Here is a 123,355-nt window from a genome sequence, read left to right on the forward strand (position 1 = left end):
AGTTCAGTGTTGTATTTTATTTGTGAATAGACAATTCAACTAAACGTGACGTCTCAAGTCCTCTTCTCTCTCTTTCTATAAGTTCTGCTGATTCACCGCTGAACACCAATATATATATACATATTTTTTATTTTATTTATTTAAATACAGTTCATTACACATTATTTGAGACATAAGTCCCAACTCCATGGGACTTAAAGTCCTATGTTGAGTTGGGACGAGCAATTAGTTGACACATGTATCCTCTAGAATAAAGTGCTAATTATTTTTTCCCATAAAAGTCAACTTGCTGCGCAATAAATATAATCTATATTTTTCATATTTGGTAGAGGTATCGTATTTAAAATTTCGCCATAAACGCGTTGTGCTGTTTCAGCAGCTACAGCCCTTTTCTGTTTATTTAAGCCATTTTGAAACAGATTTGGAAATTAAAACATCTGCGAAAAAACAAACCGATGATTACTGTAATTTGCTTACGTTTAATAAACCCCGAATCATTATAATATGCATAATCTAGAATATTCCGTAAAAACTGCGCACGTAGCTTGTGCGTAGTCATTTAGAACAAACGTAGCATTTAAATTACTCGAAAACCTGCCAATTTCGGCAAGACTGCTTATTGATTGATAAATTTGGTATCAGCTAAAAGCTAACTCCTGAGACTTTGAGTTTCAGCTGTTCTTTCCTCTTCTTGGTGGTCTTTGGCCGAGATTTTGTGAGCAATGGTATAGGGGATTTTGGAGCTGTCCATTAATGGAATTATTGACGTAATCTCTCCATAATCTATTAACTATGCACTGGGTATCGCAAATCCGTCTAACTTCTTGACTCTAGATTCTGCCTCTTTTGGGTTTCCCTGCGATTGCCTCTAGTACTTTCATCTCTGACGTTCTGAGCAGTTATTTAGTTTTTCTATTTGGTTTTTTGTATTTTTTTTTTTCTCTCTATCAATCCTCGCCTCTGTTGTATACACTATGATTTGGCCTGATACACGTTTTGTATATCCAAATTATGTTTCCAATAATCATGTGTTCATTGTACTTTACGACATTTCTTAGGCATCCAGATGTTTACTAACTGATCCATCTGGATATGTTTTCGTCATCACTATGGCAGCATCATCTGCATGGCATGTGATGTTAATGACCTTATCTCCCTTAGTAGATTCACTACTTTTTTTTTATTCTTAAAAGCGTTTTTTTTATAAATTTATCCTGCTTGTGTAAGATTTAGGCGTATATATTGTTGTGCTGTATTTAGTTATAAAGATGCTAAACTTGCTTTGTTTCTTTGTTGTTCTCAATATGTGTTTTTTTCTAAATATTAATATCATTTATGTCCCGAATTGAGTTGTTGTAACTCCTGGGAATGAAATTTAACGTATTATACTTGTAAAACAGTTTGTGTTATATGATTAATAAATAAATATAATAAGGATATCTACCGACAAACAAAAGTACTTCCTTTCAAGGTAATGCCACTGCATGACATAACCAATACTATTTTAAATATCATCAACTTTTCGGATCACTTAATTTTAAAATACGCATTTGGTCATAATATTCATAATTACAATACGCGTTATTCAGGGAATCTTCATGTGTCTAAGTTTCGCTCAACAAAGTTTGGCAGTAGGTCCTTGGAAAATATTGGCCATTCCGAATATAATAAACTGCCTGATGAGCTCCAGAAAATCCAGAAGTGTCGCAATTAAAAAATATTTCTTAAATCTTTTTGATAGTGATAATTATTAATGTAGTTTATATAAAAAGGTGTTTCATGTTTCTTATACAATAATGTTTTTTTTTATTTCGGATGTATTAATTTGAATGATATTATGTATTGTTAAAAAAATGTTTTTTCTTATGTACGGTCCCAAATGAGCTTCTAATAACTCCTGGGAGTATATATCAAAAAATTAGTTAGTGTATTGCCATTATCTAGCATAAAAACCATACCGAATTTGTGTTTTGGGGATTTTTATAGTTGGGAGTTCTAAGATCTTTCATATGCATATTTTTGTAGTTCTTTTATAGTTATATTAATAAATTAAAGTTCCTATTGCGTGGATTGAAAAACTGTTCCATTAAGTTATTTGTATAACAAAATAACGACTAATTAAGTTTATGCTTTTGATGGCATTTTGAGCGATTATAACTCTTGCGTGGCCGTGATGTGACACGACACAAGACTGATATATCTATCTTATTTATTTAAATTATGTATTTTTCGTAATCTTCAAATGGATATTTTCACACCGCGTTTGAAAAGTAAAATTTGTATAACTATGCAAGATTTTACTACAAAAAATATATTTATTCCTGCCACGGGAAAAATGAGTGTGACACTATCAAGCGATAAATATGTACGAGAGAGAGCACGAAGATAGACCTCATAACAAGGAAGACAGAGATGCTGTTCTGTGGCCGGTGTTTGAGTGAAACAGAATCAGTCGGTTATTAAAAGTGATGAGGGAAGCACCCATATAAAATGACCGGCGTTAATTTATATTGCTATACCACGGCTAAATTATATGTTTGATTTTACAAATTATGGAAAAGAAGTTATTAAAAAATGTGGCTCCGTGTTTTTTTTTCAAATGTCTGAACTTTAGAACATTCCTGCTCTATTCTTGCGCCTCTTACTTTAATGTGTCATTAATTTTGAAGACGTTTTTTAAATTGACTTAAATTTATTGTCTTATATTTCACTTGAAGATTTTTCTCATCGTTTCTTTGAATGCCTTAAAATATGTTTGTGTATATTTATGTTTTACCTTTTTTAAAAATGTTATTACTATTTTATTTAATTTTTACATCTGATTATGTTTTTCATTCTTTATTTTAATTCTTAACTTTTAATTACTTTTACAAATTTTCTTCATTTTTGATATTATTTCCACAAACCTACAAACTTCAAAATAACTTGTTAAATTTTCAAAAAACTTCCATTTTTGTTTTTTTTTCCTTCTCTTTTTTGTAATTTCATTAATAACCTTACATATAATTAATTTATAATATGGAACCTTCGCAGGTCCATTAGAGTTAAGTCTAACTGTGTAAAATATAAAACTATGTAACTGTACTGTACGTTTCCTAAATAAAATAAAAAAAAACCGTCTTTTGCTAGTGGTAACACGATGTTATATCACCGTGCGCAAAGAGATTATTGACCACAGTCTTTTTAGAGTTAACCTACTAATATATATTTTTATGTCTTGTAAATAATTCGTTTACCTTATTAATGGAATTACAATTAAAAAACACCGAACATGAACAAACGCTTTCAATGAATATATGAAACCTAACACTTACCACTAACCCAAATCCCAGTCTTGATTTTTTAACATGCAAAACAACCAAAGAAAATGTAGATTGTATTGTTTGTATAGGGTTGGTGAGAAAGTAATTTCGGTTCCCACTTATACATGGCGATGTAATTTTACTAAATTACTTCTTGTCAGAGTTATGATTTTTTCCTATTGACATTTGATATCAGTCACATTTAGGTTACTTTAAATGTAAGCTGTGTGTGAATTTGTACTGCATTCAATTTCCTTGCTTCTGCTTACTTTTAGCAACGGTTGTGTGAAGAACTTCTGATTTATTTATTTTTAGTTCACAAACAGTAAAAGATATCACAATATAAATACAATTTATAAAATAAAAAATAATAACACTGAACATCTTACACCAATTATATGTGAACACCAATAGTGACATAAGATTAATTTTAATAAAATTTAATTTAAGATAGATGCAATTCATACAATCGAATATAATTTTACTAGATTATTAATATAGTCTCGTAGTTGTAATAAGTTTTTTTTAATGTATTAAATAATTATAGTAATAATAGTCACAATAAAATAAGATAAATAACAAACAAGGCGTACTCTTATCGACTGCGTACTCTTATGCGTACCTTCCCTGATATATTTTTGCTGGGACCCAAGTCCACGATTTTATCAGTCAATGATTCTATAAGTTTATTTTGCGTCTGACGTGAGTCTTCATCGAGTAATGATTCAAATTTTCGGTCTTCGAACTTTCCCGGTGCTCCATAGCGATCTTTATTTTCAATAAAAAAAGCATTATTTTTGAAGCGTCAAAACCAATCTCTGCATGTCGTTTCCAACAGAGCATGGTCACCGTAAGTCTCCATAAGAATTACATTTGTTTCTATTTTTTATTTTTTTTGAAAAAGTAATACAGTAAATGCCCCATGTTTAACGCTATAAAACATAAAATGTTGTTTACACTTCGGTAGAATAACATATACTGGCATTTCAAGCCGAATGGTGGAGCTTCACAATGAAGTTGGCTGTAGTATTGTTCGATGTAAAAAGGGTAAGATAACAACATATGTCGAAAAACAGCAAGGGCTTATTCAAACCCCTATTATATATTTTTTTACAATTACATTCATGCATTTCATAAATGCTGATAAATAACAAAAAATATTCAAAAAAAATATTTTTTTTTCTAAAAATATATTTTCGCCTCATTTGCATATTTCCTTCTTTATTTTAATAAACTTAGTTATTCCAAATTATTTATATATTTATGAAGCTATTATATATATAGAATAATTATTTCTCAAGAATATATTTTTTGAATTAATTGAAGCATTGAAATAATTCAAAATGATTTAAATTTGTTGCAACAGAGAGGGAAAACATTTTTAAGAAGGGATTATGGTAGTCTAGGGCTTATGACCTGTCATTGGTTGGTTAGAGTGGCCACTTTACACACTGTGCAACATTCACCATTCTGCCTATGTTTGAACATCCATATTTCTTCAACTCTTCCATCTGTTGACTTTTGTGAAGTAAAGGAGCTGAAACCTTTATCATGCGGGTGAGATTCATCCAGCTGAACCAATTCACCCACTAGGCAACGCCTCACTCAAAAATTCATGAATTATAATTCAAGAATGTTACTCAGTGTGTATAGTGGCCACTGAAACCAGCTAATGACAGGTCACAAGCCCTGTAAATGCCTTTTCTTCTTCTTCTTATCAGCCCTTTTCTCTCTACTGCTGGATATAGGCCTCTTCCAAATTTTTCAATGTTCTTCTGTCCTGGCCACTCTGTCTCCATCCATTGCCCACGAGTTCGACGACGTCGTCAGTCCATCTCTTCTGCAGTCTCCCTACTTCCTTATGGTCTCCAGTTAAGTATTCTGGGGGTCCACCTATCGACTTCTTGTCTCGCCACATGACCCGCCCCCTGCCATTTTTGTCTTCCCACTCTTTCTGCGATATCGGTCACCTTTGTTTATTTATTTATTTATTTATTATTATTATATTACATACACAAAATTATAATTTATGTAAATTTGCTTTGACTGTCTAACTAGGGTTATTTACCCCGTTCTAAAACAGTAAAAAAATATAAATAGTAATCAATTTATAGAAACAGTTATAAAGATACAGGACAAAGTGAAAAACAAAGTAAAAAATGGAGTAAAAACATGGTAAAAATGTAGTAAAAACATAGTAAAATTGTAGTAAAAACACAGTAAAATTGTAGTAAAAACATAGTAAAAATGTAGTAAAAACATAGTAAAAAATGTAGTAAAAAAAACGTAGCAAAAAAAATAAATTATAAAAACAAAGTAATAAATGCAGTGAAAACATAGTAAAAAAAAAACATGAAAATATATAAATATGTCTATAAAAATATTTTGAAACTCAGTAAAATGCGAAATAAAAACAGAATACATACTACTACTACTACTACTACCATCACGCCATTTCCCCGTAGGGGTAGGCAGAGAGAATGGACCGCCACACACGTCTATCCTGGCATACACTCCTAGCCTCTTCCACATTCATACATCTTGTCATACATGCCCTTCGGTTCTGTCTGCTTTTGACATGACCAGACTTAAGATTTTGGTTTATCTGATCATGCCACGTCTTCCTTGGTCGTCCTCGTCTAACGTTGCCGTTCATTTTTGCCATATATACTTGTTTTACCATTCTCTCATCGTCCATTCGTTCTACGTGACCAAACCATCTCAGAGACCCTTTTTTAATCTTATCAATTATACTTGTCTCAGATTTGTTTCTTTTAAAGTCATAATAAAAAAATGAATGTATGTTGTATAGAAAAAAGCATACTTAAAGAAAGAAAAAAAAAAAAAAAACAGCATATTAAAAAATAGATGAAGTAAAAGATGTAATAAAAATTTTAAAAAATAAATACATAGTTAAAACAAGTTAAAAAGTCATGAGGATCTTACACTATTAAAAAATAAATACATAGTTAAAACAAGTTAAAAAGTCATGAGAGTCACCTGTGTACGGCGTCTTATCTCCTCATTCCTTATTTGGTCTCTTAAGGCCTCATCAACAACCAATTTAAATATAAACAACTCCCTAGGAAAAAAATCCAGCCAGTCTGCAAGCATTTGGAACTACTCAAAACATTGTTTAATATGTACGTAGTGTCCTAGAGTTTGGTTCGCCGATTTGGAATCCTCAATATAATACTTACAAAAATCGTATTGAACACATTCAAAACTATTTTCCTAAGAAAATTAGATTTTTTAAATAATGTTTCATTTTCAAGTAGGACTGAGTCCGCTTATTTTCACAAAGTTCAAAATCTCGCAACTCGGCGTACCATGTTGGATATGAGCTTTCTCTACAAAATTGTTAATAAAGTAATTGATAGCCCAGAAATTGTTAGAGGCATTTCATTTTTTTTTTCATATCGAGTCCCGGTTCGTAGAACTCGTCAATCTGTACTCTTCGACATTCCTAACTCAATGACTAATTATTTAAAAAATAGCACTCTACGAAAAATACAAATAACCTATAATGACAGTTTTAGTGACATCGACATATTACATTGTAAATACCATATTTTCATCAGATCTGTTAAAGACATTTTAAATTTATCTCCGGCTTGGCTTTTAACTTTTAATTTGATTTTAAATTTTATCTTTCAATTTTAACTTTTTAATTTTAATTCTTAATTTTAACTTTTTATTTTATCTTTTAATTTTAACTTAATTTTAATTTAAACTTTTTATTTTAATTGTAAGTTTTACTTTTGATTTTAATTTCAACTTTTGATTTAAACTTTTAATTTATACTTATTCATATAAACATCTACTACCTGCATCTAATAAATTATTGTTGGTTGTGAATTTTTACAAAGAAATTTAAATGTTAATGGAAGCAGAGAGAGAGAGAGGAAAGTAGAGTTGGAGCTATAAATGTCTTCTCCCTTTTATGTACATTTTATTTAATATTTATATTTTTTCTTTTCTAGAATTAAATAATTTTTCCCTCTGCATTCCTGCATTCATAATAAATTAGAGTGAAATCTGTAATTGGTCTTACTTTTTTTAATTTTTCTTTTGTACCTTGTTTTATACAAAGACTGTATGATTTCCTTAATAAATAAATAAATAAATAATTCAAATTAATTTGAAATATTTATTGTTCAGAGATATATTTTGAGCTGGACGTACGTCAGTTCGAATTGATTTTTTTAAAAAGTTGGCGGGACGTGATGATAAAAACTTCGTCGTTAGTCGGTTGGTTTGTTTCTTGGGCCTTAAATCTTGTGTGGCTGTGATGTCACACTAGTCTTCACAGGATACAAGACTTGATATATCTCTCTTATTATTTTAAATGATGAAGTTGTATTTTTTGTAATTTTTAAATGGGCATTTTCACACCGGATTCAAAAAGTTAAATTTGTATCACTATGAAGGATTTTAAAATTAAAAACATTTATCCTTGTGACACCTATCCTGCAAAAAATCTGTGAAATAGAGAGGACGAAGATAGAACTCATAACACGGAAGACAGAGACGCTGTTCTGTAGCCGGTGTATGTGTGAAACAGATTCAGTCGGTTGTTGGCAGTGATCGAGGACGCACACATGTAAGATGATCGGTGCATTTATGATTTTTAATTAATTTTGCTATAACAGGGATAAGTTTTTTTTTTTTTTTTATAATTTACGGAAAAGAATTATTAAACAGTATTTCTCAATGATTTTTTTTCAAATGTCTGAACTTTAGAATATTCCGTCTTTTGCTTGTGGTAACACGATGTTGATCATCTAGAAGAATAAAGCTTTTTTACTAAGTTTTAAGGTCAATACAATGATTTTAAATTGCGTAAATTTTTCTTAAACCTAATTAAAATGAATTATTTATAATTTCAAAAATTATTAGTTTGGAATTTGTTGCAACAGAGAGGGAAAACATTTTTGAGAGGGGAATATGGAAGTCTAGGCATTTACAGGGCTTATGGCCGGTAAATGGGCTGGTTTCGAATCCACCCAGTCCGCAAACATTTGAACATACGCAAAACATTGTTAAATCATTAGTTTTATCAACTTAAAAATAAAAAAAACTATTTGCCACAGCCTTTTAAGGGCTAAGCAAAAGACGGGATATTTTGAAATACAGGTAGGTATTTAAAAACGAAAAAAAATATCACAGTTGTATCATCATTATCTTTCCGCATCTAATGGTGTATAGGGCATTGTATTAGTACACCAATCGCAGCAAGTATTTTTTTTGTTGTATAAAGATAAGATAATCAATCTTACGCTTTAGGACAGGGACTAAAATATATTCTACTGTAAAAATACCATTTTTACCCGCCCGTTCCTATGATGTGACCGTTGTAAATTGCACTTTATTAATTTATATCACAGCAATTATCTACAAACATAAATTACTACGAATGTTTTTTTTAATCTTCTAGTTACCCACCCATTAAATTATTTTTAAGTAAAAATTTACCCATCGAAATTTCCGAAAATGACAAAATATAGTAGAATACCCTTAGACGAATACATAAAACATTCATTTGAGAGAGAAAAAGTAATATGCAAAAAGTAATAGATGAAAAATGACAGTGATTATCAGTTGATCATTTCCTCAGAGTGTTTTTTCATACAGTACTTTAAAGGTTAAATGGATATTTCATGTCAACCATGTCAAGAATCAAATATGCATGTAATCTTTAAAAATCTGTTTTCCTTCAAATTTAGACCTGTTATAGCAAAATACGACTTCATTGTTTAAAAAAATACAAAAATAATTCTTGAATTGTGTGTAGACTTATGTCCCTCACATCCACACAAAAGTCAAAACAATTAATCGTTCTTTGTGCAATATTTACACAACTACGAATTACGTAACCTATGTACGATCGGACCTTCACTTGTTCAAATAATGCTGCATGTATGTGTACACCTACACATTTATAATTGTGTGAAGTATGAAGAGATTTCTGTTTGTTTTTCTTTTATCCAATTGGCAACACTTCCCTCCCTGCCCGCCTGGAGGAGCAGGGGTGTCAGAACCGCGGGGGGATGAGAAACAGAGAGAAGAGATGGGGAGCCAAAAACAACGGCATGGTACTGAAACATCCATGCACCAGAGACATCTACAAAATAATTTGAAATGACGTAGCGTTCGACAGAATAGACTATGCAAGTTTTTTTCCCAAAGCTCGTTTTATCAAACGTGACTTCATGCGCAGAGCTAGACGTGTTTCAGTTGAAAACTGACACAACTCTGTATCCTTCAACTTACCCCCTGAAAGAGCTCAGTGTGCGGCTGTTTCCTAGCCGGATAGGTCGCGCCGCTATCTGCTCCACCGACCGCTGAAAACGGTACAAAAAACAACCATATAAAATAATTGATTGAGACTCAGTTTGATTCACCATAACACGATTTTTCAACAATCCTAGCCCGGCCAAATGATGGCAGATTATCAGGCTCCGGCGGCCTTTCGTCCGAATCCTGTCCGCATTGTACATTGCGTTCTTTTCGCATCCGCCTATGCGGTGGTTTTTTAGTTAAATAATAAATTTGAACACAAAATCGGAGATCTTGGCCTATTGTACTGCGGAATTTCGTCTCGCGAGTGACGGATATGTTTGCGTTTTAAACATAATATATCCCCCCCAAATCGGCCGAACAAAAGCTTCGACGGAGGCTCGTTCAATCGAATGCAGATTTTTTACGTCAGATGATGCGCTAATATCCAAATGAAGCAGGTCAGTGATGCATTGCGATATTACTTTCAACCCATACAAACACAGATCAAACCAATATAAATTGTATCCTTAACAAAAAATATCAACTATCAAATAAACTGAAAATTTAAAAAGTTTGTTTACATGAATCGAATATTAATTATGACTTGAAATGTTCTTCTGGCATGTTTTTTCCTTTCACACTTTTCACAACCAAAGCATATTTTAAAAATCTTACAGAAAAAACTAAAACTATTCTTTATTTATTTGCATATTCGGGTGTTTTGATGGAGTTAATTTATTAAGTTTATTTTTATCTGCATTTTTGTATGGTTCATAAATAAGAACTTGTGTGCATTCGCAAAAAAATGTTTTTTTTTTCAAAAAACAAAATATAAGCGTTCTTATAATTTACACAAATATTTAAATTTGGTGGCCATTTTCAATGAGTTGTAAAAAAACTATTGGAAAATGGAAATCAAGTTTGGGTCTCGTGATGTTCGATTTAATATATTGATAGATCGCGCGACCTCGTCGCATTTTTGGAAGGTCATATTCTATAAAATATTACTATGGAAGTCTGGACTGCGAAAACCATTTTTTTAATTGTATAATTATTTTACAATTCTACGCCGTATACTTACTCCATCGCTTTTAAAGACATTTTTTATTGCTTTACAGCACCCACCAATGAAGATAATAAATGATAATAATATGCATGTATAAATTAAAACGTTTTATAGGTAATTTGAAAGTTGGTTTACAGGTGTACCTCATGGATCGCAAATAGAACCATATTAAAAATAATTTTAAAATAATATTTCAATTCGAACATTTGTTTAAAAATGTTATATGAAAGAAAAATAACTGTGCCATCATTATTTATTTTTTAAATCAAATAAATAAGATTAGTAGACTCAAATCAGTGTTTTATTTGAACATTAAGATACATTATATGGAGTTCTAAAAAATAAACGCCAAACCAAAAAAAAAAAGAAATAATTACATTATTTGCGTCTGTATTCAGGTGGATGAAAAATACAGCTTTAGTGTGAAAAACATCCAGAACCCTGAAGAAGTGTCTTCTAGTCGATAACTACTCTCAGGCGAAAAATCCTGACAAGGGTAATCGAGTGGAGATAATATTTGTAATTGAATCGGCATTCACTTCGTAACACTTCATTATAAATTATTATGAAAATAAAACTTTGTTATCAGTGTTACACAATTTTATTATTTTACAAGAACACAACTATAGTTTCGGGAGAGCACTCCTCCCATCGACGGGTGATATAAAACTAATATAATAAACACAGAATATTGTTCACAATGTCATCGAATCTAAACAAAAAATAAACAGATTAATTAGTGAAACTTAGAGCACACTGTAACAAAGTTTTATTTTCATAATAATTGAGTGGAGATAAGTTTGCTTTGTGGCGTAGTTATTGGCGCCTTCGCCAATCATTTTTGAACTCCTGGGTGCGATTCTTGGGAACGAAAAATATTGGTTGTTAAAACTGGAATATTTTATTTTTTAAGAAACTGGCACCTGAAACATGGGACGGATCACCTTACCTTCATCATTGAAATACGGTGCGTTCAGTTTACCGATGCAATGCTTTATGCACCTCTGAGTACAGAAGGAGAGTTTATAGTGAAGATGATGTAATTATTTATCTTTAAGATCTTTCGTGAGTTTATTAAACAAATTACGACCAACTCGTATTGTAAAGTAAGCATGTTTGAAAACCACTATTAAGGTTTCGGGTTTGATTTAACAAAATTAGAATAAAAAATAACTTTATTTCCATGGACGAGCAATTTAATTATAAAATAGATAGCCTGCTACGCGTCATCATAATGTTCTTATCCGCACCCTGTAGTGTACAGGGCACATTGGCACACCAAATGCAACGTATATTGATCATCTGTTACATCAGTCATACAATTCAGGCGCCAGTCCAGGAACATTTTTAAACAAACATTTATTTGAAGTCCACCATCCCAGGAATCGAACCCAGACCTCAAGTAAATACTTATCTCAACTCGATTTCCATTTTCAGAATTTTTACCTGAGAGTAGCCATCGAGTCAAAAACGCTCTTCCTGGGTTCTGGTGCTATTTCACCCACAGCCCTGTATTCGTCACCCACTGAACGCAGACAAAAACTGGTTTCCATTGCAGGTTACAGAAAAAAATATTTAAAGTTGAAAACGCACATTTTTAATATATGAATATATACTCATTTTCGTACAAAGCATTGATTATACTTTTTTATTAAATAGATGATAAATTTTCATCAACAATATTTTGAGTTTGTCCAAATTTTTGTAGACAAGGACTGGATTCAACGCCCTGGGGAGCTGTTTATATTAACATATTACAACAGAGATGGTCATAAGCCCTGTAGTTGCCTAGACTTCTATTTTACCTTCTCTTAAATGTTCTTCATCTCTGTTGTAATATGTTAATATAAACAGCTCCCCAGGGAGTTGAATCCAGTCCTTGTCTACAAAAATTTGGACAAACTCAAAATATTGTTGATAAATCCACCTAATCCATGAAGAAGTATGGAAATTTAAAAAATAAGATTTTCAGGCGTTGCCTAGTATGTAAGTAAAATAATTCAATTAGATGAATCTCACCCGCATAAATAATAAAGGTTTCAGCTCCTTAACTTCACAAACATCAACAGATGAAAGAAGTGAAGAAATTTTCATCTGTCTAAAAAGGATTCTAGTTCTATTTCACACACAGAACCGTATTAATCATTGAAAAAAAAGTGCGCATAATTACAAAGTGCAGAGTTTTTTTTTTATTATTTGTTAAAAAACAATTAAAAATATGCCAAAAAAATAAAAAAAAGTTTCTTTATGTATCTTTTTATTGTCGCTACAATTTTGAAATGTTACGCTATTTTTGAATTACTTTACCCGTGACGTCACGAGTTGTTGTCGGTGAGTTGTGCTAATATTTAAAAGTTGAAATCTGTAGCTATCAAAATACACCAAACGTTGAAATAAATGGATACCCGGAAACCAGAAATCTACCACAACAAATCTTGAAAGACGTTTCAAAGAATTTCATTTTTATTCAAACCGTTTTCATTTTTTTTTTCAGACTTTTTCATATTTTTTACGGAATGTAAGAGTAAAAACTATATTCAGTTTCCAGTAGTATTTTCATTGGTATACTGGAGCTACATCATTATTAGCAGTAAAGATTATTTTAAAAAAATAACAATGTTTAATATTGTAATAATTCAATTTAATAGGCTTAAGTTGTTTTTTTAAACATTTATTTAAGAATAAAAAACTGATAAGTGTTCCACTAACTAAAAATCAATATTAAACAATAAGGATGTTCAGCTCTATGGAAAATTGGATATTAAAAACGTTTTCTTTCACGCAATAAAAATTAAAGCATTTAATTGTATCGTAAAGTTTCTCAAAAATATATGAAAAAATTATGAAAAATGAACGGCTTTAAAACATCATAAGTAAAAAAGTCAACAGCTGTTTAGAATAGTCAATTAATCGAGGAGAGTCTGGAGTTAATGGTGGCTGTTAGGTGGCCAACACATTATTATTATTTTATTGATTTTTCACGCCCATAAGGCTTTTACATACATGGAAGTTATATAAAACATGAGTATATGAACAACATATAATTTAGAAAATACAATATAAAGCAATAAAAGATAGAACAGGGTTAAGAAGTAAATTTGGTATAATAAAAGAAGATGATTATATAAACAAGATGATTATATAAACGGAGGTTTTCGATCCAATTTTATAGATATTACATCGGGAGTTCCTCAAGGTTCACACTTAGGTCCTTTGCTCTATAATGCTTACCTTTATGATATATATGCAGTCATCCATAATTAAAATTTCTTGATGTATGCTGACGATAAAAAAATATATTTGAATATTAAAGATAATAGTGACTGCCATAATCTCCAAGACGATCTTCACCGATTAACAGATTACTATGAAAAAAATTTCATAAATGTAAATGTCTTAAAATGTTTACTCATTTCTTTTTCACGTAGCTCCAAACCTATTTCACATCAATATTTTTAAGTAATCAAGCTATACAACGAGTTGAAAGTGTTCGTGATCTTGGTGTGATTCTAGATAAAAAAAACTTACGTATGAAAACCACATCGAAAATATAGTGAACCGGGCACACAGAAACTTAGGTTTTGTTATCCGCACTTGCCAAGTTTTTAATGATATTGGTAGTATCAAATTAATTTATTTCGCTTACGTTCGCAGTCTCCTTGAATATGCCTCCTCTGTGTGGTCTCCCCAGTATTCCATACACAAGATAAGGCTTGAAAATATTCAGAAAACATTTTTGAGACATTTCAATTGGAGATCCAGATTTACGGACCTTAACTATAAAACTTCTTGTCATAAACATAATATACTTAGTCTTGAGGATCGTCGTTTGTTATTAGATATGGGTATTCAACGTGACATTCTTAATGGACGTCTTGATAGTCCTGTTCTGGTTTCTGAGTTGGCCCTTCACGTACCTGGCTACCGCACGCGTCACACGAATCTATCTCTTTTCCATGTACCCACAGTTCGCACCAACTATGCACAGAACTCTCCTCTGATTCGCTTGACTATAATTTATTTTTTATTTTGATTTATTTTTCAATAACATAGACATATTTAATTGCAGTAAACTCACTTTTAAAACCAAAATTAAAAAACTATTATTTGAAAAAAATTATGTTTCGTTATAAAAAAAAAATATACATATTTTTACATTATAATTTTAAATTGTTTCTATTCACTCATATCAAATACACACTTACCCTGTCCTTAAACCTACACTCACACCCATATACAATCACACACATATTCACATACCTACCAAAACCACACTCACTTTTTTACACACGCATCCTCACACAAAAAAAAAACTCGCACACATGCACTTCTATGAATTGTATTTAACTGAACTGGATTTTTATAATTGTATTTATGTGGAAAACTGATTTGGCTTTATTTTATGTTTTTTTTATAATGTTGTGGATATTTTTTTGTATTGCTGTTGTTTTTCTTAATAAACAAAATAAAAATAAATAAAAAATAAAAATAAATTAAAATGTTGGTATATATATAAAAAGATGAGAATAAACAACATAAATTTCAAAAAATACAATAAGAAGAAATAAAATATAGAACAGTGATTATAAGTATAGTTGGTTATTAAAACAAAAAAAATATAAATAGATAAACAAATAAAATACAAACATATTAAAGAAACGCAATTTAAAGCAGCTAGGTACATAATCAACAATATTTAGAGTTTGTCCAAATTTTTGTAGACAAGAACTGGATTCAACTCCCCGGGATGTTATATGTTAATACAAACAGCTCCCCAGGGAGTTGAATCCCAGTTCTTGTATACAAAAATTTGGATAAACTCAAAATATTGTTGATAAATCCACCTGGTCCATGAAGAAGTATAGAAATTGAAAAAATAACATTTTCAGGCGTTGCCTAGTATGTAAATGAAATAATGCAATTAGATGAATCTCATCTGCATAAATAAAGGTTTCAGCTCTTTTTGCATTCGTTTTATATAATATAGCGTAATATTTATCATATTTTTCACAAATGAAGAGAACCACAATGCACTTAAAGTTATAGTACTAATTGATCTTTGTTAGCAGTAAAATTGATACAATGCAAGTTATAATTGATGCAATGGAAACCGGGAATAACAATTTTAATAACAGAAATGAGGTCAACCAATTAAAACTTGTACCGGTAGCTTCGTGTTATTTTTAAAACAAATTGTAACGAATCATTAAAACAGTCATAATCAAAATCTGCTGTTTGTCAAATCTTCTAAGTGAGTGACATTTGTTTTAGGCCCCAACGTCCAGAATGAGTAGATTAATCAATTTGTCAGTCAACTTAAAATTTTTTGGGATAGATCTTCCAGCGTTTCGTAGATCTCTTCGCCATTAACACAGTGTGGAATGAAGATGGTTTGGCAGGGCTTAGCGCGAAGACACATACGTTGATCGTGTTCTTGAATACATTGTATATCATAATTTTGTTGTTCTTGTCTTTGCTACGTGGATTTATATACTGTTTCTTGTAATGAGCCATTTAAATGACTAGACTTTCATATCAATTTCTCTTAAATCAACTGTGTTTATGACAACGGCTTCACACCACTATTTGGAGCAAATTTGTGTTATTATTTTTAATGTGTTTTTAACTCTTGTTGGGCTGTGGTGAACCACGAGTCTACCAGTGGCGAGCTGTGCTTTATTTTATTAAATTTAAGCAATTGTAACAAAACTAACTGCGCCCTTACATGTTCAGTACTTGATATAACAGATAAAATTAAATATCTTGGTGTATACATAGATCAAAACTTAAAATAGAAAGACCATATCAGTGAACTAGTTAAACAAATTAGAAAATGTATATACATATTCATTAGATTAAATAATATTTTAAATATCAATCATTTAAAAATAGCTTATTACTCAATTGTACAATCTTTGTTACAATATGGTATTGTAGGAGGGGGTGATACATATGCCAATATATGAAACCCTCTTAAAATAGTAGAAAGATAAATTATTAAAGTAATTTTAAAGAAACCCTCAACATTCAATACGGAAAATATAGATAAAATATTTAAGGTAGGTACAGTAGACACTCTTTATAAAATAAATTCTATTATACAAATATATAAAAAAGAAAAAATAAAAGAATTTGAAATGAATAAGTCACTCAGATACCAACAACATATTAAAATTCCTAAATTCCATACAAGTCATGGTCAAAATAGCTTAGTCTTCAAAGGTGTAAAATATTATAATAGTCTTCCTAATGAACTAAAAACTATTAAAAATAATATATCAATAAATAAATTTAAAGTTAATCTGAAGAAATTATTCCTTTCTCAATTTTTTTCCCTCTGTGTTGAAATAAATTTAAATATGAACAACTCCCTAGGGAGGAAATCCAGCCAGTCTGCAAGCATTTGGACATAATCAAACATTGTTGAATTACTACCTGGTAAAAGAAGAAGTATAAAAATTGGAAAATTGTTTTCAGGCGTTCCCTAGTAGGTGATTTGGTTCAGCCGGATGAATCTCACCCACGTGATAAAGGTTTCAGCTCTTTTACTTTTCAAAAGTCAACAGATGGAACAGTTGAGAAAATGTGGATGGTCAAACATGGGCGGAATGGTGAATGTTACACAGTGTGTAAAGTGGCCACTAAAACCAGCCAATGACAGGTCATAAGCCCTGTAAATGCCTAAACTTCCATATTCCCTTCTCGTTTTTTTTCCCTATCTGTTGAAATAAATATAAATAATTTTGTTTATTTTTGCGTAAACATATTTACTGTAAAACATTATTATTGTAAGTCAAATATTATGGTTAGCTGTGCATAATCGCCCCTGGAGTCTACATAGGATACCAGACTTTATTTTTATCTCTTATTTATTTAAATGATTAAGTTGTTTTTTTTGTTATCTTCAAATAAACATTTTTACAACAACAACAACATTATGGTCGTAGGGAGTCAAAAAAGTTGATGCATGCCACGGATTGGAGATTCTTACTGGGTGTCGAAAATAAATTGTAAAAATAAGGAATAATTTAAAAAAATAGATTTATAGATGGCAATCATGAAGTTTCGCATAAATAAATTGTCTATGTTTTTATGAATGTATGTATGTGTATGCGCATGGGTGTAGGTATGTGTGTGTGTATATATGTGTATGTAAATGTATCAAAATGTGTATACGAATAAGTTAATATTTTATTTGTCTTTGCTCTCTATTATTCTGTTAACTATTATAATATATTAAAATGTAATTGCCTATCTTGGAACGGGGTATGTACCCTTGTTAGCTAGGCAAAGTGAACGTAAAATTGTAGTTTGATAAAGAGTGTAAATAAATAAATTAATAAAATTAAATTAAACGACTGCTTTAGTGATAAATGACATTCACATCTAAAATGAAAAGTAAAATTAGTATGAATATGCTGGATTTTAGTACAAAAAAGATTTATTCTTTGCTATGCGAGGATCCACCAATAACACGTGATGCTGGCATAGGACTGAACTCCCCCCAAAGTTGTGCGACTTGGAGTGTGCAGACGATGTGGTCCTTCTTGAAGAGTCTGTTGGTGATTTTCATGAAATTGCTGACAAACTGGAGGAAAACTCTACTCTCCCGGGTCTTTCTATCAAACTTATATTTTATTTTATTATATTTTATTTGGGAAATCAACAGTTCTACATACATATTTTTAGTAAACAAACAGATATAGTGTATAAACTCAGAACTAATAACAGATTTCCACATAGTATACAAAGTTAGTAAAGAAAATATATTTCATATCAAATAAATACATACAATTTATACATGTAAAAATGTTATTTTCATGTACTCAATAATCAAAGATTTTTAAATATTTATTTTAAGAACATTAAGTTACTGTAAATTGGGCGGGATAAGGACAAGAATGCTTGAAGAGAGGATAAGGAGGGGAGGGAAGATGTACATTATTATTATCATAATGTCTACTAAGTTACATAATACATTTTTAGTGTAAATTTTAAATCTGACAGTGATGTTTGTGTAATCTATATTTTTAAATTTTGTATTGTACATTGAAAAAGTCCTACGAAAAAAAGCATTTCTAACATACGATGTTTTACTTATTGGTACATTGGGCGCTAGAACAATATGTTATCGTGCGAATAACACCAAATTTATTGTCCTGCGATATTTAAGTACTCAGTTATTGATATTTTTGTACATGCACTAGCGTAATCGTAACCTTAAAAATAAAGGGTAGGTCATTGTAGGGGAGTGGATTTGTCGATAAAAATATCTGAAAAATACTCCCCCTAAATATCGGTATGTCATTCCCGTCCATATTGTATAAATCAAAAATATTTTTTAACATATAAAAACAATATACAAAATAATCAAAACAATGTACAAAATAATCGAAACAATATACAAAATAATAATAGAAAAATATAAATAAAAAAAAAATATAATAGAAAAACATAAATAATAAAAAATGATATATTATGTATTATTAGATTTACAGTGGATTTTTTTTATTGGCTCTAGTATTTTAATATATTTCTACTTATTTTTATGTAAAAGCAGTAAAAATCCCAAATAAAATAAAATAAATAAATATTAATACCAAAACGACTCAGATTATGTGCCATAAATCCTGTTCTGACCCTGATCAGCCTCTCCATAATAATGGACAGAGGATCAAACTGAGGATAAAGGAATGGGCAAAAAGCCCGCAAACCCGCCTAGGAATTGCTGGATCAACTTTTAACATGATGCGTGTTGTCTGGAACTCTAGTCTATACTCGGTCAAAACGAAATGCCATTATTTAAGTCTTATATAATGCCAGTACGCCTATATGGTTGCGAATCTTAGCACCTTACCAAAGCTCAGAACACGACATTTCTTAGTTTCCCTGTCCGTATCTAGTGATGCATAGGACACTAATTCGGGACATCACGAATGGAAGCCAAACTGTAGTGTATTGTCAAGGGGGAACATAATCTCATTACTTGAGTACTAGCTGAGTGCCCTTAGGCCCTTAATAAAGAAGGCGTGCTCAAGTGTCTACTTTATAAAGCCTTCGATAAGAAACGAAAAATCCTAAAAAAATGTAGAAAAAAAGAACGGTTCATTTATTTCTTTATATCGTAAATAACAAATAAATCAATCAGACATCTGGACAAACACATATATTACATACAAGAAATATCATAAAATTGCTAGTTTAGACACCTTTATTTTAGACACTATTATTATTATTATGATTTTTGACATTATTATTTATTTTTTATTTTCTTTTATTTAGGAAACATACAGTACAATTACATAGATTTATATTTTACACAGTTAGACTTAACTCTAATGGACCAGTGAAGTTTCCATATTGTATAATAATTATATGTAAGGTTATTAATTAAAGTACAAAAAAGAGAAGCAAAATAAACATAAAAAGAAGTTGATTAAAAATTAATGTAAAAAAATTAAGAAAATTTGTAAAAGTAATTAAAGGCTAAAAAATAAAAATAAAGAATGAAGAACATGCTGAGATGTAAAAATAAAAAAAAATAATAACATTTTTTTAAAAAGGAAAAACATAAATATACACATTTATATTTAAGGGATTGAAAGAAACGATGAGAAGAATCTTTAAAGAATCTTTGAACAAGAAAAAAAAAAAATGTCAATTTAAAAAACATCTTCAAAATTAATGACGCATAGTAAGAGCAGCAATATATTGATTTCATATACATATACAATATAAGTAATTAAAAGTAGTTTAAAAGTATAAAAACATGTCAATGCAGCAGAGAAAAAAGAAGGAATAACAGGTATAGCAAGTAATATTTAAAATTTGAAAAAGCAATATAATCAGAAGATTTTAAACCAAAAGTAGTTGATAAAATTTCAGTAAAGCGATTTTCACAGTAATACAAATTTCAGTAGAAAAATTTGATTAAAATTAACAATATTAATGTTTGTAATGTGAAGTGATGTAAGAGAAAAAGGAATCAACGGGAGTTTAATTCAAAAGCTTTCAATACACCATTTTGGAATAATTGTAATCCTGTATGATAGATATCTATAAGGTTAAAAAAGTAAATCTATATGGTTAATCTATGTAAAAACGAATTCTGACAATAGTTCGTATTGACGCTAGGTATTCGAAAGATTATTATGTTACCTATCGTAAAAACTTACAATTTTGAATGCCTTTACAACTATCACTTAGATAGAATTTGCTTATTCGATAAATTAGACATTGTGGACGATTATGTGTATTAAGGTATAACTATTGATTGCTTTTTAAGTGGAATATTCATGTTAGAAAAACATGCAAACGGTTAATATCCGTAGTTAGTCAAATTCACAAATTAAGGTTTTTAGTTCCTCTCTCCACACGAAGATTAGTATATTTGCCTCTGGGAGAATCCATAATAAGATACGGAATCACCGCCTAGGGACATTCTTGTGCAACAAACATGAAATATTTACAAAATGTTCAAAATGCACTTGTCAAATTGATTGCACCCAATTATGTATACAATCAGAGAAATAATACTCCATTCATGTATAATAAATTAAATGTTTTACCCGTTAAGGGTATTTTATGGAGCAAAATTATTATCCAACAGATGTTCAGCTCGATGTATAAAAATAAATTAAAACACAGCTATCTAACAATATTTACATCTGTTGATGGCCAAGCTGTACCAAAATTTAAAAATAAATACAGACAACGTACGTACGTTGGTTTATATTTTTCCAAATATATTTAATATGTTTCCACATGACTTGAAAAGACGTAATAGTAAAAATAAAATCATGTTTTATTACGAAAATGGTTAGTAGTCCGAACGTTAGATTTATTATTTTTGTAAAACAATCTTTAACTCAATATTTTTGTCTCTCATTGAATGCATTTTTGTTATTTTCTTAGGTTAACCTTTTCTTTTACTTCTTTCTTATTTTATTTACATTTTTTAAATCTTAATTTTAATACGGACTTTTAATTATTTTTTTTGTGGAGACAATTGAAATTTTCGATTTACTTTGTTTTATTTTTTATCTTGTTTTGATTACATTTATGAGCACACACTATCTATTTATGCAAATATATATATTACTTTCCTGTGTTAAAAAAATATTCAATTAAATAACAGTTTTTTAGTTTTAATTGATATATATTTATCTCTATTTTCCTACTTTAAAAAAAAAAAACATTTTATCTGGTTTTGTTGAGTTTTTTATTTTCTATCTTTCTTATATTTTTATCAGCATCAAAAACAAAATAACATGTGTTCATTATTTAATATGTATACAGTATTATGTATGTACTCTTTTATTTGATTCTTTATTAAAACTTATGTCTGAGCATCCGATGACAAACTATTATTTAATAGTTTATCGGGACAAAATATGTTTTAATACTTTGTTTTCTTTTAATAATGTATTAATATTGAAATAGTGTGAAAATCGTAATAAAAAATAAAAATTAACTTTTATTCACCGCATGGGCTCTTTACAAAGTGATTATATAAATCAAGTTAATTTTAATTGATTGAATTTGTAATTTATGTAAAGCAATTAACTTTAAAATCACATGCTAAGGATTTATTTATTTATTTGATTTTTTTCAAATTATAAACAATAATTAAGTATTACAACAGAGATGAAGAACATTTTAGAGAAAGTGATATGGAACCTAGGCATCTACAGGGCTTACGACCAGCCATTGGCTGGTCTACTTTACACACTGTGTAACATTCACCATTTTGCCCATATTTAAACATCTATATTTCTTCAATTCTTTCATCTGTTGATACTTGTGATGTTAAAAAGCTAAAATCTCTATTTATGCGGGTGAGATTCATCTTATTGAATTATTTCACCTACATTCTAGGCAACGCCTGATTTTTTTATTTTTAAATTTTTTTATACTTCTTTATGCACCAGGTGGATTTATCCAGTCTTTGTCTACAAAAAATTTGGCAAACTCAAAATATTGTTAATAATTAATAATAAAAATAATGTGGGTTGTAAGATTTTTCAATCTCACAGTTTCGTATTTCTACGGCGAGAGCATTCCAAGCCATAGGGCCTGCGACCGCAAATGCGCGCTCACTGAACTTAGTGCGCTGTTTATTTATAATAACATTTCCTCTCTACGTAGATGTAGCTGATCTTAGCGTAAGACGTCTGTGACGTCTGTCAGCTAGTTCATCTGGAATGCAAAGTTTCCCTAGATATTCTGGAGCAGAGTTGTGCAGTGACTTATACATAATCCAACAGAGTTTGTGTTCCTCCCTCTGTGTAAAACGTAGCCAGTGTAATTCTTGAAGTAGTGGAGTGATATGACTGAACTTAGAGATTAAAAAAAAAAGTCTTTATGCGGCATTTTATTCATTGGTTGACCTTCGTAGATACCATTACAATAATTAACTCTGGACACTAGAAACGCATTTATTAATTGACGCGCGGGTTCAGTCGGCAATTTCTTTTAAATGTGTCTCAGCTGGTACAAGCATGAACTTATTATTTTACTAATTTGACCGTCAAGAGAAAGGTCAGAACTAAGAAAGACTCCCAGTAGTATAACAGCGGTAAGTAAAGCGGTACTCCTTACATTAGATAGTGTCGTATCCTGAATCAAATTCTGTCATCTTGCTAAAGCCATCCATAGTTGTTCCGTTTTAGATGGATTTAATGTGAGTCTATTTTTAGCCATCCAGTTTCCTAATTTATCAATGCATCTATTAATTAAATTAACAAGCCCACTTCTCTCGTCTGGTTTACAATCTGTATATCATTTGCATAACAATGAGACCACAATTATGATCACAAAATTCTGGTTTACGGCAAGCCAATTTATCTATCAGCAGAACTCACCGAAGAGAACTTGTGACGTCTCAGGTGGAGTAATTTCAAAATCACAAAATTAAAAAAAATCATAATGCTGAGTATATGATTCACAAAAATATTTTTTTCAAATTGGCTTAATTTGATAAGTCTATTTACAAATAAAAAAAATTAAAAAACCCACAGAAACCTCATTCTATATGCCGGACAAATGGAATAGTTTTTATTCGATGGCCACTAATTTTCTCTCACTGGATCAGTAGCGGCTTGGCCGACAGAGGTCATGTTTGCATTATTGATAAGGTCGATGGGACCTTCACTTTATATAATATTCATTGGCCCCCCGCCACCCCACTGGCGTCTGGTATGGAGAGGGCAGTCGGCAGAGCGGACCCCGAAAGGGTCGTTTGTTCTTGGTTCTTGACATTTCGTTGTTTTTTCATATTCACACCTTCGAGTCTTCGGGGTAAATAGCAGTGGCGTGCTCCTTCACACACGATAGTGAATCTTAAAAGACTGTGTTACAAAATTCCTTTATCCGCGGTGATGTAACAACGTGTTTCAGACTTAAAAATATTAAAAAACATAGATATACGGTTCAATAATTATTTTCGAATAATTAAATTAAATATCTACGATGTTTTGAGTTTGTCCAAATTTTTGTAGACAAGGACTGGATCCAACCCCTTAAGAGCTGTTAATATGAACATAACACAACAGCGATCAAGAAAATTTAAGAGATGGGAATAAAAAAAATATTTTCAGGCGTTGCCTAGTATTTTTTTTTTTTTTTTTTTCATTTTCTTTTATTCGGGAAACATACAGTACAGACATAGTTTTATATTTTACACAGTTAGACTTAACTCTAATGGACCAGTGAATTTTCCATATTATGTTATAATTATATGTAAGGTTATCAATGAAAGTACAAAAAAGAGAAGGGAAAAAAAACATAAATGAAAGTTGTTTAAAAATTTAAATTAAAATAAAAAAAGTAATTTAAAAGTTTGTAGTTAGTATTAACAAATGGAAATAATATTAAAAATGAAGAATTAAAAAAAAAAAAATGTAATAAAAACATTTTTTAAGGGATTCAAAGAAACGATGAGAAAAATATTTAAATAAAATATAAGACAGTAAATTTAAGTCAATTTAAAAACAGCTTTATCTTGATTTCATATACATATACAATATAATTAATAAAAAGTAGTAAGGTGTAGTATGTAGGTGAAATAATTAAATCATAAGCATCTCACCCGCAGTAATAAAGGTTTCAGCTCTTAAACTTCACAAACGTCAGCAGATGGAAGAAATCGAAGGAATATAGATGTTCAAATATATGCAAATTGGTGAATGTTACACAGTGTGTAAAGTTGCCACTTAAACCACCCAATGACAGGTCATTAGCCCTAAAAATGCCTTGACTTTCATATATCCTTCTCTAAAATATTTTTTTGTCCCTGTTGTAATTTATGAAATTTACAAAGGTTTTTTTACTCCAATTCTTTCTAACTTAAATAATTTATTTTAAAAACATTGTTATTAACCACAAAAAAGGAGCATAACACGCCATTTTGAGTAATTAACACTCAAAGATTTTCGATCGAAAAACTTACAATTTAAATCTGTTGAAGAATGGTATGAGCTGCATTTGAAGTGAAAGAATATCTTAGAGAGTTGTTTAAAAGTATTTCCCGTGTAAAAAAAATCATTTAAATTTATTTCAACAGAGAGGGAAAAAGTTTTCGAGAAGGGAATATGGAAGTCTAGGCATTTACAGGGCTTATGACCTGTCATTGGCTGGTTTGAGTGGCCACTTTACCCACTGTGTAACATTCCCCATTCTGCCCATGTTTGAACATCCACATTTCCTCAACTCTTCCATCTGTTGAATTTTGTGAAGTAAAAGAGCTAAAACCGTTATCACGTGGGTGAGATTCATCCGGCTAGTAAATTTAAATACGAACAACTCCCTAGTGAGGAAATCCAGCCAGTCTGCATGCATTTGGACATAATCAAACATTGTTAAAATCATTTCACATCAATAATTAAAAAATGAAGTCTATATATGTGCACCTGGGGACATTAGAGGTTAATCTTCATCAGCAAAGAACCAGTGAAGTTTCTATTATATCTGATTTATTTACACTTTGTATTCCAGAACCGTGTAAACACGTGATTATACAACCATGCGTTGTGTCCCGGTCCCGTGTTTTCACGTGGTTTACCTGCTGTCTAAAGGAGTGCATTTTATTGACATCTAGTGACTTTAATTGGTACTTTTTCGCTGCTGGTAAACCACATGAAAACACAGGACCGGGACACAACGCATGGTTATTATAATCACGTGTTTACACAGCTCCGGGTTACAAAGCACAAAAAAGGAGTGAGACCCTGAAGATGTGCGAACATTGCAATGCGCAATGTGGCTCTCCATAAAGGCCAATGTTGGCAAAACTATCATAAAAAATGACTTATTTAATTATTTCAAATAAATATGAGCAGTTTCAATTGATTTGACTCAGTATTTTCATAATTATGACACTTTTAAGAAACCCTTCACAAAGCACGAAATTTTACCAAAATGGGCCGGGCACAGGGTAAATTCTATGTGTATTCGGCCGGTACTCAAAGTGTTAATACGTTTTTCTCTTTTTTTCAGATTTTTCGAGACACCCGCGACTCAAAAAAAAGTTTAAAACATCGATTATTAACCCCAAATATGTGCACTGCCTGAAAGACAATTAACATTGACTCTTTGTGTAATTCAACTTAGTTTAAAAATATTTTTAATTTATTCAGAAGAAGAAGACTTCACGCGTGGTAAGTCAAGAAACATATTGTTTTTTTAATAATTTTTATTATTTTACTGCCCTTAAGTTTTAATTATTATTAGGAGGTTATTAGGCCGTTTTTTGTGTTCAAATATGAAGAGATAAAAAAAAATGGAGGTCAATTTGTATGTGTTTTAAACAGTTTTAGCTGACCTACTGTTGTATTAAGGACAATGCAAAAACGGAATCATACATTTCCTGTGTGAATTCAGTTGATTACTAAAACACCTAAATTGCTGATGACAGATTTTTTCTGACATGCGCGGATATCAGCCATATCGACAAAATCACTGACAGATAAGGAAGTAGTTTACAAAATCAAATTCTCGCTAGGAACTAATTTATTTATTTATCTGACACTTTAATTTAATTTTGTTTATTCAGAAAAACTACAGCAATACAAAAAAATATACACAACGTTATAAAAAAAAAACATAAAATAAAGCCAAATTAGTTTTTCACATAAATACAATTATAAAAATATTAGTTCATAGAAGTGCATGTGTGCGAATTTTTTTTGTGTGAGGATGCGTGTGTAAAAAAGTGGAGTGTGGTTTTGGTAGGTATGTGAATATGTGTGTGATTGTATATGGGTGTGAGGGTAGGTTTATGGACAGGGTAAGTGTGTTTGATATAAGTGAAAAGAAACAACTTAAATTTATGATGTAAAAATATTTTTTTTATATGGAAACATAACTTTTTTCATAAAATTGTTTTTTAATTTTGGTTTTAAAAGTGAATTTACTGCAGTTTATATATACAATATATATACATATAAGGGCGGGCATATTGCTTTAGGGCAATTTCTTCCTACCTACGCAAACCGTTCAGATTGAGAAAATTATAAATACATGGACATATTGAATCTTACAATTTTATACAAAAATTAAAAACGAAGATTTACATAATAAAAAAAATATATTAAAAAAATTAACACTATACTATGAAGAGAGGAGAGGGGATGGGAAGTAAAGAAAAAGGATGTTATTCCACAATCGAGCGGCTACTACTGTGAAAGAGGAGGGAAGAAAATTAGAGCGATGACAGGGTATTAAAAGGGTTCTCTCGTTACTAGAACGAAGAGACAGTCCGTGATGTGAAAGAGGTTGGATGAGCTCTCTCAGATAAACAGGCGAAGCGGGATTATTTAAAATATTGTGAAGAAGTGATAGAATGTGAATGTTTCCTCTATGCCTGATACTGAACTAAAGTAAACACTAAAATACATAAGCAGCAAACCTTTAGTTACACAGTCAGATAACATAGTCAATCTGATACAATATATAGTTTTATGATGTTATTATTTGAATTGTTTAAGTATCATTTAAAAATAAAATTAAAAACCACCTGAAGAAAATAAGTTCCTTCCTTAACACAGGAATTTTCTAGCTAGTCGGGACCTGAAACAATGAAACTCTCTATAACAAAATAAAAAAAAACAATAGGTATGCAGTTTGGACAGCCCCAAACAATTTCAACATATAATTTAGTTCATTGCTTAGGAAGTCAACGTAAAATGTCTACTCAGTTACCCTTTCTGTCACTCTGTTTATACATGTAATAAACACGTATCAAAGCAAATCATCGTTTTCTTCTGTCACTTCCAAATGGGTAGGAGCTCCTATACGTCTTCACGCATTTATTATATAACGATATCTGACGCCAGTTCACATGATCTACTATTACACTATTAACCATATTAATAACATTTGACGTAAAGGCTCAACTTTAGCAAATAAATGTTTGTCGCAAATGGCAAAAGCAGTTCACAATGGAGACCTGGTCCCGACCCTGCTGTATGGGAGCGAAGTATGGATTTAGAAAAACAGGGATGAAATAAGGGTGAATGCTGTCGGAATTCGATCTCTCAGGCGAATGTGTGGTAAAACTATGTACATGATGTAAGGCTGAGATTTGTAGTTGTGGTCCCGTAGCTAGTGTCTCGGACTCACGGGCCAAAGGTCCGTGGTTCGAATCCCACTCTACCCCAACTTGATTCCATTTTCTAATAGTGAGTTATTTACAACTCGTTGAAAATGGCCCTCAAACTGAAATATTTGGGAAAATCAGAAGAACGCAAATATTTATTAAAAAAATAATGTTAACAAAATCAATAAAGGAGTTCTGCGCTGGTGTGGAAATGCAGAGCGAATGGTCAGCGAAAGAACGGCTAAAAATATTTATAATGCGAATGTTAATAGATGCAAAAATAGAGGAAGACCGAGAAAGACATGGCATGACCAAATCCAACAAATACTTGAAGATTGACATGTTAAAATTCGGAATAATCGGCGCGCGTGCATGAGAAGATGTACGAATGTAGAGGAAGCTAGATCTGCATGCAAATATTGAGTGATTTGGCGTTCTATCCTCTCTGCTTACCCTTACGGAGAAACGGCGTAATGGTTTGTTGTTGTTGACATAAAGGCTCTACTTTTCGAGATAATTGAACAAAAAACAAACGCATCCAAGAGGTAAGAGGTGGATTTCTGTTAACAACTGGAAATAAAGATATAATTAAATATCAATAAAAACGATTTTAGACTATATGAAAGAGTAGAAAATCATTGTTTTTAATTAAATGAGTAGTTTATTTATGTTTTCAGTGATTTAATAAGAGTTAAAGGCATTGATGCAAGCATACACATTATCTCATTGTATTGTGTTTTGCTGACGACATGAAGATTTCGATCGTTTAAAATAATTAACATTGACAATGATTGTTTAACTCTACAGATAAAATTAGACGAATTATTTATTTGCTGTTCGACTAATAAACAGCAACTTCCAACAAAAAAAAAAAACAAAAGTGTTCCAATTTTTTTATTTGGTTTTTAGTTTAGCACCAAACGTGTAACGGACGATTTCAGTTTGCACTTGTAATTCTTGACCTGAGTACCTACGGCCCATTGTATTGCTTTACACTGTAGTTAGTTGATAATCGTGCAAAACATTAACAAATGTCGGGTCATACGATTTTTCAGAATAAATAACCCCACCCCATCTTATTTGATTGGGAAAAACAAAATAATTTCTGTTTCTGAAGTGCAAGATAAAGGAGTCATTTTTGATCAAATGTTGTCTTTTATCAGTCACAAAAAATGCATAGCCAATAAATCCTTATAAATGTTAGGATTTATTTTGCAAGTGACGAAGGACTCAAAAAATATTATAGTACTTTGAAATTGATGTATACTCTTCAATCCGTGCCTCATGTCTGAGGATGGTGATTACGCCTGACTCCAGGCATGGCTCGTCTGTGGACAGTCTCCCTCCGTCTGGAACGGTCTTGTGCTCTTCTATAGGCATTCGTCAGTGATGATTCTGATAACTTTACCGCTCCATCTTGTCGGTTGACGTCCACGCGAACTTGTCCCTTCGACACTTCCTAGAAGAATAGCTTTCTCCAAACTATCAGAATCTCCCCTGGAAATATGCCCAAAGAACTGCAGGATTCTTTTCTCGCACATGGATCGCACATCTCGCACATCTTTCTCCTATGTCCAGTTCCTGGAGAATAGATGCATTCGTACGGCTGGCCGTCCACGGAATCCACAGCACTCGCCGCCAACACCACATCTCGAAAGCTTCGATTTTTTTCTTTTCAGATTCCCTCAGTGTCCAACACTCCACACCATACATGAACACTGAGAAAACTAAGGCCTTCACCAGTCTCTTTTTGGTGTTAAGGATGTATACAGCTTTAGTTAAAAGCCAGTTGGAATAAAATTCAAGTATATGGACTCTTGAAAGAGTTCAAAATATTTTTTTAAGACTTTTTTTAATGTACCTACGATTTAAGATAAACCTACCTGTCTTTTTTTTATTAAAAAAAAATTTTCTACCTTTTAAAATTTTATGTACCCACTAATGATTTATTTTTTGTTTATCTACTGTATATTATTTGAAGTGTTTATTTCTACACACTATGTATTTTTTGTATGGCAAAAGGCACTACGTGCCGCGTATATGTACAAATAGATAAATATAATTCGTAAAAATAACAAAAATGCAGTTAAACTGTTGCCCAATTAAAACGTTATATTAAATAAACGCCGTTTTTAGCATTTAAATGAAAACGAAAACATAATAAAAGGCATTCCGTCATAAAAACGCTTTTGTTAAAAAGCAATCATCAGAAATGAGAAATGGAAGTATGTTTATAATTCAAGGACGACTTTCAAAGTTACCCACAACATGTTTCCAGTTGTGTGGCCCCTCTAAGGGAAGTAATTTTCCTAAAAGATCTTCCCCGGTGACCAGGGGTGAGAGAAAGCCGGGGTGGCGCGGGACGGACTTAGACAAGTAGCTAAAAACTTCGAACGTGAGGCAAACCCCTCACTCCGACTAATGAGAGACTGTCATTTTCGGAAAACTTAATAAACTTTTAGCATAACACGTGGCGGATATGATTGTAGGGATTTGATTATTTAATATATAAACTTGACCATATTTAATTTCAGATAGAAGTAGGCAAGCGAGCAAGCGAGCACGCGTAAATTAAGTATTTTATGCGATCCACAAAAACACGTTTTTCATAAAAAGTTGTATCAACAATCCTTCAAACGACGCGGCGTCCAACCAGGGCCGCGATTATGATCGGAAGCTAGAACATCACACCTTCACCATGACGGTACAGTTGAAGATAAATTCTCTCGAGCGATTACGAAGATACTCTACCGATCCCCCACCTTCAAGTTTTGGCTAGGTACATCGTTGTGTAACAAGGGGAAGCGTACGTCACGATACGCATATCTAAAGCACTAAAGTTATACAGCTTCATTATGACGTAATAGTTGAAGATAAATTGAACATAGCTATGCAGAAAACAGCCAGCCATGGAAATGTGAAAATTAGATAATAGTACTTATGTGTAAAGAACGAATAATTAAATCTACACAACTTTTGGGATGTTTTTTACTTTGGCAAATGATAAGTAATGCATGTTTTTTTTTTTATAATACGAAAAAGAATTTAATCATGTATCTGACCAGATATAATGAATTTTATGACACCCATAACTCATATTAATTAGAACCTTGTACAAACTATGAATGTATGAGGTGACATTCATTTTAATGACATTTTGACATCATAAAATTTTCAGAAGGAGATTGTTACAGTTTTTTGTATGAAAGCGGCCTGGCTGTTGTAAGCAAAACATGGAATGGACCTTCGTGAATTCGATAAAATTAATATCCCTTTTTTTTTTTAAATTGTGAACTGCTTCCTGCATAACTACGTTAAATTCTACCCAGCGATTACGGAGACACATTACCGACCCCCTCCGAAGTAAGTACATCGGTTTGTACTGACGGGTCTAGTACTTCTTGATACGCATGTTTACGGACTGAAATTGTCAAAAATTTAATTCCACCGGGCAATTTTAAATTTAAATACGATTTATTTAATCGCTCTGGGGTTGGAAATTTTTGTCTTAAAAACCTATTAAAAATATGAGAGAGAAATAAGCAAATTTTGAAGTCGAATGAAATTCTGACTTAACTGACAGTTTTGAAAACGAACGCCTAGATGCAGATTCGGATATACAGAAAAAATATAAATTTAATAAAATTCAAATTTTATAATACACCAAATACAATTAAAACTCTGAAGTATAGAAGAGTGATTGCAGATCAACTATTGATATTTGAACTTGTTAACAACGTCATAGACTGCCTATTACTTACAAGTTCTTCAGATAGTCTTATACCCAACAGAACAAAACTCCAAACTACATTCAATTTGCCGATACCTAAGACTAACTTAAGGAAAAATTATTTTTTCTTTAGAGCAAGTCATTATTATAATATTGTTCTTTCCGTTCACACTGACATTTTTCATCTCTCCTATACGAAATATAAAAGATTCCTTATAGACAGTTTGCTTGTCAGTAATTAGGTATGTTCATTATTATGTTTTGTACCTTCTACGATATTTTTTTTATATTACTGTATTTTTTTCTTATTCTTTAAATTTATTTTATTACATTTTTTACTTTCATTTACTTAACTATTTTTACTTTAGGTATTTTGAGTTTACTTTTCATTTACAACTTCTAAATTCCTACCATTTCTCAATTTTTAGATTACGTTTATTTTGATACCTATAATGTCACATACATTTTATTTTATTTTATTATATTATTTTATTTTATTTTATTTGGGAAATCAACAGTTCTACATATATATTTTTAGTAAACAAACAGATATAGTGTATAAACTCAGAACTAATAACAGATTTCCACATAGTATACAAAGTTAGTAAAGAAAATATTACATATCAAATAAATACATACAATTTATACATGTAAAAATGTTATTTTCATGTACTTAATAATCAAAGATTTTTTTATATTTATTTTAAGAACATTAAGTTACTGTAAATTGGGCGGGATAAGGACAAAAATGCTTGAAGAGAGGATAAGGAGGGGAGGAGAGATGTACATATTTATTATTATAATGTCTACTAAGTTACATAATACATTTTAAGTGTAAATTTTAAATCTGACAGAGTGATGTTTGTGTAATCTATATTTTTAAATTTTGTATTGTACATAGAAAAAGTCCTACGAAAAAAAGCATTTTTAATATACGATGTTTTACTTATTGGTACATGAAACAGGTGGTACCGTCTACAAATCCTGGCTGGCACATGTATTGTTATTAAAGCAAGCAGCTCTGTACAGTCAACCATTCCTGTCATAATTTTGTAAAGCAGTAGTTGGTCCGCACACACTCTGCGGTATTGTAGACAAATGATTAATGATTAATGCTTACATGTTACATATAAGCTTACATCGGAGTGGAAAACTAATATTGACTGTTGTTTCAATTTTAGCTCCTATATTATATTGATTTCCGTATGTAATACATGCAAAAACTGTTGTTTTTTTTCCCAAATAAATATTTAAAAATTTGGAAAATTAAATGTATTCCAAAAATTATAACAGTCTTAGGTTTTTCTAAAATTCGAGTTTAAATATTTAACATTTAAGTAAAGGTAAGCAAAATAGAAAGAGTCATTTTGAGTGATTTTTACAGCATCGATTGATACTTTTTTCTATATTCAAACATTTTCATTTCTCCATACTCGTTTTCGAGCCAGTGTAGTCTGATGACTGAAGGATTAACAAAATGAGTCTCTCTACCAGACGCCACAACAAATGTAGACTGCAATCTTGTTTGTCTATTTTATACTTTTTTCGCCTTTTCAGCTTTCAGGTGTACCTTTATATTTTAAAAACCTCCGTTTCGAAGACTCCGTTACGTTTGCTTTTAAGACTGTGGCCGTGTTAAGCCACCATTATTAACAACAAAAAGTTTATAGTAACTAAAAATTTATCACGAACCGGATTGTGGTCGTGGTTACTACCTGGATTCACTGGATTCACAGATCAAACGTCCAAAGTTCGAATCCCACTCTACCGAAACTTGATTTCCATTTTTACAGCCTGTAAGTTATTTACGACTTTTATGAAATAATTTGAAAATTTAAAAAATTGTGTTGATAATGAGAATTCAAGTATTTTTCTTTTTCTCTATATAAAAAAATACACTGAAAAAAAAATTAAAATGATATTTTTAGAAAATGGTATTCAAAATTGGACTAATTTAATCACATCGTCAGTTCCATACACTTCTTACTTCACAAAAGTCAACGGATGGAAGAGATATGAAAATGCGTATATGAATGGTGAGTTAACATATTACAACAGAGATGAAGAACCTTATTAAAGAAAGTAATATAGAAGTCCAGGCATCTACAAGTTGTACGACCACACTGTGTAACATCACCATTCAGCCCATATTTGAACATTTTTATTCATTCAATTCTTTCATCTGTTGATGTTTGTGAAATTAAAGAGCTGAAACCTTTATTTACGCGGGTGAGATTCATCTAATTTAATTATTTCACCTACGTACTACGAACGCGTTAAAAATTTTTTTTTTCGATTTCTATACTTCTTCATGGACCAGATGGATCAACAATATTTTGAGTTTGTCTAAACTTTTATAGACAAGGACTGGATTGAACGCCCCGAGGAGCTGTTAATATTAACATATTACAACAGAGATGAAGAAAATTTTAGAGAAGGTAATATAGAAGTCTTAGAAGAATATTAATGATAAATCCACCAGGTCTGTGAAGAAGTATAGAAATTTAAAAAATAACATTTTCAGGCGTTGCCCAGTATGAAGGTTAAATATTCAATTCAATTAGATGAATCTCACCCGCATAAATATAGGTTTCAGCTCTTTGACTGCACAAACATCAACAGATGAAAGAGTAGAAAGAATATAGATGTTCAAGTATGGGCGGAATGGTGAATGTTACACAGTGTGTAAAGTGGCTACTTAAAACCGCCAATGACAGGTCAGAAGCCTAGTAAATGCCTAGACTTCTATATTTCCTTCTCTAAAATGTTCTTTATCTCTGTTGTAATATGTTAATATCAATAGCTCTCCGGGGAGTCGAATACAGTCCTTGTCTACAAAAATTTGGACGAACTAAAAATATTATTGAATGGTGAGTAGTACACATCGTGTAAAGTGACTACTTAAACCGACCAATGACAGGTCATAAGCCTTGTAAATGCCTAGACTTCCATATTCCGTTCTCAAAAAAGTTTTCACTCTCCGTCGCAACAAATTTAGGCATAAATTATGTTTATAAATCATCTTGCACACCTCTAAACTAAACCACTTCAAATGGCCAATGACAGGTCAAAAGCTTTGTAAATCCCTAGACTTCCATATTCCGTTCTCAAAAAAGTTTTCACTCTCCGTCGCAACAAATTTAGGCATAAATGATGTTTATAAATCATCTTGCACGCCTCTAAACTAAACCACTTAAACCGGCCAATGACAGGTCAAAAGCTTTGTAAATGCCTAGACTTCCATATTCCGTTTTCAAAAAAGTTTTCACTCTCCGTCGCAACAAATTTAGGCATAAATGATGTTTATAAATTATCTCGCACCTCTAAACGAATTAAAACAATCGATGAAAATGTAGTTTATAACCTATCGGCCACCTAACTTTGTTCTCAAATAAATCCTCAGATTTGAATAGTATTCAGACCGGTTGACAAAGACAAGACTGACCTCGCCTCAGCCTAGATTTAATTTCCCCTAGCCTATATTCAGCACCAACCGAGATCCACGAAGCCTGATAACCTCTATAATTGTCACCTGAATTAATCAAAGCATCCCCTCCGAAAGAGAGCCAATTTATTTAACGAATACAGAAGGAGTAGTGGCTAAAATGACGGGCCATTTTTTCAATGCATTATTAAGTAGTGAAATAAATCAAAATGCTAATCGCTTTAGTAAATTAAAGTGATATGTATAATATTTATATTAAGTGTTCTAGCTATTATTTATATCGACATCTTTCTATATCTATATATGAGGGCATTGCAAGCAATGATAGCAAATTCCCGTTTTGGTGTTATTTTCGAGAAAAATAACAAAAACCGTTACAATAATATATTATTTATTTATTAATTTGACGGGCTTATGCAGTCCATTCTAACAATGGTAAATACATTTTTTTATAATAAATACAGGCACTAATAAAATAAAATACAGCTAGCCCTTAGGAAACGGCTGAACCAAAAGCCGCCGGCCGGGTTAGGTTAGGATAGGTTGTAATAAGCTAAGTAAAAAAATGGTTTATTTTAATACTAAACTTAACCCAACCAATCCTTAACAATTTTTTTTTTTAATATTATTATTTTTGCTGTATTAAAATTAAACAGGCTAAGCGACGTTCAGCATTTTATATCAGCCCGCCATACGTTGCATTAAACATTTTGGCTGTGCGTCCGTTACCCATTTAATTGAATGGCAGCATATAATAAACATCCTAGATATCCGATTGAGTGTCTGATTTAACTATTTGGCAGCGACACACACACAACATGTACATTTTATATTACATATGTTCGAATATTGGCAAAACAGTAAATATAACAAACTGTGTATGTGGCCACATTACGATGATTTTAACATACATAATGGCCAATGCAAATAAACGTGAATAAGTTTCTCTTTTTCAATAAACAATAAATAAAATTACAAAAATAAATATTCAAATTTATTTTATGTAATGGCACATATAGACACCTTCGATTACTCGAATCCATTTCAGTGAAAAGAAAATGTATAAAAAAACGTTTTAATAAGAATAAAATACTTTAAAACGTCACAAGTTCTAGTGAACAGCTATTTAGAAAAGCCGATAAATTATGTGTTTTGATATATTTCCGGTATCCGGGAAGCCATGTTTGTTTTTTTTTAAATTTATTTTTAAATGTCAGGAAAACTCACCGACGACAAATAGTGCCGTTGCGGGCGGAGTAATTCAAAATAACAAAATTTAAAAAAATTATAGCGATGATAATACGATACACAAAAATAACTTCTAAAAAATTCTGGTTCAGTTTGATATTCTCATTGTAACAATCATGGAGTATATTAGTTTGCTAGCTTGTTGGTAGACCGGGAAAACTAGATCCGATCGGGCAAACCTCGTTGCAACCCTTCCATCAACCATTCTAAAAGACCCTCATACAGAGCAACCCTTTCACGACATTTTCCAGTTTTAAAGACACACTGATTCAGACATTTACCAAAATTTACAACTTATTAATTCTAAGAGAAAATCATGGCTCATAATTCCATTATATTGCCAGAATCCCCCTATTCAATCGGGCTCTGAGACAGTCGTAAAGGGGCGATAATTAACGAAGGCGCTAACAGCAAAATCTTTGTTTATCTATGGTAATCTAACCGCCGGGAAAATGGTCGCTCTAGATAGAAAATGGTCGATAATAAATAAAAGATATCTAAATTACAAATCGTCCGCGGAACTCGCAAAGTGCGCGCGTGGGTACCCCGCGGTGGATTTATTAAACAAACAAACAAACCATCCCGTCTTTCCTGTTTGGCCAGAGAGGATATAACGCCACTTTACCATGTCTTTGCATACAGACCTCGCTTCTTATTCGTGACTGACCAAAACAAGATGAAATGAAATATGAAATATCTTAGAACTACTTACAATACTCAACAAATTAGTCTTGTTTTTATTTGTTGTGTTAAGCAATAGCAAGGCGATAAATAATTATTAAAATGAAGAAAAAAAATTTAAAAAATTAAATGAAGTATTTCATTTGTCTAAACTAGCACCTGAAGCGTTAGACTATTAACCTTACTTTCATGTAGTGACTGACCAATACAAGATATTCAGCCCAAACCGGAACCGAATTTCGGCTTCTGTTCTGGTTTCGGCTGAAACCGAAACTTATGTAAATAAGTTAAAAGTCTGAAATTTAGTATAGTATCTAAAATAAAAAACTTTTATAATTCCATTTTTATTTTTAAAAAACATTTTTTTTATACAAAAAAATTATTTGATAATATCCTAACAAAACAAAACTCGTCACATATATTTTTTTAAAATAAAAGTAGAATGAAATTCAATAAAAGTGTTTTATTTTGGATACTTTTCCAAATTTCTTGATGGAATTCTACCAATTATCTGCAGACACAAGTTAAAAGTCACTTCAGAAAGCCCATTTGTACACATATTTACAAACATATTATGGCTTTTTAAGCTGTGCCCGTGTTAAGCTATAATAATTGACAAAAAAAAATGTAAAGTGAATTAAAATAATTAATAATAACACACGATCCTTACAATTTTAAAATTGAAAATCCAAATGCAACATTTTGATAATAATAATAATAACATTTAATACAATATTAAAAATAACTATTAAATTAAAAATAACAATCTAAATGATTGTGTAAGTCACTCTTTAAGCACAAGAGGTAGTCTGAGTTTAGGAAAGTTACACTTATAAGATTAACTAAATATATAAAAGTAGATTGTAATGGAAAAAACATGTATCATGTTAATTAATAAAAATATTCATAAAAGATTAATTATTAAAAAAATAGACAAAATAAGATAAAAATTTAAAAAAATAATAGAACATAAATCATTCCCATGAAGTAACAAATATAAACCAGTACCTATACAAAATAATAGTATCATCAACATTAATAAATTTTATTGAATATTTGTAAATAACTACCTACCGAATTTTTTATGTCTACCGATTTCGAGGCGTACCTGTCTCTTTGTCAGGACACTGTTTAAAACAACATGCAAAACCCACTATACATCTTCACCATAGTTGTTGCACAAAAATATAAAACCAACACGTCATGTATTTTAATACGCACATGCAATGATTTCGGGTACGTCTCAAAACCGGTAGACATAGAAAAGTTGATAAGTGGTTTTAAAAAATGCTTCGAAATTAAGTCAAATGTTTGACTAGAAAGCAAATGCTTTAAATATTAATAATTTAAAATTGAAAGAATTTAGTACAAAAATATAATTGTTATAATAATTTTAATATGGTGTACCAAGCAAGCATAAATTAAGGTTATCAATAATGCAACAAAATAACGGTTTAAAAGAAATTAAAATCAGAACAAAATAACAAAATATATAATGAGGAAATAACGGTGAGTTTACGGAAGGAGGGAAAGCAAAAACGGATACAATCAATTATTTCATTTAATAAATTGTATTTATAAAACTCATTAATTCATTAAAAGAAAAGGCGTATATTTAATGAACAAATTAGTTTATTTTTAATGCTTATTGTTTCGTTGTTATGTTATACATAAAACTTTTATGTAACTAACAAATTACAACAGAGATGAAGAATATTTTGAAGAAGGGAATATGGAAGTCTAGGCATTTACAGGGCTTATGACCTGTCGTTAGCTGGAAGTGGCCCTTTACACACTGTGTAACATTCATTATTTTGCCTATGTTTAAACATCCATACTTCTTCAATTTTACCATCTGTTGATTTTTTTTGCACCACAACAGGCTAGGAGGCCCAATTACTGTGATAAATTACAGCACAGAACACCTAGGTTTGAGAAAAATCACATTCAATTTTTGTGTTCTCACCGGGAATCGAACCCAGAACCTTCCGTACTTGAGTCAAGCGTCTTCACCGCTTCAAGACGGAGGCCGCTAAGTAAAATTAAAGAGCTGAAACCTTTATTGTTGTGAAGAGATTCATTTGGTCAAATTATTTCACATACTAGGCAACGCCTGAAAACAATTTTCTAATTCTTAAACTTCTTCTTGGACCGGTTGGCTTTATTACGATATTTTGAGTTTGTCCAAATGTTTGTAGACGAAAAACTAGATTTTACCCCCTATTTCACTTTCTTTCTCTAGGGGTTGAAATCCTGTATTTTGTCCATAAACATTTGGACAAACTCAAAATATGTAAATGTTCGTCAATGTACGCAATTGATACTTCAACTAATTAACTATATTTCATTTAAAATGCTTTTTTCGTAGGACTTTATAAATGTACAATACAAAATTTAAGGACAAAGATTACACAAACATCACTTTTGTTAGATTTAAAATTTACACTAAAAATGCATTATGTAACTTAGTAGACATTATAATAATAAATATGTACCTACATCTCCCTTCCCCTCCTTATCCTCTCTTCAAGCATCCTTGTCCTAATCCCGCCCAATTTACAATAACGTACTGTTCTTAAAATAAATAAAAACTTTGATTATTGAAAAATATTTACGAGTAAATGAATATAACATTTTTTATAAGTATAAACTTAGATGTATTTATTTAATATGTAATATATTTTCTTTACTAACTGTGGAAATCTGTTATTAGTTCTGAGTTTATACACTATATCTGTTTGGTTATTATAAATATGTATGTAGAACTGTTGATTTCCCAGATAAAATAAAATAAAATTAAATGAAGGAAAACGAAAATAAAAATCTGAAAGATAACTACTTACTATAGTCAACAAATCTCAAAATCAGTCTAGTTTTAATTTTCATGTTAGACAACTACAATACAATAATTTATTATTTCACTGGACCTTAATATAATATCTCTAAAATGATAATTTTCCACCCGAGTACAGCCGAACGCAATCCGACGAACGTTTCGGCCAGTTTTATGCCGAAACCGAAAATCGGGTCAGCCACCAATAATTTTATTTAAAAGTGTAATCCCAAATTGAAGCGAAGTAGAGTACGCATGGCAACAAGGGAGTCATGACCGTGAAACTTTTCAAAGAAAGGATTACGGACACACTTTACCTTGAAATCCTCTTTCTTTATTATATTGTATCTAAGTTGTGTTTGCGAGGTAACGGGTGACCAGAAAATGTACAGCGATAATGCATAAACATAAACAAGAAACAGAGAAGAGTTAATGACTGGATTATCCTTAGTGGGAGGGATATGAGTGGGAAACTCCTTGATGATTTTCCGAATGTTTGAGTGCTCTGTTTACCATATTGATGTGCCGTAAATTTTATGTTATGTTTCTGATCCTATATAATATTTATGATGATACTCACGTATTTGCGTCAACTAATTGCTCGTTCCTACTCAACACAGGACTTTAAGTCCCATGGAGTTGTGACTTATATCTCAAATAATATTATATAAGTGAATAAAATATAAATAAATACACAATATTTTATTAGCACTTATTCTTTTAATTCAAAAAAGTTTATTTTTTAAGTTGTTTGTATTACAATTAATATAAAAATAATACGTACGCTAGTTTTGATCTTTACATATATAATTCATCTGTACGTGTGATGTCACCGTACTCCTCCTAAACGGGTTAACTGATTTACGTGCGGTTTTCAGAAAAATATAGATCTTTGCGCTGTGCATGTTCGTAGATATTAAAATTTTCAATGGAATATGTAAAAAGAAGTGAGAGCAAAAATGTTTTATTCATTAATTCACCAGGGTTGCATTCGAGCAAAATGCATTTGCAAAAAAATGGAAAGATATTGTTTTTTCATGAATAAAAAAAGTTTGTTTATAAATGTTTACAAACAGCATTTTTTTTGTGGATCTCGATCAGATTATTTCCTTAAATTCCTTATAATTTCTGCCTATTTATTTCGTTTTATTGGATTTTTAGTGACGCTAAAATAATATTAAATTTAATGCATTTTTAAAAATCGTATTTCTACATAAGTACACCCCTTTGTTGGTGATACGACCGGAGTTTGACGTTTGCAAAAAGAATGCCATATTTGAAAAAATATTTATTTTTTGTTTTGGAATTCAACCATAAACAAGTACCTGCTTAAATAAAATATTTTTTGAATATTGACAATTTTTACTTTTGGAACTTAATCACAGACGAGTATCTAGGTACATACTTATCAATAAAAAGTCTTTTGCAAACGGTTGGGCAGGACAACGTCTGTCGGGTCCGCTAGTTACATATATATTTATATCGTTTTACAGTTGACATAATATCCCTTTTAAATCTAAATTTGTTGCAACAGAGAGAGAAAACGTTTTTGAGAAGGGAATATGGAAGTCTAGGCATATACAGGGATAGTTTAAATGGACACTCAACACACTGTGTAACATCCACCATTCTTCTCACGTCTGAACAACCGTATTTCCTCAACTCTTCTATCCGTTGACTTTTGTGATGTAAAGGAGCTGAAACTTTTATTTTCTGGGTAAGATTCATCTGGCTGAACCAATTCACCCACTAGTCAACGCCTTCTATATTCCCTTCTCAAAAATGTTTTCCTTTTGAAATCTAACCTGCCTACAAACATTTGGACATTCTCAAAACATTGATTATTTTACTATCTGTGTATCTATAGTAATGTAGTTAATTAATGAAGCTGGGGTTTCCTTAGAAAGCGGTGCCATTATCTAGCGGCCGTAATATACCTCGATGCGGTGGGTGTAATAAGAAGGCCGTCTTAACGGTGTCTAGAGATGTCAACTTCAGAAAAGTGGTGTCATTATCTGTCACCCTGAAACAAGCGTCAATAAATACATTCGAATTCAAATTTATTTCAACAGAGAGGGAAAACGTTTTCAAGAAGGGAATATGGAAGTCTAGGCATTTTCATGGCTTATGACCTGTCATTGGCTGGTTTGAGTGGCCACTTTACACACTGTGTAACATTCACCATTCTGCCCATGTTTGAACATCCACATTTCCTCAACTCTTCCATCTGTTGACTTTTGTGAAGTAAAAGAGCTGAAACCTTTATTATTATGTGGGTGAGATTCATCCGGCTGAACCAAATCACCTACTAGACAACGCCTGAAAACAATTTTCCAATTTTTATCCTTCTTCTTTTACCAGGTAGTAATTCAACAATAAGAATGACTAATTGAGTTTCTATAAATTATGCAAAAGATGTAAACATAAAATCTCACAAAAAATAAATAAATAAGAAACTCAAGTGAGAAAATAATATTTGTTAACATTAGCGTTTTTGATGGAAGTTATCGTTGGTAATAAATTTAAATAAATAAAAATACCGAATGCACACTCCGAGCCATCCATGCACACACACATGCACGCACATATAAAACATACACAAACATAAACATTACATGCGGCACATATACATAGCATAAACCACTCAAAATGCACATTCAGCAACTCTCCCAAATAATCAACCCCATGAGGAAATTTTCTCTTACCTGTTATAATAATATAACACTTTTATTTTTAATTAAAGCTATTTTTTAGTATTTAATGTCTATGGTTTCTGCGTGACCCCCTACCGTAGCGGCCTTTCGTGTGTCCCTATCGATCGTCAGGTGCGCGGGGCGAGGGTGAGCGCGGGGAGAGGGGCTCTGCCGGTCCGGGAGGGGGGTGGAGCCGGGAGGGGGCACGGGGAGTCACTTATTCCCTTCCGATACTGCCCCGCACTCTGCAACCACCCGCACCCGCCCCTAGCGACCGCAGAGATATCAAAACGGAATCACAACACATACAAACAAAAAACAGTCACAAACAACAGTAGCTGTGCCATAAAATATACAATCATATCTCAACATACAACAACAACTATTATCATACATCACTACAAACTTAGAGATTATCGTACATAAGTATTTAGGGTGGCACGATCAGGTTAACGAAGTTAGTCGTAAACTTTATAGTACGCACTTAAAATATTGTAGAATTTTTTGCCAATTAATGTTAAGCAAATATTAGTCCAGAGATTACTTTTCCCCATGCTTGGTTATTCAGATGTATGCTATCCGGATGCTAATTCTGAATTGCTTTATAAGTTGGAACGATTAAAAATGTTTTTAGACGTTACATATTTTTTGAATTTATTAAGGCACAAGTCCTAACTTCAGGGTACCAAAGTACTGTGTTGAGTTAGGACAAATATATGTAAAAAAAACTTTGACAGTCAATATCACCATCAATTTGTACTACAAATAACAAAAACATCAGGTACGAAAGTTTTCAGTCACTGTTATCAATATGTTTATCACAGTTTACCCTGAAGATGGCTCTTGCAACGGTAGCCAAAACGTCGGAACAAATCCAACACACACGGTATTCCCCGAAAAAATTAAACATATTAACAATATCATAATTTAAATAATACATGCATACCAAACATAAAAAAAAACATGCAATAAGAAAATATAAAGAATATTATACATGAAGAAATAAAAAACAAAATTGAAATTAATCCTTGCAAACGTTTGGATATACTTAAAAAAACATGGTTAAAATAAAACCAACTCAAATATTTGAAAAACCATCATTCGACCACTTAACCGAATGTCGCACGCAACTACACTGGCTCAGTATGAGGCATAGAAGAAACATTCACATTCTATCACTTATGTTTATCCGAGAGAGCTCTTCCAACCTTTATCACAGCATGGGCTATCTATTTGTTTTCGTAACTAGAGAACCTTTTCAATACCCATTCAACGGTCTAACTTTTTTGACTCCTCTTTCACAGTAGTAGCTGATCCTCACTCGATTCCCTTTTTCAGAGTAACCATCGAGTCGAAATACCTTGTCCAAAATTATTATTTTATTTCACTGGGGTTTCCAGTTTTAGACTCTTCCTCTCTAACTATGTGTATGTGGCTGTGGCTAATTCGTAATATGTGTATGTGGCTAATTCGTCATTGTTTACTATTGTTTTTATGGACCTTAATAATCCATTGGGCTTTTTTTATCATGTTTTCGTAGATTTTTTTTTCCATACACATATTATTTACAAAAAAGTATAACTACGAAAATTCAATTTAGAAAAAAACATCTTAAAATTAAGCTATAACATAAATTGGAAAAATGCCTACAAAGACTTCATCGTCTGAGCGTAGGCCATTCCTTTTTTAATTATTAAAAAGTTAATAGCATATATATATGGTATGAGATTAATTATATAACTTATGTACATCGTAATTGGCAGGAGGGCTGTATTGTACATTGAAATTAATAAAATAAATTAACTTGAGATACGAATTAAGAAATAAAAGACGAATGATCCACAAATTTTAAAGTATTACTTTTTATTTTTGCAATAAACTTCCACCAATAATATTTACTTACAAACTTGAATGTTTAAGAAGTGATTAGTTATTTGTTAAAAGATAAATTATCTTAGCTAAATTTGCTAAGAATAAATAATGATAATATTGTTTTGACACTCTCTGGGTTTGGGAAGATTAAAAAATAATATTGATAATATTCAAATCAAAGATAATGGAAGGTAATAAAACTTTCAAAGCCGTAATGGTTATTTTGTTGAAAAATCAAATTTTCAGTTTCGGCCAGTAAAACGAGTTTCGGCCGCGGTTTTTATGATGATTTGTGTGAGAATGTTGATGGATTTAGAAAACAAGGAAGACCGAGGAAGACACGGCATGACCAAATCCAAAAACTGCTTGAGGGTGGACTTGCCAAAAGTCGGAATAATCGGCGTGTATGAGAAAATGTATAAATGCAGAGAACGCGAGGTCTGTACGCTAAGACAGAGTGATATGGCATAATAGCCTCTCTGGATACTCTAACGGGAAAACGGCGTGGTGGTTTGTTTGTGTGACTCTGTCTAAGAGACTTCTGCCAAATATGTTCCAAAGAGTTTTGATGTCTGACACTCTTCGCGTTTTTTGTAATAGAAAAATATTACATACGACGAATACCGATGAAAATATGTGAAATAGATTTAGAAAAATAACTTGTATTTGTATACAACCACTTACCGACTTTTCTACGTCTACCGGTTTCGAGACGTACCGGTTTCGAGACGTACCTGTCTCTTCGTCAGGACGCCAATTAAACCTACAAGACGTAACAAGAGCAAAATAAGAGAGTGGCTACTCGATTAAAAGTTTATATATGAATAGTAGCTTATGTGTAAATCTTTTTATTTTTCATATATTTTCTTGTTTTTAAAAAAAATAAATTATATTATTATTTGTATAAACACGTTTATTCTGATATTTCCGGCTGTTAATTTTTATCTGTTATTCATTGTTTTCATAAATGTAAATAATATTATTAAGTTAGTTTTATACTTTATGAAATATAATCATCACCAACAAGCTACAGAGAGTGGTTTGGGGGGATTATAGTTTTGGTAAAAATATAACGAGTGAATTTTTTTTTTTTAAATTGTAAAAATGAATAATTATACTAATAAAATAAAATTAAAAAATTCATGCAAAAACCACTGTAAACCTTCACCATAGTTGTTACACAAAAATATAAAACCAACACGATATGGAATTTATGATAGACGCAGCGCAACCTCCCCAGCCCACTATACTATAGGTTGCCACTGACCGGAAAAGAGCGAAATATACTTTAACATTGGCTGGCTGGTAATGAAGTGCATATGTATTTCTGGATTACCTTCTTTCAGCACAAATATGCTAAGGCTTTCAGATAACAGAGAGCTCTTTCGGCAACGAGCAATTTTTCCTTGTATGTGGGCACCGCTAAGGAGACTTATTTCCCCAAATGCAGTGTGCGGTATGTGGTGGGCAAGCCGTAGTATATTATCAAATAAAAAAACATAAAACGCCATTGAAAGGAGAACACAGAGAGAGGAATGATAAGGGAAGAGAAAGGAGAGGTTTCTTCAGGCGTGATTTAAACAACTGTAGCAATATCTTTTTTTTTTTTTATTTGAAAATTTATTTATAAACCCTTACGAATTATTACATTAATTTTACAAAAAATAATATAAACATTTTTCATTCATACTCTGTTGTTCAAAATAATATTTTTTACATTTTTTTGAAAAGTTTGTCTGAGTCTTTTGTTTAGTTTTGACTGGTAGTTTATTGTATAATATCAGTCCCTGATTAATTAGTCTTGATTGTCCTTGTCTTGTTTTAGAAAGTTGTATATGGTATTTGTCTGATATTCTCGTATTATGTCCATGTTGACTACAATTTTTACAAGTTTTAGTTCTTCGTCTACAATGAGGAACTTCAGCCCTACGGGAAATTGGATACAAAAAATGTTTTCTTACGCGGGGTAAAAATTAGAGCATTAAATTGTACGACAAAGTTTCTTGAAAATGTACAGAAAAAATAATAAAAAATATTTCGATAAAAACGCACTACTTTAAATGACGTCACTGGTTCATGTGAATCAACCTATGATCTGAGAGCTATGGAAGATTTCCGGTCTGCTTGTCGCTTCTGGACCAATAGGAAGAACTGAATGGGAATAAGCGGAAATGAACCTCTGACGTCACACGCGGAGTTATTTCAGAAATACAAAACTTTAAAAAATCATAGCGCTGATAATACGATATGTAAAAATTAAAAAAAAAAAATTTTGACTTAGTTTAACAGTCTTTTAACGAATAAAAAATTTGAAAAAAATCACTGAACTGAATCATTACATTAGTAGCTAATTTATGGATAAATTTTAATGATTCTAGTTGAAAGAGTTCGGTTATATTTAATTGCTAAGTTTGTTTAAAAAGTTCTCTAGTTTCAGTTAGATAGGGAAGGTCATATACTAACTTTAATATTTTATTTTGTTGTCTTTGTAGTCTGTTAATATCATTTTGATATCCTGCTCCCCATAGTAGTTGCGTATAACATATTTTAGTTTTTACATAGGCTTCATACATTTTTTTTTCCGTTTTAGGAACAAAGTTTTAGGTTTTTAAAAAAAGACTCGATAATGTCGCCACTTTGCTAATTAAATTAAATTTAGTGGATAGGAGATGATTTTACAGTTTTCAATTTTAATTTTCCTCTTGTTAATAGTTTTTTTTTTATTTAGAGAATGTGCGATCCAAGACAATTTTGATGAATAAATATTTGAACACTGTTTTTCTGTCACTCTCACAAATGTCTCTCGTATACTGTGCGAAAAAGGCAAACTGTACACCGGACTAATTTTGCATCATTAAAATCGACACAATCGACTTTGACGGTCCCGTTTTCCGGACCCCAAAACTGAACTGATTTGTTTTTTTTTTAAAGAGTATTAAAACTATTTATAATATTTGCATAACATAGTCCAAAAACGGCAGATAAAACTGATCGGTTTTTTGGGGTTTTGGATGGTTTTAAAACGTACTGGAAGTTAACTTTCATGAGAAACAATTTATAAAAAATCCAAAAAATTCAGACACTTCAATAGTAAATATCCAAGTGAGTAAAAAAACCACTGTTTTAGTGCCAATATCCGGGGAGAAAATACGGAAATACATTTGTATGATGAAAAATTAGGGTGCGTTTTCTCAACAGCTTTAGTTTTTCAAAACAAAATACAACATTCTTAATATGTGTACTATTACCATGAAAAAAATATTGAGATTTCGATTATTTTTTCAAGAGTAAAGTCTGATTCAAATTATATACCATCCAAGTAATTGTGTTCTATTTTGAATTTTTTTTTTTTTTAAAAACGCGGGAAAATTACTGGATCTGTCACTCTACATCTAATCACATTAAGTGTGAGGAAAAGACATTCTATTTTTCAAACTTTCCAACAATGGAAGAATTGTCAGGATTCGTATTCGTTCAAACAACTAACTTTGTACTTGTGTACATTCTCTGTGTACATTCCTCAGCCGCTGCACTAGTTCCTACCCGTACCAACACCATTACGCCAGTACAAAATTGTTGGTCAAACAGCACGAACCCATTTTAGCAAATACCCTTAGAAGAGCTTCGCAGTCCAAATTGTTCAAACTATACTCGTACGGTGATATGTTATATTATGTTTGCTTAAAGGGACTCTAGCTTTGACCAAAATAATAATTATATTAGGTGTTAACGTAAATTGTGCCCGTTTTTTTACAAACTTAAAAATGAGTACTAAAAGTAAAACAAATTTGTAAAAATTATACGTCATTGGATAGAATTTTTTCTGCTCTAGAACAGCCCTTACGTTACATATATTAAAGTAAAACTGCAATTTTTCAGATTAATGAATGCCAGATTCCATTGTTTTTAAAACAATACAGCGTATTAGAATCACACTGATAACTTACTAAAACATGTCCAGCAAAGTTAAGTGCACAATTGAATTAAAATTAAAAATCTTGGGTTAGTTCGTTTACCCGTGTAAAACCAAAAATCAATAAATAAATATATAAATATACACCACTTCAATGAATACACGAATGTAGACAATCATAATATATTATTATGTGTGCAATTTGAGTTCACCTGGAAAATTTCCACAAACTATTCAGAACAAATATTTGACTTTGCATTATTCCACAAAATGTCTACTCGTTATTCTGAGCAGTGTTAATTTAAGAACAAATATTTAAACGTACCAAATATATTAGTTAAGTTACTATGTTATAAATTATCAATCCATTTGAAACTGAATTTACATCTGACATTTTACATTAATCTACATTTTCACATTTGATTAATTTTTAATTTTATTTATACTCTAAAAAGAATGAATTTACAGGTATAATAAACAAGGTATAATGAAATATTTCAATTCGTAGTTAGCCTTCCTTGCATCGCTTTCTCACACAAATATTTTTTTTATTCAGATAACAAATAAAAATACAATATTTATTTTATTTTATTCAGAAAACATACAGTCATACAAAATAAGTATTAAAAACAACAATTTTTTAACATAAAAAGACCAATTAAGTTTTCATAAATTAAAAAGATATAAACATTAAATGTGACAAAAAATTAAAAATAAATAAGAATTTTAAGTGAGAAAAGAATAATTGTTGACATTTGCGTTTTCCATGGAGGTAATAAATTAAAATAAATAAAAATACCGAATGTACACTCCGAGCCATCCACGCACACACATGAACGCACATATAAAACACAACATATACATTACATGCGGCACATATAAATAGCAAGATGCACATTCAGCAACTATCCCAAATAATCGACCCCATGAAGAAATTTTCTGTACAAATGCAACGTGCAGTTAAAAATGTCTACATCAATACTGAGTCCGCTATAATTTCTACAGGTACCTACGTCTAATGAATGAATTCGGGGTATAATTGTTTTTAAAAGTTGGTGCATAAAAAAGGGAATTCAATCGAGTATAGCGAAGAGGACAACGGACACCAATATTTTGTAAAAGATACGGCGAATATTATTAAGAATTTTGAAAAGATAAATCAAATCATATGTAAGGCGCCTTTTTTGTAGTGATTCTATATTAAAATTGATCAAAGATGCGCCGTAATCATTTTCAATGTTGCCAAAACGATATTCCAGGCTCCTTATAAATTTCTTCTGAATGTTTTCAATTTGATTAATATATACATTATATTGAGGGGACCATACTAATGAAGTGAATTCGAGTTGACTTCGCACATAAGTATAGTAAAGAAGTTTGAATGTATTTGGTGATGAGAATGGCTTGGAGATTCGTAAGATAAACCCTAGAAGTCTGTACGCCTTATCTACTATTGTATTTATGTGATCTCTAAATAAAAGCTTATCATCCATCAGTACACCCAAATCTCTCGCTTTCATTGAACGATTGACAATTTTCCCAGATAGTTTGTAGTCAAATAGTATACTTTTTTTCTTTCGAGTAAATGACATGACAAGACATTTATCAGAATTCAATAATAACTGATTGTCCTTGCAATAGCAACAGATTCTATCTAAGTCAGCTTGAAGAACTTCGCAATCATTTATTGAAGACACAAAATGATTACTAAATACAATTTTAACATTGATAAAATACATATATTTACTATAAAGTTTATATTTGAAGCACTAACTTTCTGGTTATTCATTATAATAAAATAGTCTTCTCCTTTTAGTCCTCTCCTGTCTAGCTTCGAAAATATTGATTGGTATTTAGTGAACATGATAAAAATGAAAAAGGAATTAATTCATTAGTTACGTAAACCTTGACGAAGAAGCTTGTTTGCTTTGAAACCGGTCGGTGGAAAAATAATAATAATAAAAATTAGTGGTTAAAAAGAAAGTTGTTTTATTTGTTTTACATATATTTGCATTAATGTTTCTCATTACGTAAAAGAAATAAACAATTCTTGTGTCAATAATGGGGAGTGACGTCTTACAATAGTTTGTTTATTTTATTTTTAAATATTATTTTTTTAGGATAACATATATAAATTTAAAAAAAATATTATTAACGGTGTTTTTAATCAGTGCTTCATATGCCAACAGCGTTTGTATTCCACCCTCTGTGGAAAACGTAGCCAGTGTAATTCTCGAAGTAGTGGAGTGATAAGACTGAACTTAGAGATCATAAAAATAAGTCTCGCTGCTGCATTAGCATCGAAAAGTCTCGAACTTGATTTCTAGACTTGATCTTCAGGTCTGAGTCTCGAGATTTATTTTTTTGTCGACCTGGAAGCCGATATGACAAGCACCAATCCGTAAATAACGCTGAGTTTATAAAATAAATTATATTGCACAAATTTATAAAGAAAAAAAAAAAAAAATTTAGATGAATAAGTCTCTCTGATACCAACATATTATTAAAACTCTTAAATTCCACACAAGACATGGTCAAAATAGCTTTGTCTTCGAAGGTGTAAAAAATTATAATAATCTTCCCAATGAACTAAAAACTATTAAAAATAATAAATCAATAAATACACATAAAGTAAATCTAACGAAATTTTTTGAACACGTGTAAAAACTACATTAAATTTTAATTAGTATGAGTGTATTATTGTTTTATTATTGTTATTGTGTTATTGTGTATATTGGCGGCCCCCGTGGTGTAGTGGTCAAGACGCTTGACTCAAGCACGGAAGGTTCCAGGTTCGATTCCCGGTGAGAACACAAAAATCAAAATGTGATTTTTCTCAAGCGTGGTTGTTCTGTAATGCAATTCACCACTGTAATTGGGCTTCCTGGCATGTTGTGGTGCAAAAAAAAAAAAAAAAAGTGTATTATTGTTTTCGGCCTCGTAGTGTAATGGTCAGCGCGTTAGCCTGCCATGCAAGAGGTTTCGGGTTCGATTCCCGACATGGTTGACATGAAATATTTCTTTAAAAGGGTGTTCTCACACTAGAATATTTCATATTCTCTGGACTGGTACGTAAAGCGTAAGACTGATTATCTTACCATCATGTAACAAAAATGATCAAGATTCGCTGCGATTGGTGTACCAGTGCAGTGCCCTATGCACCATTAGGTGCGGAAAAGGAATGATGATTATGATGATGTTTTTCTTTGTACATCTTTTGTTTTTATTTTGTTTATTGTGCACTCGTATATTCAAAATTATATAAACTCTTATAAATAAACAACGACAAAAGTGTAAGTCACTCTCCAAGCACAAGAGTTAGTCTCTTTTTTTTGGGAGTTACAGTGATAACATTTACTAGATGTATAAAGTAGATCTGTATAGATTTTTTTTTAAATGTTCCTTTTATGAAATGTATTTATAAAAAAATTATAAAAATTGTTTGAAAAAATGCCCAAAAATTGGACTAACAATGCGTTACGTAACTTCTTATCGCGAAGGACATTTGTCGGATATATAATCAATATTTTAAATAAACGTAATTTTTTATTATTTCAAACGCAATAAAAGCAAACTCGTACCAACAAACATTTGCTCCTTCTATTACAAATGTACATACACTCGTATTTTATTCTCTAAAAATACAATGACGTATTTTATTTCAGAGTCTGATGTTTAGTATTTATTTGTTAAGGCACACGTGCACCGTTATTACCTTAACTTGCTAATTATTTTATTTACCGTAAAGTCTTTATAAATTACATTAAATTACTTGGTAACATGAGGAAGGAAGTCAAAGGTCGCCTGTTGTAGGGAGTATACGATGTACAGCAAATACCAAACAACGATATAATATCGTATTCCAGTGACGTGTAGTGACTTCTCATTACATTAGTAGTGTTGTATGCTTCATCGCCCAACTTTTTAGTTTGTAGCTCTGGGGCCGAAAAGCACACCACCAAACATATCGTCGAGGATTGCCCAACAAGGGCTACCCTGGCGATCCAGCGGATTTTCTGACTGAGGTTCCTGAATCGACCGAATATAGGATTGGCCAGAATCTGGACCTCCAAATGATTTTTTTCATGATGATATTCATGCTTTTATGTCCTTAAAATTGTTTTCGCTATGCTAAATAAATCAATCAATCATAGAATTAAAAATAGTCCAGAAACCGCATACGCAGTTCAAACAAAAGGCGACTCAACTACTCATAAATGAGTAGGTTTACGCTTTGACCAATTAGTTTTATTGTAGACGTCGCTCAGTACGCAACTCCTGATTTAAATTCAACTATGCCGTGCTGTGTCCTTTTAAAGTTTAGAAATACTGCTAGTATCTTAAAGAAACATGATGCACTTACTTTTCATTTGTAATTTGCAAATGAATGTGTATATAACAAATGCATTACTTAAAAATTGAATTATTTTTCCATCTGTCAGATTGTTGAAGAAACAAAATGGAAATTTCTTCAGTGTTGCCAGGGTAGAATTTTTTTTAACCCTACTTAGCTCATTTAATAAAAGAAGTAATGAAAATTAGACCTCGGATTAAACAACGCCGGGGGGGACATTTGAACGACATTATCTTTAAAATATCAAATTTTATGTAACATTATATAAAAATATCCATTTTATGTCAAATAAAATTTGTTTTATATTTTAAGTTCAAAGTTCATTCATTCAATTACTCTTATTAATTGACCCTTTACTTTTCCACTCTGTTGTGTCAATCAATGTTTCCGCGTGCACAATAAAATTTTAGAGAAATTAACACATTACTTTTTTTTTACCTTACATTTGTGTTATGATTTTTTTTTTCCCATCAAGCAACATTACCCGGTGACTTCACGAATACGCGCGGCGAAAGTAAGCCGGAGTGGGGGAATTTTTGGACACAGTCCGATGTATTCAAATATGATTTTACGCTCCTTCTGGACTATTATTGATTCTATGAAATCAATATTTAAAATAAACGTGTGGACGGGTTTCTAAACAGAACTGTTTCATTGTCAAGGCGTCTAAAAGCATTACAAAAACACGCAACACAAAACACCAAAACATATGGAAACATTGATTTAAATTGTGGCTATTTATCCGTGTTCAAGAAACTTCTGCGTGTGAATTAGAACCAGAATCCTAGAGGAGTGTTGTTGACTCTCTAGTAAAATACTGAAAAAACAAATCTAATGAAAATAAGTCTTTCTCCTAGCGTAGTGGTTGGTACATTTTCCTACCGTGACTGAGATTCCGACGTTTTAATTTAAAGTCATTCGCAATTATTGACTGTTATTATTTTTAAGTCGGCCTCGTGGTGTAATGGTCAGCGCATTTGCCTACCATGCAAGAGGTCTCGGGTTTGATTCCCGACGTGGTTGATATGAAATATTATTTAAAAGGGTGTTTTTACACTAGAATATTTCACAGTCCCTAGACTGGTACCTGAAGCGTAAGACCGATGACCTTACCTTCATGTAACAAAAATTAACGAAATACGCTGCGAATGGAGTACCAATGCAGTGCTCCATGCACCAGTAGGTGCGGAAAAGGAATGATGATGATTTCTGTGCTTCACCATATGTTCACTGCCTGTGTTTATGAACGAAATAACTTGAAACTAGAAAGTCCACAAATGGTCAAACGTGATACTATTTCGGCGTTATCTTTTAGGACTTCAAATAACTTTGATGTGAGTTCAACTTGTACATTCGGCGTTCCATTATTTTAAAAAAATCATTGAAAAAAACTTCGCCACTGAAGTAAAAACTGTTTTTACTCTCCCCTGAATAAAAGTGTGTTTGGGACCACGAGTTTTATAAGTTAAGCGGACAATATCTGTTCTGCTTTTCATAGTTTGTAATTCAACGTTTGTTATGAAATCGAATTATCTTATTCCTAATATTTGGCACGTTTGTATTCTATTTTTATTTTTTTGTAGATTGTATGGGACGCCACTGTGGGTACCAACTCTCTAGTAAAGGGTTGCATGTTAAGGGACGATCAATTATGCCTAGTTCGTCCAACGAACACTAAGTTAAGTAGAGAAGAATATTAAATGATAGAATTTTTACAACTTAAGTAATCGTATTTCTGATCAAAAATATATCTATCTGCTTAAGTGGACAGCCAATCCAGTGACAAAGTCGGCTCGTGGTCCCGTTGTAGTGTCAACGACATTAGTTCGGAAGTCAGAAATTCGTGCCCTTTTATTTATTTGTTTATTTATTTATCAACGGTTTCAAGAACCTTTTACAAAAAACTAATTACAAAAATAATCAGCAATGAACCAATTACTACGTAACACCCAATGTGAAAAATATTATTTTTTATATGTAATTTTTTTTTAAATATTTTTTTTAAGCCAATCAACAGGCTTACGTAAGTAGTAATATACTAACATTAATGAGTAATACTTTTTTATTTGAAAATTTATTTTATAAACCCTTACGGACTTTTACTTTTTACAAAAAATAATTTAAACATTTTTCATTCATACTCGGTTGTTCAAAATAATATTTTGTACATCTTTTGAAAAGTTTGTCTGAGTCTTTTGTTTAGTTTTGTCTGGTAGTTTATTGTTAAATTTCAGTCCCTGATTCAGTAGTCTTGATTGTCCTTGTCTTGTTTTAGAAAGATGTATATGGTATTTGTCTGATATTTTCGTGTTATACCCATGTTGACTACAATTTTTTACAAGTTTTAGTTTTTCGTCTACAATTACATTAGTAGCTAATTTATGGATAAATTTTAATGATTTTAGTTGAAAGAGTTCAGTTATATTTAATTGCTTAGTTTGTTTAAAAAGTTCTCTAGCTGCAGTTAGATAGGGAAGGTCATATACTAACTTTAATATTTTATTTTGTTGTCTTTGTAGTCTGTTTATGTCATTTTGATATCCTGCTCCCCAAGTAGTTGCGTATAACATATTTTAGTTTTTACATAGGCTTCATACATTATCTAAACATTCTTAAAATCTGCTTAAATTAACAAAGTTTATAATTAATAAAAGGTATGTCTATATCATAATCTAGGCGGAATAGCAAGTGTGACATCGCGAGTCAGGAGAGACAACACCGCTTGCTTCTTAAATGCCTGCCCTTGCTCTAGAAATACATAGACAGTACCGTTAAGTGGGATTTCATTAACTGTTCTGAGGATCCTTGGCAGAGGGGAAAAGAATCCGATGTTAGTTTTATAATTTCGCGCAGCAAAGACAGGATTGGTACGCAAGTTACGGCGAAGTACATTAAGGTTTATCTGAGCAAGGATATCATGGGCATCTATACAGTCAGATATTTTTTTGTGCAAGAATATAAAACCAGCCAAAATCCTTCCGATTAATAATAGTTGATTATGAAAGTATTTGATCCGATTCTAAATATAAACGATTTAAAAAATTTTCGTTGCACCAATTAAATTCGCGTTATATGAATATTATAATGAAGAGACCATATTAAAGAATTAAATTCAAGAAAACTACGAACAAATGATTAATAGAATGTAATTGCAATTTTCAGGTTTTGAATGGATTTTATTTTGGATTATGTATTTGTCAGGTTTAATGATTTTTAAAAAACCATAAGATATGTGGGTGTTTTCTGGAGATGTGGGTGTTTTCTGCAAATTGAGAAATGCTATTTTGTGATCGACACCATTTTCAGAAGGTGGATTAATACAGTTTTTTGTACGAAAGCGGTCTGGCTGTTTTTAGCAGAACATAGAATTGACCTTCCTGCACCCGATAACATCAATATCTCATTTTTTCAAAATTGTGGACAGGCTGCTTTCTGCATAACTACGTTTAATTTATCCTTTAAAAAATAAATTCATGTGTCAGATTAAAATTGTAATAGTGTTGGGGTAAACAATAAAACTCCAATCGACAAATAAATGCTAGTAATAATATAGTTAAAATGATCATAAATCACTGTGCCAAATACAATTGAATCAAAAGTCACTGTTTTCAACAAATTAGAACTCCATTCGGCTACAGATAGACTGGCTTGGGGCAAATTGAATTTGTAATCGCCCTTTGCCGTCTAATAAAACTCTCGCGTAGAGATGCGACTTAACGAACACGTTATTCGAATAATCGATTAATTTTGACAGATTAAAGATTTTTTTTTCTTATTTTTTTTTATTTGTTTATTTTTCCATACATATATTATTTACATAGAAATATAATTACATAAATACATATTAGAAAAATACATCCTAAAATTAAGCTATAACATGAATTAGGAAAAAATGCCCACAAATACTACAGTGTCTGAGCGTGGGCCAATCCTTTTTTAATTATTAAAAAGTTTCTAGCACATATATATGGTATGACATGACCATGAAACGAAAAGAAAACAGAGTTGAAAACTATTTGTGTAAAAAGTCTATCTAATAGGATTTTCAAGAACTGACACTTACACTAAAAGCGTTTGGACGTAAGACTTTTTTATAAGAATTAACTTTGTAAGAATTTACTTCGCAATATCCTAAATCCATATTAGAGTATGGAAAAATCGAATATGGTGGTGCTTTTAAAACAAATATTTTACCTGCCACAAAAATACAAAAATTAATTATGAATGTTATTTTTAAAAAACCGTCTACTTTTCCTACTGTCCAATCATTTGAAAAAATAATGGTTTTATTATAAATAAAATCGTTATAGAAAAACAATTGTTTGCTTCAAATTCACAAAGACAGAATAAATAGTAGTGTTTCTACGTCACAAAACGTAAGTACGCGACCTAGAACAATTGGTAACATCTTAATTACAAAAAATTAAAAACAATTTCAGCAGAACATCACTTGACTTACAGAGGAATATTAATAATTAAAAATAAAATATTAAAATTATTGTAAGACGTCACTACTCATTATGTACACAAGAATTGTTTTTTTCTTTTACGTTATAGTAAACGTTAGTGTAAATACATTTATTGAATATTTTTTGGACGGTCTTAGAACAGGGTAGACAGTCAAAGCAACTTTGTATAAATGTATAATTTAATGTTAATAATATTGCCACTTATAATTCAATTTTGCTAAAAATAGTTTATTGAACATACAAGAACTAGGACAGCGTTACTTATTACACCGCGGAGGATACCAATATTATCAAACATTTATTTATTTATTATTTTATTATTTTACGTTTTACATAACACTTTAAAAAATAATTCATACCTCACTGGGCACACCCCGTGTACAGGCATTCATTTACATGATTTAATATATACACTAATGGTATCTAATTCATACTTAAATCTACACAGACATATACCTTATATCCAAGGTGTTCTTTAAACCCTGTCACATCCGAAACCACGATGATCAGTATGAACAAGAAGACATATTGGCACAAAAAAATAATTTTTTAGACCGAATAAAACTTTTTAAAAATTCAATATTGAAAAAAACAAATGGTTGCTAACTTCTGGAGGAGAGAAACGAAGAAGTAGGAGGGGGGAGTCTGACACACCGTCAACCACGCGGCCGCGCCCCCTTGCTTCTCCCCTGCAGAAGTAAGCAACCATTTGTTATTTTTAATATATTATTTTTACATATTTTCTTCGTTCTAAATATTTTTTTAAAACATGCCAATACGTCTTTTTGCCCATATTGATCATCGTGGTTTCGGATGTGATAGGGTTTAAAGAACACCCTGTATACATAATTAATAGTAAGAAAAAAAAAAGAAAAAAGAAGAAGAAAAAACAAAATATAAAAACCTAATTTTTTTTCTATCATATATGAATTTAATATGGTACGAACATCTACATCACTATTCCTTTCCCACAAGCCCCACTTTCACCCCCCTAGAGGAAAATACTCTTTTCGCCCTAAGCATTTCTCTCAAATTCAAGAAATTCCCGACCAACTAATGAAATCATTTGCAACAAAAACGTCTGTTGTATTGTAACAAATTTGAATTTAAATAACATGTTGCCGAGAATTTACTAAAAATGCCAATCAAAAATATTTTGAGTACAAATGTTTGTAGAAGAACTGGATTTCACCCCCGAGGACAATAATGATTTGTTTCCAAAAATATTTACAAAATAATCTTAAAATTAAAGTCCTTCTGAATTGTAAGCATACAACTCATAACTATATTTCTTAAAATATAGCTTGGTTAAAATGACAGCTGCCAAAATAATGTCACTAGTGATGGGAAATTATTAATCACTGATCATTTACCGATCAAATCGATTTTATCAGTTTTTTCATGCAAACATGAGACTCTGTTTCCAAAAATTGCAATAAAAACGCAAAATCAACCATTTTTTAGTGTGTTTAAGACAATAATTTACTAAAAAATAAGACATTAAATATTTTTTTCACAAACAACAACAAATGAATTATTTTTTTAGACTAGAACGAAGAGATAGTCCGTGTTGTGAAAGAGGTTGGATGAGCTCTCTCAGATAAACAGGCGAATGCAGATAATATTGTTAAGGTAACTAAATTAATATAATTAACAAATACAGCAGCTTTTACAGACAACTATTTACATTTTTATTTTGTTTTTCATTCAATCCTTCGTTTTCATAAATCCTGAAAGTTTACAAACAGTCAGATGTATTTTTGTTAATATTTCCTGTCGGATATGAAATACTGTTTTAATAAATTCGTACATTTCAGTTCGTCATAGAGATGGTACATTTCATATTAATTCATTTTAAATTTATGGAGGTTTTATACTGCACAAAGCATCTCTTTGTGGAAATATGAGGCATTCAGAATTCACCGCATTTGATATTGGCTTTGAGTTCTGCTTTATTGCAAAATTCATGAGAAATTTAATATTGCAACATGCATTTATACTGCAAGTATTTCATTTATGCAAAATGTAATGAGGATTTGCAAGGGAATTATTTCGTAATTAAAGCTACAAACAAGTCCACTATTTTATTATTTCAACCCCTCCTGTGTATAATGTCGTAACCCATGAATATCAATTTTGAGTTTTTTATATATTTCGTCTATATATAATAGTATCTTTAGCATATAATTCCAACGGAGGAAAAAAAATATTATCGAAAATATACAATTTTATGAACCCTTGCGAAAATTTCATGAACCCTTGCGACAATTTTTGCGGGACGAAAGAGATGATTGGAAGCGACGTGAGTATAAATTACGATTGTGATACAATATTTTTATCAACCAATGGAAGAATTGTAGGATTTTGGAAATTCAAATATAGAAAAAATGGTAAATGTTATGCAGCGTGTAAAATGGCCACTTAAACTAGCCAACGACAGGTTATAAGCTCTGTAAACGCCTGGAATTCAATATTCCCTTCTCTCAAATGTTCTCCATATCTGTTGTAGTTTGTTACAATTGTGTTCTCCGGACTAGACAGACGTCCACCACTGGCATTTTTTTATTTTTACATGGAATATTTTTCCAAAATAAATTCCGTTTATGCGAAAAATAAACAATTGACAATAGCACAAAAATGTGATTTAGTCTAAGAAACATAATTAACACTGCGTATTAAAGAAAGAAACTCCAACAACAGATTTATCCTATAGTAACTAGAGCCCATATTTGCATGAAGCACATCAAAATGCTTTATAAAACACACCAGTTATTTACATTATATTTGTTTGATTTAGTACAACTATTTTATAAATGTTTTAATATACAGAATTACAAAGTATATTATCGTTAATGTTTCTTACGATTCTATCAATCTGTTTAGTAGTGGACGAAGTGTGAAGAATGCCTCGTCCTAGGAGGAGGAAAATTTAGAGTGGACTGTATTGTTGGGGAAGGAAGGTTGTGCAACTCTACAAACCTGCTGATGATGAGGCGTGACGTGTGCTGGAACCTGACTGGTGAAGCTTTGGGTCGTGAGACGCTGGCACAGCTTATATGGACGCTGACGGTCTAATTGGACGCTGGCACAGGTCGCTTGATGAAATATTTGTTAAGTACTTCACTGGGTTGATGTTCGATTAGTACTAATAATGTAAAGTTTTTTCCGGCACTCACACGTAGAATTATTGTTGCGTGGAGTGCGCTAGAAAATGGGAAGGACGGGTAGGTTGATATGGATTTGTTTGAGAGTTGGTCCGAACACCATCATTTGTGAGTATAAAATAATTATCGTATACAATATTTTTATTCAAATAATTATCATTTTTATTTTATTTATTTTTTGTTTACATATAATATATACATGTTTTTACTATGGTACTCACTAAGCTAATTTATATGGCTTGTCGGTGAAGATCTTTTACATCAAAAGATATTATTACCCCATTTGTATGTTAATAACCTACTAACTTAACTATAAAGAGTGAGTAAAAATATTTTTTTTTTAAATATTTAGAAAAATTAAAAAAAAACAAAAAAAAACACGATATTTCAATTGAACGTAGTTATACAGAAAGCAGCCAGCCATAAAAAAGTGAAACTGAGATAATAGCACTTTTGTGAAAAGGGTGAATAATCGAATCTACACAACAGTTGGAATGTTTTTGACTTTTGACAAATAATAAGCAATGAATACATTAGTTTTTTAATGTTATTAACAAGAATATAATTACGTATTTGACCAGTTTTTATGATTTTTTAAATTCCGTAAGATTATTCTAGTGCTGTGGGTGTTTTCTGCAAATTAAGAAATGCCGTTTTTGTGATCGACACTATTTTTAAAAGGTGATTATAACAGGTTTTTGTACGAAAGTGACCTGGCTGTTTTTAGCAGAACATAGAATAGACCTTACTGCAGCCGATAACACCAAAATATTTTTTTTATTTTTTTTTATTGTTTCTGCATAACTACGTTCAATTATAAGTTTAAAAATATAAAAGAAATGTGTACAGAATAGGCAAAAAGCCCTATTTCACAGGTGTTCACACCACGGTAAATTAAAATATATTCTCAAATATAAAATAAACAATGATAAATTGTTTTCAGGCGTTGCCTAGTATGTGAAATAATTCAGTCAGATGAATCTCTTCACAACAATAAAGGTTTCAGCTCTTTAACTTCACTGAAATCAACAAATGGAAGAATTGAAGAAATATAAATGTTCAAACATAGGCAAAATGGTAATGTTACACAGTGTGTAAAGTGGCCACTTAAACCAGCCAATGACAGGTCATAAGCACTGTAAATGCCTAGACTTCCATATTCCCTTATTTAAGGTATTCTCCATCCCTGTTGTAGTTTTTTACATTTATAAAGAGTTTAGATATTCAGGACAGTCAATTGGACCAGAAGCAATTTTTAATTGATAAATTATATCAGCTATTTCGCTATATTTTTGACATATTTAAATGTATCGGTTGGATTTAAAATCAAATTTCAACCGAAAACGTAAGTACTTGACCAATTTTTTTCGTATATTTTCAATGCGTAATATCTGCACATTGTGCAATTGTACATAGGATTCATAAAATATTTTATTTTGTCTTTTTAGCAACAAAGTTCAAAATTTAACCAAACCATAACGTATTACGGTCATAGCCAATACAATGAACTGCTTTCAATAAATTTTAAAAAAAACATTTTTTTTTTTAACAATCGTCAATTTTAAATTATAAAAAAAGATGTTTTCCTCTATTAATCTCCAGTCGATTTCCTTTTGTGGAATTTTTATCTGAGAGTACTCGCTGAATTTAAATTTGATTTTTGTAAAATTGCCATTGAAATCTCTTTTGTTAAGTTTTACTATATTATTTGAATTTGGTTGTGATCCCGCGGCTAGTGTTACTGACTCACGGATCAGAGGTCCGAGGTTCGAACCCCACTCTTCTCCAACTTGATTTCCATTTTCTTATAGTAAGTTATTTTTAACTCATTGAAAATGGTCACCAAAATTGAAATATTTGGGAAAATTCATCTTCAATTCATCATCATCATCAGTGGCGCTACAGCCCGTTGTGGGCCCTGGCCTCCTCCAGAATTTGTCTCCATTCGTCCCTGCACCCTGCGGCTCTTCTCCAGTTCGTCAGGCCAATCGCTCTAATGTCACTTTCCATATTATCCAGCCATCTTAATTTTGGTCTGCCTCTGCTTCGCCTGCCTTCCGGAGTGGTATAAAGAATCTTTTTTGGGGTGCGGTTATCATTCATTCTGTGCACATGGCAGAACCATAGTAATCTTCTTATTTTGATGAATTGTGCAATGTTGGGTTCACCATACAGTGCCTCTAATTCATGATAAACCGTCTCCTCCACACTCCGTTTTGGATGACAGCACCAAATATCTTCCTTAATATTTTTCTTTCGAATATGAATAATATATATATATATATTTTTTCCATAAACATATTTATATATTGACCGTTAAAAACAACGCAATATTATTTGGCTATATTTAAGATGTATATAGCTAGAGTACAGAAATTACTGTAAATTATTTATGAAATGTATTATCTCTTACAACGTCACTGTAAAAAAATGCTTACGATGTCATCATAAAACAAGCTTCTATTTATTGTGATTTTTATGGTGTTTTTATTCGAATAGAATGGTTATTTTTATCTATGAATAAAATCATTTTCTGATTTATAGCACAAAGCCTAGTGGTAATAAATGAGTTTTTGTTATTTTCGTATCTCTCAAAATAGGAATGTTGAAACTTTGCCAAAAAATAAATGAATTGTCAACATAACACTGGTTCGAAGCCATTCAGTTATGTCATAGTGTTAAAAATCAATAGTACTTCCCTGCATAAAAATGTTTTTCTACTCTGACAGGCGCAGTCGGTAAAACGGGTTCGATTCTCGCCAGTTGCAAGAGAAAAATCAAAAAATATTTTTATTTTCAATTGTTCTGCGCGCTAAATTGTATTTTCATAACTCAATTCCATATCCTTGCCTCCCCATCTGCTAACAACCCTCTAAAATAGAAACTTAGCAATTTATTTCTTCAAAAAACGTAAAATAAATCTAAGGTTATTATTATTTGTATATGTATTCGGATAATTTATATGGCGCCATTTTGTGAAAATCACCTCAAGGGCGTTATACACTAAATAAATATCCCAGCACGTCTTGCAGCTACAGACGAGTGGAATTTCATTATTATTCATTATTCCATGTCCGCTCCTTGGAGCATACGGTGTCCACAAAGATCCTCCAAGCATTTCCAGTTCTGACACGAACTGCCGAAGAAAAGTCGGCAGTGGACGTCCAGGACGTCCAGAACCTGATGCCTTGTAAAGTAGGCATGCATGGTCAAGGCTGTCAGGTGGCATCCGCAGTACATGGCAATGTCAACCGTATCGCTTCCGCTTGATGACAGTTGTCACCGGAGTTAGCTGCGTCAGATATCATATTACTCCATTTCTCACTAAGTCAAACCACTGCACACCTAAGATTCTTCTAAGACATCTATTCTCAAAACTCTGAATTTTACTGTTTTGGGCACCCGTAAAGAAGAATATGTGTTATGCAGGTGTTGTATAGGCGGCATTTGATTTTCACTAAGTGGAATTTAAGCAACTTTAAATTATATCAATAAATTTACAAAAAATAAACATTGAGCAGAGTGGATATTTGTCAAGTAGTCACGCTAAAAAGTAAACTACAAAAAAACTAAATAAATAAAGCACTATTTTAACACTATGGTTAACGAAATAAAGAAAGATATCCGAAGGGTAGCTTTTGTAGATTAAAGGTATCGCCGGACATGTGGCTAACAGGCTGCTCGCAATTTCCTAGAAGTGCCGTTTCCGAGGGATGGTGCGTACTGTTCCAATGACTTGGTGCCCATTTTGGTATAAAGTTTTTCGTTTTATGATAGTTATGCAACATTCCCGCGCAATTGATTTTTTTACTTTATTATATGAAAAATGCGTGTCTGAGAGTGGTATGAGAACTTTTTTTCATACAAGCGTATTTCCGTATTTTCTCTCTGGATTATGACATTAGAACAGTGATTTTTTTACACACTATAGATATTTACTATTGGCGTGTCCCTATTGTTTCGTTTTTATAAAAAAAATATCATGGGAACTAGAAACAGTTTTATCTGCAGTCTTCGGGCGCACGGTTTACAAACTATTTTTGAAAAACGCAAAACGTGCCGATATAGAAAATTTTATCCTGATACTCTGTCTAAAATAAATATAAAATCGGTTGACTTTTGAGGTGAAGAAAACGAGACAGCGAAACGTCGGTTTTTCTCTATTCTAACAAAAGGTCTGACATGCAGTTGTCTTTTTTCGGGAGGCATCGCAAGACAGTGACAGGAAAACAATGTTCGAATACCTATTTATCAATATTCTCTGTCCTCACAATTCATGTAATCCGAAACACAATAATAATAATGTATGCGTACGAATTTAATTCGGACTAAATACAATAATTAAAATCAAACTTTCGAATGGGTTCATTATATATATTTATACAAGTATTACTTTAGAAAGTAAACTCTCCTCTCGTGAACACATTAATAATATTGTAAACAAATCTCTCAAACTTCTCGGTTTTATCAAAAGAATGATGAAATATTAATACCATCAAAATGTTTTATTGCTCACTAGTTCGACCCCATCTAGAATACGCTTCTCCTATTGGTCTCCATTCTACAGGACTCATATTTACCATATCTTGTCAGTCCAAAACCGTCTTCTAAGAAAAGTAGCATAGTTGCTCGGATTACAAAGGAGTAATTAACTATTACTATTATTTAAAAATCGAGCAATCTCTCAATCTGTCTTTATTGGAGAAACGTAAAACTGAGATGGACCTTATATGCATTTCCAAAATACTGAATGCTATAAGTGATGTCCCATCTCTGTTGCAATTAGAGATGTAATCTTCAAATGTCCTTCTTTACGTATAGCTCATAATTTCACGTAATGTTTACGTCTAATTTAGACTGTTATAATATTTTACTGTCACATAACTCTTTAATACTGATTTTAAACATATTACATTTTATTTATTTTCCGAGGTAGGTTTTTTGTAGACTGCTTTCGGCAAAATAAAATATATTTTTGAAAATAAAGAAGTCCCTATATGCTTAAAAAGACAAGTATATGAATCGTGCATGTTGCCGGTGACAAAATATAGTCTAGAAACCATGTCTGTAACACAAAAAATTATCCAGAAATTAAAATGCACGCAACAATCCATGGAAAGACAGATGCTTGGTGTATGTCTAAGAGACAGAGTAATAAATGAAAAAATAAGGCGCCGAACCGGAGTCGTGGATATCATGGATCGTGCAGCGAAATTGAAATGGCAGTGGGCAGGACACTTGGCGAGACAAAATGATGGCAGGTGGACACCCAGAATAATAAAGTGGAGACCATGGGCGAACAAAAGAAGTGTTGGAAGGCCACAGAAAAGATGGGTCGACGACGTTGCCTCTATCGCCGGTAAAACGTGGGTGATGAAATCGGGTGATGAAAAAAAGGAATGGAGACGTTTGGAAGAGGCCGCCATTCAGCAGTGGAGAGAACAAGGCTGAAGAAGAAGAGAAGAAGAAGGTTTTTTTGTTGTTTCATCAAAGCGTTAATTCTTTGACTTTTTTATGAGCCAAAATTACTCGCAAACGAGTCGAAAAAAAAGGTTGGGTAGAGTGAATCACAAATAAATCAACGTATTTCTAATAAATAGTAAATACATATGTATTTAGACTTTAGTAAATATACGGGTATTGTGGGTAGCATAATAAATACTTCTTATAGCTTAGGTACACAGTGGATCATGATTCGCTGTGTTTATTTAATCCTCCGTACTCTATGCGGCGATGTTGATTTTCTAGTCAAACAAACACAAAATAATAATGTTATTGATTGTAGCGGCATTAACTTTGTATACACAATTAATAAAACAATTTTAAACTTTGTTCTTAGACCACTTGAGTTTATTTCAAAGTAGTACTAGTTTCGGAAGGCAAAGATTCTTCCATCTACAGGTGTTATTGTAAACTAAACATGAATTAATGACAGGGGCAGGAGGGGGGATTTATATAACGGGAAAATTGTGAGAGATTTTCAAACAAAATATATTTTTTGTTTTTTAAAGTTAATCAGGAGCCTTATGCTGGAAAGATGTGACATTTTGTCACCCACTGGACAAGTTAAGTTAAGTTTTTAGTAAAAATGCATTTTAATATTACTAATAAAAATATCGCTGAAAAAAAATTTAAATGGTCAGAAATCGAAATTTTATATTTTTCAGTAGAGCCAATAAAAGTTTTTAGCACGAGTTTTTGCTTTTTTAAAATTATCTTACTTTTTATGTTTGTGTTTTTAATACCATTTGATAGCATTATCACGTCGGTCTGGTGATGTGATGATCAGCCCATTTGCCTACCATGCAAGAGGTCTCGGGTTCAATTCCCGACATGGTTGATTTGAAATATTATTTAAAAGGGTGTTTTTACACTAGAATGATTCATAGTCCCTAGACTGGTACCTGAAGTGTAAGACTGATCACCTTACCTTAATGTAACAAAAATGATCAAGATACGCCGCGATTTTTTCATTTTTTAAATTTTTTATTAATAAAACATATAATACAAAAAGTACATATTATACTCCCAGGAGTTATTAAAGAAACTTATTTGGGACCGTGCATAAAAAAAAATTTTTTTTTACAATACGTAATATCATACATCCGAAATAGAAAAAAAACATTATTGTATAAGAAACATAAAAAACAATATTTTACACCATCTATATAAATTACATTAATAATTATCACTATCAAAAAGATTTAAGATTTTTTTTTAATTGCGACACTTCTGGATTTTTCATGAAATTTTTCTTGTTTTAGCTCATCGGGCAGTTTATTATATTCGGAATGGCCAATATTTTCCAAGGACCTACTGCCGAACTTTGTTAAGCGAAACTTAGACACATGAAAATTCCCTGAGTAACGCGTATTGTAATTGTGAATATCATGACCAAATATGTATTTTAAATTTGAGTGAGGAGAATAGTTTATGATGCAGTTCCCTATGCACCATTAGGTGCGGAAAGGTAATGATGTTGATGATAAAGTTTATCAGTATTTGGCCTCTTCTTGTTACATTGAAGGTTCGATTTGATATGAATCAAAAGAATGTGGTCTAAGAACAAAGGTGGTATCATCACGAACAAAGTTTTTTTGTACGTGATTGAACTAAGTTTTTTCATCAACGTTTTAAAATATATTAACACGTTTTTTAAATGACGACCCCCAAAGGATGCTGGACACCCTTGATAACAAAATCAAACAGGAGCTGATGATGGGTCAAACGTTAAGTATTATGTTTGTATGTTTTAGCCGTCATGAGCTGAAAAAGGATTGGGCAAACTAATATGTGACATGTTTATTTTGTCAAAATTTTAACGCAGGTAAAGAAAGCCACAAAATAAATTTGCATACTTTATAAAATAAATATCAACGAACTAATAAAAAAAAAACAATTTCGTGACCTTTGAGGTATTTGTAAGAAACTCATAGAACATAAAATGGCTTTAATATGCAATCATTTAAGAAATTAAGAAAATGTTTTTTTCTGTGTCCGGGCGGTTAAAGAATACAGTTATGTGTGTGAAATAGATCTAGATTTCCGGACAAGTATTCTCCACTAGGTTTGATAAAAATTCTGAATAAAGAAATCGAGGGGAAATAAATCCATCTCGTTGTGAAGTAATTGGCGTGTTCACTTACCATTCTTGAGGTCCAGGGCTCATTTTCTAGCAGGGAAGATATTAAAAATTGACTTTAAGAAAGTGTATGGAGCACTTGATCGCTACACAAAATGCAGCGCGTATTTATCATCTGCTACATGAAGTTAAGGTGATCAATTTAACGCTTCAGGTGCCAGTCCAGGTACAATGAGATATAGCGCACCTTTCAAATCTTTATTTCATTTTAACCTTCTTAGAAATCTAACTCATGGATTAAATAATAATAGGTGAAAACAAAAAAAAACATTTTAAAAATACCTTTAAAATGATTCATTCCAAATTTTTAAATTTTATATTATTCTGGTAACTCAATTATGATTTTTATATCAATAAGAAATATTTAAGTTCTTTTTGAAATTTTCAGATAATTTCCTAAATGTCGTAAATAACTTGTGTTGGAAAAATAGGAATCAAATGGTGGTAGAATGGGATTTGATTAAACCTCTGACCTTTGATTGGTGAATCCACTACATTATCACGGTACCACAACCTGGTTTTTTTTTTTTTTTTTAATATGATTTTTATGAATTCGATTTGTAGATTTTATGAATTAATGGTCTCTTTAATACTTAAAAATTCATGTTTTGGGAATGCTTAAGGTTTTTATAATGACTCCAACGTTCTACATAATTTATTTTTAAAAGCCTCAAAGACGTTGAAATTTAAAAAGATATGTACATGGTGATAGATAGATAGGTGGTGCATGATAAGGTACATGTTTTTAAAAAAATCTATACATATCTACTTTTACACATCGAGTAAATGTCATCACTGTAACTCTCCAAAAAAAGAGACTAACTCTTGTGCTTGGAGAGTTACTTACACTGTTTTAGTTATTTATTTACAAGAGTTAATATAATTTTAAACACACGAGTACACGAGCAACAAAATAAAAACACAGGATATATAAAGAAAAACATAAAACAATAATACACTCATACTAATTAAAATTTAATGTAGTTTTTACACGTGTTCAAAAAAATTTCTTTAGACTTACTTTAAATTTATTTATTGATTTATATTTTAAATAGTTTTTAGTTCATTGGAGAGATTTTTTTTTTTTTACACCTTTGAAGGCAAAGCTATTTTGACCATGACTTGTGTGGAATTAAGGAATTTTAATATTTTGTTTGTATCTGAGTGAATATTCATCTCAAATTCTTTTATTTTTTCTTTTTTATAAATCTGTTTAATATAATTTATTTTTTACAGAGTGTCTACTGGATGAACCTTAAATATTTTATTTATTTACTTATTTTACTAGGAAAACAAACAAAACAAATATAGCCAATTTCTTTGTATAGTGTAAGACACTCATGCATACACCAAAAAAATTGTTTACTCTTAAAACAATAATTTAAATTAGGTTCAATATAATAAATGTAAAAGAAACGAAATGAAATAATATTTATATAATAATAAAGTTAAATATCTGCTTCTCTCAAAATGTCTATAATTTTTTACCTAAATTTACATACATTGTCAGAAAACTTTCTGTATAAAATGTTGACGGTTTCTTTAGAATTACTTTAATAATTAATCCGTGTACTATTTTAAGAGGGTTTAATTAATGTATTGGCGTATGAACCACCTTTCTGATATTTTTGCCATCCATTTTTAAATTCATATTTTTTTATTATTTTTTTCTGTAAACTTCTGCGGCAAGTTGCATGATTTTTAACTAGCACTAATGATCAAACAGCCACAGCCAGCCCAAAGCCCGAAGTTTGCAGTATACACTCTCGTGGGCAGTTAGTATGGGGGTGGTAGGTCGGCGGTCAGCTTTAGTGGCCGGGCGGTTTCCTCGCAAAATTGTAATACTAGGTGTGTAAAGGGGCTGTTTAGTCAGAGGGTGTAACAAACACGTGTTCCCGCAGAGGGGTTTACAACCAGTGAGCCTGGGGTTGAACAGGGTCTTTAAATTACAGGCAATCGACGACTTGCGACCCATGCGACTTACGGCTGTTTGAGTTTACAACCACAATCCACGCTCATTTGACCATTTGCGCTAAGATGGCGATTTAGATCCGAGCATTTTTCGAGCCCTTTCGAAATATTTACAAAAAAAGAAATGTCAATTTCCCAACCCACAGAAATGGCATTGAAAACAAGAAGATAATTCACGATGGTGATTTTACAAGAACATGGAAAACAAATACAATCTTCAAAAAAAGAAACCGTAGGATTCCATTACCCGACATGTGACCAGACCTACTTTCAATCTATTAATCGGAACTGACTGCGATCCCAAATTGACGACTACCTAAATTATTTTTAAATCTTAAAAGACTGTGGTAAATAATCCCTTTGCGCGCGGTGATGTAACATCGTTGTACCACTAGTAAAAGACGGAATATTCTAAAGTTCAGACATTAAAAAAAAAACATGAAGACCTACAGATTAATATTTCATTTTCCATAATTTATGCAAATAAACATATAATTTAGCCCTGTTCTACAAAAATAAATTAAAAATCATAAATACGCCGCTCGTATTACGCGCGTGCGTCCCCCATCACTGACATCAACCGGCTGAAGATTGGATCTGTTTACACAACATACGCCACAGAACAGCATCTTTGTCTTCCATGTTACGAGTATGACTATTTTCTTTATGCTCTCTCTTATACAGGCGTGTTTCTGAATTATAGGACATTAATTCTTCGCGTAGCAAGAATAAATATTTTTTGTATCAACATCCAGTATAGAAATACAAAATTTACTTACCAAATCCGGTGTAAAAATTACCATTTAAAGATAACAAAAAATACAAGTTCATCATTTATTAAAAATAAGAGAGATATATCAAGTCTTGTGTCCTATTTATTTATATATTTGACGGACTTATGCAGTCCATTCTAACAATGGTATATACATTTTTTTTAAATTTATAGAAGCACTAATAAAATTAAGTACAATTAAATAAAATTAAAGATAAAACAAATAAAATAAAAATTACTACCTAGTGTGACATTACAGCCACACGAGTTAAATAAATTACAATAGTAGCGGTATTAGTTTTAAACGAGAAGTTTTACGCTCAATGCAATGGCACAAACAGCACGTAAAAGCACTGCATCCACACACTTGAAATTTGTTTTGAAGACCAAGGGTCTTTCTACCGGTTTCGCTCATACCGAAAAAAACCTTTTTTGCTAAAAATCGAATACCTAGCTCAATTCATCTTCAATTTCGTAAGCTGCAATATTCATTTAATATAACTTCACTGCTTTAATTGCCCCGTGCATACATTGCATACGATTCTTTATTTCCTGGGATCGATTTCTGGTAGGGTGGACATTAAATCTTGGCCTTAAAGGTGGTTTTAAGTTGCAACCTTTTATTGTTTCGGACTGCATTAAATGAAGCATTACCTGTCATTTAACAAAAATGTTTAAAATACGTTTCGATGGAGCTTCGGGCACCCGGATACATTATAAAAAAGTGTTCATTCATTCATTTTTGCATTTCATAAAATATAACACAGTATAAAATTGAGTATCCTTACCGGGCAAACGGTGCCGAGGACACTTTACAACACGCCATTCTCTTACATAATATTTGAATACCCAAAGAAAATATATAATATACAGAGGAAAAATAATAAAATAACGAAACAGTATTTCCCACAGTCTAAAAACACTATTTGTATATTGAATATATACTTCTATCAGTGGTAAATGGTGATTTTATTTACAGGTAAGCTATAAAAGAATATCACATATTTGTAACTTAAAAACTTTGGAACAAATTTTACTGCCACGCGTTTCACACCCAAAACATTTTTAAAAAATTCATGGCAAGAGCCAATCGATATGCCAATATCATCAACGACTTCTCAGATTGTGATTCGGTGATCGTTTGTAACCATTTAATTAACTTTTTCCACGATTTCATCTGTTGTTGATGTGCTGGGGCGTCCGGGCAGTTCGTCATCTTCAACGTCTTCACGGCCATCTTGGAAACACTTATACCACTCATAAATTCCTTTTTACTCATAGCAAACTCATCAAAGGCCTTTGTTAACAGTCATTTTTCACACAAAATTTGATAGATTTTTTTTTACCCAGTTTTTTTAACAAACAAAAATCGCCGAGCTCATAAAAACACGTCTAACCTTAGCGGCTGCCACAGACAAAGTAAACAATGAATATAGCTAAAAACTTGAGCATATTTTAAGGGCATGTATACCAACTTATAAAATATAAAATTTTGACTGTTTAACTCTCCATACTTGCGTAATTAAAAAATTCCCGCTATTTTCTAAACACATTTCGTACCTCCACTATCCATTATTTGTTTTAATGAACAATAGAAGTAGTACCCTAAGTCTCATTGACCGAAAGTGGTGTGAGTTCGTATTTGTTCAAGTTGTCTAACAAACTGTTAATATATTTTTTATATTGTCTGCGTACCAAGGGTTGCGAGCTCCTTTTGCTTTGACCTTGGTATTTAGTGAAAAGAGGTTTCCATGCTACTCCACTGTATCAACAGTCCCAAAGTAAATTTACACTTCTACTCAACCAGCACTTTCCTCTAAGTCCATTTTCATGAGGCCGGGAAAAGAAAATACAGAAGGCTCTTTATACATTGCTTTTTTTCAGCGAACAGAAACGTATCTCCCGATCGTGATTTAAAAAAAGATTAAAGCGCTAAGAAAATACACACCAAGAAAAAAATAACTAACGAATTTCGGTGCAGACCTGAAACTATTATTTGATTTTATTTTAATACTTTGAGCTCCGGCGAAATACACATAGAGTTTACCCTGTGCGAGGCCCATTTTTGCGAAATTTTATGCTTTGTGAATGATTTCTTAAAAGTATCCAGGAGCCGTGTAAACACGTGATTATAATAACCACGCTTTGTGTCCCGGTCCCGTGCTTTCACGTAGTTTACCAGCAGCGAAAAAGTACTAATAAAAGTCCCTAGATGTCAATAAAATGCCCTTTTTTTAGACAGCTGGTAAAGCACGTGAAAACACGGAACCGGGACACAACGCGTGGTTATATAATCACGTGTTTACACGGCTCCGGGATACAAAGTGTTGATAAATTTACGGACTAAGCCAATTTTAAAAATATACCATATCGAAAAAGACAATAATATACTGCAACGTAAAACTAGAAACGAAATATTAAAAAAAAAAAACAATAGCAGCGACAAACAAATGAAGGGTACACGGCATTAAATACAAATACCAAACTTTACAGTAAAGCAAAAAGAAGAATAAAAATCTTAGTAAATGTTATTAAATATTTGTACAAAGCCACTTACCGTCTTTTCTATGCCTACTAGTTTCGAGACGTACCCGTCTCTTCGTCAGGACACCGATTAAACCAACATGCAAAAAACACTATACATCTTCTCGAAACTGGTAGACATAGAAAAGTCGGTAAGTGGGTATATACAAATATTAAATAACATTTAGTAAAATGTTTGACAAAAGTTAGGGAGTCATAAAGATTAACGTTTGAACGTCCATATTTTTTCAATTCTACCATCTAAGCTAGGAAGTCTTGGCGTTTACACGGCTTATGACCTGTAATTGACTGGTTTAAGTGGCCACTTTACACATTGTGTGATGTTCACGATTTTGCCTATGTTTGAACATCCATACTTCTTCAATTCTTCCATCTGTTGATTTTATTGAAGTTCAAGAACTAAAACCTTTATGTTGTGAAGAGATTCCCTAGGGGGTGAAATCCAGTCTTTTGTCTACAAACATTTGGACAAACTAAACATATTTAAATAAAACGAAATGGTCCAAGACGAACTTAAAAAATTAGAAAATTGTTTTCACGTATTGCCTAGTATGTGAAATAATTCGATCAGACGAATCTCTTCACAACAATACAGGTTTTAGCTCTTGAACTTCAGTAAAATCATCATATGGAAGAATTGAAGAAATATGGATATTCAAACATAGGCAAAATGGTGAATGTTACACAGTGTGTAAAGTGGCCACTTAAACCAGCCAATTACAGGTCATAAGCCCTGTAAACGCCTAGACTTCCATATTTTCTTCCCTAAAATGATCTCCGTCCCGGTTGTAATAAGTTTTTTTATGATTAGTAAAATAATTTAATTTGCAGATAAAAATAATTAATATCCTGATTTTCGTTCACAAATCTGATCATTCTGGGTAGCGATGCCTGGGAATCATAATTAGATTATTTTGACCGAGGAACAGAATTTCATTATTTCTAAGTCTGCTTGAAGGAACATTATGAGATATTTGTTGGATACTAGTCGGGATATCAAATAAATCATAATGTAATTATAATGTTTGCTGTTACTATCAAATCAAATTTACATACAGTTAGTTTTGTACCCAAGCAATTTAACTTACTAGTTTTTTTAATAAATTATGAAACTAAATATTTCTATAAAACCACTCACCGACTTTTCTTTGTCTTCCGGTTTCGGGACGTACCAATCCCTTCATCAGCACACTAATTACACCACTGTAATTCACCGCAGGATCACTGCCTGGGGGCATTCTTTTGCAACAAACATTGAGTACGCACAAAATGTTCAAAATGCACTTGTCAAATTGAAAACACCAACTTATGTATACAATCAGAGACATAATACTCCATTCATGTATAGTAAATTTAAAAATTTACCAGTAGCAAAATTACTATTTATTTATTTTACAGAAACAAACAGTCGACAATGATATAATAACATAAAAAAGATACGGTTTAAAGACAGACCAGCGAAGTTTCTAAATAAAAATTATACATATTAAATTATTGTGGTACAACAAAAGAGTGGGTTAATGTGTATTTGTATGAGAGTGAGTGTAGAAGTGTGTTTATGTGTATTTGTGTGGGATTGAGTATTCAGGTGTGTGTAAGTGCGAGCATCATTAAATAGCACGTGGGATCGTATCGCAGCCAAAAAGAATGAGTCTTATTTTATTTTTAAACAAATTAAGGGGCGTATTAAATATATAAATTGATGATAAAAAAGCATTATAGTAAGAGCAAGAACGATAGAGGTTGTGCATAGTTAGTGCTACAGACTGGCAGATGGAATAAATGTTTATCTCTTGTGACGCGTAAGGGGACATTAAGATTTATTTTGGAGAGTAGGTTAAAAGAGTCTTTATTAACTTTATTATTTAATCATTGATATAAATAACATAATTCAGATATAGTGCGTCTATTTTCAAGGGTAAAAAATCCATTTAGTTTAGCAGATTGGCTGTAAGTGCAAAGCGTTTTATTGTTTTTATAATCTAGGTATTTAAAAAGTTTTCTTTAAACATTTTCAATCCTTTCTATGTTTGTTTTGTATTGTGGGCTCCACACAACGGAAGCCAACTCCAAGTTACGAAAGTGTTGTATCAAGTTTTCAATGTTTTTGTTTTTTTTATGCATCTATTAAATACATTTATATCAAGCTGAACAGATGTTCAGCTTGATGTATAAAAATAAATTAGAACTTACTTATCTAACAAGTTTTACATCTCTTGATGGTCTAGTTGTACCAAAATTCTAAAACAAATGTGCGGAAGTAGGATTACATTGTTCCAAAAAAAATAATATGTTGCCACTTGACTTGAAAACATGTCATAATAAAAATAAAATAATGTTTTTATTACGAAAGAGGTTAGACGACAGAACGTTACTAAACTGATTTATTATTTACGTAAAACATTCTGTATTTTTATCTCTTATTAAATACATTTTTAATTATTTTCTTTTTAACCTTTTCTTTTGTTTCTTTCTTATTTTATTTACATATTTAAGATGTTAATTTTAAAAGGTATTTTTAATTTTTGTTTTTTGTTATAAAATTGAAATTTTTGATTTATTTTTTTCTGTTACATGTATTTTTTTATCTGTCTATCTTCTTAATACTATTTTAAACACTTGAGCATTATTTCATATGTGTACAAATTATGACTACTCTTTTACTTTTATTTTATTATTAATTAAAACTAATGTCTGAGCACCCGAAGACAAACTATTATTTAATAGTTTATCAGGACAAAATTTATGTTTCAATACTTTATGTTATTATTTTTACAATGTATTAATATTGTAATAAAATGTGTATTTGATTGAATAAAGACTCGTTTATTATTGTTGTTGTATGCTAATTTCACGAAACATCTTCACCAAAATAGGTTGCAGAAAAATAATATAAAACGAACGTGCTGATGTGACACGTAGTATTAAAATCTAATACCTACGTACAAGTTGCTGGTTGTTGGTGTAAAAGTCACTAAGTGGTTTTATAAAAATATTTACTAACGTTTATTGAAATATTTGGCGACAAAGTTACACTTTGAGTATTTTACTTCTTGATTTAATTTGACTATCTCCTTTATTGACCAACGTAACGTCTCAAAGATGGCTTAAAAACGTCTCAAAGATGTCTCAAAGAAATAAGTTACTCTAGTGTGTGTCTGGAATTCTAGTCTATACTCTGTCAAAATGAAATGCAAATCTTGTTTATTGCTAGGTACTCATTTAAGGGTGCGAATTTTGGTAACTTACCAAAATAAAAAAGACTTTTGTGTTTTAAAAGTAAGTGCTTGAGAAGAATATTTGGTACGAAGGGGTTCGATTTTATAAGCAAATTAAAGTCCGAGAACGAACGCAGCAGCCTACATACATAATTAGTGTCTTGAAGATGTGGTGATGGACCAGGCCCCCGATTACAATGGGAAGTAAACTGAGTTATCTTCGACTGGTTATAAACGAAGACCGATATTTCTGCACGAAAATTAGTATATTTGCATGAATATTTAAAATATTTTCGTCGGTAACCAATAATTAAACATGTTTAGAAGAAAAAATTGTACACATATTCTGCTTTTCGTAAAGAAAACTTATTTTTTATTTGTAGATAACATTGAAGATTGTTAACTTCCCATTATAATCGACTGCGGATGCTTCAGGAGAGCCATAATTCATGTTGCTTCTTCTTCACGCCTGCGGGCTCACGCGGACGACGACTGTATTTGGCTGAACGTACGCATGATTGACGTGGAAGAAGTCTAAGAATGGAAAAAAACCTAAACCAACAAAATTGACCAATATTTCGTATTAAAATTACTGACGTTAAAGTTTTATAAAAAAATTTTAGGTCTAATGAATCAAGATGCTCGTGTTTAAAGAGCAATAATTCATCTGTACGTGTGATGTCACTGAACTCCTTCTAAACGGCTTAACCGATTTACGTGCGGTTTTCAGAGAAACATAGATCTTTGCGCTGTGCGTGTTCGTAGATATTAAAATCTTCAATCTAATATCTAAAAGAGATGTGAGAAGCATAAATGTTTTATTCATCGATCTACCAGGGTTGATCTAACCTCGATTCTCCTTAAATACATTTACAAAAAAATGGAAAGATGTTGGTTTTTTGTGTATTAAAAAGTTTGTTTTTGAATTTTTACAAACAGCATTTCTTTTTTGTCGATTTTAATCAAATTCTTTCCTTAAATTTCTTATATTTTCTACCCATATATTTCTTTATACTGGATTTTTGATAATACTAAAACAATAACAAATTCAATACATTTTTAAAAATCGTATTCCTACATTAGTACACCAATCTGTTGGTGTTCTTACCGGACCGGAGTTTGACGTTTGCAAATAGAATGCCATATTTGAAAAAATATTTATTTTATGTTTTGGAATTCAACCATAAACAAGTACTCATGTACTTACTTGAATTCAATATTTGAATATGAAAAATTTTTAGTTTTGGAATTTAATCACAAACAAGTATATAGGTACCTACTTATCAATGAAAAGTTCTTTGCCAAAGTTCGGACAGGACAACGTCTGTCGGGTCCGCTAGTATTTAAATAAAGATAAAGAACTTCTCTGAGAAGACGGTATAAAAGGGATTTCACAAATAAAAAAAAATGAAAACTTGCCCTAAGAGTAGATAAAAAATGTTATAAAGATAGTTCAAAACGTAAGATAGATGCTACGTACGAGTAGATGATTTTGACGTAAATAAATACTTGACAGTTATGGTTAAAACACAGTTTAACACATTCGTGATACAAGGATCTAGGTTATTCAGTCCTAGGTTAGGGTCAACAGAGGCGTGTTGTATTAATAAAAAAAATAAAATTAATTTCATTTCTAACATAAAGTTGGATTTTTTTAGTTGTATCCACGACTTAAATAATATGCTTCGTCTTTCGGAAAAAAATAGACTATGTTTAGGACAAAGGTTTCAAACCACATAAAAGTTTTCTCAGGCAGTTTATTCAGATAAAAAAATAAAAGTACACAATAAAACTACTAAATACATTTTCTTATATGAATTTAATACATTTATTCACATTAAAGTTTATAAATGTATCACGTGAATCTACCATATGCCGGGAATCAACAACTAGCCTCACAATAACCATTCTTTGGTCATCGGTCATCGCTTCCCTCTTCTGGTTTACCATATTTTTAGAAGAACGATATATTTTTTTAAATTATTACTTACCTTTGGCGGCTTTTCTACACGTTGTTTGTGATATTATTTTTTAATACATGTAAATCATTTACATAAAAACTGACTTGTGGTTTTATTTGACTGTATTAGGTTATTCAAGAAAGTTTTAAAAACATGGAACTTCTACAAGTTCTGAAATTTCAATATCTAGATGTTAAAATTTTGTAGATACAATTCCACATTCACATATCTTCAATAACTACAGACTTACACAAAATGAAAAGTAAAGTATGAAAGTATGAGAGGGAACAAGATCAAAATACGATTTTGATTGCGATAGAGTGGGATGGATTTATGACCAACGAACGAACTAACAAAAGGAAATTATGACAGAATAAGCCTGCTGCTTACCCAGGGCGCTAGCCGTCGATCGGAACAAGTGGTAATCGGAAGGAGCAATGTCCGGTGAATACAGCGAAAGGGGTAGGAATGAAACACCGTCACGAATCTTGACGTCACAATTATCAATGCCAAACATGTCGCGATTTTCTTAAGATATATTTTTTTTATAAAGTTTATATTTGAAGCACTAATTTTGTAGTTATTCATTATAATAAAATAAATAAAACAACTTTGTTTCTGACCACAATTTTTTTTTTTTTCCACTAACCGATCTAACTTTGAAAATAGTGATATCAAATTACCACCAGTGTAAGGAAAAAACGACTTGATTTATTGGGTCCACGTGCAGTATTTAGTGAACATGATAAAAATAAAAAGTAATTAATTTATTTAATTTATTACATTTTACATTAATCTACATTTGTACACTATTAATATTTTAATAATTAAAAAAAATTATACTCTAAAAAGAATGAATTTACAGATATAATAAACAATGTATAATGAAGTATTTTAATTTGTAGGTAGACTTCCTTGCATCTCTTTCTCACAAAAATATTTTTTTTTATTCAGATAACAAATAAAAATACAATATGATTACTAAATACAATTTTAACATTAATTAAATACACATATTTAGTATAAACTTTGTATTTGAAGCACCAACTTTGTAGTTATTCATTATAATAAAATAGTCCTCTCCTTTTAGTCCTCTCCTTTTAGTCTTCTCCTGTCTAGCTTCGAAAACATTGATTTGAAATTACCACCAGTGTAAGGAAAAAACGACTTTATTTATTGGGTCCACGTGTAGTATTTAGTGAACATGATAAAAATAAAACGGGAATCAATTCATTAGTTACGTAAGCCTTAACAAAGAAGCTTGTTTGCTTTGAAAGGGTTGTGGTCCTGTGGCTAGTGTCTCTGACTCACGGACCAAAGGTATGTGGTTCGATTCCCACTCTACCCCAACTCGATTCCCATTTTCTAATAGTTAGTTATTTACAACTCGTTCAAAATGGCCCTCAAAATAAAATATTTGGGTAAATCATAAGAACGCAAATATTTCTTTAAAAAAAAAAAAACCGGTAGGTGGAAAAAAAATAACAATAAAAAATATGTGGTTAAAAACAAAGTTGTTTTATTTATTTTATTAAACATATTTAATTTTTTATTTTTAAGATTTTGAAAATACAATTACTTTTTTAAAATCCATTTCATGTATTTTATCAGTATTCGTAGAATGTGATATTTCCTTATTCGGTGGAACAGGGACGAAAGAGCATACGAAGCAAGTGAGGCTGAGCCTCACTTAGAAATCATTGCCACTCCCCAGTACCTAATATTTACTTATTTATTAATTTACACGCCCTACGGGCTTTAACATGCACGAGAAATTACATTCAAGTGCAGCAGTGAAACATAAGTGTGTAAATTTAGTTTAAATTAAAGATAACATAAGAAAAGCTAAAAGATACAATAATAAGTAAAAATAAGGAAATGTACCAACATACGTATAGGGTATGTAGAAACATATTTAAAAATTTACATGTGAAAACATACACAAATACATATACATACACATAAGTTTATACATTATTATGGAGATACATGGGAAAAAAAATAGTAAATAAAGAACAATATTAAGAAATTTTATACAAATTAATTTATAACCTTTTGAATACTTAACCTATATTTATATAAAGACAGACGAAATATATCAACTTCACCATACTCGTAACCTAGCTGGTGTAGTCTAGGTATTGTATGTATTTATGTATTATATATAAAAAAAATACAATTTATATCATTTCGTCATTTGAATTTTAACAAAAAGGTTTCTAACTTTTTACTAAGCTCTTTATTGTACCATTTTTAATACAATTTCCAAGTTTTAAACAATTACTTTTTATACTTACGCACCCACACACACGCACCCTCTCCCTCATTCATTCACGCATACACACATTCACATACACATGAATACAAACGTCACACAAATACAATTACTAAACTTCTTTTCGTATATATTATGTGTCATTATATTTACAGTGGATTTTTTAAATTGGCTTTAGCATTGTTAGGATTTTTCTACTTATTTTGTTTATGTAATAGCTGTAATAATCCCAAATAAAATAAAATAAATAAATATGTATTTTAATCGCATTATATCAGCACATTATGAAGATAAAAAACTAGCAACCAATATAAAAATGCTTAAAGATGCCTACAAACATGGTCCGTACTGTGTTATTTACTGTAAGTACCTACTTCACATGTACGCGTATTATATTTATCCTTAAAATCTGAGCTTCACTAGAAATTTGGTATCAAAGACGCCACTGCGGTGGAATAACACATACTGTCATTTCCAGCCCAATTGTAAATCTTCACGGTGAAGTCTGTTATTGTTTTGCCCGGTGTGAAAATGTTAAGACAACACGATGTGTCGGGAAACAACGAGAATTTATTCATGTCCCTGTTGGATGAGTAAAAATGTAAAAATCTCATCTGAGTAAATACATCATGGTACGCCCCTGACCGAGATAACACAGCGCTATGAATTATATTAAGTTAGCATAAAGTATAATGATACCCGTGTTATAATACAATCGTATCTTATCTGTATTGCTAGCCACTACCAATCGATATGGATTTGACATGAATAATTGAACATTCGCCTTTGGCATTGCCACGGTTCGTGCATGTGCGACGTTCCCTTGTACATGATTATATTATAAGGCGATACTGTAAAAAAGGCCAAACCGTTTTGCCGTGAAACATCTGCCTCGATTTGCTTTCTAACCTTGGCCGATCAAAAGTATTTCAATCAATAAATGAAAAGTCAGTGCCATAAAACAAAGAAAATTAAAAACTTCGTTACATGGATTTTGTCTAAAGGAAGAGACCATTGCAGGAGACTGCTGCGAGATATTGCATAGATTTATAAACAACGAGACATATCCAGATAGTAAGAGTACTTTTTAGGTCTTGCGCTGTGATTTTTTTTCTTTCAAAATTTGGCATTATCAATTGGTAGTGGGGGGTCTCCTGAACACAACGAGCACCGGCGACACTCGTTCGTACCAAAACTTTCCTCTTAATGTTCTGTGAAAGATGTCAATAAGAAATCCCACCAAGTGTGAGGTGCGAATTGAATCGGGTCGCTAGCGTTCGCGAGTTCCTTGAAATGGAAGGTGAGGATTTTTTGAGCTCCATTGTGACTGGTGATGAAACATGGGTGGCTCATTACACCCCTAAGACAAAAAGACAGCCATCACAATGGCGACACACTAGTTCCTAATCTGCCAAAAAATTTGAAACTTCAATTTTGGTAAAAAAAATCATGGCATCCGTGTTTTGGGACCGAAAAGAGATAATTTTACGAGTCAAATACTGCAACACGATACTGTAAGACCCTACAAAGCCCAAAAGAGCAGTTCAATGCCAATGGAGGAGAATGTTGGCAAAGGGAGTGTGTTTGTTGCACAACAACGCCCGCCCGCACACGGCTAACGCCAAGCGCGTTTGAACTCGTTTGGTTGGGACATTTTGAACCACCCTGATTACTCCCCTGACTTAGCGCCTTCAGATTTTCATCTTTTTATTTTTCCGAAGACACTTGGGTGGGGGAAAAAATTTAACCGATGAGGAGGTGAAACAAGAAGTCTTGAAGTGGACGAAGGAGATATGGAGATATCGAGAATTCTATGAGGAAGGCATCAAAAAGCTTGTACCACGACTTACAACCTGTATAGAACGGGAAGGTGACTTCGTGGGAAAATTAGTTATGTATTTTCAAACAATGTACTGTTTTTTTTTTTTTTAATTCATACAAAAATTGAGTACTCTTACTTTCTGGATGTGCCTCGTATTATTCACATGTTGTCCAGATGCTTTTTAAAATATTAGGATGTTTATGCAAAAATATATTTAATTTTTGTTTTTGTTATTATTTTATTATTTACGTGCTTCCACTTTCCATCGATGAAAACGAAAATATTGATATTGAGCAACGTTAGCAGGCGCTACTCAGACCCAGAAGTTAAGCTAAATTTGCACTCCATAGCAACAAATATATGTCTCTTGCATTTTAAAAAGTACTATAAAATAGATAAAAAATTAAATCAAGGCACCAGAAAGTTCAGATAATACAAGAATTAGATGATGGTGTCGGTGTCGATACGCCCGCCTAGATGGGTGAAAACAATAGTACTGTGCGGGAAATACAACCAGAACCCTGAACTAGAATCTTCTACTCAAAAAATTGTACAACAAAACATTTTTTTAAATATGTAGTACGTCAGTGCTGAAGAAACAAACAAACACAAACATCCTATTTACATGAAACGACCAAATTATTTTAAAAGTTTCAAGGAAAATCCAGTCATGAAATTCTATTCAGTTGCATTCGTATTAAAACTTAATTAGATAAGTAACACTTTTTATTTCATTAATAAGTTGGAAGAAATAGCCATTAAGAAATAAACCCGCCCATATATAAATAAGAATGGACGAAAAGTTAAACAAATTAGTAAATGAAAAGGTCCCGTCACAATACTCTCGACATAAGCAAAAAGCTTTTTTATATATAATATTTTTTTAAACAATTATCTAATTCCCTACTATCAAACATTAAACCGGCTTTCTCCACAACAAATAATATAGGAACATTGTTAAAAAATCACAAATACAAAGTCCATAAATATAATAAATCTGGGATATACCAATTAAATTGTAATGATTGCGATTCAATCTACATTGGAAAAATTAAAAGAAACTTTAATATTAGAGTAAAAGAACACTTAAGGTGCTAAAATAATAATAATTTTTCTGAATTCGCAAATCATCTGATAGAAAATAATCATAACTTCAATAAAGACACTGGATTAAAAGTACTTCATGTTGAAAATAAAATATTAAAATTAGACAACTTAGAAATCTTAGAAATTAAAAAAGCGATTTATAATAAGAAAACAATAATTAATAACCAAATTAACTATATTTCTTTTAGTCCTCTCCTGTCTTACTTCGAAAATAATGATATCAAATTACCACCCGTGTAAGGAAAAAAAGATTGGATTTATTGGGTCCATGTGTAGTATTTAGTGAACATGATAAAAATAAAATAGGAATCATTAGTTACGTAAACCTTGACGAAGAAGCTTGTTTGCTTTGAAACCACTCGGTGAAAAAAAAATTAGTGGTTAAAAATAAAGTTGTTTTATTTATTTTATTTAAATGAATAACCACAAAGTTAGTGCTTCAAATATAAACTATATAAAAAAGTTATTCACAAAAGTTATTTTTTGAAATATGTATTTTTTTTGTATTTATCAACTATTTGCAAATTAAAAAAAAAAATATAATCTAAGGTAAAACACAATATGATTATTGCTACTAAAAAAATATCTGTATCTGTCATACCTACGTAGGCACTGCGGATTAAACAAACACATTGCTAGAATGAACCTTTCCGAAACTTCTAGATGTAGCAATGTTTGTGTATGTCCAAATGGAAATCAATAGGAAAAGGGAAACAAGAGGAAATAGGAAAGGAGGAGAGATTAAAGAAGAGAAAGGAGATGTTTCTTCAGACGTGATTTAAACAGAGATAATGTAGTAACATCTTTGATGGTGGATGGGAGATGATTCCACTGTCGAGCGGCATGGACACTACATGAGTTAGAGAAGAAAGAGGAATTGTGGATGGGTATTAAGAGAGTGCCTTGAGAATTAGAACGAAGAGGTAATCCATGAACTGATAAGCGTTGAAATTTTTCACGCAGGTATATAGGAGCATTAAGAGTATGAAGTACATTAAACAGAAGTGAGAGGGAGTGATAGTCTCTCCGCTGTCTAATTTTGAGTCATTTCATTTTCCTACGATAATCAGAAATGTGGTCATATTTTCTAAGACCAAAAATGTACCTTATGCATGTATTCTGAAGTCGTTCAAGTTAAGTGAGTTTCATATGACGGCAGAATGGATCTTCACAAGTCGCAGTGACGTCAAGAGTTTATATATCGCTGACCCCCACTTTAAAGATATTAAAAGGTGTCAAAATCGAACATAAGTGATTTCTCTTTTTTACTTCTGCTTGATGAAAGAATAATATTAATAAAACACAAATCCTTGAAAACTTTTATTAGCAGGGAAAATATAAATACATACCCGGGGTATCTTCTTTGTGGTATTTTCTTTGTGTTAGACGGGGTAAATTTGCATTCGGTCATGGCTATTTGGAATCCATGCCATAAACAAGTAACTTTGCCTTTATATGCATACATTTGCATTCCCTTAGGGCCCTTAGATAACATACGAGTACTCAAATGTTTGCTGGTGTTTTGATTTAATACAGATTGAAAAGTTTTTTTTTTACATCAATGTTTAACATTTCAAATCACAAATAACAAATCAACAATTAAATTATTAAACAACAATGTTTTTCATAAATCATAATGGTTCCGGAAATGACGTATGCACTCAAACAAACATCCGGGAAACGTTTTCAATATTTCCCGGAAACGGGAAATAGAGCTGTCTACTTTGAAGTGCACAAATGTGTTTTCTGAAAACATTATTAATCTAATATACATTTCAGAATTCTACCCATATTTTTTTTAGATATTTTGTGTTTGCCATTAACGAATAGTTATATAAATGACAAAAGGAAAATTATTCAAATCTAACGTTTAGGTAACAAAGCTATTATTTATGTTTAAAGCATTAACTTTTTGGTCAAACATTCAAACTAATGTTAGTAAATATGAGTATATAACTACTTACCAAATTTTTTAGTCTACCGGTTTCGAGACGTACCTATTTCTTCGTCAGGACACTCAATAATAATTTTTCAGAGTTTGCTAATCATCTTATAACTTCAAATCACGAATTTGATATGGATAAAATAGTAAAAATTTTACATTAAAATAATAAAAAGGGACTTTAATTAAATGATATGGAGAATTTTTACATTAAAAAGCCTTAAAAAATGATATTACCTTAATAAATAATCAAATAAGTTTTCGGCACAGCCATCTTTTTAAATTGAATATTAACCAATCGGGTAACCCTGCCTCTACCCCCACTCCCTCTTCACTCACCGTCAATTCTTTGATATACGATTTAATATTATTTTATAAATATTATTTTTTACGTATACAGTATTATGTCTGCACTCTTTATATTTGATTATTAATTAAAACTAATGTCTGAGCACCCGATGACAAACTATTATTGAATAGTTTATCGGGACAAAATATATTTAAATACTTTGTTTTCTTTATAATGTGTTATTATTGTAATAATGTGTATATTTTATTGAAAAAAGCCTCTATGAAAAACCACAAAAAAAAGTTAAAACTAAGCTTAGTGCATGCTTTGACAAGGTGGTGTTCGCGTCTCTATAAATCTTTACGTATTTTTGGAAATACTGTATATATATACTGTATTTTAGTATTTGCATGTTGGTGTAGTTAGTGTCCTGGCGAAGGCCGGTAGACGGTAAGTGTTTTTATATTAATATTTACTAACATTAGTTAACAAAGCTATTTTTTATTTTTTTACACTTACGTTAAAATTCTGAAAAAGGAAATCGAATGGGGTAAAGTCGGGGTTGGCGCAAAAGTCTACCACGTTTGAGGCCCCAGGTTTTATTTCTGTCGGGGTGCACGCAAAATATTTGTTTTTATGGTGTTTTTACACTGCAAAATTTCACTATCCCTGGGCTAGCATCGAAATTTCAAGACTGATTACCATAGATCACCTAGTTCGATCATATTTTATTTTATTTCATTAGAAAGCCAACAGACATTTATACATTTATAAGATACAATTATACTATAAATACATATCATAAAGTCCAACTAGAGGCTTACACATAATATTGTTATAGTCAATGTTGTCACATAAAAAATATTCATAACATAATATAACTAATCATACAAAACTATTATATATACTAAATTACTAGAAATGTAAATGTAAATGCAATACATATTATTAAAAATATATCTTCTTTTGAATATTGGTCACACAGTTGTACATTATAATATATAATACAACTAAAGTTGACCATACAGTGTTCATTTATTATGTGCCTACATACAGAACTGCACATAACCTGCATAATATAGACAACGGATTCAAGGCGCAACATTATAACTTGAATTAATTTTGAAAATTTCACATTTAAAGGAAGTTAAAGATATGTTATTAATATCAATACAATTTAATTTCTAACTACCCATATTGCAGGTTCTATTTACAAATGAATTTTGAAAATATTAGTGGAACATTAAGAAATTTTAAAAAGAAATTGGTTTCTGGTCTGCGATACTGGGACTCTAAAATTAATAAGTAATAGAATCTTGGGGCAATCTATCATGTTATTCAAAGTTTTATACATAAAAATGGTGTCAGCCATGTTCCTGCGAATTTGGAGAGTTTGGAGTTTAGGTAAGTTTGTAAATTCATCTGGACCTGTATTCCGAGTCAACCGTCTAAAATTGCAATACGATATAAATTTTGATTGTATAGATTCAATTCGGTTAGTGTATTTTTTGTATTGAGGGCTCCAAGCGGGAGATGCGAGTTCTAATTGACTTCGAACAAATGTAAAGTAAAGAGTTCTAAGAGTGCGCGCATGATTGAATTCTCTCCCTATACGGAAGAGGAAACCTCACATTTGGTATGATTTTTTCACAATTGAGTTGACATGTGCCTCAAACGTTTACTTATTGTCAAGTAAAACCCCGAGATGATTTAAATTTATTTTATACCACGCCGCTGATGATCAAGTCCTGTGTTTTGAAAAACAATTAACAATTTAAAATTCAAGTAATGATTAGTTCTTCGCTTTTGCTTTAACTCTTTACTCTTGTGTGTATAATTATTTTTTAAATTTATGATGGTTTAATATTCAAATTTATAGAAACCATGAAGTATACTTTTTAACTTTTCTTTAAAAGCACTTTCTCTTTTTTCTTCTTCTTCTTTTATTTACCTTTTTTATAAAGGCAAATATTTATATTTGTTACAGATGTAATATTTCTTTTTTATAAATATATACTGTCTACCACTGTATACTTTTATCGATGTTTTTGTTTTTTTAAAAGTATTAGGTTATTTTTTGTTGTATTATGATTTCACTGGTTTTATAAAAATTATGTAAAAGGTTCATGGAACCGTAAATAAATAAATCATAGATTGTTTTTCTGTATTTTTATTATATTGCATCACATGTCATTATAATTAAATTAAATAAATTTTACTATGTATTTTTTATTGTTAATTATTATGGCTCGTCACGGGCACAGCCTTAAAAGCCCTTATAAGTTCATTAATATTTTAACGATTGTAATTTTAAGTGAATAATAAAAACAATGAGGACATGCCGTCGGTAAATATTTATAGTTTGCAAAAAAATCATCTCTATTAAGTGCCATAATCCAGGGAGAATACGGGAAAGCGTGTGAATAAAGAAAGTCAGACTGCGCATCCTCTCAATGTACATACATTTTTTAATGTTCGTTTACCTAATAAACTAATAGATAAATCTGTTACAAGTTAGTAAGCAATACTCTCAACCGTGCCCATGTAATATGTACATAGATACAGGCTTCCGCATTGCTGTGTCCTTCCAGCATGGCGGCACGTACTGGAACTATTTTTACAGGTTAAAGCAGTGTTTCCCAAGGTGGGCGCACGCCCCACCGGTGCGACATAACGCCTCAGAGGTGGGGCACCACGCTTCAAAGATGGACACGTCGGCATTCCACATATAAAGGGGAATACTTATCGGTCATACGAAAAAATGCCTGAGATGTACAAAATTTAAATTTACTCCAAAATAGAATGAAACTCGTTACACTTTCAATAATTATCTAAAAACACAGAAACTGTGCAGGATGTAGGAATAATGGCATGGATTTGCGAAGAAACTAACACAAAATATCCTAATATTACTTTGCATGCCAGAAAATTATTATTACCCTTTCCCTCGTCTTATTTGGTGGAATGTGGTTTTAGCGGCATAGGCGATTTACTCATTAACTAACTCATTAATAAAACGAAATCGATTGGATATAACTAATAGAGGTATAGAGGGGACTTAAGACTGAAATTAACTAAGTTAGATCCGGACGTCAAATTTCTTTGTAGCAAACGTAACTGAATTTAATTATTAATTAGGCGTCATGATATGTGTGATTGTACTCAATTTTAATTTTCACTTGTGTTTTATTATTGTTTTCATTTTAATTTTATTCCACTTAATTACATTTTTAATTTGTGTTTTGTAATCATTTCAGTTATAATGTAAGTACAAATTGAAATAGGTTTTATTTCATTTCACTAGGGGTTCATATGTTTACAAACATAAAACAATATGATTTGAAAATTTACCTGCTGTTTAGTTTAAAAAGATGCCGGTGGGGCATCTGACTTTTGAAAAGACTACGGTGGGGCATAGCATAATGAAGGCTGGGAAACACTGGGTTAAAGCAAGGTGCACATGGTTATTTACGGCACCTATTTTTGCAGAGTGGGCGAGCATCGGAAATCTAAAAACCAGTGAATACAATATACATTTATTTTATTTTAATGTGTATATTTTAGACGCTCTCAGAGCGCTTTTTTTATTTTTATAAATGCAAATGTAGGTTCATATAATTGTAAGCTACGAAGTCATACACGATACAACATAAATTGAAAAAATAATACTAATAAAACCATCAAAATAACTGTGGGACTTAAACACGAAACGGCTATATGACCCAACTAATTATTTCACTTTTAATATACGCCCTTCTTTAGATTTTGATATTAAATAGCAAAATACATCAATACAGCTTAATCCATTGCCAAGTGTATGAGGTCTCGAGTGAACATAAAAAAATATTAGTAGATAATATTATCTGAACATAAAAAAACGCTGCCTGTGTTTCTTGCGTCAGTTTTTGGAACATTAAAAGTAACGAGATTCTTTACATCAGGGACGACCAACAAGCTATTAAATTTGTTATAAAAAATCATCAAATCCTATGAGTAATAATGCGCCAAGCTATAGAGGAGCCCAAACGTAGGAAAACCATTTTACGACTGTTGGGTATTAAGTTAGCTACAGTTCGCAGCAAAAAAATGGGCCGTACTCAGATCGAGAATTGCCAAATGGATATTAATTTGCATTGTAAATATTTTAAAATACGTACCTGTGTATTTATTATTGCAGGGTTTTTCCAATTTATTTTTCTATAATTCACCCATAATTATTTTATAAAACTGAAAATACATGTATGTGTTTATTTTTTTATCTATTTATTCATTTTATTCACAATATACTTATGTTACATTTATTGAGACATAAATTACAACTCCATGGAACCAAAGTCCTGTGTTGAGTTTGTTTGTTTGTCCGTCACATCTCCAAAATGGCGAGTTGTAGTGGCCTGAAATTTGGACACGTCATTCAAGATGCGATTTCAAGGTTATCATTGCTTTTTTTTGAGTAAAATTTGAACCGACCTCTACTCGATAAAAACTCAAACTTTATATGGATGCCTAGTGCGGCCCCGACATATTGTCCGTAATCAACTGTCATTATCGATCTAGTTGTAAAAACACAAGTTTAACTCTTAAAAGACTGTGGTAAATAATCGCTTTGCGCGCGGTGATGTAACATCGTGTTACCACTAATAAAAGACGGAATATTCAAAAGTTCACCCATTTGAAAATAAAATTAAACTGGAAGCAAACTGTTTAATAATTCTTTTTCCCTAATTTACGATAATAAACATATAATTTAGCTCTGTTACAGAAAACTAAATCAAAAATCATAAATACGCCCCTCATATTACCCGCGTGCGTCCCCTATCACTGTCATCAACCGGCTGAATATATTATACACAACACCCGCCACATAACAGCGTCTCTGTTTTCCTTGTTACAAGTTCTATCTTCGTGCTCTCTCTTATACAAATGTGTTGCTGAATAAGCGGACATTTATTTTTTGCGCAGCAAGGATAAATATTTTTGTATTAACAATTAGCATAGTTATATAAAGTATACTTTCCAATGTATGGGGAATTTCGGAGCTGTCCATCAATGGAATTATTGACGTAATCTCTCCATTATCTATTTACTATCCACTGGATATCGCAAATCTGTCTATATTCTTGACTCTAGATTCTGCCTCTTTTGGGTTTCCCTGCGATTGCCTCTAGTACTTTCATCTCTGACGTTCTGAGCAGTTATTTGGTTTTTCTATTTAGTTTCTCTATTAAGTTTTTTTTACTTGGTTTTTCCTTTTTTTTATTTTCTCTCTATCTATCCTCACCTCTGTTGTATACACCATAATTTGGTCTGACACACGTTTTGTATATCCGAATTATGTTTCCAATAATCATGTGTTCATTGTACTATACGACATTTCTTAGGCATCCAGATGTTTACTAACTGAGATGGATATGTTCCCATCATCACTATGGCAGCATCATCTGCATGGCATGTGATGTTAATGACCTTACCTCTCTTAGTAGATTCACTCCTTTTTTTTATTCTTAAAATCGTTTTTTTTTATATATTTATTTTGCTTGTGAAAGAAAAGGTTTTAGGCGTATATATTGTGCTATATTTAGTTATAAAGGTGCAAAACTTGCTTTGTTTCTTTGTTGTTCTCAATATGTGTTATTTTCTAAATGTTTATATTATTTATGTCCTGAATTGAGTTGTTGTAACTCCTGGAAATGGAATTCACCGTATTATACTTATAAAATAATTATTATTATTTGATTTATAAATAAAAAGAATAAATAAAACCCGGTCTGAAAATGTCCATTTAAAAATTTCAAAAATACGTGTTCATCCTTTAAAAAAATAAGAGAGATATATCAAGCACTGTGTCCTTTGCCGACTAGTGTGACTTCACAGTCACACAAGAGTTGAGAAAGTGGTTTGGTATGATCTTGATATTTTATTGAAGAATTATGAGAACAAATATTGATAGCGCCTCCTCACTGCAGTATTTTTGGACCACTCGTACATTAGTACTGCAAGGGTGTAGGTAGGCAGTCCGTACTCTCCACACGTGTGCAGTTAGGTACCCTCCAATACAGACCGGGGTAAGTAGTACAATAGTGTAGTATATCTGGCAACCCTCGCTGGCGATACGCCATACACTGCACTAATTAATCTGACAGTTTGCAGAGTTCCCGCGCTTTACTGCAGTATGCTTGCCAGGCTATGAAATTATTTAATGTCTACAGCACCCGCCATAAAATTAAGTCAATACTTTGTAAATCGACCCTGCAAAGATCAAAGTTTATCTTAATTTGTTGTAACATCAAATCTTCTAAGAGCAAGTTTTGTTTTTATGTCCCAATGTCCAGAATGTGCGGATTAGTCGATTCGTCAGACAACTTGGAATCCTTTGGGATAGATCTTCCGGCATTTCGTAGATCTCTTCGTCATTAACACAGTGTAGGATAAAGGTGGATTAGCATAGGTTAGCTCAAAGTCTTATAGGCTGGTCGTGTTCATGAATATATTGTATACCATTATATAATGGCTCTTGTTTGTCTTTGAGACATAGTTGTTTGTTCTTTTCGTTGGGTTTCTTGTACATATGTTTCTTCATATAACTGTTGTTATTGGCTTAGGCCGTATACATAATAAATAAATAAATACTTATTTTTGTAATTGCGTAATTTTGATAGAACGGCGTTTTAAAGTGGCAAAATCGTATGATGTCATAGTTTATATCAGACTACAGCCTTAAGGCTGAATTATTTTATATGTATATGTGTATATATATATTTATTAACTAATATAGATACTTTAATATATTACAACAGAGATTAAGAACATTTATAAAAAAGGCATTTTAGAAGTCTAGGCATCTACAGGGCTTATAACCTGTCATTGGCTGGTTTAAGTGTCCACTTTACACACTGTGTAACATCCACCATTCTGCCCATATTATTTTCATTAAGAAAAAAACTCAATATCTCAACCCTTAATTATATTGTAAATACATATTACAACAGATATTTTAAAATTTATATTACTTCGATTATTTCATCTGTTGATGTTTGTGAATATATAAAATCATAAGCCCTGTAGATGCCTAGTCTTCTATATTCCCTTCTTTAAATTGATCTTCATCTCTGTTTTAATATGTTAATGTTTACAGCTCCCCCGGGAGTTGAATCCGGTCCTTGTCTACAAAAATTTAGACAAACTCAAAATATTGTTGATAAATCCACTTGGTCCATGAAGAAGTATAGAAATTGAAAAAAAATGAATTCAGGCGTTGCCTAGTATGTAGGTAAAATAATTAAATTAGATGAACCTCACTCGCATAAATAAAAGTTTCAGCTCTTTAACTTCACAAACATCAACAGATGAAAGAATTTAAGCAATATAGTTGTTCAAATATGGGCAGAATGGTGAATGTTACACAGTGTGTAAAGTGGCCACTTAAACCAGCCAATGACAGATCATAAGCCCTGTAGATGCCTAGACTTCTATATTGCCTTCTGCATTTAAAAAATGTTCTTTATCTCTGTTGTAATATGTTAATATTCACAGCTCCCCATGGAGTTAAATCCAGTCTTTGTCTACAAAAATTTGGAGAAACTCAAAATATTGTTAATATAGGTACATAAAATTTTACATATTTTATTATCTATTACAATCTAATTTTATGTATCAAGTTAATCATTAAAACAGTTAACTAAAAAAAAAACTAGCTCTTGTGCTTGACTTACACTGTTATGGAAATTGAGTCATTTGCTGTTGTAGAATTTCGAATATACATGAAAGTAAAAATATGAAATTATACGAAATGAAGAGAAAAACACGAACAAAATAATACAGTAATTTATACAAAATGCTGTTTTTACTTGGGTTAGAAAATATTCATTAAATTTACTTTTAATTTATTTACTGATATAATAGTTTTAACAGTTTTAACAGTTAGTTTATCGGGGAGATTATTATATTTTTTTATTTCTTTGAAACCAAAACTATTTTAACCATGACTATAGAGTGAAATTAAGGAATTTTGATTTTATTTTGGTATCTGATTGACTTATTAATCACAGATTCGTTTATTTTTTCTTCTTTGTAATTTTTTTTATATTTTAGTTTATTTTGTGAATAGTGTCAACTATATGTACTTTAAATAATTTATGTAGGTTTTTGTATTGAATGTTGAGGAATTCTTTAAAATTACTTCGATAACTTATTTTTGTACTGTTTAAAAGAATACATTCAATTTAAATGGCAAATGTCTATGAAAAAAGTACAATAGTTTTCTCTTACGTTGTTCAGTTGCGAACTTTACCGCGAATTCACATTATGTTCGTTGATGTGTGTACTATTCTCGTTGGTTATATCGATCAATTATTATGTAATATGCATATTAATGCTATCAAAGGTTCGATTCGTCCAACGGTTATGAATGCAAATGACACATAATTAATTCCCTTTGAAACAAACAATCCAACTATCATGTGCATTTCGCTGTGTTACTTAATATATCAGCCGATATGCAATTATATTCTCAATCAAAGCCCAGAGATTAGGGGATGAAGTATTATTACTACCTTTAACAATTATTGTTTGATTAAATTAATATACATACCAAAAAACTGCTGTTTCCTTGTAGGGGTAGGCAGAGAAGATAAAACGCAAAACGGGAAACATTATATTTGAGAAATTATCCAGATACAATGCAATTAGAGCGACAATGATGTGCCCTACGCACCACTAGGCTAGGATTGAGAAATAATGATTATATTTGGACGAGCGTCTGAAGCGTAATACTGTTCATTTAAATTCCAATGCAAGTAGTTTGAACCCACCTATAGAATGATAAGGATGTTGAATTATAAAGTATATATTTTTTTATCTTCCAGGTAATAATTGTAATGAGGAACTTCAGCCTTACGGGAAATTGGATACAAAAAAGTTTTCTTGCGTGCGGTAAAAATTAGAGCATTATATTGTACCGTAAAATTTCTTAAAAATGTACGAAAAAAAAAAAATATTTTAATAAAAACGCACTACTTTGAATGACGTACTGGTTCATATGAACAATCCAATGATATGAGAGCTTTGAAGGATATTCGGTAGGGTCACCGTAAACGAACCAATTAGAAGAACTGTCATAGAACAACCTCTGACGTCACACGTGGAGTTATTTCAGAAATACAAAACTTTAAAAAATCATAGCGCTGATAATACGATATATAAAAATTTATTTTATTTTTTTTGCTTATTTTAATTTTCTATGAACAAATAAAAAAAGGAAAAAAAGACACTGAACTTCCTCATTGAGGTGTAATAACTGTAGCCTCACAGTCTGATTTTTCTTCACAAAATAGTGTACTTTATTTAAAATTGGCACCAATTGTTTTTTAATGAAGGCCATCTATTAATTTTACGACTGCCAAAAGGTAAATAAAATTACAAAACTAGTAAAATAAAAATATTTAAAAAATTATAAATTCTCGTATTATTTTTAAAAATGGGGTAATGTGGACTCCCATTTATAATTTCAGAAAAGCAATTTTGAGGCTGCATATATGACGCCACTTTTTATCACAGAAACTTAGTTAAAATACAAAAGAGAACTACTCTAATTTTTAATTTAGAAATACAAAGAATCAAAAACATTTATAAGGTAGTTAAAACAGTTATTTTTGACTCTATTCTATAAAGTAAAATCGAATTTTACGTACGAAAATGTGTATATTTGTATAAAAACCTTAATGATCTCTGTCGGTTATTAATATTTTTTAAAAGAAAAAGAAGTATTTGCCTTCTTATGATTTACCTAAGTATTTAATTTTGAGCGGCAATTTCCTCGAGTTGTAAATAACTCAATATTAGAAAATGGGAATCAAATTGGGGTAGAGTGGGATTTAAACCACGGATCTTTGAGCCGTGTCCGAAAATGTAGCCACTAGACCACAACCCGGTTCAGTTATTAATACAAGTCTAAGTTTAATAGGTATTTTATTTAATAAAAATATTAAAAAATGACATTTTTCATTGGTCCTTTATACACCATCTAGTTGTTTTTGCAAGGTGTTACTTTAATTATATTTTCAATTCACTTTTATATAAGTTTTTTTAATTTTCAAGTATTTTATTAGTGATCAAACGGATAGTGGTTTGGCCGGATACCGGATATCACTCGACTCATTAACAACCCGAATAAAACATAAAAATAATTTTACTTTGTACCTATATAAAATTATAGATAACTGTAAAACGAACACAGGCATTGACTAAAAAAAAACGCATTATTATGAATCTATAAGGCTTCAAGAACAATTTCCCAATTTTTATTTTCAATGTGACGTAGCATTTCTATCATTTGATACCCACCGCCGTTCTTTTTCCGTTATTTTTTTTATTTTTTTTTTTAGTTCTCAGATAAACAATGTCTAATATTATATTTACAGCTATACTTATTTCAACATTATTTACCACTATTGTACAATTTCTATCGTAATTTACATATAATATTCAAACTGTTCTTCTATATGTACTTATATTCGTCATCATCATTATCATTCAATCATCATCTAATGGTGCATAGGGCACTGCATTGGTACACAAATCTCAGCGTATCTTAATCATTTTTGTGACATGAAGGTAAGATGATCAGTCTTACACTTCAGGTCCCAATCCAGGGACTTTGAAATATTCTAGTGTAAAAACACCCCTTAAAATAAATATTTCATCTCAAACACGTCGGGAATCGAACCCGAGACCTCTTGCATGGTAGACAAACGCGCTGACCATTACACCACGAGGCCGACAAACTTCTATGCACTATTTATAATATATAAATATATATGTTTATATATAAATCCTACTATATTACTTAATTTGTTGTGTTTTGCTTTACAGGAAGACGAATAGTTTTACTAAGCAGAAATCAAATCCTAAGAATTGGTAAGTTATAATTTAAATACATAATATATATAATACAGTTCATCATACAAATACTTGTGTAAAACCATAAACCATTATTTTTTAAATAAATGTTTATAAAATCGAGGAAAAGCTTTCACATATTTACTTAGTAAAAATACTTATGTTAAAATCTGTTTTAGTAATAATATGGGATTTGGTAATGAGTTAAGAAAGAATCCAAGAAACAAATGGAATAAAAATAATAAAAATATAAAAATAAGGGAGTTAAGGGTTTTCACATTTCAGGTGATTTTTAAGTGGAAATGTGGTGGAAAAGAAATTTGATAAATAGGTATTTGAACATAATTTATCTGTCACTCTCTCGCAGTTGCCTCCCCGACTGATTATGCTTAACTTAAAACAAAAAACCGAGATTTCACTGACCTGTTTTCCGCACCTCAAAGCGATTTTTTTCATTAGAATGATATCACAATGAAATTTTTTTTATTGGTAGTTTTTCCGTTTTTCAAAGTTATTTATTTATCGAGGAAATCATACAGTCTATATATAAATACAAGGTACAAAAGAACAATTAAATTAATCAAAAAGTAAGACCAATTACAGATTTCACATTAATTTGCTATGAATGCAGGAGGAGATGGGAAAAAAATAAATTCTAAAAAAATATATATAAAGAAAAATATCAGCATCATCATTCCCTTTCGGCACCTAATGGTGCATAGGGAACTGCATTGGTACACAAATCGCGGGGTATCATTTTTGTTACATGAAGGTAAGATGATCAGTCTTACGCTTCAGGTACCAGTCCAGGGACTTTGAAATATTCTTGTGTGAAAACACCCTTTTAAATAAATATTTGATATCAACCACGTCGGGAATCGAACCCGAGACCTCTTGCATGGCAGGCTAACGCGCTGACCATTACAACACGAGGCCGAAAATATAAATATTAAATAAAAAGTACATAAAAGGGAGAAGACATTGTATAGCTCCAACTATACTATCCTTCCTTCTCTCTTTGCTTCCATAAACATTTATGATTCTTAGTAAAAATTCACAGCTTACAATATTTAATAAGATGCAGGTAGTAGATGTACATGTGAATAAGTAAAAATAAACAAATAAATCATACACACATATATATATATATATATATATATAAATAAAAAAATTAAAACGAACTCCCCATCTAAACGCGAGTTTTAATTCAATTAGAGCGGTAGAGACGTTATTATTAACTATGTATATACAAAACATTTGTTATTTTATACTGATTTTGTCAATATTTTTTTCAATAAATAAAAAAAATCAGTCGGTATTTAATTTACAACCGGCAAGTTGTCGTAACTGCAAAAAAGAGTTGAATACACTTAAAATAAATAAACGTTGTTTAAGAATCAACAAATAACTACAAAATGTGTGTTGCGGCCGTTCGGGCTCTGCACGACAGATCTGTCATTGGTTTAGTTCCCATAAAAATAGTTATTTATATTTGTAATATGTTTAATGGCTGATATCTTCAATAAATAAAATAAAAAAAATACAAAGTAAGATAAATTGTTTTATAAAACACAAAACATGTCAAAATAAAATGCACACATGAAAAACGGTCTCATCTTGATAAAAAAATATTACTTATTGCCAAATAGAACGAGAGATGTTAAAGTTAGAAATTTTCCCTCTCGAATTTCCCGAGAAAATGTATCTTCGTTTCCGACAAGATTCGAATCGCAATATCTCAAAAAAGGCAATATTTTCCCGCGCATACAAATGATGATTGGCGTAAGCCAGGCGAACGTAAACAAACGTCAAACGAGAAAAGCGCGGGCAATCTGACAGCGCGGGAAAAGGCTAATATAATGGCGGGAAACGGGGGCAGCTTTCCACTTATGTTCGTATACTGTTTTAGAGGCTTTTTAGTACCCGTTGGACGCGTATTAAATGCTTATAACTGGGAAGGCAATGACTACTAATCATTTATTATTAAATGCAACTACAAAATGTTCAGATTCAATTTTTTTTTTGATTCATTTAATTATTCATTTATTTATGTATTTTATTATCCATACAATTTTTTGATCACTTTGCCCAGCTAAGAAGGGTACATACCCGCTTCAAGCTAGGCAATTACATTTAAATAGAGAGAACTGATAAATAAAATATAAACAATATATAAGACAAAATATAAAGTTACTCGTATACCCTTATTATATATATATATATATATATATATATATATACACATATACATATATAAATACAAATATATATACATACATACACACGTACATATACCCATGCGTATACATACATATACATACGTAAAGGATAGACAATTTATTTAATATACGCAAAACTTCATAGTTAACATTTGTATTTTATAAATTATTCTTTATTTATTTATAACATTTACGGCGTAAATCAATGTGGAAGTTTGGGTTTTTTTTTTGTATTTTTGATGTATTAATTGACAATAGGAGACAAAACTAGCAGTCCACAACATATTTCTAGTGCCAATTCTAATGTATGGGAGCGAAGTATGGAATCGGAAAAATAATTATGAAAGTAGGTTAAATGCGATCCCTCGGTCAAATGTGTGGAAAAACTATGTATGATAGGTGTACAAATGTAGAGATTCGTGAACTATGTAAGGCTGAGACATGCATTATCGACAGGATCGAGAAAGGGGTGCAGAGTTGGTTTGGACATGTAGAGCGAATGCACAGCGAAAGAACGGCTAAAAGGATCTACGATGCGAATGTTGATGGATGCAGACAAAGAGGAAGACCGAGAAACAAATGGCACGATCAGGTATATCAAATACTTGAAGATGGACATGTCAAGAGTAGGAATAATCGGCGTGCATGCAAGAGACGATGTATGAATGTAGAGGATGCGAGGTATGTATACAAAGACAGAGTGATTTGGCGTTCTATCCTCTCTGCCTACCCCTACGGGGAAACAGCATGATGGTTTGTTTGTTTTGTTAATTGACTATTAAGCTACGCCAACTTTAAAAATATATATATATGTATCGTATTAGCATTATATATGCAAGTTTTGTATTTCTGAAATACTGAGCGTATGACGTTTCAAATTCCCCTCCGCTTCTTTGATTAAAGAAAAATACAATTTCTTCAAATTTCCTCTTTGATTTTAACTTATGGCGTCACTCTTCCCTCTCTGTTGTTCTGAAATTAAATAATGAAGGCGTTCGATTTTTTTAAATAATTATGTTTGAAGTATTTCTTGGCGGCAAAACAGGGTGGCAAGTGGAAATATTAGCACTCGCCACTTGCCACTCGCTATTTGGCCATTCTCGCTGCCGTGGGGAGGGGACGCTGCGGTACCCAGATCGATACATCGCTTTATTCTAACAAACCTTTTACACGGATCACTATTTCAGTCAAGATCAAGGCTATCCCCCTCTCCCGCTTAGGATTGACGAAAGGGTTTACGCTGTTTGGGTACAAACGAGCGTACGAATTCTTATAATCAAATAAATTCATTTTTGGGCCCGCGCGACCTCTGACTGTCTAATTAACGTGAAAATTTAACGCTTTTTTATTTATACTTTTACAATGTTTGTATTCTTTTTTTGTACAGAATAATGTTCCCTCACTGGGGTGTCCCGTGCCCAGGGAAACAGTTTACAAAAAGTCAAACATGCGTTAAATTAGTTATTAAACTAATATAATTTTAATGAAAAAAAAAAGTAATTAATCTAATCAACCTAATTATCATTAACAAAATAGGCAATATAAACTAAAATAATCATAAAAACATAACCAATTTATTTAGACCTCTAGACCCAACTTCACAAACAGTACACACATTTTACCTATTTGGCTTGATCCACTCATCGATCCGTGTGCAACCCCCCTCCACCATCCATTTCTTAATGGTAATTTTATATTGTGAGTACTTACTAATTGTTCTTATGGATAATGGAAGTAGATTGTACACTTTAACCGAGTAGTAGGCCAAATCCTCTTTGACCGAAGGTTGTATTTTTTTTTTTTTGCAGCATCAGGAGTATCTAGTAACTCTTGTATTTGTGAAAGAAGTTATGGAAGGTAGAATATAATGTTTGTGTGCGTATAGTAACAGAGCGTTTATATAAAATTGTTTTATAGATGTTTCATTAAGATTTACGAATACACCGAGGGAGCTAGTTCTGATTGGGACTCTTAAGAAAATTTTAATTAAAGCTTTTCGTGCAATTATAATTTGTTTGATCAATGCGTCATTTGCACATCCCCATCCAATTATTCCATATTTCAAAACTGATTGACTTATTGCGTAATATATTTTTACAAGTTCTTTTAGGCTTATTATATTTCTTATAGTTTTAAAATGATAAATTTGTTTTTTCAATTTATTTTTATATGTTCGATTTGATAAGTCCATCTTAAATTCCCATCTATATAAATGCCTGAATATTTCATTGAATATTTTAAGTTTGTCCAAATGTTTGTAGAAAAAATGATAGATTTCACACCCTAGGGAGCCATTAAAATTAACAAGTTTTCTTCATCCCTTTTGTGATTTGATGTATATAATATTTATTTGATTACAAATCTTCAAAAGGAAATGTCAAGTAGAGGAACGTGAGCATTTTCAACACCCCTTTCTGTTTCGTTCAATCGGGGTAATAAAAGAGAAAAGAAGTTAAATTTAATTTATTATTTCACTACTGTTTCTTGACATAATCATGCTTATGTCATCACATCATAAAATATTTACTGATCATTATAAAAAAATAAGTTTAAAAAAAAAATTAAGTTAATTACTGGGTCAGTTTTATGTGATTTGCTCAAATTAAAAAAAAAATGGATTTTACCGGGTTTGCAAGTAGTGCCCTCATATATTATGTACTTATTTTTTAAAAATAATGTAGGAAAATTATCGGGGTGGGTATTAAATAAAAACCCGTTTCTCGAAAACCGCCATAAAAGTTTCATTATAAAACTTTTACCTTAAGTATGGGGGTTAAGCATAAGTTTTGTCGTTTTCTTCCAAATAATGAGAACGAGATAATTTACTCTTCTTCTTCGTCAGCCTTGTTCTCTTCACTGCTGGATAATGGCGTCTTCCAAACGTCTCCATTCCTTCCTATCACCCGCTTTGATCATCCATGTTTTACCGACTATCGAGGCAATGTCATCGACCCATTTCTTCTATGGCCTTCCAACACATTTTTTGTTTGCCCATGGTATGGAATAATCTACCTACTAATGTTAGAGACGCCTCCTCTTTATCTACATTTAAATCAAGATTGAAATGTCACTATCTAAATATTTCAGTTGTTCCTTTATCCTTTTTCTTTCCTTTCCATCCCCTCTCCTGTCTTCATAGTAGGTATAGTGTTAATTTTTATATATTTTTATTTTGTTAATCTTTGTTTTTAATTTTGTATAAAATTGTAAGGTTTTAATATGTCCATGTACTTGTAATCCTCTCAAACTGAACGGTTTGGTAGGGTAGAAAGATATTGTTTTAAGGCAATATGCCCGCCCTTATATGTATATAAAGTGTTAGACAATAAATAATAAATAATATTCACTTTATTATTATACAAGAAGACAAATTATAACAAAAAAATCAATAATGTATTTTTGTCGGCCTCGACGAGTAATGGTCAGCGCGTTTGCCTACCATGCAAGAGGTCTCGGATTTGATTCTCGACATGGTTGCTATGAAATATTTCTTTTAAATTCTGTTTTCACACTAGAATATTTCATAATCCCTGGAGTGGTACCTGAAGCGTAAGACTGATCATCTTACCTTTATGTTACAAAATTGATCGAGATATGCTGCTATTGATGTACCAATCCAGTGCCTTATGCACCGTTAGGTGCGGAAAGGGAATGATGATGTGATGTATTATTCTTATTTGTTATCTTCTTTCCTCGATTCAATGTGAACAGTAGCTTAATTTCAAAAAACTATCGACGTGCTAATAAACGACGTGATAACAATTTTGCACCATGGTTGTTTATCGTATTCACGATCACAATGGAACATCTGTGAACACCTAATATTAAATGTCAAAGTTTTCACGTTTCGCGACGTATAATCCTGCTGCGCAATCACATATTTGAATTTCACCGGTGTATATATGGAATATATTCCAAAACTGATATTTTTGTTTATGTATTATTTATCATGCTATTAATTGCAATTAGCCAGCGGTTGGCAAGCCAAATATCAAGAAAAGCGGTCCCCATAGTAATCGCAACTTAATTTTCAATTTTTTGTTATTAGATACTCCTTACTATTTTGCAAATGCAATATATTGAAATGTTTTTTATAGTAAACGCCGATTTTTCGCCAGTGAACTGTATTTATTTACGAGGAAAACAAAAAACAAACCCACACGAGCGTTGACTTAGAGATTACACACGCGTTGACGTATGACTGCGATAACTTAAGCATGTTCATTATTGTTCATTGTGATCTCTCAAATGATTGGCATGTTTTTAACCACGTCGATGGTAATTTGTTGTTGAGCCACTGAAAGAAGTGTCGAAAATGCTTACTTTCGTCTTCCTGACATTCCATTTTGAAGGCTTGTAATCAGATAAAATAATATATGTAACGAAGAAACGAATACAATATATCGTATAAAAAAAAAACTTTTGAACTACTATTTCATTTTACTTTTGGTTCTCATTTATAAATCTAGAAAAAACAGATAAAACTTTTTTGAAAAAAAATTAATTCAAATTTTAACTTGCAATTTACTTCTATCTGTATTTTTTCAGATTTTCTCAAAAACTTCAAATACATAATGTGCCTAAACCGTGCTTAGATATTTGTCGTTAGTTGAAATATTCAACCCAATTTTCGTTCAATACTTCGATTTATCCACTCATGCAAATAACCTCCCAAAACCCAAGTTCCAGAGTATCAGAAAGCAGTGTTGCGTCAAAGTATGCAAATTGATGACCACCTTAAAATATTCTTGGCAAGTCGCAGTATTTGAAAATGGAACACGACCGGTACGGAGTGTTGCCAGAACAGTTAAAATTTGACCTTCTTAAAAGTTCGCCAGGCTTACAAAACTGTTATCGAGCGGGGTAGAAACTTATCTTTATGGCTGTAGTGATGTTCTGCACGTTTTTACAGATTTTTAACGTTTTATTGTACATAGTCACATAACATTACCATAAATTTAACACCTGGTAAAATGAGAACTCCAATAAATTGAAAAAAACAATGCATTAATTATAACTTGAGCGTATTCTAGCTTTTTGACTATTGGTTTTCAAACTTATTTTGCCCTTCGCCCTCTGTAAGAAAGATTTTTTTAAGCTTAACGCAAAGCAAATTATGTACCTTTTAAAACCCTTTTTTAAATCATCCATCGCTCCCCTAGATTGCCTTAATGCCCTTAAATTGTCTCTGGGCCTTCTACCGCGCCTACTTTCAGAACGGCTGTTTTAGACTATATTATTTTAAAAATGGTCATTTGCATAAATGGAGAATATTTCCACTATAAAGATCTTGACCGAAAAATTAATAGATGTCGCCCATGAGGAAGCGTCAAATAATGTGAAAGAACACCTACTTTCTTTATATATACAACTCAATCACTTACCTTAGCCCGTATTGTGTTGATTAACTGGGATGGGATCTTTTGGTAATGTTGTGGACTCACGGATCAAAGATCCGAGGTTTAAACTCCACTCTGCCACAATTCGATTCCGATTTTTTCAGTACAACTTATTTACGAAAACGTTACGTCTGAAAATTGAAATAATTTTGTATGCTCATAATTAAAATAAACTATTTTTTTTTTAACCTCATACATATATATATTAATATATATATTAACGAGTTCTTTGCCAAGTGGCAATTTCTTCCAACCAACCCATTAAATAAAAAAAATTATTCATATGATTTTAAAATCGAGTTTCGAAACGTATTCGAGAGGAAAAAAAAATAAAGCATAGTAAAGTACAGAAATTTCGGACTTCAATTTATAAATATCGAAACTGATTTTCAATAGGGCATATATAGAATATAGGAATATATGGAATATATAGAATAAAGAAAAGCAAAAGGAGGAGAGATTAAATAAGAGAAAGGAAATGTCTCCTCAGGCATGATTTAAACAGAGAGACTGTAGAAACGTCGTTAACCTTTCCAAGCCTGAACTTGAAAAAAATCCGCAGGTTCCCGAGGAGGGCACCAGGAGTACCCCGACATAAAAAACTGTTAGGATTCCTCTTTCTAAAGCTGAAATGGTTCTCTCAATATTATTTGTCAAAACCCAGGTTTTGGAGGCATATGTCAGGATTGGTTTAGTAAAAAAAACACACTGGTCTAAAGAATACTGCCGTCATAAGAAAAAAGGACGTTTCTACATAAAACAAAAAACGGAGAAAATAAATATTTTGTAACTCGAAGATTGAAAAATTCGCTGTGTGAAAGATACTACAAAATTTAAGTATATTACTATGCGAAAGTATGAATTTTGATTTGTTCGGAATATATATATATTTCAATAAATTTTACGTTATATATTTAAAAATGAACATTTTCATCTTCTTTTTAGTAAAAAAAATACAAAAAAATATGTTATACTTCAATGAAAAGACGTTTCTGGCTAGAAACGCTCTTTTTATTTAAGAATTAAGTAAACGTCTTTCTTTTCTAGTGTTAATATGTCAATTGATTCTACTCAACTAAATAAAATAGACGTTACTGGCCATTTACTGTTTTTCAAACTAGTGACGCCGACCTAATAATCAATTTACTTCGAAATTACCAGCAGATCTTAAATTTAATTGAAACGAGTAGGTACATTCATTTAAGATGTTTTTAAAAACGGAATAGAAGAAAAAATAAGTATTTTAATAAGTGTTTAATTACATAAGTCAGAACAGCCTTTTATATTTAGTTATCTTCAAGACTTTTTGCAGTTTAGTATCATTTATTAGTAAAAATAATATGGTTGTGGTTATTTTAGGAAGAAAGATGAATTTCTAGTAGATGCGTATTTTTTTTCTAATTTCAAATATGTATTTAACTCATTTTCAAAAAAAAATGTTAGATGCGTCCTTCTTTCTTATGACGGCAGTATAGTTATATAATTATGTATGAAAAGATACATACATGAAAAAAAAAAACAAATTTATTGAAAATAACAGCTGTTTTTATGGGGAGATAAGGCTTGCACATATGTATTAACTTTAATAAAAGTACATTATTTTATACATATTAAAGGATGAGAAATGTAGAATCAGATAATGAGTTTGGAAGGAGAGAGAAAGAGGAACCAAGGAAAGAAAAGGAACAAAATATGTATTTTAAGGAACAGTAAAATACAGGGAGGTCAGAATTCCAAAGATACATAGTAATGTTTCAGGCGTTTCTTGAAGATGGCTAAAGAAGATGCATTTTTTATATGAAGAGGTAGCTTATTCCAAAGTCTAGCACCTTGAATAGAAAAGGAATAGCTGAAAAATTATGTTCTACTATAACTCCGTGAAAAATCTTAACACTGATCTGATTATGGTTTACCACTTTGTGCACATTCTCAAAGCATCCTCTTAATTCCCATCCATAATACTGGTCTTTACAAACTCGTATACCGTCCACGTGGCTGGCTGTAAGGTCGTCTCCCGTTCACGATTTTGCATGTATTTATTGAGGATAGGTTATATAGCGCCTTTTTTGTGAAAATTATCTCAAAGGCGCTGTACAATAAGCATCTCAACACGCCTTGCCGCTTCAGAGCGCATAGGCGGTCGGGATTCTAGTTCCCCATTTCCAATCAAATTTTAATCATTATATAGGAGCTAGATTACAACACGTCTTGCAGCTACAAAGCACACAGACATTTAGAAATCTAGCCCCATTTACACTGCGCAAAAAATGAGTAAGACGTGTTTTTAATTTATGAATAATTTTTTTTTTTTACTGACAGTTCTTGGTGGAACTGCATTTTAATTATAATAATAAAAATACGTACATAGTTTTATTCCACTTTTATTTATAATTTCTACCAATGACCGGGTTTTGTCGTGATTGACATCATCAACCAGTCTGACGGAGTTTTTTTTAAAATTTATTTATAATGCATTGGCCACGACCCTTATACGCCTCGAATTGGTTAAATTTTACCGTCGTATATTTCACGAATCTTGTCACGATTGTCGAGGTCAATCATGTCGTGTTTTTGTGGTTGCGTATTTTAAACAATTTTATCTTTTAAAAAAAGGAATGAAAACATTTTCCACAACATTCATACTGATTTTGAAAATACATTTTTTTTTTATAAATCCATCTCACAATTTTTATCGGTATTCGTAGTATGTGATATTTCCCCATTACATGGATATTTTAAAATCAGTTATCTTTCTAAGATTAATTGCGTTTGAATAAAAGTCAACTTTAAAAGGAATTCACACAATCTCGTCTAGACGCTAGTATTTGTAATATCGTACGTCTAAAGCTTTATCAATGTTTACGAATTGTTAAACCGTGTCTCCAATATGTCGACATTCCGAAATGTAAGATCTGAGGGGGGGTGTCGTGCCAACGGTTAATTAAGAATTCTCAGTGAACGGTAGCACACTCTACCTACCCCCGATTGGGCAATTTCACACTGGTCGTACAAATCAACCTAACACGGTACAATTAGGGTGGATTTATTATCAACAATGTTTTGGGTGTGTCCAAATGTTTGTGGACAGGTTGGATTTCCTCTATGCGGAGTTATTTAGAACTAAATTTGTGCAACAGAGTGGAAAAACATTTTGGTAAAAGGAATATGGAAATCTCTGCATTTACAGGGCTTATGACCTGCCATTGGCTGATTTAAGTCACTTTACACACCGTGTAACATTTACTATATGAAAATTTTAGCTTTTGCAAAAAAAACTTGCGAATGGGGTATAACCACAGCCAGTTTTTTTTTCAATGTTAATTTTTAAATTTGGATAAAAACGAATAAAATCTATATTTGAACCGAAGATGACATATTTACTATTTCTCTCGCTATATTATTTTTTAAAATGTCAAGTGCATCATAAAAAAATGAGTTTCAAATATAATAATAAAACTACTTAAATCAGGTTCATTCCATTTTTATTTTTAATTTTTGCTTTTTATCTGGTTCAACTGGTTATAATAATTTCATATTGTTTTCTTTTTTTTAGACTTTTTTAATTTGTTAATAAATCATTTTGTTTTAAATGCTACATATTACTTATAATTGAACGTTGTTATGCAGAAAGCAGCCAGTCCACAATAAAAAAAATGCGATATTGGTGTTATCGAGTGCAGTAAGGTTAATTGTATGTTCTGCTAAAAACAGCCGGACCGTTTTTGATACTAAAAACTGTAATAATCACCTTCTGAAAATAGTGTCGATCACAAAAACGGCATTTCTTAATTTGCGAAAAATACCCACACCACTAGAAAAAATCTCACGGTAATTTAAAAATCATTAAAACTGGTCAATTACACATTCAAATTCTTGTTTGCCATTTAAAAAAACCTGATGTATTCATTGTTTATCATTTGTCAAAGTCAAAAACATTCCAACTGATGTGTTGATTTCATTATTGACTCTTTTCATAAAAGTGCTATTATCTCAGTTTCACTTTTCTATGGCTGGCTGCTTTCTGCATAACTACGTTCAATTATACTTTCATGGATGTATATTTAACTGTATTCGCTACTTATATGTAAAAAGTACTAAGTTCAATAAAATAAATTAATTCTATAACAATAATTGAACGATTTCAGAATACATGCATAAGGTACATTTTTGGTCTTAGGAAATATGACCACATTTCTGATTATCGTAGGCAACTGAAATGGCTCAAAATTATACAGCGGAGAGACTATCACTCCCTCTCACTTCTGTTCAATGTACTTCATAGTCCTAACGCTCCTATATACCTGCGTGAAAAATTTCAACGCTTATCAGTGCATGGTTTACCTCTTCGTTCTAATTCTCAAGGCACTCTATTAATACCCATCCACAATTCCTCTTTTTCTCTTAAGCTAGGGTTTCCTAGGACAGCGGTGCCCGTATCTTAGCGGCCGTAGTGAACGGTGATACGGTGGACAGCCGTCGTAACAGTGACTAGAGAGTGTTTTTATTTTTTAACGATGTTATCAACATCGTTTTCCTAGGAAACCACTCTCTAGTCACCGTTACGACGGCTGTCCACCGCATCACCGTTCACTACGGCCGTTAAAATACGGGCGCCGCTGTCCTAGGAAACCCTAGCTTTACTCATATAGTGTCCATGCGGCTCGACTGTGGAATTATCTCCCATCCACCATCAAAAATGTTACTACATTATCTCTGTTTAAATCACGTCTGAAGAAACATCTCCCTTCTCTTCCTTAATCTCTCCTCCTTTCCTTTTTCCTCTTTTTTCCTTTTTCCCATTGAGTAATGGTTTTGATTTAAGGTCATTTATAAACAAATACGTTTATTTCTATTTTTATATATCTTTAGCTTTTTATTTTTTTTCTATCGAATATGTTATGTAACTTAAATTTAAAAAAAAAACTTTTATTTTATTGGTTGGTTGGAAGACATTGCCATTTGGCAATAAGCCCGCCAATGTACAAATAACATTATGTACAAAAGTTAAATAAATAAATAAAATAAATAAATAATAAAAAGGATTTACAAATATAAATAAATATCAAATAAAAAAAATTAAAAAAAATATTTTTTTCTAGCATATCACTTTACTCTTACAGTTTCGTACTTCTGATGGGGGACCATTTCATTGCATGCAATGTGACTTGTGACTTGTGACTGCAAATGCGCGTTCGCGAAAAGCTATTATCCGATATGTAACCGAGTCGTGTGGATTTTGACGATACGTCTGAAATAGGCTTGCGGCGCCTACGTGATAAAGGCTAATGTTCCACTTAACATGGGCGGGCTGAACTACTAAATACTAGAGTAAATAACTTTAGTAGATAACTCGGGTAAACAATCCTATTACCGTCACATTTTTATTTTAATTTGTGACCAAACTATTTTATTTTCTGTGCCTCGGCATTTTTATGACTAAGCCTTCGTCCACGGCATCTGATTTCACTTGACATCGGTCCGAACTAGGTTGACTGACCACGTAGTAGAAGGTAAGAACTGGACCTGTCCTCGATTACCAGACATTATGATGAAAATTTAAATGATTCTAAGAAAAGATTTCATAGATTTAAAACCAACAGTATTGCATGCTTGAAATAATTTAGACCAACCCTAATAATTTATTTATTTATTAATTTATACTATTACATTTTTTGTATTCTTATTTTATACATAAAAATGTTCACTCACTGGAGTGTCCCGTGCCGAGGGGAACATTTTACAAAATGTGTAACATGCCTATGATTAGCTATTTAACAAAGTTAACATAATAATAACAACTTGTCCACCACATACCGCACACCGCATCTAAGGACATAAGTCTCCTTGGCGGTGCCCCCATACACGGAAAATTTGATCGTTGTCAAACGAGAAAAGCTGCCCAAAGGAACTCTCTGAAATCTGGTAGCCTTAGCATCTTGGTGCGGAAAGAAAGTAATCCAGAAGCACATATTATGTACTTCATTGGATTGAGAAGAGAGGGAAGTGAATTCTTGACTGACTGGGATTAAATTGATTGGACATGATCAATTCGCCGAAATAATTACAAAACTATTTAAACATAATAATAACAATAAAAAAAACGTAATTAATTCAATTTACTTAATTATCATTAACATAATAAACAATAAAAAACTAAAATAATCATAAAAAACATAACTAATTTATATAGACCAATAGAACAAATTTCCTAAACAGTACACACATTTTACCTATTTGGCTTGATCCACTCATCGATCCGTGCGCAACCCACCTCCACTATCCATTCCTAATAGTAAATTTATATTGTGAGAACTTACTAATTGTCCTTATGGATAATGGGAGTAGATTGTACACTTTAACCGAATAGTAAGCCAATCCTCTTTGACCGAAGGATGTATTAATTTTTTTAATTTTTTTGCTGCATCGGGGTGGAGTATCTAGTAACTCTTGTTTTTTTAACGGAAGGTAGAGAATAGTGTTTACGTGCATATAGTAACAAAACTTTTATATAAAGTTGTTTTATTGATTTTAGATTAAGATTTTTAAATATACCGAGGGAGCTAGTTCTGATTAGGACTCTTAAGATAAATCTTATTTAAGCTTTTTGTGCAATTATTATTTGCTTGATCAGTGTGTCATTTGCACATCCCAATCCAATTAATCCATATTCCAAAACTGATTGACTTATTGCGTAATATATTTTTACAAGTTCTTTTAGGCTTATTGTATTTCTTATAGTTTTAAAAAAATAATTTGCTTTTTCAATTCATTTTTAATGCGATCAATTTGATTAGTCCATCTTAAATTCTCAAATATTTCATTGAATCTAACCCTAGTAATTCTATTTAGTGTAATTCTTTTGTTGAGGATATAAATAAATGTGAAATTGTATTGACTAATATCTACAAATTGTAAATATCCATGTTGAATGAGGAAGTTCAGCCCTACGGAAATTGGATATAAAAATGTTTTAATATTGAACGACGTCACTAGTTTATATAAATCAACCAATGATAAGAGAGTCGTGCAAGATTTCCGGTTTACGGTTAGTCAATGGACTACTTGGCAGAATTGACTGAGATAAACTTGAGGCGTCACACATGGAGTAATTTTAGATAAACAAAACATTAAAAAATCAAAGCGCTGATAATACGATGGATAAAAAAAATCAAAAACATTTTTGATGTGGTTTAAAAATATTTAGGCGTTTTTTTGACGATGAATCTCAATAGGAATCATTTTTGCGACAGTTAAAAATTAGAAAAAAAACAGCACGCTGTTTAACTCTCATTGACATGGCACTAGAACACGTCTTTATACTTCCGCTTCTCAAAATACACTGGATGAACGCAACGCCTTCAAACCTGCGCATGCGTATAGAAATTGAATGTTACTTCCACATGCCACCTAGCGCACTTCTGAAAGTTATTTCTTTTGCGTTCTACAAGCATATGTGAATTAGTTCTCAGCCTACCCTCGTAGAAACAGAATCCGGGACGAGTATTATTCGCTACTCTCAGCAAAAATCCTGAAACACGAAATCGAGTAAAGTGGTTGAGTTGAATAAGTCGAGTTTAGTAGTTGGAGCCTTCGCCTACCACGCTTGTTGACGTCCCGGGTTCAATTCCTGGCAGAGTTGATGTATTTATTTTTTAACCCTGCTTTACTGAACTGTCCCTGGACTGGCGCTGTAGTATAAGATTGATCACTTTACCTTCATGTAACAGATGATCAAGGTGCGCTACGTTTGGTGTTCCAACGGAGTGCCCTATATACCCTGAAGTGCGGATAAGGGTATTTTAAAATATTTCAAATATTTCGATCTTTTAAAAGCTACTTGCCATTGGAACAATAATAATTAGTGTTCCCTATTTAAAATCATTTGAAGTCAAAATTTGTTTGTAAAGAAAGGGGTTTCCAGACAGTTCAACATCATTGTACGGGGCATTCTAGAAACACTCAGTTTTTGTATTAAAAAAAATATAAATAAAAAAATACTGTGCGTTGTTTGCATATATATATGAAAAGTGAGCGGAAGAAACATGCGGAGTCATGATTTTTACAGATTTGAGTTAAATATGCCAAGTTGTAGGTTTTTATAGTATGCACCCGTGTGTCAAAATATCATAATATACGTCCAATCATTGACAAAACGTATTTCAATTTTTAGGCAAAGCTGAAGAAACGCAAATAGTCAGTATGATATGGAAAAGAAAGATTCGAAGTTAGCGCATAATTTTAAGAAACAAGCGTAGTTAGTCGCTGATCAAGCGGATCTCAACAGTGCGTATTGAAAAATGCATATTGCTGTAATTTTGTTCGTGAGTTACACATTATCTGTGACTCAACTAAAGGGAAAAATAATAACTTTACCATATTCAAATTTTGCTATTAATATCGTTCATATTGTCCAGGCACTTGACAAAAACTAACCCTGAACCCTAAATATTTTTTTTGGAATATCACTTAGTATAAAATTACATTGATTTTGAAGGTTTCTTCCGCGTATAAAGCATCCTAGAACGTTTCTATCCCCTACAACATGGTTTATTTTTATATTAATCTGCATAATACTTTTGTTTGCTGATCATTTTAACGACTATTTATTAAGAGTCATTCAATAATGTTAATTAATTACAAATATGCAAAAAAAAGATACGCACTTCATACATCGATAATGTTTAAAACTGTTTTGAAACAAAAAATCGTTTTTATTGAAATATTGGTTTCATGACTACGCATGTTTCTTCCGCTTACCCTTCATATTACTTATTTTGCCACGTAGTCGCCTTCCCGTTCTATGCAGGTTGTTGATCGCGGCACAAGCTTTTGATGCCCTCCTCATAGTACTCTCCCGCCATCTTCTTCGTCCACTTCAAGACCTCTTGTTTCACCTCCTCATCGGTTAGAATTTTTTTCAATCCATGGTGAAAAGATGTAAATCTGGTGGCGCTAAGTCAGGGGAGTATGTAGGGTGGTTCAAAATGTCCTAACCAAATCGTGCAAAAATTTCAGTCGGAGTTTTTTCTTCCGCGAGATGAAACCCTAAGACAGCGCGCACCTCGCACTTGGCGGGATTGACGTTTTTCACAGAAACGAAAACTACGAGGCAAATTTTGGTACTATCGGGGTTTGCCGGTTCTCGTTATGTTCAGAAGACCCCCCACTACCAATCAACGTTGCCAACTTTTGGATAAAAAAAATCACACCACGAGAGCCAAACAGTACTCTTACTTTGTGGATATTTATTTATTTATTTTGTTCACTAACGCCCAAAAGGCATTTACAAAAAATAAAAATGAAACACATGCTAACATACTAAATAATAAATACAGAATATACAGAAAAAATATGTGAAATTAGTTAAAATGGATTTAATAAAAAGTTTTACAAAGTAAAAAAAAACAATAATAACAAAGGTATGCAAGAAAAAACAGTAAGCTTATAAACAAAAAATGAAAAGATATAAGCTTATGAAATAAATTCTGTAAAGCAAACACAGTAAGTAAAGTGTTACGGTAAGCAAGAAAGACAAATTTAAGTTTAATTAATAAACAAGCAAGCATATACATATTATCACATATTATCATGAAAATCATATCATCACATATTATCACGAAAAAATAAGAAATAAAAATATGTTTATATGAAATGCGTATTTGCCAATACTACAATGCAATTTGATATAACAGTAAAAATTAAAAAACAAGTATAAGGTAATAAAAATAAACAAGTAAGTATTTTTTAATTTATCGAATTGAATTGTCAATAATAGTTTGACGAGCAGCTACAAATATACTTGATATTGTGGACTTAAGAGATAGTAAAGAATTGGACAGAATGTCTGCAGCCGTTCCATAAGTGCTACCTAACCTATGCAGTCTCGGTATCAATGAATTGTTTTGTTGGTTGGAAGAAGTACTGGAGCCATGAAACAATAAAGTACTCCTAGTGTTGACAGCAGGTACTCTAAAATTAATCGATTCAAGTATTTTTGGTACGTCAAAAAGAGAGTTTACGAGGATATGCCTCGTATATCCTGTAAACGTGTATTTAAGGTCAGAAACGCGCCCGGGACCTCAAGCAGGGTAGGCAAACACGCCAACTGCTAAACCACGTGGCAGACGAATAATTTTCACAATTAAACAACCCCTTTCTATTGTATACAGATGGAAAGCAATTTGCAAATCATTTAATATTAAGTACACACTATATTAGTAGCTGGCATGGCAGAGTTTGCACAGAAGGTATTTTGCCAGCTTTTAATACGTAAACATAAAAGCTAATGACTTAATAATCTCAGCAATATGGAGTGATAAATCATGTTAATGTAATAATGGCGTTGCGCATTTTGAGTAATAATTTTAATATTTAAAATTTAAGTCCCGTTAAAATTTTACGTTTCAGGCTATAAACTCCAATTTAATAGGATACACTAAAAGCTCTGTATTTTGAACAACCGAATCAAGAAAAATATCTAGCTGAAGAGTACACAAAAACTATATTTATTTGATTTTATTTATTATTGAAATATGATCAATATCAACCTTAAAAATAATATTTCCTCACTGGAGTTACCATGTACCGAAAATACAATATAGGTATTTTTTTTAGATGTGAGAATACACATATAAAACGTAATTAACAGAGAAGAAATTACAAAATTTAAAATTACTCGTATTACTAGAGATGCCAGGAAAATTCAGCTACTATAAGGTATTTGGCCTATTCGGTGACTTTTTTCATCTTCGTGAAAAATAACGCACATTTTACTCAAAAACGTATCAATCATTAGTTAAATGCTTAAAATCCATCAGTGGTAAGTTGTGAGAAATGAAAACATTTTTTTCAGCATTTGTTGGAAGCCAACGCACTATGCGCTTTGTCTCATAAATAATACAATAATCATAAAATATTGTGGAATAAAATGGAGAAGAGCGGAATTCCATCTTGTATTATTAATACTCTGGCAGCTTGGCACACACAACAGGAAAATATGGTAAAATGGGGAGATACTTCATCTTCGCCTTTTTATTTAAAATGTGGAGTCCGACAAGGAGGCTGTCTGTCTCCGGCGCTTTTAAATAGGTATGTGCTAACAATAGTTATTCATATGATAGTGTTATATTGACCCCATCTATTAATAATATGAGATTGTTTCTCAATATTTGCGAAAAATATGCAAACGTCCACAATAAGATAAATAAAATAAAATTCTCTTGAAAGAGTCCAAAAAAAATTCTTACGGTATATAAATTTTAAACTTAGAATCAGTCATGAATTTTTAAATTACAATTTTTTACTAAAAACATTAAATTTGTTAAAACTTAACGACAGAAGAAAAATTATAGACCTTTTAAACTTTTTCAATATGGGATTGCCCTGGACTATTATCTCTCATCAACTTCAGGTTACCTGGAAAAATGACTAGACAGGTGCCACCGTTTTGTAGCAACAATTCACGGACAGTGTATACTTGTAATGCCGTATTAAACAGACTTCATGAACTCGGAAATAGTTTTTCCCACGTATCTGATATATTTAGTTTAAGGTATTGTTCCTATAGAACAAACCTTTTGAACTTTTTTAAAGATTGTGAATGGTAATTATATTTATTTATCCATGCATTTCATAATAAGTAAATACAGTTTTTTGTTCACTTTGCCCAGCTGTATGAAACAGTACTAATGAATTTCTTGTTGTATTTCTGTAGAGTGTTTTATTATTTAATTTTGTTTTTTACATTTATTCTTGAATTATTTAAACTTTCTACTGAATATGCTGTATAATTCTTAAGCTAATTTTTTTAATATAAATCTTGTATAATTTTTAGGTTTAATTTTTTTAAATAAATCTTGGGTATAAGGAAATTTATGTTTTTAAAAAAAAAATATTAAGCCAAATAAGTTAGTATTATAAATTGTTGTAAAAGGCAGATTTGCCGTTTATGTTAGTAAAAAAAAAAAAAAACAAAAAATCTGCTGTACTTATATTTAAATACAAGAGGTTATTTTCTGAATTCGTGCACCCATAAAATACTGTGAGATCTTGTTGGTACACAGCAAAAACAAAGCCGGTTTTATATCTTTATTACAAATACCACAATATGCCCAAACAGGCGATTTTTTATTAAATGGTGCCATTATGTACAATGAACAAATACTTACTAATAAGGACTGTTGGTAACACAATTTAATGTAATAATGAACAAATAACGTGTGTCGCGACATGATATACTTGCAAATGGAACAAATACGCCCGCCCCGCCACCCCCGCACGCACCGTATTGAGATAGGTCGTAACCTGTCTAAAGCTAGGGTTTCCTAGGACAGCGGTGCCCGTATCTTAACGGCCGTAGTGAACGGTGATGCGGTGGACAGCCGTCGTAGTGGCGACTAGAGAGTGGTTTTATTTTTTAACGGTGTTATCAACACCATTTTTATAGGAAACCACTCTCTAGTCACCGTTACGACGGCTGTCAACCGCATCAATGTTCACTACGGCCGTTAAAATACGGGCACCGCTGTCCTAGGAAACCCGAGCTTAAGGCACGCATTTTGAGTGAAATGCACACATTCCTTGTCTAACATTTGGCGCCTCGGCCGAGAGAGTAGCCGAATATTCGGTATTCGGCCAAATCACTATTCATAGGGAAAAATCAAGTTTTTTTTTAATTTTGAAGTAATAAAGGTCTAAGAAATACTGTCCAGTAAAAAAATCTTACTTATTTTTAGCAAAACAAATATTTTTAAATTTGAAATTTTCCCGCAAAAACGGTCATTCCATTGGCCAATCCCCTAATACGTCATGATTCATATTTGTTAGTTCCTGACCATTCAAATTTGTTCAGAACATTGTCACGAATCTTGACGTTACAACTATCAAGACCAAACGTTTCGCGTTTTTCTAGTGAGGTTTTTTAAAAAAAAAATCTTTATTAAATTTATCTATGAAAACATTTCTCCCCAATATTCATATTGATTTTGAAAATACAACTAATTATTCTTGATTCATTTCATATATTTTTATCGGAATTTGTAGTATGTGATATTTAACTATTATTACTAATAGTTTAAAACACTTAACACTGAAACCACTTTTTACACGAGTGAAACGTTCAACACAGTACCGTTTTTAAAAAAAACAAGTAAAAAGTGCATACAAAAAAAATCAATGATGGATCGGTTTCCTTGCATAAAAATCAATTCGGTATTTAAAAAAAAAATTATTGCACCTAAAAAAAAAAACAAACATTACATCAAAATACTCTAAAAATCGTAATAAATAATATTCACTGCTACATTACCATAGATTTATAATATACCAGAAGACGCGTAGAATCATGTTTACATACATTGCACTATCTCCAAAATTCTGACACTTTTCCTGCGCGCATGCGTGGAGTAGTCGCGTAATGTTGCTAAACCGCAAACAATATAATAAAAGAAATATAAAACGATTTTGAGTTATATTATGTTACGTTTTACCACAGAAAATATGTATATCTGCTTTAAAGGTAAATGTATTATTTTTTATTTCTTTTAACTTTTTTTTATTGCTCTACAAAACTTGTAATTTATAAATCACTAATGTTGTATTAATTTTTAAAAATTCATATCACCTAGTCATTCTCAACTTTACTTTGTTATATTTGTATTTAGAACATAAGTGTTATTGTTATCTTTTATTTAGATGTGTTATATTTCTTTTTTATTTTTTTGTTTTTTTATATTTTACGTTCACTAAATTGTTTAGTTTGAATTTTTCTATTATATTTCATATTTTGTACTACATTATTATTGTGCACTGCTGTGATTTTTCTTGTAAAACATTTTTTTGTAAAAGGCTCTTTGAACCGTTGATGTATAAATAAATAATTAACTCCACGGTCAGACAATTCAAGTAATCTCATAATACGTAAGTAATTACATAGTGTAAAACCATCGTTTAAACCAGCCAATGACGGGACAAAAAATATGTCAATCCCTATTCATTTTTCAAGAAATTCTCCATCTCTGCTGAAGTACGTATTTTCTGCCGTCAATATAAACATAATGTTATCTCCTGTCTACTGAAAACCATTTTCCGTTCTCTGTTTGCGCCATTAGCAGCCAGCAAAGGAACGCAACGTAATAAAATGCAACACTAGATTTGTTTCTAATGGGGTGAAATGCTAGGGGGTTTGTGCTAATGGAAATTTAATGCGGAAGGCAAAAAACACAATAAAGAACATCTGAACACTTGGCAACAGTGGAAATATTATGCAAATCACCCCGTAAAACGGACTGGTTTGATAATAAGATCAGGACAAAATAATATTATCGCTTTGGCAACAATGCCCGCAAAAAAACAGAAAAAGAAAAATGTAAATGTCTATCTTGTACTTTAAAAAAAATTGCGTTCTTATGATTTCATTATCTCATCAAATCATAATCAAAACCTCGTGGTGCATAGGGCACTGTATTGGAATAGTATATGCGGTGTATTTCGATCATGTGTCGTTTTGTTTTCGGCGCCATAACAGGCCAGGAGGACCAGTAAAGTGGTAAATTACAGCACAGAACACCCAGGCATGAGAAACAACACATTCATTTTTTGTAATCGCACCCGGAACTTTCCGTGCGTGAGTTAAGCGTTCTAACCACTACATTCTCATATCAAAGAAATATGAGTTATTTTACACCAGGGCCCGTAATCTCCGCATTCTCATATCAGAGATATTTATTCATTTATTTAGTAACGGACATTGTCCATTTATACCATTTATAGGGGTGGGTATTAATATCACAATAAAAGAATAGTTAAAATCATTTTTTTTAAGTTAAAAAGCATTGACAAACATTAGGGACAACAAGACAAGATCTGGACTATTTTTTTAATTTTTTTTTTTCAGATTTATTTATTTTAACTTAATATATTTGTAATTTTTAACAAATCAACAACATACATAATTATATTTTTGTTTCTACAAAGCTGAAGCTTGTCTGCGGGTTACATTACATTTATTTTTAAAATTTATATGTTAGTACATAGTTTAGTAATAAATTAAGAATAAAATATATACATGTGAACACTTAAGTTTCACTTGTTATTTTTAGTAATTTTTTGACTATTTTTTTTAATGAATTTATATGGTTTTTTTCCTCGCGATTTTCAGCTGATATTGAATTATACAGTTTGATTTAGTGCTCGTTTAAATCGTTGTGAACTTAAACCAAAAAAGTCCAGATCTTATCTTGAATTAACAATACGACAAAGACGGATCATTGGAGAATTAAGGCCATTGTTGGTTATATGGGGATTGATAAACAGTACTTTATTGTTTCTCAACATATTTAATTTATTCATTTTAAAGAAACAAACAGTCGACAATGATATTCACTGTTTCTTAACCCATGAGTCGGAATATAAAATTTTACTTGCCCCAGTAATGATGAACCATCGATTATACCATTTAGTATGCCGAACATAAATCGTGGTTATAAAGTAAAAGTGGCCATTTACAAAAATGTCGAAATTAAGATTATTGACTTTTTGACATCGTATTAGCAAAATTCTTGACTGGTAAAAATGTCAAGTCAATCTGACACTCCAAAAAAAAATTAGTTTTTAAAATATGTGACCATTTGATAGAAGCTCACAGATTTTTGACAAGCAAAACTGACCAACACACATAGTCACTTTTATTAGTAAATTTAAAATCCAAAGAATTAACCAAGTAACAGTTAGTCAATTTTACTTGTAGGTCGATGTCACCAGTGGAGAGTTAGTTAGAGTTAGTCGTTAGTAGTTAGTAGTTAGTAGTTAGTAGTTAGTAGTTAGTAGTTAGTAGTTAGTCGTTAGTAGTTAGTAGTTAGTAGTTAGTAGTTAGTAGTTAGTAGTTAGTAGTTAGTAGTTAGTAGTTAGTAGTTAGTAGTTAGTAGTTAGTAGTTAGTAGTTAGTAGTTAGTAGTTAGTAGTTAGTAGTTAGTAAGTTAGTATACTTTTTGTATTGGACAGATATGGTTTTAATAATAAAATTTATTCTTTATATTATTACGTAACACTTTTTAATTATTTGTTCTTTTTCATTTATTTTGTATTACTGTGTTTATTTAACCTTTATAAATATTAAAAAATCCCAAAAACATAATTAATAGTTATAAAATAAAATACTACCTCCCTCCCTCAATGAATGAAACGAAAATGATTATCTGCAAAATTTCATGTCAAATTTTACATGCAAAATTGACCAAGTATTTCAATTTTTTTATTTATTTAAAAGTTATAATGGTTTTTAAATACGTTTAAACTTTACATTAAAGTTGAAAGTGACGTACATATAATGTATAATGACTAACCACCTACTTGAAAAATCTGATCTTTGAGAAGCAATTGAACTCTAGAAAAACACTAATATGGCTCCCCTGAACATTATTGATTTTGTCACTTGGTCAATTTCTTTTGTATGCCCACGATATATGGAATCAATATTAGTTCTACGTTCTTGTAGACTAGAAATATTTAACATATCAGCATAAGAATAATTCCCTCTCTCTAGTCCAAGCATCTACGCTACTTTTCGAAGCAAGCGATGCTGGACTGATTCAATGTGATTTATGCGATTCACATAGAATGGAGACCAGACCACTATTCTAGGAGGCATGTTCTAGAAGAGGGCGAACAGTTGGCCAATAAAGAGTTTTGATTGTACGGACATTAGTAAAATCAGGTATATGAGTTATTTTACACCAAGACCCGCGTATCACTATGGAAAGTAGTGCTTATGTTAAATTTTATACGACAGAGTAAAATTAAGTTTTCGGTATGAAAAATATACAAGCTGACAATTATTTTTCTATCCATATTAAATTACAGGTTATCGACAAAGATATTTCAAATTTCATACACGTTTTCGTACATAAATTTCGATTTTATTTTTATAGACAGCCGAAGATAAACCAAAAGATTAAGTCGAGGCCCAGGACAAATTTGTACTGTGAGGGTGCAAAAGATTGAACAAAAGACAAATTGATATTTTTTTTTACAGCGTGTTTAGTGATCACTTAAACCAGCTTATGTCAGGTTCAACCCCTGTAAATGCTTATACAAACTTCCATACGATTTATTTACTGCTGTGACTGTGGACTGGAACAGAGGTCCGAAGTTCGAACCCTGCTTTGCCAGAACTTATCGTAATGTCTTCACATCCTCTTTCATAAATGTTCTCCTTGACAAAATTTATACGTATTAGTCTTCCATATCTGCATTACGATTAATATTAAATTAATTACTGTTCCGGGAACTTTTCGACATACCAGCGAAGCGAAGTTCTCAACTCTGTTAGGTAAGAACTTTCAAAGTCAAAAAATTTCAGAATCCATTAACCTTTATTAACCAAATTTATTCACTAAGTTGGAAAATAAAAGTAGGCGAAAACCGAAAGCAATATTTTCATAAACCTAATTCAAAATATCTATTGTCCGCAGTAAACCCAAGGAATCGCGAAATTATAAGTCGTTACCCTACTTTGATAATGTTCTAAATAACGTTATATTTAATAATCACATAAGATAAATTTTATGTAAATTTATTGCAACAGAGAGGTAAAATATTTTCGAGAAGGGAATATGGAAGTACAGTACAGTACAATTCAGGGCATATAACCTGTTATTTCCTAGTTTAGGTGGCCATACGCACTGTTTAATATTCACCGTTCTGCCTCTGTTTATACATCTACGCTTCCTCAACTCTGCCATCTGTTTTTTTTTCAAGAACTATTAGTGTTTTTTTAATTAACACAAATATTTCAATATCGGTGGCCATTTCCAACGAGTTGTAAATTACTCTCTAATGGAATATGAAAACTAGACTGTCTGATATTTTTTGTATTCGTAACATTAAACCTTATTATCTGAACCATAAAACCATCCCTCGTATATGTGAAACATTTAACAAGAGTTTTAGTAGTCTAGATATACACGGTTTTTCAGGACCAGACCGCGAAACTTCAAAGGAATATTTCTCATGGTTAGCTCTAAAAAAAAATCGTATTTTTTTTTCCAAAAAGTCATAATTAAAAAAAAAAAAAAACGATCTCAAAACGGAGTAAATCTTTGATTTCTCGAATCAACATCCCTTTTGCAAATCCCTACCCCGCCCCGATAAATAAAAAAATGCGCTAAAAACGTATTTGACCAACGAAGCGATACGCACAAGACGCGGACAAGGGAAGCGGCTGGGTAGAAGAGGGGTAGGAGTTTGTGGAGATACTGCTTGTCCGAGAAATCAAGAATTTACTCCATTTTGAGATTACATTCTTAATTTTTTTTTTTTAAATGACTTTTTGGATAAATTTCAGGGATTTTTTTAAAAGCTTACTACGAAGAATGTTCCTCTGAAATTTCGTCATCTGACTCTGACAAACCGTGTATTTAACACTTCATTTAATAGAAGAATAACAGAGAATAGACGTTTTGTCTTTTTTTGCTCTTTATCATTTAATAAAATGCAATTTTCCGCTCCTACTTGCCTTCATTCATTCTTCACCACTCCTCATCAATTTCTTTCTTTCCTTCCCACTATCTCTTTGCCTTGTATTTCTTTTATTTTAATGTATACTACATTATTTTTTATATACTTTAAACCGTCGTCGATTTCTTTTAGTATAAA

General features: G+C 31.5%; 1 long non-coding RNA gene across 1 annotated transcript; it reads left to right on the forward strand.

The window, feature by feature from the left end:
- The first annotated feature begins 9,588 nt into the window (after positions 1–9,588).
- Positions 9,589–97,105, forward strand: LOC148271317 (uncharacterized). The gene is made up of 3 exons (XR_015825124.1): positions 9,589–10,042; positions 26,146–26,306; positions 97,061–97,105. It is a non-coding gene; the product is annotated as an uncharacterized LOC148271317 (long non-coding RNA).
- The last annotated feature ends 26,250 nt before the right edge of the window (positions 97,106–123,355 follow it).

This window comes from Micrasema longulum, unplaced genomic scaffold (genome assembly GCF_059751315.1).
Source record: "Micrasema longulum isolate JH-2025_06_02 unplaced genomic scaffold, ASM5975131v1 h1tg002936l, whole genome shotgun sequence".
In the NCBI taxonomy this organism is placed as follows: Eukaryota; Metazoa; Arthropoda; class Insecta; order Trichoptera; family Brachycentridae; genus Micrasema; species Micrasema longulum.